We start from the raw sequence: 144,179 nt of genomic DNA, 5'->3' as shown, positions 1-144,179 counted from the left end.
TCCTGTCTGTTCCCAATAAACATTGTGTCTCCTGCCCGGCAAAGATCAGTCAAGCTCAAACTAAAATACCTAAATTAACCGAGTCTTCACTGCTCCCTGAGGATGAGGGCACCACAGACAGCACAACAGTAAAGGGAAAGGGACATCCTTCTTTCATTGTGGGACACAGTTTTTTTAAAAAACCGTGTTAACGTCATATCAAATCATTGCCCCTTTTCGGATAAAGTGGTCCAATAACTAGGAATAGACATTAACCATTCTGCCCTCCAAACTTTTCCCACGTTTTCACTGACTGCTTCCAATCAAATATGTTGCTGCTGCTGTCTCAGGAAGAGAATATCTGAAAGCATAACACCATACGGGCATTAAAAAAAGGAGCAGAATTAGACCATTTGGTTCATCGAGTCTGATATACCATTCAGTCATTTCTAATATGTTCCTCAACATCATTCTCCTACCTTCTCCCTAGAATCCTTGATCTCCTTATAAATCAAAAACTTATTTATTTGAGTCTTAATGACACTCACGTCTGTGTCTTAATGTGTATTTATGTGTGTGTGTGTCCATGTGCTTGCTAATTTTGTATTTGTGTGACTATGTCTGCCTGTCTTTGTATCAGCCTGTGTGTTTCTATCTGTGTTTGTGTCCATTTGTGTGTGACTGTTTATGTCTTTGTGTGCTTCTCCGTGTGTGCATGCTTATCTCCTTGTATGCATTGTGGATGTTAGTATATTGGGGGTATTTACCCAAACATCTGTGTATTTCAATGCCTGCATCTCTGTGCAATGGGGTGTCTGTTCTTCTGCGAGTGAGACAGATGAGGTTGGAAATGGCAGTAGGTTTGAATTGAGAATTGCTCTTTACTGAACACTGCTCCTTATTCGGTTGGTGCGACGTGGATGTTTCAGAATCTCCACACAAGGCCTCCTGGTGCTCTCCGGAGCTCTCCAGGATCCTCTCCACATATCAGGATAGGGGGATGAGGGAACGGATATCCGGCCCTCCACCACCCGGGTTGGCCCTTTCTGTCCTATTTCAGACTGTTTCTCCTGGAATGGGAGAAAGGGAGGGAATGAGTGAGGGTGGGAGTGGATGGCCCTTTTGTTAGTGCTGGACTTGGTGAGGTGTGACATGGTGAGATGGCCGGAGGGAGTCTGTTCATAGTGTTGTATCCATATAGTGCTATTAGAGTACGGGGCTCTTGCATCAGGGACAGAAAATGTGGGGGAGGGAAGGTGCTGAATGCAACAGTGAGAGTGGTCGTGCTTGAGCCTTACCTGGAGATAGAGTGTGAGCCTTGGTCAAGGATAGGTGCTGTAAGAGACAGACAGTGAATGTGAGGGAGCAGTGAGAATATACGGTGACACTTATCCTGACAGAGCAGGGTGGATATTGATGCTTGTCCTGTATTGCCGGACATGTCTTCACATAATCTCAGCATCCCCGGATGTCTTATTCAAGTCTATCACTAATAATGAGACAGGCTCTGTCCCTCAGATTCCACAGAATCAGTTTGGGTGGGTCTTACAAATAGCAAGGAGAAACAAACTTGATGTGTTATATATCTGAACCAAAACTGACGCGCAAATATTTTACATCATATGCTCTGGAATTTAAATATGCAACTATATGCAAAGGGAAGCTATGACATACTGATATTATCGTTGGGCTCTTAACCCAGAGACCCAGGTAATGTTCTGGGGACATGGTCTCAAATCCTGCCATGGCAGATTGTGAAATTTGAGTTCAATAAGTATCTGGAATCAAGGGTTTATGATGATCAGAAATCCATTCCTGATTGTTTGAAAAACTCATCTGGTTCACTAATGTTCTTTCGGGAAGGAAACGGCTGTTCTTATCTGGTCAGGCCGACATGTCACTCCAGATCCAAGGCAATGCTGTTGACTCATAACTGCCGTCTGGTATGGCCAGGAAATGCTAGGTATCCAGCTAAGCCCTCATCCTGTGAATGAGTCACAAATACTCGTGGGTTCTGCAGTAATAATGGATGGTGTCAAGTTGCATCGAAACTGAGTTGACTAAGTGACTGCTCATGTTGTGAAAAATAAATTCCATAAGTGTATATCAGATAGGTTGGAGAGTATGTTGTGAACCAAACTAGAGAGCAGATCATTTCGGATTTGGTGTTGTTTGATACTGATTAAGGATGATCAGCCATGATCATATTGAATGGTGGTGCAAGCTCGAAGGCCAGAATGACGTACTCCTGCACCTATTGTCTATTGTCTCTTGTCTATTGTGTGATCGGACGGACTAATTACTAACCTTGCTCTGAAGCAGCTTTGGAGGAATTGTGACATTAATATGTTATATTTTACACGGCGTCTGCATTCAATGTGGAATGTTTGAACATTCTTGTCAAACATCATGGAAGCCCAGAGGTTAGAGTGTCAAGTTCACTCCAGTGAATTGGGAAAATACAATATAACATTCAGTAGGAGAACAATGGTTGTTAGACCCATATAGTCTTATAGTACGGCGACAGGCCATTCGGCCCAAACTGGTCCATTCCGAACAAAATGTCCATTCACACTAACCTCATTTCCCTGCCATTTCCCTGTATCCTTCTAATCCTTTTCTACCTGTGTATTTGTCCAACTGTATTTTAAATTTTGTGAATGTACCCGTCTCAAACACTTCTGCTGGCAGCTCATCCCATATGCATGCCACCCTGTGTTTAAAAGAAATTGCCCCTCAGGTTCCCTTTTACTCTTTCCCCTCTGACCTTAAATTGATGCCCTCTAGACCGTGATTACCCAATCCTAGGGAAAAAAAGACTGAGTGAATCGATGCCACCCATGATCTTATACACTACTATCAGATCCCCCTCAGCCTCATGCATTCTAAAGTTAAAAAAGTCTAGCTTGTTCAACCTCTCCCTATAACTCAGACCATTGAGTCTTGGCAACATCCTTGTAAATTTCTTCTGCACTCTTTCCAGTTTAATAATATCCTTCCTCGAGCAAAGTGAACAAAACTGAACATGATGCTACAAGTGTGGACTCACCAACATCTTGTATAACTGCAACATTACTCCCTAATTTCGATACTCAGTGCTCTAACTGATGAAGGCCAGTGAGTCAAAAGCCTTTTTCAGTGCCTTGTCTACCCGGGACTCCACTTACAGAGAACTGTGCACCTGAATTCCAACGTCACTCTGTTCCACTGCAATCCTTCAGGCCCTGCCAGTCACCATGAAACTCCTGCCTTGATTTGATTTTCTAAAATGCAAGAACATACACTTATCTGAATTAAATTCCATTTGCCATTTCTCGGCCCAATTCTCCACCTGATCAAGGTACTGCTGTAATTTCTGAAATTTCTGATAACCTTCCTCACTGTCCACGATACCACCTATTTTAGTGTCACCTTGAAACTTACAAATCATGCCTGTACATTCACATCTAAATCATAGATATGTGTAATATATGAATATATGGTCGCAGCACCGACCCCTGAGGCATTCCACTCATCACAGACCTCCAGGCTGACAAGCATCCTTCCATGATTACCCTCTTCCTCCTATCATCAATCCAATTTTCAACCTAATTTGCCAGCTCCCCCTCAATTCCATATGATCTAACCTTCCAGAGCAGCGTACCATGGGGAACCTTATTAAAGGCTTTACTGCAATCCATATAGACTATATATACAACCATGCCCTTACCAAAGTTACTGGTCACTTCATCAAAGCACTCTAGCAAATGTGTGAGCCATAATCCCCCATTCACAAGGCCCTGTCTTTCCAAATGCATGTATATCTTCTCCCTCAGAATCTCCTCAAGTAACTTACCTGCTACAGATTTTAGGTTTACTGGTCGAAAGTTCCCCGGTTTTTTCTTTGTAGCCCTTCTTGAATAAGGGCACAGCATTCACTACCTTCCAGTCCTCCAGGATTTCACCCGTTGGCTACTGATGATGCAAAAGTATCATCCACGGCCCCCGCTATTTTTTTCCTGTCCTCCTGCAGTGTTCCTGAATATATCTGGTCAGTACCAGGATATTTATAGAAATACTACAAAGTCTGAAAAATATCTTTATTTATTTCAGGTAAAACACCCAAGAGTGAGAAAGTGAGTTAACAATGATTAGCATAATAAATTAAGATTATATTAATCACAGGAAGTGACTTCAGAAGAATTCCACACATTGTGGAATCCTGAGAATTCTCAGAAATTTACGATCCAGAAAAGCAGGGCTATGAAACGGGTAAGGAAATCAAAAAGGGCACATGCATGCAAACAAACAGGAACACAAAGACTGCATAAATCTATGGTCTATATTTCAAAGGAAAGAGAGAAGCATAGTCAAATGTGGAAATCTGCAATCTGGAGAGACGAGCTTATTATGGATAACTGGGAAATGGCCAAGCAAATAACCAGTTACCTCGCATCTGTCTTCATGGAGGAAGATCCAGAAAATCACCCAGAATTGCAATGTCATTATTTAGGACTTATGGATCAAAAGACAAAAAGTCAATTTATATCAGTAACAAGGCTCTACTTGAACATGCAGCTGGATTGAGCATTGCTAACCTTGACAAACCAGATGTCGTTCATACCAAAATCTTCAGAAATAAACCACTAATAGAAGTATTAGTTGCACTGTCGATGACTGTGTTCTATTACCCAGTGCATTCTGCATCGTCTGGAAGCCGTTGCAGATAAATGGACATTAGTAAACGTGATCCAAGCACTAGAGATGAACGGTAGTGATTCAAGCATCTACAAAGGAAAGAAGAGATAGTGTGGAGAACTGCAGACCAATTAACTTGACATTTGTGGGGAAACTGTTGGAGTCTATTATATAGGATGTGATATTCGTTATTTAGAAATTAACAGCAACATTGGAGAGAATCAGTCTGTATTTCTGAAAGGGAAATCATACTTGACAAGCTTTGGAATTGTTTGAAGTTGATTCCTACAGCATAGATAATGGGGAACCATTACAATTGGCATATTTTAGATTATCAGAAGGCTTTCTATAAGAACTCACGCAATGAGTTCATAAATGCAATGAATGTGAAGGGTATTTGCAGGAATATATGCAAGTGGTAAGTTAAAGTTTGGATTGCCTTGCTTTAAGGGAGTCAGAATATAGATGTAAAGACATTTTGAAGCAGTTTAACAGCGTGTTGGTGAGTTCTGTACCTGGAATATTGAGTACAGTTTTGGTCACCAAATCTGAGAAAGAATATACCGACCCCAGAGGAAGTTCAATGGACATTCTCCAGATTAATCCCTCAATTGGCGAAATTGCGTGATGAGGAATCTCCGCCTGTGTTCTCTAGAGTTCAAAGAATGAGAGATGGGTCACTGTGAAATGCAAAAAATTCACAAAACATGTGACAAGTTGGAAATTAACAGGATGTTTCTCCGGCTGCCTAATACACAATCAAGGGAAATAATGGCAGGATAAAGGACAGACCATTTAAGACTTCAATAAGGAGTAAATTCTGCACGGGTCGGGGACTAACTAACACGGGGCATGGAAACCTGCTGACAGGGCAAGATTAGGGAGAATTCCCAGATAATATACAAGTGTGTCCAGCGGAACAAAATAACCAGGGAACAGGTAGGTCTCATTAGTGACTTGCCAAATTGCATCCAAATGAAGTTTAGTGGTAGGAGACACAAGGTGGTGGTTGACTGCTTGTGTGACTGGAGGCCAGTGTCCAATGGTAGACCACAGGGATCAGTGCTGTATCTCTTATTGTTTGTGATTCGGAGGTGCTGGTGTTGGACTGGGTGGACAATGCTGTAAATCTCATAACACCAGGTTAAATCCAACAGGTTTATTCAGCGGCACTAGCTTTCGAAGTGCTGCTTCTTCATCAAAGCGCACAATCACCTGATGAAGAAGTAGTGCTTCAAAAGCTAGTGCCTCTGAATAAACCTGTTGGACTGTAACCTGATGTTGTGTGATGTTCAACTTGAATATTTGTGGTAATCATAAATGATGAAGCTGTGAATATGGATGAGAGGTGGGGAGTGTGAGAAGTAAGTTTGTGTTTGATACACAGATTGGCTGTTGGCTGGCATTGAGGAGGACGGCCTTAAGTTACGGAAAGATACAGATGGAATGGTCATCTGGGAAGATCAATGACAGATGGAATGTAACCCTGATAAATAGGAGGGGATACACTTTGGAAGAAGGAACCAGACAGGAGAGGACTCAATGAATGGTAGCACACTAGGAAGGTCAGAGGGTGCTTCTCCACACATCCCTGAATGTGAGTGGACAGGTTCATACACAATTTGGGAAAGTATAAGGGACTGTAAACATTGAGGCACAGATTATAAGAGCTGTGCGGAACTTTGGTGAGGCCAAGATGGAATACTGTGTATAGTTCCGGGGAACATATTACAGGAAGGATGTGACTGCATGGGAGGGTTTGCAGAGGGGATTCACCAGAATGTTCCCTGGGATTGAGCATATCAGCTATGGAGAGAGGCTGGATAAGCTTGAGTTGTTTAGTTTGGAGGAGAGGAGGCTGAGGGGGACGTGATTCTGAAGGATAGGATTACGAGGAGCATGGACAGGGTGGATGGGCAGCAGTTGTTCCTTTTAGTCAAGGGGGCACACTTTTAAAGTGAAGGGTTTATGGTTTAGTGAGGATTTGAGGATTGCTTTTCAGCCAGTGTGTATTGGGGTCTGAAGTACACTTCTTGAGAGGGGAGATATCATGGCAAATTCAAAACTATTAAAAGATACGCGGTTGTGCACTTGAAATGCCTTAAGATTCACAGCTAGGCGTATTGTGTCGGAAAGTGGGCCTTATGTAGACCATGCTGTATTTCTGATAGTACAGAGTCTTTGCTTCTGTGGTTGTATGACTGTAGAAGGTCAATCAGTGAGTACCTTAAAATTGGAATTGATAGGATTCTGAAGAATGTCTTAACAAAGTTTATAAGAGAGAACTTGTGATATTTTCGGAAAATATGTTAATGGCAAAATTAAGAGAAAGAAATGTGCAGCTTTCTTACAGTTTGATGTCAGATAATTGAGGACCGGGTAATGGTAGAACTATGGAACAAAAGTTTCAGTTATGCCTTCACAGAGGAAAACAAAATAAAAAAGAAAACTTCCTAGCAATACTAGGGATCTTTAGTCTGGTGAGAAAAATGGAATAGAATGAAATTAGCAACTAAACAGTTTAGAGAAAGTATCGGAATGAAATTAATGGACATAGACAAAGTCAACAGAGATTTATGAAATGGGAATCATATTTGTTAAAGTCGCTTTTAGCAACATTATGGCGAAGGTAGCAATGTAATACGAGGGGAATCTCAGAAAGATTTTTGATAAAGCCCCAAGCATATTGTGCGAATTCGAATCCTGAGGGACTTGGTCTAACGTATGGTCATGGTTTTAGAATGGGAGAGCTGGCAGGAAACAGAGCGCAGGAATAAAACAACATATTTTTTCAAAATGGAAGTCGAGGAGGATATAGCAAGGATCGTGTCTTGGGCCCCAGCTATTCCCAATACCCATCATATATTTGGTTGACGGGCTCAAATGCAATATTCCCAAGTCTGCTGACAGGACTAAACGATATCAGCATGTGAGTTGTGAGAAAGATGTAAAAAAAGCTTCAAATTGACTGAGACAAGTGAAATTCCTGGGAAAATACGTGGCAGATGAAGAGTAATGGCAGAGATGAGATGTTGTGTACTTTGATAGGAACAATTGATTTGGCAGCCTATAATTTGAAAAGGGAATGTTTGAAACAAGTTGTTCTATAAAAGAACTTAAGCTGCATTTTCGTTTATTTCTGTGCAGCCCTCTGAGTACATGTGACAGTGAATCTGAAGCCAGAAGTCAATGCTGGGAATGGCATTGACACGCTGACCAGTGTATATAGACCCAGCAAGTGGGGAGCTGTAACATTGAAAAGAATCACGATCACCTTGTACACCAGTCACTAAAGCAATATTGTAGGAGCAGAAAGCAGGTAGACAGATAAATGATGTATTCACCTTCATTTCAGGGGAATTGAGTGCAGGAGTAAGAGTATCCTACTGCAGCTGTACAGGGCCTTGGTGAGACCCCATCCCGAACATTGTACAGTATTGTGTGCAGTTTTGGTCTCCTTACCCAGGAAAGGACAAACCTGACATTGAGGGAGAGCAGGGAAGGATGACCAGACTGATCTCTGGGATGACAGGCTTGTTGTGAGAGCAGAGTTTTGGGCGGCTGGACCTGTATTCCATGGGATTTAGGAAAATGAGTGGTGATCAGGGTGAAATATATAAAACTCTGACAGGGCGAGACAGATTGGAAGTTGGCTTGGACGCCTGAAACAAGGGGCCACAGCATTAAGTACAGAGAGGTCACTTTGCATTGAGATGAGAATATATGTCTTCACTCAGAGACTGGCGAACCAGGAGTACTATCTCCCAGCTCGGGCTGTGGAAACCTAGTCACTGAATATAACTAAGGATTTCTGGAAATTAAAAGGATAGGGAGAGCGCGGAGTATCGTGTGAAGATAGAAGATCAGCTATCAATGAGGTTGTTCTCCAATAACTCAGTCGCTGTGTTCCTGTGCAACACCATGTTGTGCAAAATCGTGCAATATTAATAATGGGGTCTATGGAAAAAAGAGGGTAAGGGGCGAACCCCCAAAAATATTAGTAAAGCCAAAAATTTAATTTAGGCTAACACACATACTAGCACAGTCCAAATAAATCTTTAAGTCCCATATTGTAATAAAACAGTGCTGTAAATGTAACACTTTCAAAACTGACTACAGCAGTGTACCTTTCACCACACTCTTCACCAGAAAGTGCGTGGGGCTGACTGACCACGTCATGTCGATGAGGAGATTCCAGTTCTCCTCAAGAATCTCCCCACAGTTTGAAATAAAGTTCTTTCTAAATGGATACTACAATTCCCCGTTTCAGGCTCATTTTCAAGGCTTCCGAGCGGATTACATTCCTGTTTTAGCTGAACACATTGTTGTACATTTTGCAGACAGAGGATCCTGAGGCTGGGTTTCGCTGTTCACTTAGTTCCCGGCAAGGAATTGCGTCACAATGAACGGGAGTTCACTTTATGGAAAAAGGTTCATGAATCACATTGCAACCAAATTGTATTTAATCAACACGCGTTATCTGAGAACTGCCTGTATATTGAATAGAGGAGCAAAATTGATGGGCTGAAGGGACTACAGCAGTTCTCACTTTATATTTCACAATGTTTAAACATATTAAGGGATATGAAAATTGTATGGGTAAAACTGCATTAAGGAGATGTTCGACCATTAACTTGCACAGAGAAAGCTCGATGTGTTGTGTGACGTACTCATTTCCCGAAGTTCCTGTACAGTTTGTGGGAAAGCTCAGTAAGTGTTGTCACAAACCGTCAGACATTAGGAAGGAGGTCTCTGCAGGGTCAACAGGACTATGTTTCCCGTTCCCTTTCCCGACACCAAAGTTGGAGCCAGATGTTCTCTCCGGGTATATTCTTTAAGAGTTCGGAGCAGTTGATACAATTGAGTGTCTTGCTTGGCTGTTTCAGGGACTATTGAAGAGTTTATCACATGGCTGTGTGTCTGGAGTCACTTTTAGGCCAGACCAGGAAAACACGGGAGATTCACTTCCTGAAAGTACATTGGGGAAGGAAATCGATGTTTACAATCAACATTGGACACAAGATCACTATTACTGACACCAGATTTTAGATCTTGATATGTTAATAATTGTTTTTTTCTTCCACCAGCTGCCCAAGCATGAGCCTGGTCTGTATTAGTAATCCAATGACAATTCCAAGACCGCATCATCTCCACATGGAGACCTATCTGAAACCACACTGAGCTGGTTATTTCTGTGCTACTTGACAGCTCTGTCAAATAGAAGTCCCACCAATTTGACTGTCGTGATGGGACTGATGGGGTGGTAATTGGTCAGATTGTATTTATTCCCCTCTTAGGAAACTGGACATAGCTGAGTAATTTTCCACGTTGCCAGGGAGATGTCAGAGTTGGAGCTGGAATGAAACAGCTTCCCCAGTGACACGGCTTATTGTACCGCACAAGTCTTCAGTCCCATTGCAGGAATGGGGTCAGGGCCCATTGCCTTTGTTGTATCTACTGTGTTCAGCGGTTTCTTCATGTCACGTGCAGCGGATCGAATTGGTTGAAGACTGCCATCTGTGATTCTGTGGGCATCATGATAGGGTAAGTTGGATCATCCACTCAACACGTCTGGCTGAGGATAGTGCAGACACCACATACTTGACTTTTACACTGATGTACAGGACTGTTCCATTATTTAGGATGGGGATATTTGTGGAGTCCTCTCCCCCAGTAAGTTGTTTAATGGTCCATCGACATTTATGCTTGGATTTGGCAGGATGACAGTGCTTCGATCTGATTTGTTACTCGTGGTATAATTTCTGCCTCTGTACCAGATGTTAGTTCTGCTGCTTTGAGAGAAACCAGCCAATTGCGGTAGCTTTAATGGGTTTTCATCATATAAAGGTACACATGGTACTGACCCTGGCATGTTCACCCACACTCGTCACTGAACTATAGATCGGCTTGAGGGTAATGGTGGACTGAGACATTATCCTGGGGGAAAGGTTACAGATTGTCATTGAATACAATTCTGCTTCTGCTGTTGCTGCTGTGACCTACAGCATCAGATGATAACCCAGTTTTAGCTGCAATATCTACAATTCAATTCTACTGACTGTCCCCCAGTTCACACCGAGACCCATTCACCCATCAGCCCTGTATTCAGTGACCTACTCTGGTTTCTGATGCGGCAACCCTTCCATTTTCTAATTCTCATTCTGCTGAAATTCTTTCCTTGGTGTCACGCCTCCAATTTGTTACTTTAACTCAATCAATTTTAGGTACTAATCTAAATCTTTTCCTTTCAGAAATGCCATCTTCTGTATTTGAAGTGAATGTGTTTCCTTCTGTTTTTCTCCCTGACCATAATTCAGAACACTGCAGTGTCAGTGATGCCAGCCTTATGCAGTTCCAGAGTTAAGGAACTTGTCACCATGTGTTATCGTTCAGTTCCCAGTGTACGGCGCTCCATGTTGGACAGGATGTTTGAGCATCTTTGACAATATGTCGTTGGAAATTGTTCAAAAACAGAAATTGCTGAAGAAATTGCTGAAGATGTTGCAGCATTTTATGAAGTGAATGCAGATATAAACTTTCAGGTCCAGTGAACCTTCTACAAAGCTGCCGGTTTCTCTAGCAATTTTTGATATTTTTATTTCCAGTATCGATCATTATTTTGTAATTGAAAATATGTTCTGTGCTGCTATTCATTTCTGGAGAAACTCAGCAGGTCTGTCAGCATCTGCAGGGACAGAGAAACAGGATTAGTGTTTCAAGTCTAGTGTGACACTTCTTCAGAACTCAAAATGATTGGAAAATGTGCTTTTAATCCCTAGCCAGAGTTGGGGATTGGGTGACAGGGGAAAGAGGGTGTGGCAAAAGATAAAAGAAGATTCTGTGAAATGAGTTTAAATTAAGATGCGATGGGGAAAGGGGTTATCTCTATTGAGTGCAAGATAAGGAAGACACAAGCACACAAGGTCTTTGGGAGGCCAGGAGGGGGAATGTTGACTATGTTTTATTATATCGATCTGGCCATAGATACGTTTTCATTGTCGAGATCATCACCCCCGTTAGACAAATAAATTCAGGTGCGTGACTTGTTATTGGCACTAAATAAGCGTTTCATGCTGCCTCAGTATTGTAATAAGGAGAAAAACAAATAATAGTATGAAGTTTTGACTGAGTATTATTTTACTGTCATGTTTAATATAGTTTCAAATTTGCAGCGCTTATCTTTAAATGCTTGTTCTTGAAGTTAGTATCAGATGGAGTGTAGAAGGTTGTGGGCTGACATTATAGAAGTTTATGAAATCAAGAGAGGTACGCATCGGGTGAATAGCCAAGGGCTTTTCCACAGGAGGGGAGAGTTCAACCATAGAAGGCATAGGTTTAAGGTGAAAGGGGGAAGATTTAAAAGGGACGCAGAGGCAGTGTTTTTATACAGAGTGGTACGGGTATAGAATGAGCTTTCAGAGGAAGAGTGGTCGATGCCAGTACAGCTATAAGATTTAAAACTCATTTGGACAAACATACAAATGGGAAACATTTAGAGGCCTATGGGCCAAATGAAAGCAGATGGGGCTAGTTTAGATTGGAAAACCTGGCCAGCATGGACATTAAGAAAAGCTTCACGCAGTGTAAATGTGGGTTTGTGAAAAGGAAATTATATTTTGCCCTGTAAGATCATGCAAAGATTTATGGAGATGCCTGAAAATATAACAAGCGGACTTGATAAAGGGGATCTAGTAGAAAGAGGCTTTTCAGAGATTTTCCGCAGGGTATTACAAAATAAAAGATCTTACTCAAGCCAGAAGCTTGTAGGATGACAGATAATGTATTAACATACGATGATGACTGGTTAACACATAGAAATCGGAGAGTCAGGATTAATGGATCTTTATGATAAAGGTGTATCTGCTGGAGCACCACACATATCAGTCCGATGGCATCAGTTATTGCAATCTATACTGACAGCCTGAAGTCGGGAGCTGAGTGCAATATACATCCGAGTTAGCTGCAATATCTAAAGTTCAATTCTACTGACTGTCCCCCAGTTCACACCGAGACCCATTCACCCATCAGCCCTGTATTCAGTGACCTACTCTGGTTTCTGTTGCGGCAACCCTTCCATTCAGCCCATTGACACTACTCCACCAGTAAGACACTGAGAACCAAAAGGCTGGCTGTTATTTAATGGAGAGGACTTCCAGAAAAGGAGGAGTACAAAGTGATTGGAGTCTTCCTGAGTATGAAACATAACGTCAGCATGCTGATGCAGCAAGTAACTAGGTTGGATCATTAACCGGCTTCCAGAGATGAAAGGGTTGAGTAATTCAGAATCTCTATAATGGTGAGTTGATTATTCATTGGGGTTTAAATGAATGAAGAGGGATACTGTTGAAATATACAAGATACAAAGCGGGCTTGAGAAGGTAGATGTTGAGAAGTTGCTCCCATTCCTGGGCAGAATGTCGAACTCGAGGATACAGATACCGAATAAGGAACATCGATTTCAATCTGAGATGCAAAGTGATGCCTTCTCTCAGAAGATAGTGAATATCTGGAATTCCCTAAGCCAGAGAAATGTCGAGAGATACAGGAGTCAGCATGAAAGTGGAGTTGGGCCCTGGAGTAGATCAGCCACGTTATTATTTTATGACAGGGCTAGCTTGAGGGGGCGAATGACCTACTTCTGTTCCTATTTATTAATTTCACATGTTACGCTATTGGAAACTAACAGGTTATTTTCCTGGAAGTCATGTAGCAGGTCCGAAGGGTTGAACGTAACATCAGAACATGGCACTGAGGGACCTGAGTGGTTCATCTCATTGTGTTCCCAGCTGCACTTTGCTCCCGATGCACCACTATCCCTGATGCACCTGTTTGCGGAAAATCATTTTATATTATATCGAAGCCAGCCTCGATATAGTATAAAGATTCAGCCATCCCAAACTTCGGGGAAAGAGAATTTCCACTGGAATAAATTCCCACTTGGTGAATTTCACCGAATTCCTGCTCTGACTGAGGTTGGAGGGTGTCACTGTTTCATTTTTATCCCACTCCTCCACTGCTCCCAACAAATTTAAAATTTAGCTTTAAAATGTGTTGCTGGAAAAGCGCAGCAGGTCAGGCAGCATCAAAGGAGCAGGAGAATGAACATTTCGAGCATATGCCCTGCTTCAGCAATGAGGAGGGTGTGCCAAGCAGGCTACGATAAAAGGTCGGGAGGAGGGACTTGTGGGGAGGGGCGTTGGGAATACGATAGGTGGTAGGAAGTCAAAGTGAAGGTGAGAGGCCGGAGAGGGGTGGGGTGGAGAGGTCGGGAAGATGATTGTAGCTCAAGAAGGCGGTGCTGAGTCTGAGGGACTGGGAAAAGGTGGGGAGAGAGGAAATGAAGAAGCTGGAGAAATCTGCATTCATCCCTTGTGGTTGGAAGGTACCTAGGCGGAAGATGAGGTGCTCTTCCTCCAGGCGTCGTGTTGCCACCGTCTTGTGATGGAGGACGCCAAGGACCTGCATGTCTTTGGCAGAGTGAAAGGGGTATTTAAAGTGTTCAGCCACACTGCGGTTGAGTTGGTTGGTGCAGGTGTCCCAGAAGTTTTCTCTGAAACGTTCTGCAAGTTGGCGGCCTGTCTCCCCAATTTAGAGGAGGCCATATTGGGTGCAGCGGATGCAGTAAATGATGTGTGTGGAGGTGCAGGTGAATTTCTGACGGATATGGAAGGATCCCTTCGGGCCTTGGAGGGAAGTGAGGGGGGAGGTGTGTGCGCATGTTTTGCATTTCTTGCAGTTACACGGGAAGGTGCCGGGAGTGGTGGTTGGGTTGGTGGGGGGTGTGGATCTGACGAGGGAGTCGCGGAGGGAGTGGTCTTTCCAGAACACTGATAGGAGTGGGGAAGGAAATATATCCTTGGTGGTGGGGTTTGTTTGGAGGTGGCGGAAATGACGAAGGATGATACGTTGGACAGGGAGGTTGGTGGGGTGGTAGGTGAGGACCAGTGGGGTTCTGTCCTTTTGGTGATTGGAGGGACGGGGTTCATGGGCGGAGGAGCGGGATGTGGAGGAGATGCGGTGGAGAGCATCGCCAACCACGTCTGAGGAGAAATTGCGGTCTTTGAAGAAGGAGGCCATCTGGGTTATTCAGTATTGGAATTGGTCTCCCTGGGAGCAGATGCAGCGGAGGCAAAGGAATTAGGAACATGCGATGGCATTTTTACAGGGGGCAGGTTGGGAGGAGGTGTAATCTAGGTAGCTGTGGGTGTCATTCGGTTTATAGTAAACATTCATGTTTAGTCGGTCATCTGAGATAGAAATGGAGAGGTCTAGGAAGGGGAGAGAGGTGTCTGAGACTGTCCAGGTAAATTTGAGGTCGGGTGGAAGGTGTTAGCAAAGTTGATGAACTATTCTCCTAGTAAACTTTAAATGTAACCAGGTTGGTGATATGGCCAATCATAAAGTTCTCAGACTGCATCAGGTTCAGTGACAGGAACAAGTCAGGCAGATTTCTTTAGTCAGCCACAAATAACTAATAGAACTGACGGATGTGCATGGTGGATATCTGGTTAGCACTGCTCCCTCCCATCATCAAGGAGCTGCGTTCAATATAACCTCAGGCGACGCTATGTGTGGAGTTTGAGCATTCTCTCTGCAGATTTCTGTGTGGGTTTCCTCCCAATGCTCCAACAGTCCAAAGATCCGCAGCTTAGAGTGGATTGGCCATGCTAAATTGCCCTGCATGCCCAGGGATGTGTAGGTTAGGTAGGTTAGTCATGGGAAATGCAGGATTACTTGGATGGGGTAGGGGGGCAGGTCCGGTGGATGCTGTTTGGAGGGTCAGTGTGGAGTTGATGAATGGGATGCCCTGCTTCCACACTGTAGAGATTCTGTGAAAATGGCAAGAAATTTGGTCTATACCCAGTGGGTATCTATCTGATCCACTTTCATCTAGGTCTTGCACGTTTCAATAAGATCATCTCTCTTTTCAAGTGTGACCTGTTAAATCCTTCATAATATAAGGTACTCATTCCTGGAATGCGTGAAGTGAAACATCGCCGAACTGCTTCTAACGTAATTATATTCTTTCTCAGAGAAGGAGACAAAGAAAAAATAATCTCACACTCAGATCTTGAGTTTTATTTTTTTTCTCTCAGTGCTGTGGTTCTTTGTAACTCTTTTCCCCACAGAGCATTGGAGGCAGAGATATTGAATAATTTTGAGGAACAGACAGAAGGTTCATAAATAACAACGGTGTCGAGGATTATCAGGGATTGGCAGTAATATGCGGTATGGGGGTAAATGTAGACAGTGGTACCAAATGACACTGCTCTAGAACATCCAGGAATATAATTCAAAACCAAATGGTAATATCGATAAAATGTTAAGGGGGAAGCCCAGATGGTGGCGATCTGGAAGGTCTGTTTTAATGGGGTCTGCATCAGAGCACAGGCAAAGTGGTTCTCTAACCCACCCCATACAAGCCAGTTACTTAACATTCAACACTAAAAAGAGCAATAGAATCTTTACTAATCCCGTTTCGTCAAGTGGAAATGACAAAACATGGGAAAGGATCGATCAAGTCACAACATGCAGTGCGCCCGTCAGAAGCATTGAGCAGGCCTGAGGCTGTAGCTGCAACTCACTCTGCTCGTTCCATGGACCCAGTTACTCACCAGGCCTTGGTCACTGAGTTCACCAACTTAAGTGAAATGATTGAAGGCATGACTGAACAGAAGTCCAGCTGTGGCTAGAACCGCTCTCAGACGTGCTCCAAAAACATGAGCAGCAACTCGACAGCCTTGGAAACAGAACATACAATGTCAAGTGCCGAACTGCATTGACAGAGACTGCGATCAATTCCTCTCGGGAGCTGATCCTCCTCCTTGAAATACAGGTCCATTCCTTAACTGAACAAGATGACCACCTCGAGAACAGGGAGAGGACGAAGAATGTTCACATCGTCGATCAGCTGGGCCAGACGGCAGGTGGTCAGCTTTGATCTGGCTGCTGTGATTCCTTCACTTCGAAGCTGAAGTTCATTGGGTTACGGCACGGTGGTTATACTCAGACCAACACCTTTGCCCTGTCCTTGTGCGACTACATAGTTACAGGGATAAACAAAGACTGATGGAAGCTCAGTGTGGTTTCCGATGGCTTTAATCCACGAGAGCTCCAGGATTATGTTCTTTTATGACTTTTCAGCATCGGTGATTCAGGAAAGAAAATCTTTTGATGATATCAAGAGAAGAGTAAGGGAACTCGGGATTCAGTATCCCTTAAGGTTTCCAGCGGTGCTCTGTATTGCTTTGAATGGGTCAATTAACTCGTCTGATTCTCCAGAGAAAGCGAAAACTTTGTGGATAATTTAAAGAAAGCTGGATGTTTAGATAATCATGTTTCTCCCTTAAAGAAATGTTGTTGGATTTTTCTGGTATTAACCAGTGTTAAATTATAGTCAGAGATGGGTAGAGTTCACACTTTTAACTTCTTCATTAGTATTACTACTTGTTTTCTCTTTCTTTGCTTGTGTCGGAGGTGTGGCTCAAGTTGGAGGGAGTTACAAAGGTAGTTGTGATGACAACTGCCGACCTAAGGACAGTTGAAGCCTGGTTTTTGTTATTATTTGCCCTGAATGCCATATTGGTAGCGGGGAGAAGATAAAGTTTTGGGATATGTAAGCACCCCCAATGGGCAGGGTAAATTTCCATATAAAGTATCATTGGCAGTTCGGATTTTGTTTCGTTCATTTTTTTTATGTGATTAGCTTGTTAGTTGTAGTAGTAATAGTTTGTATCGTTTTTAGGGTCGCTGAGTGTTTTATCATTAATGCTCAGCGATGTGTAATTCGATGTGAAACTCTCTCGAATTCAAATGTTGCTGCAATGTGTTATGGATTATTATGTGGTTAAATGGTGTACCTGAAACATTAAGGGCAGTGAATTGCCAGTCAAGAGTAAAAATGTAATTTCTCGTCTTAAAATCAAAGAGGGTGGATGTTGCCTATTGCAGGAGATGCACCGTGATGACAAGGAACATATGATGTTACAGCAGGGCGGCTTTGATCGGGTTTATTTCGCGTCTTTTAATACTGTGAGTAGGGGAAAAGTCAGAATGGATAGTAAGAATCTTCCATTTAAATCACTAGATTGTATTAAACACTCATGGAAGGATCATAATCCTCAAAGCCTTGAACTATGGGAATTAATACAGTGTTTTGAATTGCCACCCAGTGCACCCGCTTAAAATCCTGGTAGATGCATTTCCCAAATTAAGTTATCTTGCATCGTGGCACATTATTGTAGAGGATATTTCAACGGTGGACAGAATGTCCAAAGGTCCCCAATACCCTCGTTATAATGTACGTAATTAGTGGATTTGTGTGCAGAATCAGAGCTGGTGGATGTCTGGAGGCAGTTCTACTTCACAAGTAGAGATTTCATTTTCTTCTTGAACCCGCATATATAGCACAAGAGGGTTGATCTCTTCCCCATCCCTGAACCAATCTTAGGTTCGCTGGCATCCTGCACAATTGGGAATATTACCCCAACATACTTGCCCCAGATTTGGGATAGAAGTCACATAAGATTATGTTGTTTGTAGATGAAGGTCTTACATTTTTGTCAAATCCCGCAATTTCGGCAGCTCACGTGATCCAATGCATTAAATCGCTCCTCGCCTTTTTGGGCTTTAAGATTAATTTTGCAAAGTTGGAGGCCATGCCTATGGGAGTTCTTAGGGAAATACCAGATTTTGAGGGTAATTCCTGTTTTCCTTTTTAAATGGATGGGGGTGGGTGGGGGGAGGGAGGTTTCTCTATTTCAGAATATTCATTACATCCGTTTTTGATCATTAATTTAACATGAACTATGTCCATTTGTTTGAAAAATTAAACAAGACCTTCAAAGAAGGGAGGCACCTCCAATATCCTGGCTAGGTCGGATAGCTATGCTTAAAATGAATGTTCTTCCTCATTTATTGTAACCCGTGTGAAAGCTTCCTTTGATGTTTCCCAGACAGACATTTAGGAAATTTTATGGCTGGTTAACTCTTTCATTTGGCACCATAAGCGACTCTCTATCAAGCTAACCAAATTTTAACTACCCCACATTGTGGGGAGTAGATCTCCCAGATTAAAAGTTATGAATTCAGGTCTTTTTTATCCTATGTTAGTGCCTGGGCCGCTGAGGACTCGGCGTCAATAGAATTAGATATTGAACCCTCTCGGACAAAGTGGACCCTTATTGGTCTGCTGGTCTTAGACAAAATTAGAATATTTATGGAGTATTGTCATAACCCAATAATTATCAATACTGTTAAAGCATGAATGACAATGCGTCACATTGAGGGCAATACAGTCAAAACCATGTTTCTTACCCCTATAATTGGTATACCGGGTTGTCATCCTGGGATAATGGTTTCCAGGTTTAAACTGTGGGCAGCAAAGGGTGTGTCTTACTTGAGTGATTTAGAATTAGTCGAATCCTTACAGTGTGATTAAAAGCCCTTGGGCCCATCAAGGGTAAAAACATTCTCTGCTCGAAATTGTATTTTATAACAAGACGTGTTTAGAAGTTGTTTTTGTTGTAATATCATTATGGTGAGTCAACTGAAATAACCAGAATTACATAGTGTGATTGGATATCTATAACCATAAAATAAGAGTATATTTTTGTTTGGTTTGTGTAAAGCATGCTGACTGTTGCATGAAAGTATACAGTTGATGGAATATACTGTTAGGAGAGTGCGTTTCATCGGAAATGCCCTCAAACAGGCGCTTGAAGAAAATTGGGGTAAAAGTGCCTGAGTGCCGTCTGGACAGTGACAGGAACGCAGAGGGTTGAATGACTGAAAGCTCCTGTATCTGAGAAAAGCATCAGATCAGCTGGGAACTTATTAAATGCTAGAGCACATTTGAAGGGCTTATGGCCTCAACATGGTTTGAAATATATGTGATTTCGAAAACGTGCATCTCTACTCCTTCCTCTTTTGTGGTTAAACACTGGGGCACTGCCATTTTCCTGAAACTGGGCATTATTTGGAACACTATCTGGAACATTCTATATTCGGTGTTCTCCAGAATATTCTCTAACTGTGTTGGGGGGTATTGCAAAGGCGAGAGAGAGAGAGAGCGAAGCTGTTGCATGCGGCAGTGAGAGTGGTGGAGCATGAGCCTTGGTCGTGCTATAACAGATATACAGTGAGTGTGAGGGAGTAGAGAGACCAATTACCCTGACAGACCGGAGAAGGTTATTGATGCTTGTCCTGTTTTGCTGGACATTTCTTCAGGCCGCAGATGCTAAACTGAATTTGGTGGTGAGCACAGACCATGCTCGGTGGGTCTGGTGGTATGGCCCCCTCTGGGAAGGCAATGGCCCTGCTCTGCACTAGCCCATCCACTATGCAGACCATGCACCGTCAACAAACTATCTGCCATGATCGGGGTAAACTGTACACGGCAGCTCCAAACTGAGAAAGCTCAGCCGTGTGCCCCTTGGCCTTTTAAAGATGGCACCAGTGCCAGGGAACACGGAATATCTAGGGAAATCCTGGCGACTGTGAGTACCTCCAATCATGATGGGTGGGAGAATAGGGCTGGCATTCAATGAGAGGTGGGTGGGGTGGGGGTGGTATTTAATGAGGTGAGTTCGATAGGATAGCATCAGGAAACTAGCTCAGCTTCATACAGACAATCTTTCTGTCACACTCAATGAAAATGACACTGAGACAAATTACTGTTTTATACAGTTCAATGAGCCGAAGACTCTGCTGTCCTCACTCCCAGTTACAAAGTTGCAGAACAAATGCTCATTCAATACTTCCCATCGCCTGAACTCACAGCATTATTCCATTCACTCATAATTCTTCATAATACTGACCCGTGTTGCATGATACTATCGAAATGTATTCATATCAGCATTCTAAAACCTGTGAACATATCTTTCCATGACATTTTTTCTCAGTCTGTCCCTCTCTGTCTCTATCCTGAAACACACATGTTTACAGTCATATGATTCTACTGCATGGAAACAGGTCCTTCGGCCCAACTGGTAGATGCCGACCAAAATGTGCATCCACACTCACCCCAATTCCCTGCCCTTGCTCCTTTCCTATCCATGTATTTATCCAAATACCTTTTTAATGTTGTTATTGTACCCACCTCAACCACTTCCACTGGCAGCTCAGTCCAAAGGCAAAACACAGTCTGTGTAAAAACGTTGACCCTCAGGTTCCTTTTTATTTTTGTCCTCTCCAAATATTAACAGATGTCCTCTAGTCCTTGGTTTCCCAACCTTGCAAAAAAATTGAAATATTCACCCTATGCATGGTTCTCATGATTTGATAAGAGGTACACTTCTATATAATCCCCCTCAGTTTTCTACGCTGTGAAGAAATATGTTCTAACCTGTCCAACTTCTCCCTATAATGCAGACCCTTTAGCCCAGGAAACATCTTTGTAAATTTCTTGTACATTCTTTCTCGTTCAATAATATCCTTTCTAGGGCAAGGTGAACAAAACTGAGCACAATACTCCAACTGCAGCCTTACCAACATCCTGTACAACGGCAACAGAACGTCCCAACTTCTATACTCAATGCCCTGATTGAGGCCAGTGTGCCAACAGCCTTCTTCACTGTCCTGTATATCTGCGAATCAAATTCAGACAACCATGCACCTGATTTCCAACATCCTTTTGTTCCACTACACTCCTTAAGGCCCTCTCATTCACCATTAAACTCCAACCTGAATTTGACTTTCCACAATGAAAGATGTTGCATTTATATATATTAAACTCCACTTGCTATTTCTCAGCCCACTTGCCCAGCTGATCAAGGTAGTGCTGCAATTTCTGATAATGTTCCTCACTGTAAACAATACCTCCTATTTTAGTGCCATCTGCAAACTTCCTAACCTGCATTGTGCACTCTCGTCTATATCATTGATCTAGATAACAGACAGCAATGGAGACAGTACAGACCCCTGAGGCACTCCACTAGTCACAGGCCTCCAGTCCGACAAGCATACCTCCACCATAGCCATTTGCTTTATAATGTCAAAGCAATTGCATCGCCAAATTGCCAGCTTACCTTAGAGTCTGTGCGATGTAACCTTCTAAAGCGGCCTTTGATGTGGAATCTTAGTAAAGGCCTTACTGAAATCCATATAGATTATGTTGACCGCCCTGTCCTCGACAACTTTCCTGGTCACTTCCTTAAAAAACCCTAATAAAATTTGTAAGGCATGATCTGCCATGCACAAAGCTATGCTGACTGCTCCAAGTCAAACACTGTCTTTCCAAATGCATGCATATCTTGTATCTCAGAACCTTCTCAAGTAGTTTACCGCAAACAGATGTGAAGCTTACTGGTCTGTATTTCCCAGGCATTTATTTGCAGCCCTTCTTGAAGAAGGGCACGAGATATTTGTTACTGCCCAGTCTTCCAGGACTTTGGCGTCTGTCTTCTCTCACCTCTTGCAGTGCTCTTGGATATATCTGGTCAGGACAAAGAGATTTATCTGACTTTGTGCATTCTAATATGTCCAGCAGCACCTCTACTGTGATTTCGACAGTACCAAGATATGACAATTAACCTCCCAAAGGTCACAAGTCTTCATGTCTTTCTTCATGGTAAACACAGAGGGGAAATTGAGGACCTCAACCATCTCTTGTAGTTTTACACATGCGTGCCTATTTTGGTTTTTAAGGCATCCTATTCTCTCTCTAGTTGTTCTTTTTCTTTACTATAGTGAACTTGGTTTCACCCTAATCTTCTCAGCCAAGGCTATCTCATGCTCCCTTTTTGCCTTCCTGATTTCCGCTTCAGTAAACTCCTGTATCCCCTGTGTACCTCCAGAGATTCCCTTGATCCCAGCTGCCTGTACCTGAACCACGCCTCCTTTTTGTTGGTCAGAGCCTCAATATCTCTTGTCATCCAGGGTTTTCTCTTCCACCCTCACTTTCCCTTCACCCTCACAGGAATATATAAACCTTGAACTCGAGCTATCTCACTTTTACAACCCTCCCTCGTGCCCAATATCCTTTTCCCTGAAAACAAACTACTCCAATTAACCCCTGCAATCCTCTATGGAATTCCAACAAAATACGCCTTGCCCCAATTTAGAACTTGAATCTGTGGATCAATTTTGTCCCTCCCATAACTATTTTAAAATTAATACAACGCCAGTCACTTTTCCCAAAAATCTCCCCCACTTTACCACCGTCACCTATTCATCCCTATTTCCCAACAGTAGGTCGAGTGTGTCCATTCCCGTGTAGGACCCTTTATATACTGCTTGGGGAAACTTTCTTGAACAAACTTAAGAAACTACGTTCCATCGAAGTTCTTAACCATCTGCATGTCCCCGTCTATGTTAGAAAAATTTAAATCACCTATTATAACAATCCTAATGCTCCTGCTACTCTCACCAGCTTCCCTGCATATTTGTTCCTCTAATTCCCATTGATGATTTGGAGGCTTATAGTGCAACCACTAGAACATCACTAACCCCCTCTTCCTTCCTTGTACCATTCACAGAACCTCATCGGATAATATCTCAGTTATTTCATCTTTAAATACTTGTGGGATACTCGCCTTAATCAGAACTATTGGTGTTTCAACTGTTTCCATTTACATCTCTCCCTTGCAATGATTTTCACATCTGCATCAAAACTTGTCAAGGTACAGTGGAGATATGGTGCTGTAACTGGATGGGAGCTGCACATCCTGTCACTTCCAGCAAGTTTCCCCACACTGATCTAACACAGTGTTTCCGAAAACTGGAACAACCTGTGTTTATATATGAATAAACCAGTGAGGTCTGCACATCTCCCCACGCTGGACATTTATCTACCTGTCTACCTGTGATGGCACTTTCAAGGAACAGAGAACCTGCACCACAAGGTGACACAGTAGCTCAGTGACTAGCATTGCTGCTTCAGAGCGCAACGATCTGGGTTTAACTCCATCCTTGAATGACTGCCTGTGTGGAGTTTGCACATTCTCCCCGTGTCTGTATGAGTTTCCTACAGATGTTATGTTTTCCTCCGACAGTATAAAGATATATAGATAAGGGTAGATCGGCCATGCTAAATTGCGTAAAGTACCCAGGGATGTGCAGGCGAGGTGGATTAGCTATGGAAAATGCAGTCTCAGAGGGATAGGGTAGGGGTTTGTCTAGTGGGATACTGTTTAGAGGGTCGGTGTGGCCTCGATGGGCCGAAACGTTTGTTTCCTCACTGTAGGGATTCGATAAGTTCTATGGAATTCTCCTTGATTGGCAGCTTTCCACAGGACCCTACCTACATGTCTTGCCTTGATATGTCTTGCCAAAATGCTACACCTCACATTTAACTAAAATAAACTCTATCTGCCACTCCTCGGTTCACCTAAACAAAGTCCCATTATAGTCTGAGAGATCATTCATCACTGTCGACGACACCACCAAATCTGGTATTATCTACAAACTTACTGACCATACTTCATATACTCGAATGTAAATGATTTGTATCAGTGACAAAAGGCAGTGGACCCACTATTGATCTTTGCGGCACGCCACTGGTCACAGGTCTCCAAGTTTAATGAACAAATGTCACTGTCACGCCCTGTCTCCAATATTCAAGAAAAGTTTGGACCTAAATGGCGAGTTCTCCCTGGATCCCAGGCAGTCTGACCTTGCTAACCAGTCTACCATGTAGAACATTTTGGTTTTCTTACTGAATTCCATAAAGACAACATCCACTCTCCTGCCTTCATCAATCATCTTCATCACTTCTTCAAAAAATTTCACCGAGACAGTGAGACGTAATTTCAATTGTACAAAGCCCTCTTCAGTCCTTGTCTTTCCAAATACATATCGATCTTTTTCCTCGAAATCTCCTCCAACAATTTAGTCACCATTGACGTCATGCTCACCAATCTAGAGTTACCTGTTTTTTCTTTACTTTCTTAAATAATTGCGCTATGTTAGCAGCCCTCCACTCTTTTGACACCTCACCTGTGAAAATCAATGTTACAAATATATCAGCAAAATGCATAAGCAATCTATTTCCTAGCTTCCCGCAAACATCTGGGATACAACTGATCAGGTCCCAGGGATTAGTTCACCTTTATGTGTTTTAAAATGTCCAACACCTCCTTGTAATATAGACACTTTCCAAGGTATCATTGCATATTTCTTCATTCTGTCGTTCTTGTAACCTCCTCCACATTAAATACTGAGGAGAAATACTTGTTTCGTATCCCTCAAATTTGTTGTGTTTCCATAAATAGGTCGCCTTCCTGATCTTTAAGGGGCCCTATTGTCTCCCTAGTTAATCTTTTGCCATTGAAGGATGTGTAGAATTTGTTCAATGCCACATTAACCCAATTTCTAAAGCAATCTCTTGTCCACATTTTTCTGGCCCGATTTCCCGATTGATGATACACTTGCTGCCCTTATGCACCTCTCGGGATTCACTTGATCTCAGCTCTGTTTACCGGACATATGCCTCCTTCCTTACCTTGACCATAACATCAATATATCTAGGCATCCAGCACTCCCTGCACCCACCAGCCTTGCCCCTCTCACTAATAGGAACACATTTGCTCTGGACTCTCTGAAACCAAGTTTTGATGGCCTCGCATTTTCCAACCATCCCTTTACCTGTGAATAGGGTATTCCAATCAGCCTTTCACAGGGCTCGCCTAACACTTTCAAAATTGGCCTTGTTCAAAGTTAGAACTTTAATGTTGACATCAAGTATTTCCGATTCCATAATTAATTTAAAACTAATATTTATGCATAACAAACTTGAAAGTTAAATAAACACTTCCTGTGCCTCTATAACGGTCTCGAGAGACTGAATAGGCTCCTCCTGTCCCTCTATATTACACTGGAAATGGTGACCCTCTGTAATAGACCCAAGAGGTTTAATGGCCTCCTCCAGTTCTTCTAAACACACTCGAGAGGCTGCATGGCCTCCTCCTGTCCCTGTGTAACAGATCCGAGACGCAGCAACCTGCGGATTACGAGCAGCCGGTCAACTGTATCTGATGGAGGTCCAGTCCTTTTCAGTTACAGAAACACAAACAACACAATGTACTCCAGGTGCCCTCTCAGTGACACCTGATACAGCTGCAGTGACAAATCTCTTTGTTTTGAATGGTTCTGTTGGCAAAATGTGCCAATATTCCAACTTTCCACCTTTTCAAGTAGCAACAGGTTAATATGGGCTGAATGGCCTTCTCCTATCCCTCTGTAAGGGGCCCATAGGGACAGAATTGCTTTGGCCTGTTACTGAGCAGCAGTCGCAATGCTCTGTCTCAAGGTTATGAAAGGATTTGAAAACAGGACATTAAAACCAGGAGTAGCCTCACACTGGTCAATGAGTACCGTACTTTGTTTCAGGTATCTAGAAACTTGCCCACCAGACGTTTTTTTTGACGCAGCAGATCTGTCATTTTATAACTGCCTATTTTCATAAACAGAGTGGAATATATATAGACCGCTGCAGTGTTCTGTTAATACTCTCATATACAAGGGAAAAAAGATTAAAAATATTGAAAGATTTATGGTCCATCCCTCAGCAACCTTATCCATTCCGTCCAAAACCAGTTAATGAAAAGTGATGAATTGGTTAACTGGGCCTGTTTGTTCAGTGACTGTGATTAATGCCAATCTCCATGGATTCTAATTATCTCAGTGGAAGCTTTCCATCTTTTAATGATAAATGGGCTCCGTTCAATGTGTCAACCCATAACATGAGCGGGAGCATCACTGACAACACTGATAGGGATTAGCAGATCCAGAGAGAGGGTGAGGAGAGATCAGAATCAGAGAACATGAGACTGAAATATTCCAACAATGGATCAGAATCAGAGAACATTAGACATGAATATTCCAACAATATACAGGAGCTTATCCGATTATGTTTGGTATCTTTCAGAATTTGATTGGATGTCATTATCATTGCGGATTTATTTCGCTCTTCTCATTATTCAATACTTTTATTATCCCTTCCTGGCTATCGTTGGTGTTCCTGGTGAGTGTCACTATCCAGATTTTGTTTTCTATAAACCAGTTATGAGTGTATTATTGTTATTTCATATAGTCTACACTTCCTGCCACTATTATTGTTACAATCCAATCTCTCCATCCAGATATTCACTCTACAGACCACTACTAACTACATTAATGAAGCTGTTCAATTCCTGCCTCCCTCTCTGCTCTGGCAGTGTTACTCACGGGTCTCCATGTTGATCTATTCAGTTTCAGGGGAGAACCACAATGCATTGTCTCATTGCCTTTACTGTTAAGAGCATGGAGGTCACTTTCTACTCTTCTGGTTACAAACTCCACTCCCTTCCACTGTTTCCATCCCATTCCTGGCCAATATCTGCAGCTGAAGCAGTCAGGTCACAACTGTGGGAGATCCCTTTGACTATGAGCTGATTCTTGACACCATACCCTGAACATTTCTAACTTGAAATACTCACCACTCCAGAATATATCTCACTGGTTTATTCCATCTGTTGTTTGAACCTTGAGCTATGAAATACAGTCTTAATGAAGCCAATAATCTGCTGCTGACACTGCGGGCTTCAAACCTGCTGAAGCAAATCTGATTCAACCTCACACCAAACTCCCATCCATCTGTCATTCATGTGCACGCCGATGGATATTGCTGTTGTGTCTGGCAATGCCTTTATTTTAACATTCTCAAACACTTTAGCTCATCTGTCCATGAAACCTCTCTCGTTCTCTCTACTGATTAACAAAAAGCTTGCCTGTTGTTCGTATTTAAAATAATTTCCTCCATGTGCGTTCCTTCTCAAACAATGAGTTTTGCATTCAACCACGCCAATCGCGTGCACACACACACACACACTCTCTCAGTCTCTGATGAACACACACACACGCAGAGAGAGCAAACCTTCCCACTGTAAGCAGTAAATCTGTTGCGAGTATAGTTAGCATATGATAGTAAAGTTTGCAATACTCTCCATGCTGGGCAGATAGTGTAGTTTACTGAGCAACACACTAGCATGCTCTGCACAGCTCTCCATGCTGGGCTGTCATCTTGTCCCAGTTTATGTTGTTTGTGGTGTTCTCTGAAGCAGATTGAGAACTTGATGTAACAAACCATTTCAGCTGATCTGACAATGCCTTTATTCATTGTTCTCATTCTTGTAATTTTACTCTCGAAGATCTCACTCCGCCAGTTAGTCCCACTGCCCTGACGTTTTCCACATATTTCCACAACATCTTTTCAGTTAATTAACTGTCTGTTTCTGTCTTTAATGTGAATCTCTCTGTCCCTCTGTATCTTTCCCTGGCCTTGGTTTTGTCTCCCCAGTGTATCGAGTGCTAGCATTGTGTAGCTCAGAAATACTGAAATGGCGTGTGTCAAGCTGTTGTTGACTTCCTGGTCTGTCCCATGTGATGGTCCATCGACAGGAGTGTTTCAGAAGGTATGAGACAAATCCTTCTAACTTTGTCTGTATCTGTGGTTGCCCCTCTCAGGTGACCTTGCGATAAGTAACACGAGGAAGCCCACTGAGTGGAGGACCAGGCATCTAAATTGCCTGACAATGCTGTCACTTTTTAAATAAAACGTTAGCTTCTCATTTGTTTTTAGTAAGAGGTCTTAAAGGCCAAACTGCCGACTGAAAACAGCTGAAGTAAATAACTTACGGGGTTTTTAGGGTTTTTAATAAATAGTAGTAACAATGGCCAGCTCACACAGACCAGTTTGTTTCTAGTTTGTTTTTTCTTGTAGCTGTAACAATCACCAGGTGCTTGGGGTCCCCGAGGGGTTGGAAGTTTTAGTAAATTATCCCTAGCTGCTACTCTCTCTAAAGCCTCACTTGATGGTGTTTCCCCCTAATTTGGAGAACTGTATGTAAGAATGTATGTCTGAATGTTCCTTTTTGTTATGTGGTGTGTTTCGGTGATGTTAATAGATTGAACAGTTGATTTGTAGAACGTACTGTATCCATTATTCGGTTAAGGTTTCCAATAGTTAAGTTATTCTAAATTCCTCTTCATTTTATATGGATTTCCATTAGAGGATAGTGAGGTTGAGCAACCCTATGGTAGCCAAAGGCCTGATCAGGATCTGTTTAAATACATCCAGGCTTTATCTAAATTTGATGAGAATGATGGGGGAGCCTTTTTAATTTCATTTCAGAAAGTGGCTAAACAAATGCAGTGGCCAGAGAACATGTGGATTTAGTTGATCCAAACAAAGCTGATAGGTATTTGCATCCCTATCGGAAGAGGTGAAAAAAGTCCTAAAGATGTGCAGGCCAGGTGAATTGGCTATGCTAAATTGCCCATAGTGTTAGGTAAGGGGTAGATGTAGATGTAGGGTATGGGTGGGTTACGCTTCGGCGGGGCGGTGTGGACTTGTTGGGCCGAAGGGCCTGTTTCCATGCTGTAAGTAATCTAATCTAATCTAATCTAAAAAAAAAAGTGCATATGAGCTGGGGCCAGAAGCCGACAGTGTTTCAGGAATCTAAAATAGCGCCCGTGGTTAAACACACGTTGTGATTGAAAGAATCAAAAAAAGTAATTTTGAAAGATGGGGAAGGGTATTAAAAACAGAGCAAACCTATGACACTCTGAGAGTCTAATTTTGGAGAAGTTCAACAATTCACTTCCTGCAGTCATGAGAACTCATGTGGAAGAGCAGAGAGTTGCAATGGCAAGATTAGAAATGGCTGACGATGATGATTGGGTTCAGAAATCAAAGTTTGGTTTCTGTGAGAGATTGAGAAGAATGTGTGAGATCTTCTTAAAACATATCCCTGTGAGAGTAAGGTTTACTGGCAAAGGCCAGGAGTAGCAGGTAAAGAGGTTACAGCATTAAGAGGCACAGAAGCATGTAATTCTTTTATGCTGAGACATGAGGAGCTATGTCATTCAGAGGGACTATTGGAGAGATGAGAAGTGCTCCGTTATATAACGTGTGGTCAGAGTGTCCAGTGAAAACATCAACAGATTTATTCCCCAACGGGGAAGGGGGCCTTGAGCTTGGTGTTGGTGTTACAACATTTCAGCATTTACATTGCGCGTAACATACATGAGACAAACCTTTATCACTGATCGTGACCCCTTAAAGTTTGTGGAGAAGTTTAGGGAGAAAGATTTATTGAGTTTATTGTTGCTGCCATTCATTTTGAAATTATAAAGTTAACAGGGCGAGAAAAAGTAAGTTTTGACACGTTGTGGAGACTTGGACGAAGAAAGATAAAAGGCATTCTGTGGCAGGAGTAAAATGACTGAAATCGAAACTAGCTGTGAACATTTGTATGCTCAGAGTCAATGTAATATATATTCATTCCAGTCTACCAATAGTGGAAGATTAGGAGGTCTAAAATGAATCCACCTTTGTATATGGATGGATTATTTTATTAAAGATGGAGTTGTGAGGATACTATCACTGTAAAAAGGTTATTTTCTGTTGTGGTTCTGTTCGCCGAGCTGGGAATTTGTCCTCCAATCGTTTTGTTCACTGTCTAGGTGACATCCTCAGTGCTTGGGAGCCTCCTGTGAAGCGCTTCTGTGCTGTTTCCTCCGGCATTTATAGTGGCCTGTCTCTGCCACTTCCGGTTGTCAGTTCCAGCTGTCCTCTGTAGTGGCCAGTCTATTGGGTCCCGGTCGATGTGTTCGTTGATAGAGTCTGTGGATGAGTGCCATGCCTCTAGGAATTCCCTGACTGTTCTCTGTTTGGCTTGTCCTATAATGGTAGTATTGTCCCAGTCGAATTCATGTTGCTTCTCATCTGTGTGCGTGGCTAGTCAGCATAGCTGGTCATGTCGTTTCAACCCAAAGGACTAGCCACACTACCATACATCAGGAGCATTTCCGAACTGACAACCAGACTACTGCGACCACTAGGACTCATAACAGCACACAAACCAACAGCCACTCTCAGACAATATCTCACCAGAACGAAGGACCCGATACCCAACATGAGCAAAACCAATGTAGTGTACAAAATCCCATGCAAGGACTGCACAAAACACTACATAGGACAAACAGGAAGACAGCTAACGATCTGTATCCATGAACACCAACTAGCCACGAAACGACACAACCAGCTATCCTAGGTAGCCACACACACAGAGGAGAAGCAACATGAATTCCCAGCTCGGTGAACAGAACCACAACAATGAGCACCCGAGATACAAATCTTTTCCCAAACTTTGAGATTACTTTATCTTGTTTTTTTTTGACGAGAGGTTTTAAAGGCAGAGGTGCAGAACTGTGTCTGAAAACAGTTTAAGTAAATAACTGAGAAAGCCTTTATTAAAACGGTGGTAACAATGGAAGGGCAGTGGCCAGCTCTCCCAGACCAGGTTTCCTCGTTTTGTTTTTAGCTGCAGCATTCAGAAGCTGTTGGGGATCCCGGAAAGGGTCGGAAGTTTCAATACATGATCCCCAGCTGCTTTTCTCTCTGAGATCTCTGTCGATGTTGATTTCTCCTGGATCAGAAAACTGCATGTAGGAATCTGTATTTGAATATATCGTTGTGCCAAGCGGTGGATACCAAGAAGGTACGGTATCTATTGTTTGTGTCACTGTTCCAACATATAAGCCATCTGGAAATGTTCTTTTCTTTGATTGTATTTTAACTAAAGCATTTAAATAGATTATACTTTGCTTAATGTCGAGTGGTTTGACCAGTCACAACATATCTGGAAAGCACACTTCACATCAATATTCAAAATAGGGAAAGGTTTGGGTCTATGCGGCCTTCTTATTATATTTTGCGAGAATCTGGTCTGGTCCACAACACTTATAGACGTGGGGTTTCTAACTGACTCCTGTTATTGAAAAGTTAGTGCAGCAGCTGGGGATGGTTTGCTGGAGGTTGTGCTGTGAGCTGCCTCAAACATTCAGGGAGACCTGAGGATTTGGTGACCCAACTTTGAATGGAGCCTGGGGACTGTAATTACAACATCTGGATCTGCAACATGAACAACAAATGGAGCAGAGGCTGCAGAGAGGGGAAGCTCTGAAACCACGCAGTGAGTGTGTGTGGGGAAAGGGATCTGCTGCGTCCACCCCGGATTTTCCAGGAACAGCTTCCCAAGCTCCACTTAATCCAGGAGCAGAGAGTGAGAGGACACTGATTGAACAAGGAGCTGGTCACAGAGCGGTGTCACCTTCTTTAACACGTCCTGCAGCTTAACACCAGTGGGAAGAACGGTGCTGCCAGTGGCTGTTAGGGTCACAGTTTCATTCCGCTTCTATGTTCTGGAACTTTCAAACAGGACTGGGTGACCTATCCATCATCTCCCAGTATGTTGCCATCAAGGTAACCATTCAGTGACGGAGGATATATATGGTGGATGAGGTAAATACATTGTTTCACCCTCAGCAGGGAGCTGCCGGGTGTATCCAGTATAGTGGGATTCCTGATGTTGTACATGGCATCTGCGGAGTAGCCGTGTCAATGGGGAGAGGTAGAGGAACTGAAGGAGCACTCTCTGTATTAATCTTGCAGCGTGCCCATCACAGTACATCATGTTGGTGAATACCCCTGTCCTGACAGCAGCCACAGCCTCCTCATTCACAACCAGGCAGCCATTCCCATCGTCTTCAGATCTCCATGTAGAAAGGAATGAATGTGTCTTGGATAAAGGCCATCCCCTTGATACACGTTTGATAACAGCATCCCCTATTACCAACCAAACACTTCAAAACATTCCATGTATACGGAGAGCAATGGGGTCACTTGGAGCATCAAGGAGCAGACGATCAGGGATGGAGCAAAACCTCCCATGTCTGAACGGGTCTGAGTGAACCCCCCAGTACACAGTATCATTAATCCCTGTAATCCCTCTCCATTTCAGTAACATACTGCCTTCCATTATTCCTGTAAATGAAATGACAGATTATATCATGTTATATTGCAGCTGCCAAATTATTCTCCATTGCCTTTAGCTCTCTGTATCTATCTGTAGACCCTCCACCCTCTCTTGATAATTTAATCTCTTGCTTATCACAGCAACATGACCAAACTCAGTATCTCTATATCTATTCCCTCCTCCTGATCATTGATATAGATTGTAAATAGTTGAGGACCCAGCATTGGTCACTGTGTGACTCCACTGGTGACGTTCTGTCAAACTGATTTAGACTGATTTATCCGGAGTGCCTGCTTCCTGTTTGATACACAATCCTCCCCCATTACTGTGTAACAAAGTCGTAAAGCTGAATATGAACAAGGAGCATCAGTCAGGAATCCAACCCTTCGAACCTGCTCCGCCATGGAATACAATCATGGCTGATGTCATCGCGGCCTCTGTTCCATTTTCCTGCCATCTCTCAATCCTCATTGTAGATTGCTCCACATGAAAAAAAAACCCACTCCACATCTACACTTTAAATTACGTTTAGCATTTTACAGACCTCAATGAGCTCTCCTTTTATTCTTATAAACTCGACAGTATAGGACTAAACGGCTCAATTTGTCTTCATAAGACAAACACTTCAAATATGGAATCAATCTAATGAAGCTTTTCTGAATTGCCTCCAAGAGAAATGCCTCATTCTGCAGGACACCCAAACGGTACTCCAGTTGCAGCCTCACTAATGCCTTGCATAGCTACACCAACACTCCCTACCTTTCTACTCTATCCTTTTACAAATAAACGCTGAAGTTATACTTGCATTTCTCATTACTTCAAGTACCCGCAAGCAGGTTTTCTGTGATATGCAAGCAGGCACCCAGACTCCTCTGCACTTAAGCACTTTGTAGTTTCTCTCCATTTAGATAATAATTTGCCTTTTTATTAGGCTGGCCAACTTGAATATCCCATATTTATCCACTTTAATTTTCATTGCCAAATGTTGGCCCATTCACCCAGCCTATCCATATAATTTTTAAATCTCTTGCATCATCATTCTGACATAATTTCCCACCAATGTTCGTGTCATCTGAAAATGGGGCTATAGTATTTCCTAGAGCTGAAAATGTGTTGCTGGAAAAGCGCAGCAGGTCAGGCAGTATCCAAGGAACAGGAGAATCGACGTTTCGGGCATCAGCCCTCCTTGAGGATGTTAGGAGATTACAGGGTGACCTGGACAAGTTAGGTGAGTGGGCAGATGCATGGCAGATGCAGTTTAATGTGGATAAATGTCTGGTTATCCACTTTGGTGGCAAGAACAGGAAGGCAGATTACTACCTCAATGGTATCAAATTAGGTAAAGGGGCTGTTCAGAGAGATCTGGGTGTTCTTGTCCACCAGTCAATGAAGGCAAGCATGCAGGAACAGCAGGTCGTGAAGAAGTCTAATAGCATGCTGGCCTTCATAACAAGAGGAATTGAGTATAGAAGCAAAGAGGTGCTTCTGCAGCTGTACAGGGCCCTGGTGAGACCACACCTGGAGTACTGTGTACAGTTCTGGTCTCCAAATTTGAGGAAAGACATTCTGGCTATTGAGAGAGTGCAGCGTAGGTTCACGAGGTCAATTCCTGGAATGGCAGGATTGCCTTACACTGAAAGACTGAAGCGACTGGGCTTGTATACCCTTGAGTTTAGAAGACTGAGAGGGGATCTGATTGAAACGTATAGGATTATGAAAGGATTGGACACTCTGGCAGGAGGGAACATATTTCCGCTGATGGGGGAGTGCCGAACCAGAGGACACAACTTAAAAATACGGGGAGGACCATTTAAGACAGAGATGAGGAGAAACTACTTCACCCAGAGAGTGGTGCCTGTGTGGAATGCTCTGCCCCAGAGGGCAGTGGAGGCCCAGTCTCTGGATTCATTGAAGAAAGAATTGGATAGAGCTCTTAAAGATAGTGGAGTCAAGGCTTATGGAGATAAGGTTGGAACAGGATACTGATTGGGAATGATCAGCCATGATCATATTGAATGGCGGTGCAGGCTCGAAGAGCTGAATGGCCTACTCCTGCATCTATTGTCTATTGTCTATTGTCTGTTCCTTGGATGTTGCCTGACCTGCTGCGCTTTTCCAGCAACACGTTTTCAGCTCTGATCTCCAGCATCTGCAGTCCTCACTTTCTCCTCCCTATAGTATTTTCTATCCCGTCAACCGAGTATTAATGTCGATCACAAATGGTTGAAGAATGAGAACTGAAATCTATGGCACCCTACAAATTGCATTTTCCAATATAAAATGATACATTTAATTCATCTGACTGCATTTTGTTAGTTAACCAAGCCTCAATCCAAGCCAATAAATTACTCCTAAACCGATGCTTTCTGATCTTACCACTCACTCTTTGGAGAAGGGACGTATCTGAATCCTTCACGAAGACCAGATATATTCCATTTCCAGGATTCCCACTATCCACCTTGTTTGTTCACATCTTTAAATAACTCAAGAAAATACTTCAATCATGATTTATCTTTTGTAGAACCATGTTGACTCCGATATATGGTGGTTTACGTTTGCAAATGTCCACAACAATGGATTCTAATAATTTGCCTTAAATTACAATACTTTATTGTTACATTTTACTCCCTAATGTATTCAGTTATTATAAGTTCTTCCCTTTCTAAAACCTTTACGTTTTCTTTGAATTCCTATTTGATGGGCAAAAGGGTTTTAAGAGATGTGCTCCAATTGCTGTATAAGCGGTATGTGTGGCTGACTGGACTCATCATCCTGCTGGTGTACAAAATCGATGGGATGAAGTCTTTCTGGTGTTCCCATGTTGTCATCTCCAAGGCCAGAATGACCACCTCCTGTTGATGCATTAGAGGGGTGGGGGATTATGGAATCTTCCCGTTACTGTGTAACATTTTGAGGGTCTGATGGGTCTTCTCACATTCCTCCATAATCGGTGAAGATACTGAACGGTCTCCTCATGTATCCCAGAGATGGGACGAAGGGAGTGATTGGTCTTCTCTTGTTCCCACACAACAGACACGTGTCAGAATTACCTTCTCCTTTCTCATGAAATAAGTCTCAGATAGTTTTTATCCTAACACATTTCCCTTGCAACAGACTCGGTGGGTCTGAATGGCCTCCTGTTATCCCAGTGTAACAATCTCCAGTCACTGTGTGACCACTTTCAGTTCCTATGTTACTGACTTGAGTTGGCTGAATGGACTGATCCTGTTGCTGTGTAATAGGATACTGGTGCCGCATGGATTACTCTGGGGCCAGTGTTATAGATTCAAGGGGCTGATTGGCCTCCTCCTGTAAATATACATTCGGCTCCAGGAGCTGAACAGCCTCGTCCTATTCTGGTGTAACAGTGTCAAAGGCCTGAATGTCCTTCTGTTGTTCGTGTGTAACAGGCTGAAGAATGGAATGGATTCCTCGATTATCTGTGTAATTCGCTTCAGTTGTTGACTCCTTCCTATCATCTATGTTGAAATAAGATCTTCTTTCATTTTTGTAAACTCCAATGGCTATTGGATCAACCTGATCATCGTTTCGTTATAAGCTAGCACCTTCATTGCAGGGATCAGTTGAGGGTACCATCTCTGAACTGCTTCCAATATAACAACATCCTTTCTTCATTGAAGAGACTAAATCTGTACACACTACTCCAGATGTGATCTCACTAAGATCCTGTACAGCAGCAGCAATGCTTTATCAGCCTGCTGCAAGGTTCCCACCCAGGTTAGAGCTGTCTCAGCTCTCTGGGGGAAATACAGAGCATTGTTGAACGATCATTGTCCTTCTCTACTCCACTAGCATAACAGGAGATCTGAAGAAAATGTCACAATGATGCTTAAGAAGATCATAAATGATGCGGCAAGATGATCTCTACCATTAATCTCCCCAAAGTCCACGTCACTCAGATTCTACAGAATCTTGTAATGTGGAGCGTAAAAACAGCAAGGAGAAGGAAACATTGATGGGGGTTATATATCAAAGTGAAAGCTGCAATACAAATGCTGGACATGTTATAAAACAGGAAAATGAGATGTACACATGTGTGGGTACTGCAGTAATAATGTACTGTTTACATTATATCGAAACTGTGTTAACCCAACTGAATGCTCATGCTGGGAAAAATGGATTTCATGAGCATGTGTTAGATAGCTGGTATTAACATTATGTCGAGCACTGAGCTCGAGATCAGGTTATTTAGAAATTGATGTTGGATGATCAGAAAAGCTAATTGGAAACTTTCCTGTAAAGGGCCTTTTGGGAATAGTGACCACAATGCATTGTTTTTCTTTTATGCTGTTTGAGTACACGGTAGTTTTTGTTTTATTTGAAGTAACTGTTATAAATCTGAATCATGCAAGCCCTGAAGGTGTGAGGAGAAAGTGGGCACTGTAGCTGCTGGAGATCAGTGGCGCTGGAAAAGCACAGTCAGGCAGCGTACTAGGAGCAGGAGCATTGACGTTTCGGGCACAACCCTTTATCAGGAATTAGGCTTCTGGGTCAAGGCAGCTGAGGGATAAATGAGAAGGGGGTGTGGCAGGAGGAAGGTAGCTAAAAATGCGATAGGTAGATGAAGGTGGTGTTGAAAGTGATAGGTGATGAAGGGAGACAGAACGCCTCATCTACTGCATCCTTTAAACTCAGTGTGGTCTTCTCTACATTGGCGAGACATATGTGGATCATTTCAGAGAACATCGCTGGAACAGCCACATTGACCAACTCCACCACCTTGTGGTTGAACACTTTAACTCCCCTTTCCACTCTGGCAAGAACATGAGATTCCTGGGCCTCCTCCATCGCCAAACCCTAACCACCCGAAGCATGAATGAAGAAAGGTTCCTTTTCTACCTTGTGACCCTCCAACCACAGGGAATTAATGTAGATTTCACCAGTTTCCCCATTTCCCGTAACTCCACCTTATCTCAGTCCAATATTCCAACTCAGCACACTCCCCCCTTTTGAACGTTTGTATGTGTTCATCTTCCTTCCCATCAATCTGGTCCACCCTCCTCTCCGAACTAACCCTTTCAGCCTCACCTTTAACTACCTATTAGGTCAAAGGAAGCAGCTTAGAGAAATGCCAAGTGTTGTAGTAAGCCAGTGGATTCGGAGAAATGTAGGACCCAGCAACGGATGACCAAGAAACTGAGAAGAAAATCAAAAAGCGAAACAGCATGCAAACAAAAGAAAACCATAAAGACTACTAAGGAAAACCATAAAGACTGCTAAAAAAAACGTGCATCAGTGTATGAAACAAAAGTAAAAACAAGGTCAAATGTGGAACAGTAGGTGTGCAGACAGGATAACTTATTGTAGAGAACACAGAAATCACAAGGGAAAGAAACAGTTCCTTTGGATCTATCTTCAAGGCAGAATATCTAGAAATTCTCCCAGAAATACCAAGTGACCATGGGACTTGTGTAAATAAAGTCGAAGATCATTCTTATCAGTGTTGAGGTCATCTTTGAAAAGAAAGCTGGATTGAGTATTTATAAATCTGACAGATCAGATGTACTTCATACAAGAATTTCAGAGGAAGCAACAATAGATGTATTGATTGCATCGCAGATTTTCATGTTATTTTCCAATAAATTCCGAAAAGATATTTATCCAATCTGGTTATGGCAAAAGTTATAAATATTATCCAACAGTTTAAGAAAGAATGAAGATGGAGAGTGGTGAACTACAGATCAGTTAACTTGTCATCCGCGGTCGGGTGTCTGTTGGGCTCGATTATAAAGAACGTGTTACTGGATATATAGAAGGTAATGGGAAAACTGGGGAGGATGATAATGCATCGATGAAACGAAAACCATACGTGGTAAACATTGTTTGGAATGGTTTGAAGATGATTATTGTGGACATAGGCAATGAGGAGCTAATGGATAACGTATCGTTCGATATTCAGGAGGATTTTTTTTTAAGAACTCTCACACTAATATCATAAGAAAAGTTAAAGTGAAAGGAATTGGGAAGAACACGTGCAAACAGGAAACGAAAAATTAGGTTTACATTCATATGTATGTAATTGCAATATAGAAGATGTCGTGCACCAGCTACATATAGTGTTGCTGAGACTACAGCTAGAGTATTGTGTACCGTTTGGAGTCCCAATATAAGATAGAATATACTGACTACAGAGGAACTTCAAAAGGTATTTTCCAGACTAATCAATAAAATGGCAAGATTGTCTGATGGGGAAACTCAGCCTGTGATCTCGAGTTTCAAAAGATGAGAGGTAATTGTAGTGAAACTTAGAAACTAAGAAACATAGAGGGGACTGAATGACAGAGGGACATGGAGAAGTGCAAGCAGGCGAGATTCGTGAGAATCCCACGGCATTCTACACGGACACGTGGAACAGAATAATCAGCAAACAGTTCGTATCCATTAGAAACCAAAGGGGGACAATCTGTGTTTCAAGCTGGAGAACATTGATAGATTGTTACATGTAAACATCACAGCTGTTTTACTTGGGAGAAGGAGGATGCAGGTACAGAACTCGAGAAGATGGACTGGAAAGCTCTTGAAGAGATTGATGTAAAATACGGGCAGGAGTTTGAGGCTTTGTCTAGTATAAAATTCGACCAATGCGCAGGTCTGGATACTGTTGGAGTCAAGGGAGGAAAGACCCTGACTGGAAATTTTAATTAGAATCTGACCATGAGGAGGTGCTAGAGGACTTGAGAGCAGCTAATATGATTCCAAATTCACAGGAAGGGTGGTAGAGATTTTCCAAGTTAACTATAGATGAGCGAGTACTAGATCACTGTTCAGGAAACTACTGGAGAAAATAGAGAAGGAGAAAATCGAACTCCAATCAGAGTCGCAAGGTTTGATCAGGGAGAATCATCATGACTTTATCAGAGGGAAGTCACATCGAATTAATTTGATTTAATTAGTTTGAGGAGTTCGCTTATTTAGTTTTGCAGCAAGGCCTTTGACAAAGTTCCACATGGGAAATTGAAAAACATAAAGTAAAATCTCACAGTATCGATGGTAACTTGAAAAGTTACAATGAAAATTGTCTTAGTGTCAGGAGTCAGGGGGTGGTGAGAGAAGGCTGTTTGCGTGACTGGAGACCAGCGTCCCCTGGTGTACCACAGAGATCAGTGTTGTGTCCCTTATTGTTTGTAGCATTCATAAATGGTATAGATCTGAATCTGGAGGGCGGTGGGGGTGGGGGGGGTGTGTGGAGGGGTGGGAGTTGTGATAAGTAAGTTTGTGTTTGACACAAAGATTGGCCGGGTGGTTGGCAGTGAGGAGGAAGTTCTGATTTTACACGAAAATACAAGTGGAATGATCAGATGGGCAGATCAATGGCAGATGGAATGTGATCCTGATAAATATGAAGTGATGTACTTTGGAAGGAGGAACCAGTCATGGGGTGTACACAATGATTGGCAGAACACTAGGGAGCTCACAGGGTGTTTCTCCACACATCCCTGAATGTGACTGAACAAGGTAATGGACTAGTTAAGAATTGAACCTTGGGTGGAGCGTTTATTAATCAGGGAGTAGATTATAAGTGCTATACAGGGCTTGGTTTAGTCCATGATGGAGTACTGTATGTCGTTCTGAGAGCCTCATTACAGGAAGGATGTGATTGTACTGGAGTGGTTGCAGAGGAGATTCACCAGGATGTTCCCTGGGGTGGAGCATATCAGCGATGGAGAGAGGCTGGATAAGCTCGGGTTGTTTACTTTGGACAGAGAGGCTGAGGGGCATGGACAGGGTGGACAGACAGCAACTGTTCCTTTTAGACAGAGGGTCAAGAACAAAGGAGCACACTTTTAAAGTGAAGGGTTTGAGGTTCAGCGAGAATTTAAAGATTACATTTTTTTCACCCAGAGCGTGTTGAGGTCTGGAATGTACTTCCTGAGAGGGGAGTTACCACGGCTAACCTCTCAACCGTTAAAAGTACTTGGTCGAGCACTTGGAAGTGTCATAACATTCCAGGCTATGTGCCTGGTGTTGGAAAGTGGGACTAATATAGATCGTGCTGTATTTCTGTTGGTACAGAGACTATGCTCCTGTGCGTGTATGATGTGGAGCTGAGCAGCTTAAGACAGGAATTGATGGGTTTCTGAAGATAATGTTCACAAAGGTTATAAGAGTGAACTGTTATAGCTTGTCAATTATGTCAATGTGAGAAGTATGAAAAAACAGTGCGGGTTCCTTCTAGTTTGAAACCAGAGAATGGAGAATGAGAAACAGGGAAATGGCAAAACTATGAATCCACAACTTCAGTTCTGTCTTCACACAACTTTCTGACAATACCAGGAAAAGCATGTCCGGTATGGAAAATGAAATAGTACATGGAACATCGAACATAGTAAGTAAATGGCTTCGGAGAAATTATTGGGACTGAAAATAATGTTCATAGACAACACTAACATAGATTTATGAAATGGGAATTATGTTTGAGAAACAGACTGGGAGACAAATGAAAGAGAAGCAATGGATGTAGAACACGTGGATTTTTAGAAATGTTTTGGTCAAGCTCCAAGTCCAGTTTACAAAATCAAATCTTAGTGGATTGGGGCTAATGTATGGCCATGTGTCTAGAATGGGACAGCTGGCAGGAAACAGTGAATAAAAATAAACAGACGTGTGAAGCAACAGCCTGACATTGTATTTAAGGTATGAATCTGTGAGTATGACTATGTCCCTGACACCCCATCACCTTCCCTGGATATCTCCTGTCTCACCAGCAGGACAGACACAACAGAAATGGCGGCACAGTGGGATACAGTTGGAAGGGAATTGCTCTGGGAGTCCTCAACAGTGTCTCTGTATCCCATGATGACTCATAGTGTTAGTTTACACATGGGAAGGGCAACCTCCTGCTGATTACCATGTAGCAGCCTCTCCCAACTGATGAGTCAGTACTCCTCCATGCTGACCAACACTTGGAGGAAGCACTGTGGGTGGCAAGGGCACAAAACGTACTCAGGGTGAGGGATTTCAATGTCCACCATCAAGAGTAGCACAGCTGCAGCATTACTGATTGAGCTGGCCGTGTCCTAAAGGATATAACTGATAGACTGGGTGTACGGCAGGTGGTGAAGGAACCCACAAGAGGGAAAAGCCATATTTGACCACAGCCTTACTAATCTGCCAGTTGCACAAGTATCTGTCCATGACAGTATCGGGTAAGAGTGACCACTGCATAGTCATTGTGGAGATAAAGTCACACCTTCACATTGAGAATAACCTCCATAATTCTGGGTGGCACTATCACCGTGCTAAATAGAACAGACTTCAAACAAGTCTAGCAGCTCAAATCTGGGTTTCCATAACGTGTTGCGGGTCATCAATAGCAGCAGAATTGTACTCCAGCACAACCCCATGGCCTGGCATATCCCCCTCACAACAATTACCATCAAGACAGAGGATCAACCTTGATTCAATGGAGTGTGCAGGAGGGCAGGAGCAGCACGGGGCATACCTGAAAATGAGGTGTCTGCCTGATGAAGCCACTAACCAGGACTGCTTGTGCACCAAACAGCACAAGCAGTAAGTGACAGACAGGCTAAGTGATTCCACAAGGAACGGTTCAGGTCTCTGCAGTCCTTCCACTTCTAGTTGAGGATAGTTATGGACAATTAAACAAGTCATGGGAGGAGGAGATTCCACAAGTATCTCCATCCTGAATGACGGAAGAGCCCAGCACTTCAGTGCAAAAGATAACGTTTATGCATTCACAACAATCTTCAATCAGAAGTCCTGAGTGGATAATGCACCTCAGCCTCCTCCAGTCGTCCTCAGCAATTCAGTTACCAGTCATCAGCCAATTTGGTTCAGTCCACGCGATATCCAGATTCAGTTGGAGACACTGGATACTCCAGAAGGTACATACCCTGACAACATTCTGGCAATAGTACTGAAAAGTTGTGCTCCAGGCCTTGTCAATGCCCTAGCTAAGCTGTTCCAATACAGTTACAACAATGACATTTCCCTGTTTACGTCAAAGATTACCCCAAGTATCTCCAATGCTAAAAAGCAGAACAAATCCAATCCGGCCAATTACCACCCCATCAGTCTACTCTCGATCATCAGTAAAGTGGTGGAAGGTCTCAGTGCTTTTAAGCAGCACCTGCTCAGCAATACCCTGGTCAATGTCGCCCAGTTTGAGCTCCACCAGGGCCACTCAGCTCCTGACCTCATTACCTTGATTCAAACATGGACAAAAGAGCTGAATTCCAGAGGTGGGATGATAGCGATAGCCCTTTAAATCAAAGCTGCCTTCGCCCAAGTGTGGTATCAAGGGGCCTTAGCAAAACTGGAATCAATGGGTATCAGGGCAAACTCCCTGCTGGTTAGAATCATACCTGACACGTAGGAAGATGGTCATGGTTGATAAAGGCCAGTCAACTCAGCACCAGGACAAGTCTGTAGGAGTCCCTTGGGCAGTGGCCTAGACCCTAACATCTTCAGGGCTGCTTCATCAATGACCTTGCCTCTATTCTAAGGTCAGAAGTGGGAATGGTCGCCAATGATTGCACCCTGTTCAGCAACATTTGTGGTTCTTCAGATACGGAAGCAGGCCATGTCCAAATGCGACAAGATATCGATAGTATCCAGGCTGACAAATGGCAAGTAATATTCAGGCCACACAAATTCCAGACCGTGACCATCACCACTAAAATACAATCTAACCTACCCCTTGATGGTGTTAACATCACTGAATCCACAGTGGACTGCAGCGGTTCAACAAGGCAGCTCACTGCCACATTCTCAAGGGGCAACGAGGGACAGGCAATAAATGCTAGCCCAGCCAGTCACACCCAGATTCACGAAATAAATATTATTTTTAAAAAATAACAGAGGAAGGTTGCTGGGATATCACAGATCGGTGCTCAGGTCTCAGTTGTTCACACTACCCATTAAACATTTGGTTGCAGGAATCAAATACAATACATCCCAACCTGCTGACAGAACTATAGGATGTTGGATTGTGAGTGGGTAAGGAGGTTGTAAAAAGCTTCAAGGTGACTAAGATAAGTGGAGTGAATGGGCAAATACGTGGCAGATGGAGAGCAAGGTGGGTAGAGGTGACAGTGTGCCCTTTGCTGGGAACAATAGACTGGCAGCCTATCGTTTGAAAAGGGATTGTTTGAAACATGTTGATCTACAAAGGGACGAATGCTCCTGTTTGTTGTTTCCTTCTGCGCAGCCTCCGAGGTCCCTGCAGCGCAGGGAGGTCTGAACCCACAAGGCAATACTGGGAATGGCATTCACACGTGGCCCAGTGTACATAGTCCTACCAAGTGGGGAGCTGTAACATTGCAAAGAATCTAGATCTTCCTGCAGACCAGTCACTGAAAGCAATATTGCAGGAGCAGAAAGCAGTTAGGAAGGTAAATTGGGTGTTGACCTTCATTTCAGGGGGATTTGAATCCAGGAATAAGGGTGTCTTACTGCAGCTGTACAGGGCCTTTTTGAGACCCCATCTCGAACATTGTGCAATATTGTGTGCAGGTTTGGTCACTGTACCTAACAAAGGGCAACCCTGACATTGAGGGAGAGCAGCGAAAGATGAGCAGACCGATTTCTAGGATGACAGGCTTGCTGTGGGAGCAGAGTTTGGGGGCGACTGGGCCTGTATTCCATGGGGTTTAGGTAAATGTGTGAAGATCTCAGTGAGATATATAAAACACTGACAGGGTGAGACAGAATGGAAGCAGGGATGATAATTCCCCAGGCTGTGATGTCTAAAACAAGTGGCCGCAGTATTAGATACAGACAGGCTATTCTGCACTGAGATGACAATAAATGTCTGCCCTCAGAGACTGGAGAACCTGGGGAATGCGCTCGCACATGGACACCAAGACACTGAATATAAATACGGATTTAGAGACCGGAAAGGGATGGTGGGAGAGCAGGAGTACGGTGTGGAAATAAAGGGCGAGGTATCATTATATTGAATTGGGAGCAAACTCGATGGACCAAAGGGACTACTGCACTTCCTATTTTATAGCTTTCCAAGGTTACTCACATTAACGGATATATTAATTGTGTGGGATAAGTGCATTGTGGAGATGTTTGAACATCAATGACAATGAGGTAGGCTCAATGTGTTGTATGGCCTACTCCTTTCCCGATGTTTCTGTGCAGTCTGTGGGAAAGCTCTGTAAATGTTGTCACAAGCTCTCAGATGTTAGGAAGGAGGTCCCTGCAGTGTCAACAGGACTGTGTTTCCCGTTCCCTTTTTCCGATACTGAGGCTGGGGCCGGGTGTTCTGTTCGGGTTTATCCTTTAAGACCTCGGAGCAGTTTGATACAATAGAGTGTCTTGCTTGGCCGATTCAGAGATCATTGAAAAGTTTTATCCCATGTCTATGTGTCTGTAGTCATAGATAATCATAGATAATCATAGATAACAAACAGCAATGGACCCAGCCTCCAGTCTGACAGACATCCTTCCACTAAACACTCTGCTTCCTACCATCAAACCAACTGTGAATCCAATTGGCCTGTTCCCCCAGTATTCCACGCGATGTAACCTTCCTGAGCAGCCTACCATATGGAAGCTTATCAAATGCCTTACTGAAATCCATAGAGACTACGTCTACCACTCTGTCCTTGTCAAACTTCCTGGTCACTTCATCAAAGAACTCTAACAAATTTGGGAAGCATGATCTCCCACCCACAAGTCTATGCTGACTGCTCCGAATCAAACCCTGTGTAAGTAATGGGTGCAGTCAATGGTATGCTGTCCTTCATTGTAAGATGATTCGAGTACATAAGTAAAGGCGTCTTCCTGCTGTTGTCGAGCCTTGCTGAGAGAGCATTAGGAGCACACTACGCAAATTTGATCTCCTTTGTAAGGAGTGATCTGCTTACCACATACATGGGTGATGGTAATATGAGGATAGAGTGAATAAGCTGAGTGTTTAATCTGTCGAGCTGTGAGAGACGAGGAAATGGTGATGCTGAAACACGAGGAGTGGCAGCGATCACTTATTTCCAAAAGACACATTGATAGGTTGAGAAATTCCATACTTTACCCAGGATTGATTGGTTTGATTTATTGTCACGTGTACCTCAGTACAGGGAAACACTTTGCTTATGAGCAGTGGAGGCAGATCATAGTAAGCATGGCCAGACAAATCATAGGGTGGAAATAGACTTCGACAGAGTAAGGCATACAGGTTACACTGAACAGGACATGCACTAGACAAGATCAATATGCGCAAGATCAGCATTATTTGAACTTAGTGAGTCAATTCATCAGTCTAACGTGACTTTCCTAATAGTTTATATGCCTAAATTAACTCTCCCCATGTTATTGTGCAGTCGGCGTGTGAACCCTGTACTGAACATCAGGTTATTCACAATCCCCAACAGCAGCCACAATACCTTCCATCGGAAACAGGTAGCCATTCCCACCAGCTTCCGCCCTACACAGAGAAGGCATCTCAGAGATGAAAGGTGCCTTCATGAGACTTAACACAAGATATATGGCTTTCCTCCTCACCACGTGGAAACCACGTTAAAGTCCCACGTGTGTATCATGAGCAACAGAGCCAGGAGGAACAACGTGGAACAGTCGGTCTGTGCAGCCTCTGCTCCACTTGTTCATCATGTTGGTGCATCATTCTGGAGACAGTGAGGACTGCCGATGCTGGAGATCAGAGTAGAGCGTCGATTGCTGTAAAAGCACAGCAGGTCAGGCAGCCTCTGAGGAGATGGAGAATCGATGTTTCGGCATAAGCCATTCATCAGGAATCAACATCAATTACCTCATCCTGTCCCTGTGTAAGTACGTTGAGGGGGGAATGGCCTCTTCTGTTCCTGTGAAAGTGACTCAAGGAGCTGAATGGCCTCATCCCATTGCTGTGTAAGTGACCCAAGGATCTGAATGGCTTCTTCCTCGTCCGATTGAACATGGTCAAGGGCCGGATTGGGTTACCCCTGGCTCTTTTTGAAAGCTCGATGTACTGACAAGTGTGATTATGCTGCAGCTTTAATAAGTTATTTTGTCCGGGTTTCTTTTAAGAGAGAGATTGAACGATCGTTACCAAGCTGGCTAGTTAAGACCACTTGAGTCAACAACGAGGGAGGCTTTGTGTTTATTTTAATGCAGTCTGAGTGGGTATGGCCAGCTCTCACAAATTAGGATCTCTGTGTTTTGGTTTCTCAGCAACATCAGAAACTATTGGGGTCTCCATAGAGTTGGAAGCTTCAATGAATGCCTCCTGCTACTTCCGCTGAGTTTTCTCTTGGTGCTGTTTTTTATTCCTGGATTAGAGAATTATTTGTGACAAGCTGTGTCTGAATATTCCTTTCTGCGGAGGGCTGTGTTTATGTGATTTTCCTATATTGGAACAGTTCATTAGTAATAGTTCCTAGGTCTATTATTCTGTTAACTTGTCCAGTAGAATTAAGTTATTCTAGATTCCTTTTTCTTTGGTTTCATTTTATCTTTCGTGTTTCAATAAATGGTGTTTTGCTTCACACCAAGTACTTTGACCAGTCACATTGCGTCTAGAACAGACACTTTACATTTCCATTAAAATAAAAAAAAGAGTCTAGGTTACCACCTTCAAATATTTTCGAGGGGCTCTGATGTGGCCCATCACACTAGACTCCTTCTCGTCCTGAGTAATGGGCTGGAGGCACTGAATGGGCTGTCCCTGTTCATCTCCAATAATATCAATGGGCTGAACGACTTCCTCATATTCCTGTGAAACCGGCGTGAGGTGCTGAATGAACTCAATTTTACTGTGGCAATGTGCAGTGTCAGGCAGTGCTGGTAGATGAATGTTACCGACACTTTAACAGCACAAGTCTCAATGGAGTCTGGGTCTTGCTGCACATGGACACAGACCAGGTCAGCAGCTGACGGGGGACAAAATATTCTGAACATTGTGGAATGTTCGGAGACCATCCGCACTTCTGATCTTATGGTGGGGAGACACTGATGAAGCAGCTGAAGCTGTTTGTGAAGAGGAAGCTACTCTGAGGATCTCCCACAGAGCTGACCCAGGACTGAGATGGTGAACATCTTCTTTTGTGCCATGTTTGATCCCAAACACTGGAGAGGTTACTCTGATTCGCATTAAGTTCAGTTTTGTTAAGCTCCTTGATGTCAACAGAAGTCAACCACAGCCTTGATATCAGGGCCAGTCATTTTTACCTGAACCCTTGTCTCAACCTCTTTTGTTCACATCAATAGTCCATGATATAGGAGCAGCAAGTGTTTTCTTCAAACAGGTGGGATTGAATATCAGCATTTCACTTCTCAAGAGTGTTCGGGGAGCAAGATTTTTGAAAGTATTTGAAGAGGAGGTAGATGGATATTGACCTGTCAGAGAGGTGAGGGCTATGAGGAATTGTGTTTGAAAGATGATTTGAGACCAAGAGCAGATCAACGATGATCTTAAAGAAGGGCAAGGCAGGCTTGGGGAGTGAACGTCATGCCCCTGTTTCTGATGTTCTCCCATTCTGTTATTGGAAAGTTAGTGGGTGTTATTTTCATGAATGTTATGTTTTTGAATATTGCAGTCAGGGAGACCAGATGATTTTGTGAGCCATCTCTGGGTGAGGTATATGGGCTGTATTCACAGTGAATCTGAGTCTACAACGTGACCAACAACTGAAGCACAAGTTGCAGAGAGGGGAAGCTCTGTAAAGAGAGATGAGGCGACACTTTCATACCTGTGCCTGGATTTTCCAATTACATTTCCCAAATCATTTCAAAGCGTGTGTGACAGTCTTGAGAGGCTGAATGGTCCCCTCTGTTTCTGTGCACCAGGTCATAGGAATAAGTGGCCTCCAACTGTTCATGTCTAGCAAGTATGAGGGGCTGAATGGAACACAGGAACATGGGACTGAGGAGTCATTAGATATTTTGACCCTTCTCCACCAGGAAGTAAGATTGTGGCTGATCAGGTTGTGGACTCAGCCCCTCTTTCCTGTCTGTATCCCAATATCCGTGACTCACTTCTCTGTCAAATATTTTGTAATGCAGCTTTCAATCAATGTGAAAATAGAGGCACAATAAACTTCCAGTGAAGAGAATTCCCACTTGAAAGGTCCTTTCAGAATTTTTCATCATCCCTCTTATAGAATCAGAGTCATGCAGAATGGGAACAGACCCATTAATCCAATCTGTTCACTCCGATCAGATATCAAATCTGATCCAGTCCCATTTGCCAGTATTTGGTAAATATCCCTCCTCTTTCAGATACTTTTTAAATGTGCAATTGTAACCGTCTTCACCACTTCCTCTGACAGCACTTTCTGTACACACACCACTCACTGTGTGAAACATTTATCTTCAGGTCCCTTCTAAATCAATTCCCCCTCACCTTCAACCTATGCCCTCTTGTTCTGGACCCCCCTATCCTGGAGAGCAGAACGTGGCTGTTCAGAATATCCATGCCGCTGATGGTTTTATAAACCTCCATAATGTCACCCCTCAGCCTCTGGCACTCCAAGGGGAAACGCCTCAACCTAATCAATCTCTTCCTAAAGCTCAAACTTCCAGTCCTGGAATATCTGTGTCTAAATCATTTCTGCAGAAAACCGAGTTGTACGCAGTATTCTTAAAGTGGCCTCACCAACGTCCTGTACAGATACAACATGCCACCACAACTCCTATACTCAATGCTCTGACTGATTAAGGCAAATGTGCCAAATGTGTTCTGCACCACTCTGTCTACCTGCAACTCCACTTTCAAGGAACAATGTACCTGCAGTCCTATGTCCCTTTGTTTCAGAACACTCCCCAGGACCTGACCATGAAGTATATAATATCTGCCCTGATTTGCCTTCCCAAAATGCAAAGCTTCATATTTGTCTAAATTAAAGTTCATCTGTTACTCCTTGTCCCTTTGACCCATCTAATTGCGGTCTTGTTGTACTCTGAGATAATCTACTACACCACCTTTCTGATGTTATCTGTATACTAACTAACTATTGCCCCTCTATTCACATCTAAATCTTTACATAAATGATGAAATTCAGTGAACTCAGTACTGATTCTTACAGCACACTGCTGCTCACAAGCCTCCAGGCTGATAAATATCCCTCTTCCTTCAAGCCAATTGTGACGAGTTTCTTCTGTATCTTATGTGACTGAAACTTACTAATCTGTCTACCAAGTAGAATGAAATACTCGCTATGAAGACAGGCTGAGTATGTTAGGTTTATTTTCACGAGATAAAAGGAGATTGAGGGGGGACCTGATAAAGGTTTGCAAAATCATGAAGAGCATAGACAGGGTGGACAGAAACAAGCTTTTTCCCAGGGTGAAGGATTCAATAACGAGAGGTCGTGCAGGAAGCCACGTTGTCTACCCCGATCAGCCCTTGCCTTCCCAAAGGTATGTAAATCGTGTCCCTCAGAATCCCCTCCAACAACTTACCCACCACTGACATCAGGCTCACCGGTCTACAGTTCCCCGGCTTTTTGGGTCACTGTTTCCTTTTCTAGTCCCACACCTCCACTGCTCACAACACATGTGAAATGTAACCAGGTTGGTGATATGGCCGATCATATCGGTCTCAGACTGGGTCAGGGTCAGTTTTAGGAACAAGCCAGGCTAGTTTCGTTAATCTGCTAAAGCAACACGTTTATGATCCAGAGCAATGTTACTCAAACTATGATGGAAAGATGAATGGCAAACTGTTTGGGTATTGCAATAATATAATCAATATTTCCCTTTCTAAAAACGCTGACACACACGCACGCATGCACGCACGCACACACACACACTGCAAATTTTACTTGAAAGAACTTGGTCCAAATATTATTGGAACTCATGACATAGGATAAATTGTGAGATTGTCCAAAACGTTATTCTGCTTCTGAAGATATTGTACTCACACAGCTGCTAGCAATGGGATTTCATCCTGGGAGAGTTTGGATTTGGCTGAATTCCCTTTACTTAAGGCAGTGAGTAGATTCCAGTGAATTCTGGTTAGGGATCATCCAAAGGGTAGCACGGTGGTTAGCACTGATACCTCACAGCACCAGGGACTTGGGTTCGATTCCAGCCTTGGGTGACTGTCTGTGTGCAGTTTGCACATTCTCCCCTTATCTGTGTGAGCTTCTAATGGGTGATCCAGTTTCCTACCACAAACTGTGTAGGTTCGGTGGATTGGTCATGCTAAATTGTCTGGAGTGTTCAGGGATTTCTAGGTTATGTGCAATAGTCAGGGGTAAATATAGGGAAATGGGTTGGGAAGGTTGGTATGGACTTGTTGGGTCGAAGGGCCTGTTTCCACACTGCAGGGATTCCATAAAAATAAGAACGGCAACGATGACTTGTAGAAGTTTTTTTTAGCTCACATACATTGCTGTGATGAGGAACAATGAAGGAGAGAGAGTGCAATAGGCCATTCCTTCTCAGGCAGATTACATTTTCTCCCTCTCTGAGTTGAATCACACAGTAATGTCATCCTGTGCCAAACTGGACCATGTGAGGTCTCCTTGTACATTGTCCAAACTATGTCTCCATCACATTCCCTGTTCCATGTCGGTGCATCATTACTGCTGTCATACACAGAGTCATAGCCTTCTCAGAAAATGGTCTCGGTCAATTTGAAGATATGTTTATATGTCCCTGCGTCATTAGAAAATAAAAATGTTTAATTTATTCAGAATACCTGTGTTAAACTGAATGCATTTTTAAAAGAAATACAGAAATTGCTGGAAAAGTTCGCCAGATCTCTCAGTTCCCAGATGCTGTAGTTGTACCAGCCTCCACCACTTCGATTGGCAGCTCATTCCAAACGCACACCACCCTCTGTGTGAAATGGTGCCCTTTAGGCCTCCTCAAAACCTTTCCCCTCTCACTTTCCACCAATGCCCTCTGGTTTTGGATGCCCCTAACCTGGCGAAAAACCCCTGACTACTCACCCTATCCGTGACCATTCTGCTTTTAAAAGCCGCTACTGTGGCGAAATGTGACCCCAATCAACACAAATGGCTGTACTTTCAGTCATCCTGGGCCTAAATTCTGAAATGCAATACTGATACCTCTTCCTTCTCCATCAGGTCACTATTGTAAATCCATTATAATCAGTTTGTTCAGATGTATCCTGAGACACTTCTGTGGGCTTTACACCTAGACCTTTGTGCCCAGAGGTAGGGACACTAGCATCACTCAGCAATACCCATAACATTGTAACATTATTCTCCTGTGTGTTTGTTCATCAGACTGTTCTGACATGCTGGGACGTACCTCTGCAACAGGCAGGACTTCAATCCAGGCCTTCTAGCCCAGAGCTAGGAACACTACCACACAAGTTCAGGAATTGGAATCAAATCCTGAGTTCTGGCTCAGAGGCAGGGACACTGCCCACTACACTACCATACCCAGATTTTGGGTCATATTTTAGTGCCCACTTTCAGCTCGGTGTGGATTTATTATAATCAGGTTCCCATTGTTGAATTACAAACACTTTTATTATTAAACAAATGCAAGATATTTGTCTCAGCTGTCGGATATTGAGTGTATGTGCTGTGCTATCCAAATTAACTATGAACATCTTTAATCACTATAATCTGTCGCCTGCAATATTAGAGAAAGAAATCCTGCACTCACACTCTGCCCAAAGAAGGGTCTCAAATGGATATTTATTACTGAACACCAGAGACGAAGGAAGAGCTTAATTTCTGACACCAAAACACTGATCACTCTTACCCAACTCTCACGTGCGGCCGCTGATTACTGTCCAGCCTCTCCTCCCCACTGACTGTGTCAGCAATCAGTCTCTCCTCCCAACTAACCATACAAGGCTACCCAAACTCAGGGTCTTTTTGAAAATCAAGGCCGGAGTGTGCAGGCATCCTGGAGAGGGGGATGGGTATTTTAAAATTGAAGGGGGAGGGTGAGGTGACAGTAATGTCACACACTGGGCTGAGGGGTGGCTGATGGAGTTTAGTTTGGATTAATGCGAGGTATTGGATTTGGTAAATCAAACAACAGCAGGACCTGTACAATTAAAAGCAGGGCCGTTGTCAGTGTTGGAGAACAGAGAACTAGGCCGTCAGGTATAATTCTTTAAAATTTGCATCTCATATAGAAAGTGTGGTTAAGAAAGTGTTTAACACTTTTGTCTTCATTGGTCAGACCTTTGAGTATCGGAATTGGGACGGCATGTTGACGATGTAGAGGACATTGGTGAGACCTCTTCTGGAATACTGTGTCTAGTCTGGTCATCCTGCCCGCTCATTCCATAGGCACACCACCCTCTGGGTGAAAAAGCTGCCCCTTAGGTCACTTTAATATTTCCCCTCTCACCTTAAACCTATACCCTCTAGTTTTTGTCTCCCCTACCCTTAGAAAACACCTTGACTATTCACTTTGATATTATTGACATTGATATTATTAAGCTGGAGAGGGTTGAGAAGAGATGAACCTGGATGTTGTTGGGAAAGGAGGGAGTGAGCTATAAGGAGAGGCTGGGTATGCTGGGACTTTTTTCACTGGAGAGGATGAGATTCAGGGGTAACTTTACAGAGGTTTATAAAATCGTGAGGGGGACAGATAAGCTGAAGGGCTGATATTTTTTCCCTAGAGTTGGGGATTCAAAACTGAGGGATATTTTAAGATGTGAGGAAAAAGATTTAGAAAAGTCATGAGAAGTAATTATTTTAGACAGAAGCTGGCTTGTGTATGGAATGAACTTCCAGAGGAAGTGGTGAATGCAGGGACAGTTACAACGTTTAAAGGACATTTAGATCAGTACATGGATAAGACATCAGTTTGGATGGTGCTGTAAGCAGCTGCCCTCTCCCTCCCCATCACTGAATGAATCCCTGTTGGTTTTCACCCTCTGCCAATGTCTGTGTAGTGGCGTGTGGAGGCCAGCAGAGGGTGGCATTGCATCACTTTAAGCTCCACAGAGACTGGCAGACCTGCCCCACACAGGGACACACAGATACACACACGGGGATGGTTAGGGCACGGCGTGAAGCTCATAGGTAATTTAAATTAAACATAGCAGTATTGGGAATATGGCAGTATTTCACTTGCTCACACTCGTGTATGTGGGGCAGGATTTCAGTTGTTTCATGGGGACTGTGACACTATAACAATCTCAATGTTTGTAGATGGCACCAAACCTGGAAGAACTCTGAAGTCTATGGAGGAGAGTGTGGAACTCCAACAGGACAGTGACACCTTGGTGTAGTGTTCAGGTTTATGGCAGATGGGGATCAGTGCAGAGCAGTTTGAGGTGATACACTTTGGTAGGAAAGACAATGAAAGACAGGTCAAAACAGCCTGTACCGTTATAAAGGGGTTGCAGGAGCAGAGGGTGCTGGGTGTATATGAGCACAGATTGTTGAAGATGTCGGCAGGTGAGGAGAGCAGTAAATCTCACAGATTAGTTTCAGTATCTGAGCTGTTTATAGGGGGAGGTGTAGGAGGGAGCCTCCGTGCTCCCTTCCTGGGAGATGGTGGAGACGATGTGTTGTGAGCTCACCCTCCTGCCCACCGAGACCGTGGGGATTCCATTTGTACCAGCTCAACACAAAAGGGAGATGGCATCAAGGCCACGGCTTCTAAGTTGTGCCGGGGGGAAACGGAGCTGTCAGTGGGTTTAAAGTGAGAATTGTCCTTCACTGAACATTGCTCCTGACTCGGTCGGTGGGACGTGGATGTTTCAGAATCGCCACACGAGGTGTCCCGGTCCTCTCCGGCTCCTACCAGGGTCCTCCCCACATGGCGGGGGGAGGTGGGAGGGAACGTTTATCGGGCACTCCATCACCCGGATAGGCCCTTTCTGTCCTATTCCAGGCTGTTTCTCCTGGAATGGGAGGGAGGGAGGGAGGGAGTGAGTATGGGAGTGGGTGGTCCTGCTGTTAGTGTGAGTGTAGGTGGGGAGGGGGGCATGGTGAGGTGTCTGGAGGGAGTCAGTCCACAGTGTTGTATCCATGCAGTGTTATTAGTGTGGGGGTGAAGTGGAGGGAGGGGGGGAGAGAGAGAGAGATATATATACAGAGAGAGAAGGTGCAGCATGCGACAGTGAGAGTGGTGGACCATGAGCCTTGTTCGGGGTCGGTGCTATAACAGATTTACAGTGAGTGTGAGGGAGCAGAGAGAATACGGTGACTGTTATCCTGACAGAGTGGGGAAGCTTATTGATGCTTGTCCTGTTTTGCTGGGCATTTCTTCAGACCGTAGATACTGCACTGAGCTGGGTGGGGAGCTCAGACCATACTCGGTGGGTCTGATTGTGTCGCCCCCCTCTGGGAAGATAATGGTCCCCCTCCGTACTAGCCCATCCACCAGGACCTCCGTGCCCCTGTTGACAAACCGTGGTGTAATTGTCCCTTATCTGCCATGCTCGGGGTAAACTGGGTGATGGTGTGTACTCCATTTACAAAGCTGTAGAACAAATGCTCATTCAAAACTCTCCATCATCTGACCTCACACCAATATTCCTTTTTCCCATCTTTCCTGGGAAGACTGGCTCATGTTACAGGATGTTATCGAAGTGTCTACATTTCAGCATTCTGCAACCTGTGAACACATCCTTCCATGACACTGTCTCTCAGTCTCCCCCTCTCTGTCTATACTCCAAACCCCTCCCCATGTGGTGATATATAAACTGATTCCCCCGCTATCTCTCCCTGTCAGTGATGTTCACACCCACAGCACCCCCTTGTCAGGGCAACAATGGGGATATGGAGCTGTAAATGGGTGAAGCTGTACATCCAGTCAGTTTCAGAACGGGCTGCAAGTTTCCCCACACTGGGCAGGGATCTAACACAGTGTAACTGAGCATTGCACTGGGGCAGTGTACACAGTCCTACATGCTGGGAGGGTAACTGCTCCTGGGTTACAGATCAATGCACTGGGGTGGTGTACACAGTCCTACATGCTGGGAGGGTAACTGCTCCTGGGTTACATATCAATGCACTGGGGTGGGGTACACAGTCCTACATGCTGGGAGGGTAACTGCTCCTGGTTTACAGATCAATGTACTGGGGTGGTGTACACAGCGGGGAGGGTAACTGTTCCTGGGTTACAGATCAATGCACTGGGGTGGTGTACACAGTCCTACATGCTGGGAGGGTAACTGTTCCTGGGTTACAGATCAATGCACTGGGGTGGTGTACACAGCCCTGCATGCTGGGAGGGTAACTGTTCCTGGGTTACAGATCAATGCACGGGGGTGGGGTACACAGTCCTACATGCTGGGGGAGGGTAACTGCTCCTGGGTTACAGATCAATGCACTGGGGTGGGGTACACAGTCCTACATGCTGGGGGAGGGTAACTGCTCCAGGTCTGCAAATTAATTCACGGGTGATCACTGCACAGGTCGCTGTGCTGGTAAGACTATCTGGTTGAGGTTTATAGATAATACAATGATGTCGTCTGTGCAGCTCCCAGTGCTGGATGGATATTTGTTTCAGGATCACACATTAGTGCCCTGTTGTGGTCTGCACAGCTCCCCGTGCTGGACAGAAAGTAAGTCCGGGGTTATAGATCAATGCACTGCTGTGGTCTACACAGCTCCCGGTGCTGGACAGATATCTAGTCCGGGGTTATAGATTAATGCACTGCTGTGGTCTGCACAGCTCCCGGTGCTGGACAGATATCTAGTCCGGGTTTATAGATCAATGCACTGCTGTGGTCTACACAGCTCCCGGTGCTGGACAGATATCGAGTCCGGGGTTATAGATTAATGCACTGCTGTGGTCTGCACAGCTCTCGGTGCTGGACAGATATCTAGTCCGCGTTTATAGATCAACGCACTGCTGTGGTCTGCACAGCTCCCCGTCCTGGACAGATATCTAGTCCAGGGTTATAGATCAATGCACTGCTGTGGTCTGCACAGCTCCCCGTGCTGGACAGATATCTAGTCCGGGTTTATAGATCAATGCACTGCTGTGGTCTGCACAGCTCTCGGTGCTGGACAGATATCTAGTCCGGGTTTACAGATCAATGCTCTGATGTGTTCTGCACAGCTCACGGTGCTGGACAGATATCTAGTCCGGGTTTATAGATCAATGCACTGCTGTGGTCTGCACAGCTCCCCGTGCTGGACAGATATCTAGTCCGGGTTTATAGATCAATGCACTGCTGTGGTCTGCACAGCTCCCGGTGCTGGACAGATATCTAGTCCGGGTTTATAGATCAATGCTCTGCTGTGTTCTGCACAGCTCCCGGTGCTGGACAGATATCTAGTCCGGGTTTATAGATCAATGCACTGCTGTGGTCTGCACAGCTCCCGGTGCTGGGCAGATATGTATTCCGTGGTTATATATCAATGCCCTGATCTGATTGGTGCAGTGTTCCACTCTGGACAGATTGCTGGATTGTATTGACCAGTGTAATGGATGAATCTGGACAGATTGCTGGGTTGTACTGAGCAGGACACTGGCCTGGTCCACACAGTGTTCCACGGTGAACAGATATCTCCTCTGGGTGTATGGTGTCTGGGCTGGTTCTGTGAGGTGGATTGAGAATGTGGTATATCTAACCATTTCAGCTGATCTGGCAAAGCCTTTAGTTCCCATTCCTGTGATTGGACCCACCATCTCTCACACCATTAGTGTTACAGTGTGTCCAGGAACAGTACATCATGTTGGTGGGGTGGGTAAGGGGGAAAGGTCATGGACAGATCAAGGGGTTCCCCGGAACCTTCTGTCCCCGACATTCTATAACTGCCATTCCCAGGAACGTTCTGTCCCCGACATTCTATAACTGCCATTCCCCGGAACGTTCTGTCCCTGACATTCTATAACTGACATTTCCCGGAACGTTCTGTCCCTGACATTCTATAACTGACATTCCCCGGAACGTTCTGTCCCTGACATTGTTTGTAAACGGCCGGACGTCAGTGAATTGAACAAACGATAAGATCCCGAGGGAAGAGATCCCGTTCCAGGGAGAAGGAGACACTGTTCCGAAGGATCCTCAGGCAGTTAAAGGGGTGAATACGTTTTCCCTGCGTTTACGTTTCTTCCCGACACAGGATCGACCACAATTTAGACCAAAATACAGGAATTCCCAAACTCCGTTTGTCTTCAGGAAACTGGGAGAGAATCCTTCAGGACAGCAACGTTCACACCCTCCGTATTAGGAACTGGGAAGGAGTGACCTGTGTCTGCTCTCGAGTGATCGAGTGTGTGGGAATGTTCTAGAAACCATCTGTCCTTATGGATGTGTCTCTGTGTGTTTGGGGAGGGAGGGTTTCTTGTGGTTAATGTCACATTTTTGTCAGTAATTCCGACCTTCCCATTTGTTATTCCAGCTCCAAATATTTTAATAAATCCCTGAATACAGGGACACATTTGAAAATCTCACTGGGTCCCCGATCAAACGGGTCCCTTTGCCTCCAGGCTGATGGATAATGGGTTTGTTTTCCTTCCTCACAGTTAACGTAGTGACCATCTACGTCCTGCTTTATAAAGATTGTGGATTGTCTCCATGTGTCAGACGTTACCTGGGGGCCATGGCAGCGGCGGATCTCCTGGTCATTATCCTCGACCTGATCCTGAGACACATTCCCATTGTTTATCGGGAACAGTTTTATTTCCTGAGGGACTCCGTACCCGTGTGCAATATCCACGGGGTCCTGCTTTATGCAGCCACTGACTGCTCTGTCTGGTTCACCGTCACTTTCACCTTTGATCGGTTTGTGGCCATTTGTTGCCAGAAGCTGAAAAGTAAATATTGCAGTGAGAAAACGGCGGCTGTGGTTCTGGGAGCAGTGACTGTGCTGAGCTGTTTAAAGAACATTTTCTGGTATTTTAATCTCACAGCTCGATATTCGCTGATAAACGACCTCTGGTTTTGTCATGTAACAGGCGCTGTTCGAAGTTCCAGTGTCTGGGTCACAATCGAGTTCCTCCACCACATTCTAACCCCGTGTGTCCCATTTCTCCTGATTCTGCTGCTCAATGTTCTCACCGTCAGACACATTTTAGTGACCAGCAGAGCCCGCAGGAGACTCCGCGCTCACACCGATGGGGACGCTCAGTCTGACACTGAAATGAGAAACCGAAAAAAATCCGTAATTTTACTGTTTGTGATCTCGGCCAATTTCATCCTGTTATGGTCACCGTTCATGCTGTTTTCTATATGGTACCGGATGTGGATGATTGGGTATCGGTCTGTGTATCTCCATCTCTTTGTGCAGGAATTGGGCTTCATGCTGCAGCTCCTCAGTTGCTGCACAAACACCGCGATTTATGCCGTGACCCAGACTAAGTTCAGGCAGCAGCTGAAGAATGTGCTGAAATATCCCTTCACCCAAATCCATCCATCCATCAAATTCCCTCATTAATCAATCCATCCGGGATTTTCTCATTTCAGTTCAGTCTTTCAGCGATGGAGCAGCCTGTCGCTGTGGTAACAGACTGAGGGTAGCGCTGGTTTGTCTATCCTTATCCCACAGGGGGGTTACACGGAAACATTTCAATGTTTCTCACAACTCAGGGGCCAGTGAGAAAAGGCACCATCCCACTGACTGTATCCATCACTTCCATTTGTAACCAATAAAAATGTTGATTAAAGTGACCGATGTTGTTGTGTGTCTTTGTGTTGGAGAAGCTGAGCTGGAGAGAGACAGACTCAGCCCCAAGTCCTGGTCCTCAGGGAAGGGGAGGGTACCGCGCCCTGAGCCCAGGAGCTGGGTTTAACTCCCTGTGTCTGACCACTGCAGCCTGGCCTCCCCATTTCCTCTCTCCCACTCTCTCCACCTGCCTCCACTCTTTCCTCTGCGCCCTCCCCTACACCCACTCTCTCTCCTGCCATCTGTCTCCCTTCCCCAATTCCGTCTCTACTCCATTTTCCCCCTCATCCCACTTCCCACATCTCTCTATCATCTTACAACCACCCCTCCAACCACATGCAGCCACAGCACCAACCACTACCCCCTCCCCAGTCTCTGGATCAGAGGGAGATGGACGCGTCAGGGAGACAGACTGCGTCACAGAGGGAGGGAGGGGCAGGAGGGAGAGAGATTTAGTCAGAGAGAAACAGGGAGGTGGGGAGAAAGAGAGACCGAGGTAGGGGGATCGAGAGTGAGAGAGGTGGACAGAGAGAGAAGGAGCAGGGAGAGACAGAGAGAGAGAGGCAAGGGAGAGATAAGGTGAGGGAGAGAGAGAAATAGGGGAGGACATAATGACAGAGGGGTCAGAGAGTGTGGGACAGAGAAGGGGGACAGAGAGTGGGGGGTGGAGAGAGTGGTGGACGGGGGGACAGAGAGGGAGGTGACAGAGAGAGGAGGGAGTGAGAGTGGGGCACAGAGAGACGGGGGCAGAGAGAGCGTGGGGACGGAGAGGGGGACAGAGAGAGGGGGACAGCGAGAGAGGGATACAGAGAAATGGGGGACAGAGAGAGGGGGACAGAGAGATGAGGACAAAGAGAGGGGGACAGAAAGGGTGGGACAGAAAGTGGGGGACAGAGAGAGGGGGACAGAGAGAGGGGGGCCAAAGAGAACGGGAGAGAGAGGGGGACAGAGAGAGGGCAACAGAGAGAGGGAGACAGAGAGGGGGACAGAGAGCAGGGGGATAGAGAGAGGGAGACAGGGAGTGGGGAACAGAGAGAGGGGACAGAGAGTGGGTTATGGAGAGAGTGGGGACAGAGAGGGGGATAGAGAGTGGGGGATGGAAAGAGTGGGTGACAGAGGAGGGGACGGGGGACAATGACGGAGGTGACAGAGAGAGGACGGAGTGAGGGGGACACAGAGGGGGACAGATCGAGCGTGGGAACAGAGAGAGGGGGGACAGAGAGAGGGGGGACAGAGAGAGAGAGGGGCGACAGAGAGAGTGAGGGGACAGAGAGGGGGGGTACACAGAGAGGGCTTGGACCGAGAAGGCGGGACGGGGGTGGTGCAGAGAGGGGTGTCAGAGAGTGGGGGGACGCAGAGGGGGACAGAGAGGGGAGGGACGGAGATGGGGGACAGAGATGGGGGCAGAGAGAGGGGGGAACAGAGAGAGTGGGGACAGGGAGAAGGGGGACAGAGAGTGAAGGGGAGAGAGAGACAAGGGGACAGAGAGAGGGGTAAAGACAGACGGGGACAGAGGGGGCAGACTGAGAGCGGGGGGACAGAGAGAAGGGAGACAGAGAGCGGGAGAGAAAGAGAGTCGGCTGGGACCGAGAATGGGGGAACAGAGGGGGGGGGACAGAGAGAGGGCTGGGACCGAGAATGGGGGAACAGAGGGGGGGGACAGAGAGAGGGGACAGTTAGAGGGGGAGACAGAGAAAGTAGGACAGAGGAAGAAGGGGGACACAGAGAGAGGAGGACAGAGAGAGAAGGGGGACAGAGAGGGGGTGCCAGAGAGAGGGGAGAAAGAGAGAGGGGGGGACGGAGACAGAGAGGGAGACTGAGAGAGGGGGAACAGAGAGGGGGTGGGGGACAGAGAGAGGGGGACAGAGAGAGGGGGACCAGAGGGGGGTACAGGGAGAATGGGACAGAGAGAGAGGGGGCAGAGAGAGTGGGGACAGTAAGAGACGGGGCCGCAGTAGAGGGGGGAGAGGGGTACGGAGAGAGGGGGGACAGAGAGAGGGGGAAATAAACAATGGGAGAGAGGGGGCGGACTGAGAGCAGGGGGAACAGAGAGAAGTAGGGGCAGAGAGAGAGGGGACCGAGACAGGGGGACAGAGAGCGGGAGAGACAGAGACAGGTGGGGGGACACAGAGAGTGGGGGTCACGGAGTAAGGGCAGCAGAGGTGGCAGAGAGAGGTATACAGAGAGAGGGGAACAGAGGGGGTACAGACCGGGGTGGGGACCGAGAGAGAGGGGGGACAGAGAGAGAGGGGGGACAGAGAGAGAGAGTGGGGACAGAGAGAGATAAAAAGAGAGGGGGGGCAGAGAGAGCGGGACAGAGAGCGGGGGAGAGGGGGTCAGAGAAAAGGAGACAGAGAGAGGAGGGAACATGGGGAGAGGGGGTCAGAGAGAGGTGGGCAGAGGGGGAAGAGAGAGGGGTGAGAGAGAGAGAGTGGGGACAGAGTGAGGAGGACAGAGAGAGAAGGGGGACAGAGAGAGGGGATGCCAGAGAGAGGGGAGAAAGAGAGAGAGGGGGGATGGAGAGATAGAGGGGGACAGGGAGAGGGAAGGGCAGAGAAAGAGGGGAGGGAGAGAGGGGGACAGAGAGAAGGGGGACAGAGGGGGATGGTCAGAGAGAGCGGGGGGGTCAGAGAGAGAGGGGGACAGAGAGAGAGGGGGAACAAGAGAGTGGAGGACAAGAGAGTGGGGAGAGAGAGGGTGGAGTGATAGGGGAGAGAGAGGGGGTAGAGAGAGGGGGTAGAGAGAGGGGGGACAGAGGGAGAGGGAGGGATAGAGTCAGAGGGTGACAGAGAGAGTGGGGACAGAGAGAAGGGTGACAGAGCGGGGATTACAGAGGGGGGGACAGAGAGAGGGGGACAGAGAGAGAGGGGGGACAGAGAGAGGTGGGACATTGTGAGAGAGGGGTACAGAGAGAGAGGGGTGGACAGAGAGATGGGGACAGAGGGGGAGGGAGGAACAGAGTGTGAGGGTGACAGAGAGAGTGGGGACAGAGAGAAGGGTGACAGAGCGGGGGGTATAGAGAGGGGGAACAGAGAGAGGGGGACAGAGAGAGAGGGGGGCGAAGAGAGGGGGCCAGAAAGAGGGGGGCAGAGAGCGCGGGGGAAAGAAAGAGGAGGAAAGAGAGAGGCGGACAGAGGGGACGGACAGAGAGAGTGGGGACAGAGAGAGGGTGGGACAGAGAGAGGGGGGACAGACAGGGAGGGGACAGAGAGATATGGGGACCAGAGAGTGGGGGGGACGAGGTAGGGGAGAGATGGGGAGAGAGAGGGGGGTATAGAGAGGCGGAAGAGAGAGAGGGTGAAAAGAGAGAGGGAGACAGAGAGAGAGGGGGACAGAGAGAAGGGGACAAAGAGAGGGGGAACAGAGAGAGAGGGGGACAGAGAGTGGAGGACAGAGAGAGGGGGGCAGAGAGTGCGGGATGGAGAGAGTGGGGGACGGGAGGGGACAGGGGGACAGAGAGGGAGAAGATAGAGAGAAGAAGGGAGTCATAGGGGGACACAGAGGGGGGCAGAGAGAGTGTGGGGACAGAGAGGGAGACAGAGAGAGGGGGACAAAGAGAGGGGAACAGAGAGAGGGGGACAAAGAGAGGAGGGACAGAGAGAGGGGGACAAAGAGAGGAGGGACAGAGAGAGGGACAGAGAGAGGGGGACAAAGAGAGGAAGAGAGAGAAAGGGGGACAGAGAGAGGGGGCAGAGAGATGAGGACAGAGAGAATGGGAGAGAGAAGGGGACAGAGAGAGGGGGACAGAGAGAGGGGGGTACTGAGAGAGGGGGACAGAGAGAGGGGGACAGAGAATGGGGGACAAAGAGAGGGGGACAGAGAGAGGGCAGACAGAGAGAAAGGGGCACAGATAGAGGGGGACAGAGAATGGGAGAGAGAGGGGGACAGAGATGGGGGACAGAGAGATGGGGACAGAGAGCAGGGGGATAGAGAGAGGGAGACAGAGAGTGGGGGCTGGAGAGAGTGGGCGACAGAGAGGGGGGACAAAGAGTGGGGATGGAGAGAGTGGGGAACAGACGGGGGACAGGGGGACAGGGGGGAGGTGACAGAGAGAGGAGTGAGTGAGAGGGGGACAAAGAGAGAGGGGGGACAGCCAGAGCCTGGGGACAGAGAGGGGGACAGAGAGAGAGAGGGACAAAGAGAGAGGGATAGAGAGAAAGAGAGGCAGAGAGAGTGGGAGAGAGAGATGAGAACAGAGAGAACGACAGAGAGAGGGGGGACAGAGAAAGGGGGGACAGAGAGAGTGGGAAAAAGAGGGGGACAGATAGAGGGGAACAGAGAGAAAGGGGGCACGGAGAGAGGGGGACAGAGAGAATGGGAGAGAGAGGGGGACAGAGAGAGTGGGACAGAGAGAGGGCAACAGAGAGAGGGGGACAGAGAGAGAGCAACAGAGAGAGGGCAACAGAGAGAGGGGGGCAGAGAGCAGGGGGATAGAGAGAGGGAGACAGAGAGTGGGGGATGGAGAGAGTGGGTGCAGAGGGGGGAGGACGGGAGGACAGAGAGGGAGGTGACAGAGAGAGGACGGAGTGAGGGGGGACACAGAGAGAGGGGGGACAGAGAGAGCGTTGGGACAGAGAGGGGGACAGAGAGAGAGGGGGGACAGAGAGAGTGAGGGGACAGAAAGAGGGGGTACATAGAGAGGGCTGGGACCGAGAAGGCGGGACGGAGGGAACAGAGGGGGGGTTCAGAGAGAGGTCAGACAGAGAGAGGGGGAAAGAGAGGGGAGGGACGGAGATGGGGGACGGAGATGGGGCAGAGAGAGAGGGGGGAACAGAGAGAGTGGGGACAGAGAGTGAAGGGGACAGAGAGACGGGGCGACAGATAGAGGGGTGGCAGAGAGTGGGGTAAAGAGAGCCGTTTACTGAGGGGGTAGACTGAGAGCGGGGGGAGGGAGAGAAGGGGGACAGAGAGAAGGGGGACAAAGAGAGAGTGGGACTGTGAGAGGGGGACAGAGAATGGGAGGGACAGAGAGAGGGCTGGGACCGAGAAGGGGGTGACAGGGAGGGGGGAATAGAGAGAGGGGAGAGAGAGATGGGTACAGAGACGGTGGACAGAGGGGGGGGGCAGAGAGGGGGCACAGAGAGAGAGAGGGGGTCAGAGAGGGGGGGGTGGAGAGAGGGGGGTCAGAAAGAGGGGGGCAGAGAGAGAGGGGGACAGAGAGAGAGGGGGTCAGAGAGAGGGGGGGTGGAGAGAAGGGGGTCAGAGAGAGGGGGACAGACAGAGGGGGGACTGAGAAAGAGTGAGACAGAGGAAGGGGGGAAGAGAGAGGGGAGGACAGAGAGAGGGGGACAGAGAGAGGGGGGACTGAGAGAGAGTGGGACTGAGAGAGAGGGGTACTGAGAAAGGGGGATCAGAGAGAGGGGGTGTCAGAGAGAGGGGGACAGAGAGGGGGACAGAGAGACGGGAGGACAGAGGGGGGGCAGTGAGATGGGACACACAGAGAGAGGGGGACAGAGAGAGGGGAGACAGTGTGAGGGGGGACAGAGAGGGAGGGGGACTGAGAGAGAAGGGGACCGAGAGAAAGACAGAGAGGGGGGAACATAGAGAGGGCTGGGACCGAGAAGGTGGGGGACAGAGACGGGGACTGAGCAAGGGGGACAGAGAGGGAGGGAGGACAGAGAGAGGTGGTACAGAAAGAGAGTAGGGCAGAGGGAGGGGACAGAGAGAGGTGACAGAGAGAGAGGGAGGACAGAGAGAGGTGGTACAGACAGAGGGTGGGGCAGAGAGAGGGGACAGAGAGAGGGGCAGAGAGAGGGGGCAGAGAGAGTGGGTGGACAGGGAGAGGTGGTACAGAAAGAGAGTGGGTCAGAGAGAGGGGACAGAGGGGGGGGCAGAGAGAGTGGGGACAGTACGAGAGGGGAGACCGAGAGACGGGGGCACAGTAGAGGTGGTGGCAGGGGGATGGAGAAAGGGGGGACAGAGAGAGAGGGGGAAAGAGAGAAGGGGACAGAGGGGGCGGACTGAGAGCAGGGGGAACAGAGAGAAGTTGGGACAGAGAGAGAGGGGACCGAGAGATGGGGACAGAAAGCGGGAGAGACAGAGAGAGGTGGGGGGATAGAGAGAGTGGGGGTCACAGAGTAAGGGCAGCAGAGGTGGCAGAGAGAGGTATACAGAGAGAGGGGAACAGAGGGGGGACAGACGGGGTGGGGGGGACAGAGAGAGGGGGGACAGAGAAAGGGGGGACAGAGAGAGGGGGGACAGAGAAAGGGGGGACAGAGAGAGAGGGGGGGATAGAGAGAGTGGGCAGAGAGAGGGGGACAGAGAGCGAGGGTACGGTGGGGTCAGAGAAAAGGGGACAGAGAGAGGAGGAAAAAGAGGGAGAGGGGGTCAGAGAGAGGTGGGCAGAGGGGAAGAGAGAGGGGTGACAGAGAGAGAGTGGGGACAGAGAAAGGAGGACAGAGAGAGAAGGGGGACAGAGAGAGGAGGACAGAGAGAGAAGGGGGACAGAGAGGGGGCGGTCAGAGAGAGAGGGGGTCAGAGAGAGAGGGGGACAAGAGAGTGGGGGACAAGAGAGTAGGGGAGAGAGAGGTTGGAGTGATAGGGGAGAGAGGGGGGTAGAGAGAGGGGGAAGAGAGAGAGGGGTACAGAGGGAGAGGGAGGGACAGAGTTAGAGGGTGACAGAGAGAGTGGGGACAGAGAGAAGGGTGACAGAGCGGGGGTTACAGAGCGGGAGACAGAGAGAGGGGGACATTGTGAGAGAGGGCTACAGAGAGAGAGGGGTGAACAGATAGATGGGGACCGAGGGGGAGGGAGGAACAGAGTGTGAGGGTGACAGAGAGAGTGGGGACAGAAAGAAGTGTGACAGAGCGGGGGGTACAGAGAGTTGGGACAGAGAGAGTGGGGACAGAGAGAGGGTGGGACAGAGAGAGGGGGGACAGACAGGGAGGGGACAGAGAGAGAGGGACAGAGAGAGGGGGAACAGAGGGGGGTACAGGGACAAGGGGGACAGAGAGAGGGGGCAGAGAGAGTGGGGACAGTAAGAGAGGGGAGACAGCGAGAGGGGGGCGCAGTAGAGGGGGGACAGGGGGACGGAGAGAGGGGGGACAGAGAGAGGGGGAAAGAGAGAAGGGGACAGAGTTGGCGGACTGAGAGCGGGGGGACAGAGAGAAGGAGGGGCAGAGATAGTGGGAACCGAGAGAGCAGGACAGAGAGCGGGAGAAACAGAGAGAGGTGGGGGGACACAGAGAGTGGGGGGGTCACAGAGTGAAGGCAGCAGAGGTGGCAGATAGAGTTGTACAGAGAGAGGAGTACAGAGAGGGGGACAGACAGGGGGGGGGCAGAGAGAGAGGGGGGACAGAGAAAGTGGGGGACAGAGAGAGTGGAGACAGAGAGAGGGGAACAGAGAGAGGGGGACAGAGAGAGTGGAGACAGAGAGAGGGGAACAGAGAGAGGGGTGACAGAGAGAGTGGGGACAGAGAGAGGGGGTCAGTGAGAGAGTGGGGACAGAGAGTGGGGGTGCCAGAGAGAGGGGAGAAAGAGAGAGGGGGGGATGGAGAGAGAAAGAGGGGTACCGAGAGAGGGAAGGGCAAAGAAAGAGGGGACAGAGAGAGGGGGTCAGAGAGAAGGGGGACAGAGGAGGGTGGTCAGAGAGAGAGAGAGGGGGTCAAAGAGAAAGGGGGACAGAGAGAGAGGGGACAAAAGAGTGGGGGGATTGAGAGGGTGGAGTGATGGGGAGAGAGGGAGGTGGAGAGTGGGGGAAGAGAGAGAGGGGGACAAAGAGAGGGGTGCAGAGAGAGGGGGAAAAAAGAGGGGGACAGAGAGAGGGCAACAGAGAGAGGGGTACAGAGAGATTTGGGTGAACAGAGAGATGGGGACAGAGGGAGTGGGAGGGACAGAGTGAGATGGTGACAGAGAGACTGGGGACAGAGAGAAGGGTGACAGAGCGGGGGGTACAGAGAGAGAGAGGGGAAGAGAGAGGAGGACATTGAGAGAGGGGGACAGAGAGACGGGGGCAAAGAGAAAGGGGGGACAGAAAGTGTGGGAAGAGAGAGCAGAGGAAAGAAAGAAGAGGAAAGAGAGGGGAACAGAGGGGTCGGACAGAGAGAGTGGGGACAGAGAGAGGGTGGGACAGAGAGAGGGGGGGGGGCAGAGAGAGGGTGGGACAGAGAGAGGGGGGACAGAGAGATAGGGCGAAAGGAGAGAGGGGGGGGACAGAGAGAGGGTGGGACAGAGAGAGGGGGGGACAGAGAGAGGGTGGGACAGAGAGAGGGGGGGACAGAGAGAGGGGAGGCACAGAGAGAGGGCGAACAGAGAGAGAGAGGGGGACAGAGAGAGGGAGCAGGGGGGATTGAGAGAGGGGAGACAGAGAGAGAGAGGTGACAGAGGGGGGAAGAGAGAGACGGGGACACAGAGGGGGGACAGAGAGAGAGAGGGGATAGAGAGAGGGGGAAAGAGAGAGGGGGATAGAGGGGGCAGAGAGAGAGAGAGGGGTGGACAGAGAAATAGGGACAGAGGGAGAGGGAGGCACAGAGTCAGAGGGTGAAGGAGAGAGAGTGGGGAAAGAGAGGAGGGTGACAGAGCAGGGGGTACAGAGAGGGGGGACAGAGAGAGGGGGAACCTAGAGAGAGTGGGGACAGAGGGAGGGGTGACATTGAGAGAGGGGGGACAGAGAGATGGGGGCGCAGAGAGTGGGGGGACAGAAAGAGGGGTGCTAAGAGACCAGGGGAAAGAAAGAGGAGAAAAGAGAGAGGGGAACAGAGGGGACAGACAGACAGAGTGGGGACAGAGAGAGGGTGGGACAGAGAGAGGGTGAGCAGAGAGTGAGGGGACAGAGAGAGAGGGGGACAAGAGAGTGGGGGGGGGAGGGAGGTAGGGGAGAGATGGGGAGAGAGAGGGGGTAAAGAGAGGGGGAAGAGAGAGAGTGTGGACAGAGAGAGGGGGACAGTGAGTGGGAGGACAGAGAGAGGGGGGAGACAGAGAGAGGGGTGGACAGAGAGAATGGGGACAGAGAGAGGGGGACAGAGATGGGAGGGACGGAGAAAGGGGAGTCTGGGGGGGGGGACAGAGAGAAATGGGGACAGAGGAAGAAGGGGAAACAGAGAGAGGGGGGACAGAGAGAGTGGAACGGAGAGAGAGGGGGGACAGAGAGGGAGAGAGAGAGGGGAGAGTGTTCGGTGACAGAATTGGGTGAGAGCGTTAATGAAGAGAGAGTTTAGGGGAGAGAGAGTGAGGGGTAGAGAGAGAGGGAGTGAGGGGGAAAGGGAGGGGGAGGAGGAGAGATGGATAGAGAGAGAGGTGTGGAGAGAGAGGGCGGAGAGAGAAGGGGAAGGGAGAAAGGGGGTAGAGAGCAAGTGGGAGAGCGGGGGAGAAGGAGGGGCGAGGGAGAGAGAGGGGGGAGGGGGGGAGTGAGAGGGAGAGAGAGAGAGCTGGACAGAGTGAGGGGGGAGATAGAGCGGCAGAGAGAGGGGGCAGGGAGAGGGGAGTAGAGAGGGGGCAGAGGGAGGGGGCAGAGGGATGGGATCGAGGGAGGCGGGCGAGAGAGGGGGGCAGGGGAGGGGTCGAGAGAGTAGAGGGGGTGAGGGGAGAGAGAGGGGGAGAAGGGGTAGAGAGGGGTGAGCATGGGGAGAGAGAGAGAGTGGGGAGAAAGTGGGGGAGAGGGGGGTGACAGAGGAGGGGGAGAAGGGAAGAGAGGGGAGATTGGGAGAGGGGAGATGGAAAGGGGAGTTGGAGAGGGGAGAGGGATCGCAAGAGAGGGTAGAGAGAGAGGGGAGAGAGACAGAGGGAGGGAAAGACAGGGGGAAGAGAGAGGAGAGTAGAGAGACGGGGGAGAGAAATGTGGAGAGACGGGGGACAGAAGGGGAGAGAGTGGGGGAGAGAGAGAGGGGGATAGAGAGGGGTAGAGAGTAGGGGAGAGAGAGAGACGGGAGAGAGAAGGGGTGAGAGAGAGGGAGAGAGAGAGTGGGAGAGAGAGGGGGAGAGAGTGTGGGTCAGAGAGAGTGGGAGAGAGAGTGGAGGAGAGAGAGGGGGTGAGAGAGACAGGAGAGAGAGGGGGCAAGAGAGGTGGGGAGAGAGATGGGTTAGAGAGAGGGGAGAGAGTGGGAGGAGAGAGAAAGGGTGATAGAGAGAGGTGAGAAGGAGAGGCGAGGGGGGGGAAGAGAGGGGGGAGAGAGTGAGGGGGAGAGAGTGAGGGAGAGTGTGGGGAGAGAGAGTGGGGAGAAACAGTGTGGAGAGAGAGTGGGGAGGGAGAGAGGAGGAGAGGGAGGGTGGAGAGAAGGGGATGGGAGAGAGGAGTTAGCGGGGGGAGAGTGGGGGAGAGAGAGGGGAGAGAGAGGGGAGAGAGACGGGGAGATCGACAGGGAGAGCGGGAGAGACGGGGAGAGAGAGGGGTAGGGAGAGGAAGTTGTGAGGGAGGGTGAGAGTGGGGGGACAGAAAGAGGGTGAGAGCGGGGGAGAGAGAGGGGAGAGAGATGGCGAGAGAGTGGGGGAGAGAGAGAAGAGAGTGAGAGGGGGAGAGTGATGAGGCGAGAGAGGGGGAGGGAGAGGAAGGTGCGTGGGTGTGTGAGAGAGGGGGGACAGAAAGAGGGTGAGAGCGGGTGACAGAGAGGGGAGAAAGAGGGGAGAGAGTGGGGGAAGAGAGAGTGGGAAGAGAGAGGCGAGGGTGGGAGATGGATGGAGAGAGAGGGGGAGTGACAGGGAGACGGATGGGGAGAGAGTGGGCAAGATGGGGCGAGAGAGTGGGGAGAGAGATGGGGGGAGTGTGGGAGAAGAGTGGGGGAAAGGGAGGGGGGAGAGAGAGGGGGAGACAGAGGGGGAGAGAGAGGAAGGGGGAGACGGGGAGAGAGAGGGGGAGGGAGAGGAAGGGGCGATGGAGGTGGAGAGAGGGGGACAGAGAGGGGGAGAGAGCGCGGGGAGAGAGAGGGGAGAGGGAGAGGGTGAGAGAGCGAGGGAGTGTGAGAGGGAGAGAGAGGGGAGAGATTTAGGCGACAGAGATAGTGAAGAGCGAGAGGGGGAGAGAGAGTTTGAGGGGTAGAGAGAGACGGGATAGAGAGAGGAGGTGAGAGAGTGGGGTAGAGAGAGGGGAGAGGGCGGGGGAGAGGGAGAGTGGGGGAGAGAGGGAGGGGAGAGAGAGTGCTGGGAGAGAGTGGGGTGAGAGTGAGGGAGGGAGAGAGGAGAAGAGGGAGGGTGAACAGAAGGGGAGGGGAGAGAGGAGTAGAGGGGGAGAGTGGGGGAGAGAGAGGGGAGAGTCGGGGGAGAGAGAAGGAGAGAGTGGGGGACAGAGGGAGATGGCCAGACAGAGGGGGACAGAGGGACGGGGACAGAGAATGGTGGGAGAGAGAGGGGGAGAGAGATAGGGGAGAGAGAGAGGGGGGGAGTGGGGGAGAGAGAGGGGAGAGTCGGGGTGGAGAGACACAGGATAGAGTGAGGGACAGAGGGAGAGGGCCACAGGGAGGGGGACACAGGGAGGGGAGAGAAAATCGAGAGAGAGAGAGAGAGGGAGATAGAGGGGAGAGAGAGAGGGGTTGGAGAGAGGGGGGAGAGAGAGAGGGGAGAGAGAGTGGAGGAGGGAGCGGGTTAGGGAGGGAGGGAGTGAGAGAGGGGAGAGGGAGTGAGGAAGAGTGAGTGGGACAGGGAGTGGAGGGAGAGAGAGAGGGGAAGAGAGAGAGGGGGAGAGAAGGAGGGGAGAGAGAGTGGGTGACAGAGTAGGGGAGAGAGTTAGTGAAGAGACAGGGGAGACAGAGAGAGAGTCAGAGGTAGCGAGATGGGGTGCGAGAGAGAGGTGCCGAGAGAGGGGCTAAGAGAGACGGTAGACATAAGGGGAGGGGGGGCAAGAGGGGGAAGAGAGAGAGGCGGTAGAGAGAGACAGACAGGGGGAAGAGAGACAGAGAGGGAGAAGAGAGACAGGGAGGGGAAGAGAAGGGGAGAAGGAGGAAGTGAGTGAGGGAGGGAGAGTGAGGTGACAGAGAGAGGGTCAGAGAGATAGGGGCGAGAGACGGAGGGCGAAAGTGGGAAGGAGAGGAGGCAAGGGAGAAGGGGCAAGGGAGAGGGGGAGTGAGAAGGAGAGAGACGGTGAGAGGGAGAGGCGAGAGAGAAGGGGAGAGAGAGGGAGGGAGAGAGGGGGTAGAGAGCGAGGGGAGAAAGTGCGGGAAGAGAGATGGGGAGAGTGTTGGGGTGAGTGAGGGGGGTGAAAGAGAGAGGGAGAGAGAGAGGGGAGGGAATGGGTGGGAGAGAGAGAGAGGGAGAGAGAGAAGGGGAGAGAGAGGGGGAGACGGGGAGACGGGGAGAGTGACGGGAAAGAGGGGGGAGACGGGGAGAGAGAGGGGGATGGGGAGGAAGGGGCGAGGGAGTTGAAGAGAGGGGGACAGAAAGGGGGTGAGAGTGGGGAGACAGAGCGCGGGGAGAACGAGGGGAGAGGGATGGGGAGAGAGATGGGGATAGAGATGGGGAGAGAGATTGGGAGAGTGAGAGGGAGAGAGAGGGGAGAGAGGCCGCACCAGTGAGTGTGTGAGAAGCGGGCAAGGGGGCGCGATGGGGTGAGAGAGAGGGGAGAAAGAGCGGGAGATAGAGAGGGAGAGAGTGAGAGTGCAAGAGAGGGGTAGAGTGAGGGGGAGAGGGAAGGGATAGAGAGAGGGTGGAGAGACGGGGAGAGCGAGAGGCGTCGAGAGAAGGGACAAGAGAGAGGGCGAGAGTGGGTGGCGAGAGAGTGGAGCGAGACAGGTGGGTGAGAGAGAGGGAGCGAGACAGGGGAGTGAGAGAGGGGGGTGAGAGAGGGGGAGAAGGGGCAGAGAGAGGTGGAGAGAGAGGGGGTAGAGAGAGACAGTGTGGAGAGAAAAGAGGAAGAGTGAGCGGGAGAGAGAGGGGGAGAGATAGAGGGGGAGAGAGAGGGGGAGAGGGGGAGAGGGGAGAGAGGGGGCGAGAGAGCGGGGGTGGGTGAGCGAATGGGGGCGAAAGAGCGGGGAATGAGAGGGGGGAGAGAGAGGGGGGAGAGGGGGGAACGAGAGGGGAGAGAGAGGGGGAGAGAGGGGGGAGAGAGAGGGGGAGAGAGACGGGGAGAGCGACAGGGAGAGGGGGAGAGACACGACGAGAGAGACAGGAGGAGGGAGATGAAGGGGGCGAGGGAGGTGGAGAGGGGGGACAGAAAGGGGGTGAGAGAGTGGCAAAAGAGAGAGGGGAGAGAGATGGGGAGAGTGATGTGGAAAGAGATGGCGAGAGTGAGAGGGAGAGAAAGGGGAGAGAGGGGCACGAGAGGGGGTGAGAGATGCGGGCGAGGGGGGACGAGAGGGGGTGAGAGAAAGGAGAGAGGCGGGAGTTAGAGGATGCGAGAGAGAGAGGCTAGAGAGAGGGAGAGAGAGGGGGACGAGAGAGGGGGCAAGAGAGGGGGCGAGAGAGGGTGGCTAGAGAGGGGGCAAGACAGGGGGTGAGGAGGGGAGAGAGAGCGGGCAGTGAGAGAGAGTGGGGAGAAATAGGAAGAGGAGAGAGACAGGGGAGATAGGGGGAAGAGAGAGTGTGGAGAGAAAGGCGGAAGAGAGCGCGGGAGAGTGAGAGGGAGAGAGAGAGAGGGAGCGATAGAGGGGGAGAGAAAGGACGAGAGAGAAAAAGAGAGGGGGAGAGAGGGAGGTGAGAGAGAGGGGGTGAGAGGGCGGTACTAAGACAGCGGGGTGTTAGAGAGAGGGGGGAGAGAGTGGTGGGCGAGAGAGGGGGAGAGAGGGGGAAAGAGGGGGGAGAGGGGAGAGAAATGGGTAGAGCGATGGGGAGAGGGGGGAGAGACAGGGGGTGAGAGGGGGAGAGAGAAAGGGGGCGAGAGAGGGGGCGAGAGAGGGGGGTGAGGGAGGGGGGCGAGAGAGGGGAGAGAGGGGGAAGAGAGAGGGAGTAGGGAGAAAAAGGGGAGAAGAGAGAGCGGGAGAGTGAGAGGGAGAGAGAGAGGGGGAGAGAGGGAGGGGGAGAGAGAGAGGGAGAGAGGGGGAGTGAGGGTGGTGAGAGAGCAGGGGTGAAAGAGCTGGGGGTGAGAGAGAGGGGGAAAGAGGGGGGAGAGGGGTGAGAAATGGGTAGAGCGACGGGGAGAGGGGGGAGAGACAGGGGGTGAGAGGGGGAGAGAGAAAGGGGGCGAGAGGGGGGGCGAGAGTGGGGGGTGAGAGAGGGGGGCGAGAGAGGGGAGAGAGGGGGAAGAGAGAGGGAGTGGGGAGAAAAAGGGGAGAAGAGAGAGCGGGAGAGTGAGAGGGAGAGAGAGGGGGAGAGAGGGAGGGGGAGAGAGAGAGGGAGAGAGGGGGAGTGAGGGTGGTGAGAGAGCAGGGGTGAAAGAGCTGGGGGTGAGAGAGAGGGGGAAAGAGGGGGGAGAGGGGTGAGAAATGGGTATAGCGACGGGGAGAGGGGGGAGAGACAGGGGGTGAGAGGGGGAGAGAGAAAGGCGGTGAGAGAGGGGGCGAGAGTGGGGGGTGAGAGTGGGGGTAGAGAGATGGGGAGAGAGAGGGGAAAGAGAGAGAGGAGAGGGAGGGGGAAAGACAGGGCGAGAGGGGGAGAAGGGAGAGAAACGTGCACGGGAGAGATGGAGGGGGAGGGAGAGAGGGAGAGAGAGGGGTGGGAGGGTGGTGAGAGAGCGGGGTGAGAGAGCCGGGGGTGAGAGAGAGGGGGCAGACATGGGGGGAGAGAGGGGGGACAGAAAGGGGGTGAGAGTGGGGTGAGAGAGAGGGGAGAGAGATGGGGAGAGAGTAGGGGAGAGAGAGAGGAGAGTGAGAGGGGGAGAGTGACGGGGCAAGAGAGGGGGAGGGACAGGAAGGTGCGAGGGAGGGGGAGAGAGGCCGACAGAGAGGGGGTGAGAGCGGGGGAAGACAGTGGGGGAGTGAGAGGCGGAGAGAGAGGGGGAGATGGAGGGGGAGAGAGAAGGGGAGAGAGACGATGAGAGCGGTGGGGAGAGCGGGAGAGACAGGGAGAGAGTAGTAAGGAGAGAATGGGGGCGAGGGAGGTGGAGAGAGGGGGACAGAAAGAGGGTGAGAGTGGGGGGAGAGACAGAGAAGAGTGAGAGGGTGAGAGAGGTAGGGAGTGAGAGACGGAGAGAGAGAGAGAGAGAGGCGAGAGATTTAGGCGACAGAGTTAGTGAAGAGCGAGAGGGGAGAGAGAGATTTTGAGGGGCAGAGAGAGAGGGTGAGCAGGGTAAAGACAGATGGGGGTAGAGAGAGGGGATGAGAGAGTAGTCAGAGAGAGAGGGGAGAGGGAGGGGGAGAGAAGAGGAGAGGAGAGAGGGGTTACAGGCGGGAGAGTAGGGGACAGAGAGGGGAGAGTCGGGGGGGAGAGAGTGAGGCGGACAGAGGGAGGGAGACAGAGAGAGAGGGACAGAGAGAGGGGAGAGAGAGAGGGAGAGAGAGTGGGGGAGAGAGAGTGGGGGGGAGAGTGGAGGAGTGAGAGTTGGAGAGAGAGGGGGAGAAGGAGGGGGAGAGAGAACGGGAGAGAGACGATGAGAGCGACGGGGAAAGGGGGAGAGACAGGGAGAGAGAGTGGTAAGGAGAGAAAGGGGGCGAGGGAGGTGGAGAGAGGGGGACAGAAAGAGGGTGAGAGTGGGGGGAGAGAGAGAGGAGAGTGAGAGGGTGAGAGAGGTAGGGAGTGAGAGACAGAGAGAGAGAGACAGAGAGAGGCGAGAGATTTCGGCGACAGAGTTAGTGAAGAGCGAGGGGGGAGAGAGAGTTTGAGGGGTAGAGAGAGAGGGTGAGCAGGGTAAAGAGAGATGGGGTAGAGAGAGTGGTTAGAGAGAGATGGGAGAGGGAGGGGGAGAGAAGGGGAGAGGAGAGAGGGGTTACAGGCGGGAGAGTAGGAGACAGAGAGGGGAGATTCGGGGGGAGAGAGAGAAGAGAGCGAGGGGGAGAGAGTGAGGTGGACATGGGAGGGAGACAGAGAGAGGGGACAGAGAATGGAGAGAGAGTGTGGGGAGAGAGAGAGGAGAGAGAGTGTGGGGAGAGAGAGTGGGGGAGAGACAGTGGGGGGAGACAGTGGAGGGAGAGAGAGTGGGGGAGTGAGTGGGAAGAGGAAGTGGGGAGAGAGTGGGGGAGAGAGAGTGGGGTGGAGGGAGAGGGTTAGGGAGGGAGGGAGTGAGAGAGAGTGGGAGAGTTAGGTGACAGAGTGCTGGAGAGATTTAGTGAAGAGAGAGAGGGGAGATAGAGAGAGAGGGATAGAGAAAGGGGGTGCGAGAGAGAGGTGCTGAGAGAGGCGCTGAGAGTGACGTTACAGAGAAGGGGAGAGAGAAGGAGAGAGAGGAGATGGAGAGTGGGCAGAGAGAGGGAAGAGAGACAGGCGGTAGAGAGAGATAGAGAGGGGGAAGAGAGACAGGGAGGAGAGAGAGAGAGTGGGAGAGAGAAGGGGGAGAGAGGGGGTGAGAGAGGGAGGGAGTGAGAGAGGGGGGGAGAGTGATGTGACAGAGTGAGGGGAGAGAGAGGAGCAGAGAGAGGGGCAGAGAGATAGGGGCGAGAGAAGGAGGGCGAAAGGGGGAAGGAGAGGAGGCAAGGGAGAAGGGGCAAGGCAGTGGGGGAGAGAGAAGGAGAGGGAAGGAGAGAGACGGGGGAGAGAGGGAGGGAGAGGGAGATGGGAGAGAGGGGAGAGAGGGTGGAAGAGAGGGAGCAGAGAGCGGGGGGAAATAGTGGAGGAAGAGAGATGGGGAGAGCGTGGGGGTGTGTGAGGGGCGTGAGCGAGAGACGGAGAAAGAGGGAAGGGAGTGGATGGGAGCGACAGAGGGAGAGAGAGGGAGGGGTGGCGAGGGGAAAAAGAGTGGAGAGAGGTCAGGAGAGAGGGGGCAGAGAGCGGGGGGAGAAAGTGGGGAAGCGAGATGGGGAGATTGTGGAGGTGAGTGAGGAGGGTGAGAGAGGGGAGGGAGTGGTGGGGAGAGCGAGGAGGAGAGAGGGGGCAGAGCGCTGGGGGAGAAAGTGGGGAAAGAGAGATGGGGAGAGTGTGGAGGTGATTGAGGGTGGTGAGAGAGAGGGGGATAGAGTGGGGCGAGAGATTGGGGCTAGAGAGGGGGAAAGTGAGAGGGGGAGAGGGAGGGGAGAGAGAGAGGGGGAGAGAGAGTGGGTGGGGAGAGAGGGGGAGGGGGAGAGAGAGGGGCGAGGGGGGAGAGGGGGGAAGAGGTGGCGAGAGAGGGGTGTGAGAGAGGTTGGAGAGAGGGGAAAGTCAGAGAGCGGGGAGAGAGTGGGCAGCGAGAGGGGGAGATGGAGAGAGGGGAGATGGAGAGAGGGGAGTCGAAGCGAGGGGAGAGAGAAGATGGAGAGGGGAGAGATAGAGGGGAGAGAGATGAGAGAGAGAGAGAAAGGGTAGAGAGACAGGGGTAGATAAGTGCAGTAATGAAAAGGATAAAAAGATAGGGGGGATAAATGGGGTGCGAGAGACGGCGAGAGAGGGGGACAGAGGGACTGGGAGAGAGAGAAGGGGAGAGAGGGAGGGGGAGAGAAGGAGGGCGGAGAGAGTGGGGGAGAGTGAGTAAGGGAGAGTGAGTGGGTAGAGAGAGAGAGACAGAGGGGGAGAGAGAGAGGGGGAGAGAGAGGGGGAGAAAGAGAGAGTATGGTGCGGGGAGAGAGGGGAGAGGTGGAGAGAGAGGGGGGAGAATGAGAGCGGACGAGAGAGTGGTGGCGAGAGCGGGGGGGCTAGATTGGTGGGTGAGTGGGGGGCGCGACAGTGGGGGACAGAGAAGGGGCGAGAGAGAGAGGGGAGAGAGGGGGGAGAGATGGGGGAGAGTGGGGGAGAGACTGGAGGAGAGAATGGGGGAGTGAATGGTGGGAGAGAGTCGGGAAGAGGGGGCAGAGAGAGAAGGAGGAGGGGGAGAGAGAGGGGGTGGCGATTGGGGGGAGTGAGTGGGGGAAGTGAGTGTGGGGAGAGAGTGTGGGAGAGGGGGTAGAGAGTGAGTGAGAGATTGGGGTATAGAGTGGGGGAGAGTGAGAGGGTGAGAGTCGGAGGGAGTGAGAGAGGGAGAGAGAGGGGAGAAGGTTCGGTGACAGAGTGCGGAGAGAGTTAGTGAAGAGAGAGGGGGAGAGAGAGTGAGGGGTAGAGAGAGGGGGTAGAGAGAGAGGGTGAGAGCGCATGGAGAGCGAGGGAGTGAGAGGGAATGAGAGGTGGAAGGAGAGTGAGGTGACAGACTGAGGGGAGAGAGGGAAGGGCAGAGAGAGAGAGGGGGTCGAGAGAGGAGTGCGAGAGAGGGAGAGAGGGAGGGGAGAGAAGGGAGTGGAGAGAACGAGGGGAAGTGAGGGAAGGCAGAGAGAGTGGGTTGAGAGGGGGAGAGAGGGGGAGAGAGACAGAGGAGAAAGAGAGGGAGAGAGAGGAAGTGGGGAGGGAGAGTGGGTGAGAGAGAGGGGAAGAGAGAGGGGGAGAGAGGGGGGAGTGAGAGGTGAGAGAGAGATGAGAGAGAGGGGACAGAGAGAGGGAGAGAGAGGGGGATAGAGAGGGTACGAGGGAAGGGAGTGAAAGCGGGGAGAGAGAGAGATGGGAGAGAGAGAAGCAGAGGAGAGACAATGGTGGTGGAGCGAGAGATGAAGGCGAGAGAGAGAGGTAGTGGAGAGAGAGGTGAGTGAGAGAGAGGTGGGGGTGAGAGAGATGGGGAAAGAGAGAGAGAGAAGAGAGAGAGGGGAAGAGAGAAAAGGGCAGAGAGAGGGAGGGCGAAAGAGGGGAGGGGGACAAGGGAAAGGGTCAAGGCAGAGGGTGGAGAGAGGAGGGGGAAAGAGGGGGAGGGGGGTGAGAGAGCGGGGAGAGAGAGGGGGAGAGAGAGTGGGGAGAGAGATGGGGAGAGAGACGGGGAGAGTGACGTGGATGGGGAGAGACGGGGAGAGAGAGGGCGCGGGAGACGAAGTGGGTGATGGAGGTGGTTCGAGAGGGGAACAGAATTGGGGTGAGAACGGGGGGAGAGAACGCGGGAAGAGAAAGGGGAGAGAGGTGGGGAAAGTGAGATTGAGGGGGAGAGAGGGAGAGGAGAGTGAGGGGAGAGTGGGGGCGCAAGAGGGGGCAAGAGAGGCGGGTGAGAGGGGGGCATGAGGGGGTGAGAGAGAGGGAGAGAGAGAGAAGGTGCGAGAGAGAGTGGGAGAGAGAGAGTGGGAGAGACAGGGGGGAGAGACAGGGGGGAGAGAGGGTGAGAGAGAGGGGGAGTGAGAGGGGAGAGAAGGGAGAGAGATGGGACGGGGAGAGAGCAGGGAGAGAGAGAGGTGGGAGAGAGAGAGAAGCGGGGGAGAGACAATTCTGGAGGAGAGATGTAGGCGAGAGAGAGGTGGGGGAGAGAGAGGTGGGGAAAGAGAGAGAGGGGAAGAGAGAGGTGGGGAAAGACAGAGGGGGAAGAGAGAGGAGGAAAGAGATAGAGGGGAAGAGAGAGAAGGGCAGAGAGAAGGAGGTCAAAAGAGGGGAGTAGGACCAACGGAGAGCGGTCAAGGGCGAGGGCGGAGAGAGGAGGGGGAGGGAGGGGGAGAGGGGGGAGAGAGGGGGGGAGACAGCGGGGATAGAGAGAGGGGAGAGAGGGGGAGGGGGAGAGAGAGATGGGGAGAGAGAGGGGGCAAGGTAGGGGGAGAGAGAGAGGTGAGTGAAACGGGCAGAGAGAGGGGAGAAAGAGAGGGGAAGGGAGAGGGGGAGAGCAAGTGGGAAAGCGAGGTGTGAGAGAGGGGGATGAGTGAAAGAGGGAAACAGAGAGGGTGTGAGAGAGAGGGGAGGAGATAGAGTGGGGGAGTGAGTGGGGGATTGAATGCGGGGAGAGAGTGATGTAGAGAATGTGGGGAGAGGTGGGAGAGAGGGGGTAAAGAATGGGGGAGAGAGAGAGGGAGGGAGGGAGTGAGGGGTGAGGGAGAGTGAGGTGACAGAGTGAGGGGGTCGAAAGAGGGGGCGCGAAAGGGGGAGAGAGGAAGGGGAGAGAGGGAGGGGGAGAGAGGGAGGGGGAGAGAAAGGGGAAGAGAGAGGGGGAGAAAGAGAAAGGTGAGAGAGTGAGGCAAGAGAGGCGGCAAGAGATGGGGAAAGAGAGAGAGGGAGAAAGAGAGGGACCGAGCGAGGGGGGAGCGAGAGAGGGTGGGGAGACAGGGGTGGGAGAAAGGGGGAGGCGGAAGACAGAGGGGAAGACAGAAAGCGGGGGAGAGAGCAGGGAAGAGAGGGGGAGATGGAGATAGAAGAGACGGAGAGAGGTAAGAGGGAAGATGGAGAGGGGAGAGAGAGTGGAGAGAGAGAGAGGAGAGAGAGAAGAGAGAGAGAGAGACGGGAGTAGAGAGACGGGGTAGAGAGACGGGAGTATTGAGAAGGATAAAGAGAGAGGGTGTAGAGAGAAGGGGGCGAGGGGGGCGAGAGAGGTGGACAGAGGGAGTGGGAGAGAGTGAGGGGAGAGAGAGTGGGAGAGAGAGGAGAGAGAGGTGGTGAGAGAGAGAAGTGGGGGAGATAGAGAGGTAAGTGAGAGAGGTGGGGGACAGAGAGGTGGGGGAAAGAGAGAGAGGGGGAAGAAAGAGCAAGGGAAGAGAGAGGGGAAGAGAGAGGGGGGAAAGATAAGGGGAGAGATAAGGGGGAGAGATAAGGGGAGAGATTGGGGGCGAGATTGGGAGAGATTGGGGAGATGTACCAGGAGAGATAGGGAAGAGAGAAGGGGAAAGAGAAGGAGAAAGAGAAGGGTAAAGAGAAGGGGAAAAATAGGGGAGAGAGAGGGGTTAGAGAGAGATGGATTAGAGAGAGCGAACGGGAGAGAAAGGGGTGGAGTGCAGGGGTCGAGAGAGGGGGTCGAGAGGGGGTCGAGAGAAGAGGGCTGAGAGAGGGGGGTCGCGAGAGTGGGTCGAGAGGGGGAGAGTGAGGGGAGGGGGAGAGAGGAGTGAGAGCGCGGGGGAGAGAGAGTGGGGAGAGAGAGAGTGGGGAGAGAGAGAGTGGGGGAGAGAGGGGGCAGAGAGGGGGCAGAGATGGGGGAGAAAATGAGAGAGTGTAGAGAGAGATTAAAGGGTGAGAGATGGGGAGAGCAATGTGTGAGCAAGAGAGACAGGCGAGAGGATGGCGAACGAGAGACAGAGAGAGGTGCAAGTGTGAGTGAGTGAGTGAGGGGACGGAAATGAGACAGAGTCTGAGAGATCGAGAGAGAGAGTGCGATAAGGGGACAAGAGGGAGAAAGAGAGAGAGAAAGATAGAAAGGGGGGAGAGCGAGATAGGGAGAGATACAAGGTGAGCTAGAGAGAGAGGGACGTGAATGAGAGGCACGCGAGGGGGGAGAGAGAGAGTCAGGTGAGAGAGAGGGATGAGGTGGAGAGTGAGTGAGTGGGTGAGAGAGAGAGTGAGTGAGGGGAAGAGAGATAAAAAAGAAGTTGAGAGAGGGGCTGAGAGAGAGAATGAGAGTGAGAGGGTGAGAGATAGAGAGTGAGGGAGTGAGAGAGGGGATCGAGAAAAAGCAACAGAGAGTCTGAGAGAGAGTCAGAGAGAGATGTCTCAGTGAGGACCAGTCCAGCAGAGGTGAAAGTAGGACCCTCACAAGATGGTGAGAACGAAGCCTAGAATGTAGCTGTTCCTTACCCAGCTCTGTGTCCATGTCCTGTCTTCCGGGTCTGAATACAGAAGGTCACAAACCCCTCCCTGAGCTGCTTACTGTGAGTGATCTTACCAGCTGCAGGATTTACTGAAGGCTCCAGACCTCCCTCTCCATCTCTGTCTGGCTGACCAAGCGTCTTTGATGTGGTTATGGACGAGACAGGAGTTAGGAATTTGGCTGAGACAGGAACAGCCTGATGACCTACAGGAGACAGGGAAACAGACAGAATGGGAAGTTAGACTGATGCAGTGAGGGATCTGGAAAATCCCTGTCTCCATCCCTGGCCTGTTCTGCTGTGTCTCTCTGGAATGGGGAATTCCATTGGCTCAGGATCTGGAGTAGCTGCAAGAGTGAGAGACACTGACAGAGGCAGCAATTCGACCCACACAGTGAGGGATACCACATGGAGAGAGACTGAGTGATATCACCAGAGTGCAGGAAGGTATCAGGATCACACAATGGTCATGATGAAAGGGTTGGGATTCATGGTGCACGGGGATCAGTACTCAGTGACGGGTGAGCTACGAGTGGGACAGGTGATGGCCTCGTGCTATTCTCACCCGACTGTTCATCCAAACCTTAATGCCGGTGTCCAGTATAACCCATCTAACTGCTTAATATCCTTTTAGGAAGGAAATCTATTATAGACAGTGGGTCTGGCCTACACATGATCCAGACCCAGAGCGATGGGGTTGACTCTAAACTGCTCTCTGTAATCATCCCACAAGGCACTCAGCTCAAGGGCAGCTCAGGGTGGGTATGCGATGCTGGCCAGCCAGAGACAGCAACATCCCATGAGTGAATTAAACACAACACTGCTGGGAGCAGTGTCCTGGACAACCATGTCGGTCGGCTTATGGACAGGACTTTAAACTGACAGAGAGGATGCAGGGCCAGGGTTCAGGTGAAAGGAACTTTCCAAATCCAAAGAGAAATGGCAATGTAGCTGAAGACAAGCAGAAAGGAACAGGAAGAGATAGAGTTTAACTGAAACTGTACATCAGTGAATTGGACTGTGACAAGAAATTGTGGAAAGAGTCAATTGTAATGTTCTTTTTTGGAATGGACAAAGTCTCTGCAATAAGGTGGATTGACTGTGGCACAGAGATAAATGAGATTTAGTGGTGACAGGGTGAACAAAAGGTGGAACATAAATATTTTATTGGACACCACCTTGAGGGGTGTCAGGGAGTGCAGGATGGGTAACCCTGACAGTAATGGGTAACAAAGTCATTACAGAGAAAGCATTTGGCCTCAGATGATGAAGCTGAATCAGCCTGAATACAGATTCTGGGTAACACGTGTCAAAAACACAAGCAGGAGAACAGTTTAGAGGCTGCCTAACAGCATTTCATTGCTCAACCCTGTTACACATTCCAATGTATTCCTGTGTCATACAAAGGCACTGTGATAATTCTGGGAGACTTCAATCTTTGTATAATCTGGGACAGTCACATCGGCAAAAGTGATGTTCTCCGAACTCCTCTTTGGATGTTTCTGTCAGTGTTTCTTTGAATAACACGTTGTGCAAACGGCCAGGGAGGTGACTATCTCAGATCGACCGTTGGGTGATGACGCTGAGGGAAGGAGTAATGTCCCACTGAGATATCCTCTGGGAAATTGTAGTGTAGTGGAATTCAGCAAGATGATGGATTTTTAAAGTGACCATAAAGCACACACTACAATCACAACCAAAGCCATTGACATGTTTTTGAGAGGAGAACTGACCAAGGTAAACAGGGGAAACAGTGAAGTGTATGGCTGGTAATGGACAGTGCAAAACATTTACAGTCATAGAGATGGACAGCACAGAAACAGGGCCTTCGGTCCAACTCATCCACGCCACCCACATATCCTAAAATAATCTCATCACATTTGCCAGCACTTGGCCCAAATCCCTCTCAACCCTTCCTGTTCGTACACCCATCCAGATGCCTTTTAAATGCAGTAATTGTACCAGCCTCCACCACTTCATCTGGCAGGTCATTCCATACACGCAACACCCTCCACATCAAAACGTTGTCCTTTACGCTCCTTTTATATCTTTCCCCTCTCATCCTGAACCTAGGCCCTCCAGTTCTGGACTACCCCACCCCAGGGAAAAGACCTTGTCTGTTAAACCTAACTATGCCTCTCATGGTTTTATAAACCTCCATATGGGTTACCCCTCGGCCTCAGACATTCTCGGGAAAACATCCCCAGCCCATTTCACCTCTCCCTTTAGCTCAAATCCTCCAATCCTGTCAGCGTTTGTGCAAATCTTTTCTGAACCCTTTCAATTTACACAACATCATTCCGATAGGGAGGAGACTAGAATTGCACGCAATATGCCAAAACTGGCTTATCCAATGTCCTGTACAGCCACAACATGTCCTCCCAACTCCTCTACCCAATGCACTGATTATTAAACACAAGCATACCAAACTCCTTATTCACTATCCTATCAACCTACAATTCTCCTTTCAAGGAACAATGAACCTGCAATCCAAGGTCTCTTTGTTCAGAAACACTCCCTGGGACATTAACATTAAGTGGATCAGTCCTGCGAAAAGTTGCTTTCCCAAAATGTAGCACCTCCCATTTATCTAAATGAAGCTCCATCTCCCACCCCTCAGCCCATTGACCCATCAGTTCACCATCCCATTGTAATATGAAGTAACATTCTTCACTGTCCACTACCCCTCCAATTTTGGTGTCATCTCCAAACTTACTACCTACACCTGCTGTGTTCACATCCAAATCATTTATATAATTAATGGAAAGTAGTGGACGCAGCACCGATCCTTGTGGCACTCCACTGGTCACAGGTCTCCAGGCTGAAAAAAACACCCCCCACAACCACCCTCTGTCTTCTACCTTCGTGCCAGTTCTGTATCCAAATGGCTGGTTTTCCCTGTATTCCATGAGATCTATTCTTGCTCTCCAATCTCCCATGTTGAAACATTTCGAACACCTTACTGAAGTCCATGTCTCTCACATCCAACGCGCTGCCCTCATCAATCCTTTTGTTACTTCTTCAATAACTCAATAACTTGAGCCATGATTTCCCACGCACAAAGCAATGCTGACTATCCCCAATTAGACATTGCCTTTCTGAACACATGTAATTCCTGTCCCTCATGTATCCGTCTTTCCACGTGCCCACGACTGACGACAGGTGAACCAGTCTGAAGTTCCCTGGCTTGTCCATACCAGCCTTCCTAAACAGTGGCACCATGTTAGCCCAACCTCCAGTCTTCTGGCACCTCACCTGTGAATATCGATGATACAAATATCTCAGTAAGACGCCCAGCAATCACTTCTCGAGCTTCCCACAGAGATCGAGATTACACCTGATCAGTTCCTGGGGATTTATCCACCTTTAACCATTTCAAGACATCCAGCTCCTCCTCCTCTGTAATGTGGACATTTTGCAAGATGACATCATCTATTTCCCAATGCTATTTCCCAAACCATCATTCTATTCGATATCTTCCATGTCCTTCTCGACAGGAAATACTTGTTCAGTATCTCCCCCATCTCCTGCAACTCCACGTGCAGGCTGTCTTGATCATTGAGGGGACCTATTCTCTCCCTAGTAACCCTTTTGTCCTTTATGGATTTATAAAAACATTTTGGATTCTCCTTAAATCTATTTGCCAAAGCAATCTCATGTCACCTTTTTGCCCTCCTGATTTCCCTCTATCCCTACACAACACTGCACTCACCCCCTCCCTGACTGATCCCTACCCAACACTGCAATCTCATCCTCCTTGACTGATCCCTACCCAACACTGTAATCTCCCTTCCCTGACTGATCCCGACCCAACACTGCAATCTCCCCCTCCCTGACTGATCCCTACACAACACTGCAATCTCCCCCTCCCTGACTGATCCCTACCCAACACTGCAATCTCCCCCTCCCTGACTGATCCCTACCCAACACTGCAATCTCCCCCTCCCTGACTGATCCCTACCCAACACTGTAATCTCACCCTCCCTGACTGATCCCTACCCAACACTGTAATCTCCCTTCCCTGACTGACCCCTACCCAACACTGCACTGACCCCTTCCCTGACTGATCCCTACCCAACACTGCAATCTCCCCCTCCCTGACTGATCCCTAACCAACACTGCAATCTCCCCCACGACTGATCCCAACCCAACCCTGCAATCTCCCCCTCCCTGATTGATCCCTACCCAACACTGCACTCACCCCCTCCCTGACTGATCCCTACCCAACACTGCAATCTCCCCCTCCATGACTGATCCCTTACCAACACTGCAATCTCCCCCACGACTGATCCCTATCAACACTGCAATCTCCCCTTCCCTGATTGATCCCTACCCAACACTGCACTCACCCCCTCCCTGACTGATCCCTACCCAACACTGCAATCTCCCCCTCCCTAACTGATCCCTACCCAAAACTGCAATCTCCCCCTCCCTGACTGATCCCTACCCAACACTGCAATCACCCCCTCCCAAGGAAAAAAAAATAACTAGAGAGAAAATAGGACTCTTCAAGTACCAAAGTGGACATGTGTGTGCAGAATCACAGGAGTTATTTCTCCTCTGTGTTGAACTTGGAGAAGGACATGAAGGCTTGGGAACTTGGGAAAGTTAGTGATGATCTCTTGGGGACAGTCCCTATCACAGGAGAGGATGTGTTGAATGCATTAGAATATATGAAGGTGGATAAATCTCCTGGACCTGACCAAACATATCCAAGAGGGGATGAAAGTTCTTGTGGAGTCCCTGCTGATCTTTTTGCCTCACCGTTAGCCACGAGTGAGGTCCCGGAATACTGGAGGACAGCATATGCTGTACCCTTATTCAAGAATGGCTGCAAAGATAAACCTGGGAACTATAGATCAGTAAACCTAACATCCATGGTAAGTAAGTTAGTTGAGAAGATGCTGAGAGATTAGATAGACATGCATTTGGAAATACAACATTTGATTGGGAGTAGTCAGCAAAGCCTTGTGCATGGGAGGCCATGCCTCACAAATTAGTCAGCGTTCTTTATTGAAGTGATCAGGAAGTTTGACGAGGGCAGGCCAGTACATCTAGACTCTACAGCTTTCAGGAAGGCCTTTGATAATGTTCCACATGGTACCTTGCTCTGGAAGATTAGATCGCATGGAATCCAGGAGGCGTTGGCAAGCTGGGTACACAATTGGCTTGATGGTAGGAAGCAGAGGGTAACAGTCAGACTGGAGGCCTGTGACTCGTGGTGTGCCTCAGCGATCATAGAATCATAGAATCCCTCCTCTGTGGAAACAGGCCCTTCGGCCCAACAAGTCCACTGGCCCTCTGAAGATTATTTCACTCAAACCCATTCCCCTACTTTATTACTCTACATTTACCCCTGAGTAACGCAACTTACACATCCATGAACATTCTCGGCAATTGAGCATTGCCAATTTACTTGACCTGCAGATCTTTGGATTGTGGGAGGAAACTGGTGCACCCAGAGGAAACCCACGCAGAAATGGGGAGAACGTACAAACTCAGTTGGTGTGGCATGGTGGCTCAGTGGTTGGCACTGCTGCCTCACAGCGCCAGGGACCCAGGTTCGACCCCAGCCTCGGGTGACTGTGTGGAGTTTGCACATTCTCCCTGTGTCTGTGTGAGTTTCCTTTGGGTGCTCCGGTTTTCTCCCCATTCCAAAGATGCGCAGGTCTGATGAATTGGCCAGGCGAAATTGCCCATATTGCTTGGTGCATTTGTTAAGGGTAAATATTGGGCAGGGAGAATGGCTCTGGGTGGGTTACTCTTCAGCAGGTCGGTGTGGTTTGTTGGGCCAAATGGCCTGTTTGCATACTGTAGGAAATCTAACCCTAACAGAATCTAACCCACACAGACCATCCTGTGAGTTTGGATTTGAACCCAGATCCGCGGTGCTGTGAGGCAGCAGTGCTAACCACTGAGCCATTGTGCCGCGCAGCTGGTCAGTGCTAGGCCCATTGCTGTTTGTTATCGAGATCAATGATTTGGATGCGGATGTTTAAGGCATGATTAGAAAGTTTTCAGATTGCACTAAAATAAGTGAGGAAGGTTCTCAGCAATTGCAACATGGCCTTGATCAGCTGGGGAATTGGGCTGAGAAATGGCAAATGGAGTTTAATAGAGACAAGGGCGAGATCTTACATTTTGGAAAGTCACATCAAGACTCGGGTTTCATGGTGAATGGTAGGGCCTGATGGAGTGTCGTGGAACAGAGAGACCTTGGATTCCAGGAGCACGGCTCTCTGAACTCAGGGAGACAGGGCAGTGAAGAAGGCTTTTGGCACACTGGGCCCTTAACCAGTCAGGGCATGGAATATCGAAGTTGGGAGGTCTGTTGTAGTTGTGCAGGATGTTGGTGAGGCCGCACTCGGAGTATTGTGTTCAGTTTTACCCACCTTGCTATCGGAAGGATGTTATTAAACTGGAAAGAGTGCAGAAGAAACTTACAAGGATATTGACAGAACTCAACTAGACGGTTATAGAGAGAGATTGGACAAGCAAGGACATTTTCTTTCATGTGTAGGAGACTGAAGGGGTGTCCTTATAGAGGTGTATAAGTTCATGGGAGGCATGGATAGGATGAATACACTCAGTCTTTATCCAAGCCTTGGGGAATCAAGGATGAAAGGGCATCAGTTTAAGGTGAAAGGGGAAGATTAAAAGCGAATCTGAGGGACAATGCTTTTACCCAGAGGTTGGTACAAATACGGAATGAACTACCAGTGCAAGTGGTCGAGGAGGATACATTTAATCACATTTAAAATGCACTTGGACAAATACATGGAGAGGAAAGTATTGCAAGGATACGGGCCAAGTGCAGGGAAACGGGGTTAGTGTGGATGGACCAGTTTGGGCCAAAGAGCCTGTCTCCATGCTGTAGAACTCTATGACTCTATGAACATACCCAGGTGTCCCATAATACAGAAGCGGCCAAAGCAACACGAACACGAGCCGGTACAAATGTGAAACAGTCCTGCAGAATTTCACAGGAAGCCAGCCTGGCCTTGCAGTGAAGGATTCCTGGTACAGGAGCTGTGGTGAGATGCCCATAGAGAACTGGGGAAGAAAGCTGGAAAGCTCACTCCACTGACGATAGCCTAGAGGTCCCCCGGCTGGGATAAGGAAGCTGGGATCCGGTCACCCCAGGGAAACCTACAGGCTGTGATAGAGCTAGGTCTCTGACACAATGAGCAGGACAGAAGGTTGCAGGAACATGGGACTACTCCAGTTCCAATTGGGAAGAGCCCAATCCAGTGAAAGGAGGGTCTCTGGGGATGGGGAGGCAGCCTCAGGTTACATTGACAATCTGGAAGGACAGTGTATGAGCTCCAAGCAGCTGCATGGGTCCTGTACACCTGCAACACGGAGCAACACACATCAGGCCCCAGTAGGGGGTGTCAGGAGCAAATACAATCCCTAGGGAACTAGGACTCCTCCCAGAATGGGATAATGTGTGCCTTTGGGGTTCTACCTCCCCAGGGAGATAACGACAGGCCCCACACTGACACATCCACACCAGCTCACAGATGGGGACTCCCACTGCCTGTCTCCCAGGTAACTGTACCTTTTGCCCCCATCCCTGAGCCACAGCCGAACTCAGATTCCATGAATCATGTGGTTACCCAGTGTAAAGCAGCTTATGGTCTCACTCCGTACACAACAGCCATTCCAGGCCCCCAGCAAATGGGCAGCACCAAAAAGATCCCGTCTCTGGCACAGATACTGACTGACAGTCTGTCATACACAGAGTGGACGCTGAGGAGCAAACCAAATGAATCGCCATGTGCCTTAGTCCAGCAGGCCATTCAGCCCTCCCTGAGGGACAACAGCTAGGGAGGGTCATCCATGATGAGATGAAGACAGCAATCCTCACTGCTCGAGGGGAGGATAAGGCATATCCTGCAGAGGCGCTACATAACTGCAGAACAACAACCAGGGGAATGCCCCTCCCCTCCCCCTGTCAACTTCACCCGGAGACTCTGGGTCCAATTTGTCTGGATTTTTGGGGATATGACCTGCACCTCTCTTAGCGATGAGAAACTGGGCCCGACCCTTTGTCTCCCATGTCTCAGAAAGGAGGAGGGACACCTGGGATTCGACCCAATATCGAGCCCGTCATGAGGCTTGGGCTCTCTGCTAATTAATTGCTGAATACGAAATAGACTTTAGGGAATTTCACATTGTGTTACAGGAGCTCAGGGATCAGAAGCGATTGGTAGGGTTTCCCCGAGAATGGGTGCATGGTAGTAGGATACCAAGCACCCTGCCTGGACTAGGGGTCATTTTCGGACAGTGATATCCCAGGAAGCCCACCAGGGAGAATTCCTCAGAAACAAAATTAAAAACGGGCTGTGACCAGGAGGGAAGGCTCCTCCCCCAGCTTGTCCCACACATACCAGGCTCTCACAATGGACTAGTCATTAAACTCACAGGGAATTCCTTGTTCATGAACATTTATCACAAACTGATACTAATCATAATGAATGTATCAGGGATACACTAATCATAGAACATAGAACATAGAACAATACAGCACAGAACAGGCCCTTCGGCCCACGATGTTGTGTCGAACTTCTATCCTAGATTAAGCACCCATCCATGTACCCATCCAAATGCCGCTTAAAGGTCGCCAATGATTCTGACTCTACCACTCCCACGGGCAGCGCATTCCATGCCCCCACCACTCTCTGGGTAAAGAACCCACCCCTGACATCTCCCCTATACCTTCCACCCTTCACCTTAAATTTATGCCACCTTGTAACACTCTGTTGTACCCGGAGAAAAAAGTTTCTGACTGTCTACTTTATCTATTCCTCTGATCATCTTATAAACCTATATCAAGTCACCCCTCATCCTTCGCCGTTCCAACGAGAAAAGGCCGAGAACTCTCAACCTATTCTCATACGACCTATTCTCCATTCCAGGCAACATCCTGGTAAATTTCCTCTGCACCCTCTCCAAAGCTTCCACATCTTTCCTAAAGTGAAGCGACCAGAACTGCACACAGTACTCCAACTGTGGCCTAACCAAAGTCCTGTACAGCTGCAACATCAACCAAAGTCCTGTACCGCTGCAACATCAACCAATCGGAGTGGTGTCCTTCCCCATTCAAATAATCATGTTCCCAACTGACCCACAGGATAATGGGACAAAGGACAGGGAAATTTGAGGGAAAACACAGAACCCAGGACAGCAATTAGCAGATGAAAGAGAAGGGAACTCCTTAATGATTTAGCCACAGTATACGAGTCCACTCCCAGGGCAGGAGTGTTACAGGTCAGTACGCTGACTTGGCTAATTTGGAGAATAAACTCAGGATCCTGACCCAACAACTCTCTAATGAGCCTGAGAAAGACTGAACACAGAAAACCCAGAGGAGACCATGGGACAACTCGTGGAGAATCAGGCTAACCATCACTTCGTGACCAAACTGGAGGGTCACACCAACACGATTAACCAGATCATTCACGTCCCAATCAGAGATTATGGTGAGCAGTAAAACCACACCCTGTGCAGTAACGGGATGGTGGAACAGCTGAGGGAGGAGCTCAGGCAGGCCAGCCAAGAGAAAGTCCCATCCCGGGTTAGTGACAAACAGCATTAATATTTGTTCCAGGAGAACACCCACACCAACGTCTCTCACTGTCAGTGACAGCAGCTCACCAAGGACTGGGTTAAGGACACTCTCGGTGGGACACCTGGGCTTGGTTTGAGGGATTCCACTTAACCCAAGTGACCAAAGGTAGGATGAAGTCCAAATTATCGGAGTTGTATAAAAAAATGCATTTGGATGGGCTGCCATGATTACCTCCCACTTCCTGTGGATATAGAGGGAACATTGCCAGGGACCATACTTACCTAAATGGGAAGGACCAGGTCATACCATGGCATTCCCATAGCCTGTTATCCAAGAATTCGGCTCCTCTCACATCGGCTGTGGTCCTAACCGCACTCACCTTGATATATCTCGAGATACCGGTGGTTAGGATTGCAGGCTGTAACAGATGGTTACGATCATGGTGAATAATGCCTGGACACACCCCCAAGGGCTGGAAGGTAGATGGAACTCCCCGGGTGATCACCTTAGTTTCATTCATTTGCAGTGTTTGAGTGTTCCTGGCTGGGCCAGTATTGATTTCCTGCCCATAGTTGCCATTACGACAGATTGCCCATATTAAATTGCCCATTGTGTCAAGGGATATTCGGGCTAGCTGGAATAGCCTTAGGAAATGCAGGGTTTCCGGGATATCATCGGGGGAGTGGGACTGAGTTGGATCTTCAGAGGGTCATTGTGGACTCAATGGGCCGAACGGTCTGATTCTGTTCTGTCATGACTTTATGATATCACTTATCAGCTTTAAGACTTAGGATGTAGGTTTGCTCGGTGATAGGTTTGATATCTAGACGTTTCGTTACCTGGCTGGGTAGCATCATCAGTGGGGACCTCCAAGTGAAGCGATAAAACCATCGGTTTGGAAAACGTACACAATGGCTTTTGCACAGACAGCTGGCTATTCTGACAACAAGCATAACCAGCTTTTAAAATTAGGTTTGTAATTTATTGCATAGGCTTCTTTTCTTTCCATTCAAGTGGATGATTTGGGGGGAGATGTCACAAACTCCTGGCTAAAACACAGATAGACACCCAAGGTTTATTGGCCAAGGAAATCTCTCAAATCACAAAACCCGCACACCAGACACAGCACAAACGCAGCATCATGTAAAAGGCAACAGTTATTCTGGACAGACGTATCTACCAAACAAATGAGAGCCCAGACAGGAAGGCACCGGCTCCTGCTACACAAACAAACTAACAGCAACAAGCCATCCAAATGGTTGGCAATGCTTCAAACTATTAACGGATTCTCCTAATTGGCCAGAACGATAGAAAGTTCCTGAAAACCATCCAGAAATGAACAAAAACAGGGTTTATCTGCAGACTGATTGCCTGAATCTCTGGAGGCCTTCTGAGGAGACCAGCATGGCAAGAGACAGAGACCATTTGACCATCCAGAGACAGAGAGAGGAAGAGAGAAAAGAGTTTGGCAGATCCAGAAGCAGAACCAGAGAGAGAGAGAGAGAGAGAGACAGGCTGAAGCAAAACCCAGGAGCATGGGAGAGAGGGAATGTGAAAAACCATCGAGAGAGAGTGGAAACCAACTGGAATAACGAGTGTCACCCCTTCAGTCTGTTGATGTTTTAACTCCTGTTTGTCTGAGTCTGACTTTCCCTTCTCTCCCTCTCTCTGTCCTCTTTCCCTCTGCCCTTCTGTCTCTCTCTCTGTCTGTCTTTCTCTCACTCTCTCCCTTTCCCTGTCTCTCTCTGCCCATCTTTCTCCCATCCCCCTTCTCCATCCCCACTCTCTCGATCTGTCTCTCTCTTTTTCTCACCCTCCCTTTCTGTTATTCACTATTTCAGACCTGAAAGATCTCACGCAATTTTGAACCTCCTCAAAAATACAATGCCCCTATTTTCACTCTCCTCCCAAATATCCGCTTCCCCAAATATCTTCCCTCCCAAATAAATGCCGCACCAAATATTTTGCTGCCCCCAACATTGCTGTGAGCCTCACTCCCTGGGGCAGCGGGAGTTGAGTGGAAAAGTGTGGAGCTGGAAAAGCCCAGCAGGTCAGGCCTGAACCATCGACTCTCCTGGCTGACCCGCTGGGCTTACCCAGCTCCACACTTTGTAACTCTGACTCTCCAGCATCTGCAGTCCTCACTTTCTCACACAGGTAAATGAGTCTGGGTTGACTGACTGTTTTCATGCACAGCAATTTCCCAGTGCCAGAATTACAGGTTTGCATCACATGTGGAGTCTTTTCTGCCCATTCTTCCCCCCTCCCCCATTAAATGATCCTGGTCCTGTTCAGGATCCTCAGGATTGGCCCCTGAATGGCCTCACTGGCTATCCTTTCTGTGGAGACCTCTTCTCTGTCCTGTCTCAGACTTTGCATCTCATGCTATCCCTCCCTCAATTTCTCTCTCTCTCTCTCTGACAACAGACCCTCCTTTCTCCACCAACCCCAAAATTCCATCAAACACTCCTCCTGTCTCTGGCTGTCGCACTCCCTCCTTGTCTCCCACTCTCCCCCTTCCCATGTAGACCCACAGCTCCTGGGCTGGAGGACATGGTGCAGAGACAAACACAGTAAGATCCCACTCTGCAACCATTCTCTAGCCACACACACTGTCCTTCTCCTTCCATATGTGTCCTTCTTCTTCTCCCTGTCTCTCTCACTTTGTCCTTCTCTCACTCTCTCCGTCTCCCTATCTCTCATTGCCCTTCCCTCTCTCTCCTCACTTTCTCCATCCCCACTGTCTTCATGTCTCTTTCTCTCTTTTTATCACTCTCCCCTTCTCTTTTGCTTGATTTCAGACTCAATGAGGAAAGTAATTTATGTCCCTTACACTCACCCCCTCCCCACAGTCGGGGTAAAACCCGGAAGAGACCAGGAAAAGGTTGATCCCCTGCATTAACTGTACTGCATCCAGCGACAAAGAGACAAACTCTTCCCAATGTCCCTTCCCCAGTCACTGGGACAGAGCAGAGAGGTCCAGGGAGAAAGAGGAAGAGAAACTACAAGGTAAAGAGAGATGAACAGACAGACAGTGAAAGGGAGGGAGAGAACAAGAGAAAGACAAGCAGACAGAGGGAGGGAGAGAAAGTGAGAAGAACTGAAAGAGAGCAGGAGAGAGGCAGAGAGAGAAAGGGGGGAGAGAGAGAGAGAGAGAGAGAGAGAGAGAGAGAGAGAGAGAGAGAGAGAGAGTAAAACCCCAGGAATAGAAATACAATGTCAGACAGATACAAGGTGAAAAAGGGAGGCAAAGACAGGGAGTGAAGATCAAATAGACATCAAGAGAGAAAACCCAGGGAGAGATATAGGACAGAGAGAGAGAGAGGAGTTGCAGCAGCAGAGTGATAGAGCTGAGAGAGTTTGGTGGTGGTGGGGGGTCTGCTGCGATGCAGCGAGAATGATGTACAGACAAGAATAGCAAGATCCCACAGAGCTGAGAGAAAGTTGCAGAGAGAGATGAGCAAGATGTTGGTTTTGTAAAAGATTGAATGATTAAACATTCCTGAAAAATATGGTGCGGTGACAAAGTGGCAGAGTGTTGGAGGAAGGGAATCTACAGGGAAATGTCAACAGGGCAGAGATGTGAAGAATGTTGAGAGATAGGAATTGAAGGAAAGATGTGGGAGAGAGAACTGAGAACACAGAAATAGACATGAGAGGTCTCATGGGAGTGGGAAGCAGTGAGATCGGTGGGATCAGACTGTGCAGCTGCCCCCTCTCTAGCATTTTGCGCCTTTGTCTCTCCTTAGTATAGAGCTCGCCCCTTGTGGTAAAATTCCCAGAAACAGCCTGAATTCGTGTGTGTGTGTGTGTGTGTGTGCATTTGCGTGTATGTGTCTGTGTGTGCGTGTGCGCCTGTGTGCGTGTGTGTGTGTGTGTGTTCACTCTCTCTGGTTCCAGCTCCTGCCTGTTGATTCCTTATAGCAGAATAATTTGATTCTCTCTGTCTTTGCACTGTCCTGGTTTCAGCTCCCAAATCAAATGCTAAATCATCCACGATCCTATTGAATAGTAGAGCAGGCTCGATGGGCTGAATGGTCTCCTCCTGTTCCTATTTCGGATGGTCTTATGTTCTTAACACTAAATCCCAGCTCTTGGCCCACACACTGGAGGTTATGACTCCACAAGGCCCTGATCTGGAGAGTGCTGCACTCTTCCGTGAGTCTCGGAGGGAACCAGCCTGATTTGGATTGGAGTTGCAGCCTCTCAGTGAGAAGTGAAATCTCCTTGAGATTCCCCTCAGTCTCTGACTGTAAGGTGGAGCAGGCCAGTCTCGGGGAAGCAAACAGCAGGCCAGATGTGCTCTGTCCTCCAGCTCCATTTCAGAAGGCCACATGGGAGGGGCTTGTTTCCTTCATCAGCTTCCCGTGCTCTCCATTCTGGGTTAGGGTGGGGGGCCGAATGGCCTTGCTCGTGGCTCCTATTGAGGTGCAGGCTGGCAATGATTGGGTTATACAGGGCATGCCCCTGAGTGAGGTCGGTTAGCTCAGTTGGCTTACCACACTAGCTGAAGTTACTCTGAAGGACTCTCCTTCCCAACCTCTCCCCTCAGCTGGGCCATAGTGACCCTCTGATTAAATCCCCACCAGACCCCACTCTGTAATGAGGAGCTGTCCCATGCTCTGGTAAGACTACGGTGACATTACATTGGTTTGTACCTGGAGCACTGTGTGCAGGACTAGTTACTGCATTGTCAGAGGGATGTTAGTGTGTGGGGAGGGTTTACTGGATGAGGGAGTGCTGTTTGTCTGAAAGAGAGAGTGTGTCTGTATGTGAGAGAGTGTGTCTGTGTGTGAATGAACAGAATGAACAGCACTCTCTTTCCCCCAGTTAAGCAGCTTTTGTGTCATTGGAGACACAAGGACCAATTCACCTGAAACAGCAGCTGGATTTTATATTCATGGGCACCTGATAAGATTGGCTCGTTTACACACGCTCTCTCTCACACACACATATGCACACAGACACACACTCCCTCAAACACACACAGACACACTCTCAGACACACATACAAATAGGCACAACTCTCTCACACACACACAGGCACACTCACACACAGACACACGCTCCCTCAAACACACACAGACACACTCTGAGACACACATACACATAGGCACAACTCTCTCACACACACACAGGCACTCTCTCACACAGACACACGCTCCCTCAAACACACACAGACACACTCTCAGACACACATACACATCGGCACAACTCTCTCACACACACATACACACATAGGCACACTCTCTCTAACACACACATACACAGATGCACTCTCTCGCACACACACAGACACACTCACACACACAGACACAATCTCTCTCTCACACATACACACAGACACACTCTCTCTTTCAGACACACACAGGCACACTATCTCTCTCTCACAAACACACATCGACACACACTCACACACACAGACACACTCTCTCACACACAGACACACTCTCTCTTTCAGACAAACAGGCACACTATCTCTCTCTCACAAACACACATAGACACACACTCACACCCTCACACACACAGACACACTCTCTCACACACACACTCTCACATGCACACACTCTCACTCTCTCACATACACAGACACTCTCTCTCTCACACATGCACACACACTTTCTCTCACTCACATACACACAGACACTCTATCTCACACACATGCACACACAGGCACACGCTCCCTCAAACACACACAGACACACTCTCACACACTCTCTCACACACACATACACACACTCTCTCACACACGCACGTGGACACACACTCTCTCTTACACACACTCACACACACACAGACACACTCTCTCTCACACACACTCTCACTCACACACTCTCACACACCGTCTCTTACACACTCAGACATGCACACTCTCTCTCTTACGCATTCTCTCACACACACACTCTTTCACACTCTCTCACACACAGACACACCCATTCTCCCATACACATGCACATAGACACACTCTCTCACACACACATACACACACTCTCTCTCACGCACATACACAGTCCTTCTCACACGCAAACACATTGTCACACACACAGACACACAGACACAATTTCTCAAACTGACCTCTCTCACACACAGACAAACACACTCTCTCACACACACACAGACATACACTCCCACATAAACACACGCTTTCTCTCTGACTCTCTCACATACAGACACACAGAGATACACATGCATCCACTCTGTCACACACACACAAACACGGGCAGTATCTCTCTCTCTCTCTCTCTCTCTCTCTCTCTCACACACACACACACACACACACACACACACACACACACACACACACACACACACACACACACACACACACAGCTGTAAAGGCATGGTTGAGGTATTGCTGGAGAAATGATTTCTCTGAGGACTGAACCCTGATCTCACATGATGACTGCTCCAGAAGGACAAACAGCAGCGACGGATGGACTTGTTGGATCTTCCTGTGCCCCACCTCTTGCATCGACAGTGTTAGTCTGTTTGGGTGCCTGCTTTTCTAAAACGTCTTTAAGCAACAAGTGACAATAGATTGAGGAAAGATTTCCCCCAAACCATGTTTCAGACACATCCTGATGTTATTTTTCAGTGATTGTTTAAAATGATCTGAATCTTCTGAAATGGGGAGTGGCTTCCATTTCAAATTACAACACCAGAGTGCCTCGGGGAATTGCATCTGTCTACCCTCTGCACTCTGCACCGCCAGATAGTTCTCCCTCAGTACCTCAAAGTGTTCTCTCAATACCTCAGAAAGTTTTCCCTCAACACCTAAGAAAGCGTCACTTTGTTGTGTTTAACACCCAAAGCCCCTTAGACAGTAGCTCCACAAAACATTCACATCCTCAACATTTCAGGATGTAGCCCAGCTCCCCCCTCAGATTGTGTTCAAACCCCTTCAGACTGTAAGGACCCACATCCACCCCTGTCCAAGATTGGAGCCCAGGTCCCCAGAACATTACTTGTCTCTCTGGATTAATTTTAGAATTCCTACAGTGTCAAAGCTAGCCATTCCGTTCATTGGCTCCACACTGACTGTCTGAACAGCATCCCACCAAGACTCACATCCTCTACTCTATCCCTGTAATGCTGCATTTCCCATGGCATCTTTGGGCGGTGGGAGGAAACTGGATCACCTGGGGGGAACCCGCACAGATACAGAGAGAATGTGTAAACTCCACACAGACAGTCACCAGGAGTTAGAATCAAACCACTGAGACACCGTGCTGTCCTCTCTCCTTGGATGCCATCTCATCTAACCTTTTACTAAGCAACCTCCCATGTGAAACCTTCTCATCTGTCTCCTTGGTCATCCCTTCAAAAGCTTTATCAAGTTGGACACATCGTTTCCACAAAAAAGCCATGCTGACCATCCCTAATCATTCGTGCTTTTCCAAATGCATGTAAATTGTCTCTCAGAATGCCCTCCAACATCTTACCCACCACTGCCATCAGGCTCACAGCTCCATAGTTCAATGGCTGTTCCTTGCAGCCTTACTTCAATAATGGCACATCATTAATCACCCTCCAGTCTTCAGGCACCTCACCCGTTGCCACTGATCGGTCCATCTGACAAGGCCATCTCCATCCTTCTGTAATCTAAGGCTATCCTCCTCAGTATTTATCACCCAACCAACCTTCATATCATTCATGAACCCAATGATTAACCATCCACCGTTCAAATCTAAATCTTTTCTATCAACCACATCAGCAAGACCCCGATAGTGAGACATGAACAGACAGAGATTTCTAACTGGGCCATCACTGTCTGCTTCCTGCCACTCAGCATTCTGCGCCAAATTCCTTGGATCTTGAGTTTTTATGTTCACTATCAGTTTCCAATATGGGTCCTGATAAAAGCCTTACTGACCTCCAAGCAGGCGACAGGAAAGTATTGTCCTTATTTACACACGGGTTCACCTCCTTAAAAAGTGCAATCCCATTGGTCAGACCTGACCCCTCCTTAACACAACCATTCTGACTGTTCTTCATGAACTCCAGTCTCTTTAAATGCTGATTAATTCTATCTCCCAAAATTGGTTCCAACAGACGTCCCACCCACGATATTAGCCTGACTGGCCTGTAGCTGCCTGATATATCTCATGCTCCTTCTTGAATAACAGTACCACATGGTCAGTCCGACGACACCTCTCCTGTGGCCAGAGGGGATTTGAAAATGTTTGCAAGTGTACCTGCTCCTTCCTCCATAACCTCATTCGGTAAACTGAGATACATTTCCACCGTCTTTGGAGATTTTTTGGGTTGTAAGAAGGCCAGACCACTCAGAACCATCTCTCTCTATATATATGCTCATTCATTTAATTGTATCACAGAGCATCTTCACAATTTCATATCAACCCTGTCCCAATGAGCATTGACAAAATGAATCCATTCACTGTAGCCTCTGGGTCCATGCATAAATTCTCACTGTGTTTCACAAACTACTCTTTCTGTCATTATCAATTCACCCTTAATGTCACTGTAAGGTACTTTCAGATTTTTATTTCCTTTCTTAGCACTCCTCTCTCCCAGGCAATTAGCCTGCGATACAATTTGGAGGAGTGTGGTATGTCATTCCGGATGTGGATTAGCATTGGGAAGCTCAGAAATATGGAACACACCCTTGCTGGGTGCTGAATGTGGGGCAGTGGGATTCATTTGGGATGAGCACATGGAAGCTGAGGAATGAAACAAAAACTCGATCCCTGGGAAAAGAGTGTGGAAACTCTTCAGGTTCAATATCCAATTAAAGATGGTCTGTTTGTACACAGTCTCTGGAACCTGCATGTGGGAATCATTGCTGAGCAGGGTATGTAGGATGCAGAGGCAGAAATATACTGAACAATTTCAGATATTCCGCTTAGACCACAAGACATGGGAGCAGAAACTAGGTCTTTCAGCCCATCTGATAGTGTGGCACTCACTCAGTACTGACTCTCTTACAATGCAGGTATCCCCCAGACTGATGCGCTGACAGTGCAGCACTCCCTCAGTAATGACCCTCTGACAATGCAACGCTGCACCCATATGGACCTTCTGACATTGCATGAATCCTTCATTACTGACCCCCTGACAGTGCAGCACTTCCTCAGACTGACCCCCTGACAGTGCAGCACTCCCTCAGTAATGACACTCTGGCAGTGCAGCACTCCCTCAGTACTGACCCCTCTGACAGTGTGCCACTCCCTCAGTACTGACCCCTCTGACAGTGTGGCACTCCCTCAGTACTGACTCTCTGACATTACAACACTCCCTCAGTACTGACCATCTGACATTGCAGTGCTTCCTCCGTCCTGACCCCCAGACAATGCTGTACTCCTTCCATACTGATCCACTGACAGTGCAGCACACCCTCAGTACTGACCCTCTGACATTGCGGAGCACAATCAGTACTGACCCTCTGATTGTGGAACGCTCCCTCAGTACTGACCCTCTGACAGCGCAGCACTCCCTCAGTACTGACCTTCTGACAGTGCAGCACTCCCTCAGTACTGACCCTCTGATTGTGGAACGCTCCCTCAGTACTGACCCTCTGACCGCGCAGCACTCCCTCAGTACTGACCTTCTGACAGTGCAGCACTCCCTCAGTACTGACCCTCTGATTGTGGAACGCTCCCTCAGTACTGACCCTCTGACAGCGCAGCACTCCCTCAGTACTGACCTTCTGACAGTGCAGCACTCCCTCAGTACTGACCCTCTGACAGCGCAGCACTCCCTCAGTACTGACCTTCTGACAGTGCAGCACTCCCTCAGTACTGACCCTCTGACAGTGCGGCACCCCCTCAGTACTGACCCTCTGAAAGTGTCGCACTCCCTCTGTATTGACCCTTTGGTGGTGTAGCACTCCCTCAGCACTGACCCGCTGACAGCGTGACACTCCCTCAGTGCTGACCCTCTGACAGTGCAGCACTCCCCCAATGTGACCCTCCGACAGTGCAGCACTCCCTCAGTACTGACCCTCTCACATTGCAGCACTCCCTCAGCACTGACACCTCTGACAGTGTGGCACTCCCTCAAGACTGATGCTCTGACAGTGTGGCACTCGCTCAGTAATGACCCCTCTGACAGAACAACACTATCTCAATACTGACCCTCTGACAGTGTGGCACTCCCACAGTGCTGACCCTGTGACATTGCAGCACTACCTCAGTCCAGACCGTTTAGCAGTGCAGCATTCCTTCAGTACTTACCCTTTTATATTGCAGCACTCTCTCAGTACTGACCCTCTGACAGTGCCACACTCCCTCAGTACTGACCCTCTGACAGTGTGACAATCCCTCAGTACTGATGGTCTGACAGTGCAGCAGTCCCTCAGTACTGACCCTCTGGCAGTGTAGCACTCTCTCAGTACTGACTCTCTGACATTGCAGCACTCCCTCAGTGTTGACCCTCTGACATTGCAGAACTCCCTCAGTACTGACCCTCTGACAGTGCAGCACTCCCTCAGTACTGACCGTCTGGCAGTGCAGCACAACCTCAGTACTGACCCTCTGACAGTGCAGCACAACCTCAGTACTGACCCTCTGACATTGCAGCACTCCCTCAGTGCTAACCCTCTGACAGTGCAGCACTCCCTCAGTATTGACCCTCTGGCAGTGTGACAATCCCGCAGCACTGACCCTCTGACAGTGCAGCACTCCCTCAGCACTGTCACTCTGACAGTGCAGAACTCCCTCAGTACTGACTCCCTCACAGTGTGGCACTCCCTCAATACTGTCACTCTGACAGTGCAGCACTCCCTCAATACTGTCACTCTGACAGTGCAGCACTCCCTCAATACTGACCCTCTGACAGTGCAGCACTCCCTCAATACTGTCACTCTGACAGTGCAGCACTCCCTCAATACTGTCACTCTGACACTGAGTCACTCCCACAGTGCTGACCCTCTGACAGTGCAGCACTCCCTCAGCACTGACCCTCTGACAGTGTTGCACTCCCTCTGTACTGACCCTTTGGCAGTGTAGCACTCCCTCAGCACTGACCCGCTGACAGTGTGACACTCCCTCAGTGCTGACCCTATGATAGTGTGACACTCCCTAAGTATTGACCCTCTGACATTGCAGCACTCCGTCTGTACTGACCATCTGACAGTGCAGCACTCCCTCAGTGCTGACCCTCTGACAGTGTGACACTCCCTCAGTACTGACCCTCTGACAGTGCAGCACTCCCTCAGTGCTGACCCTCTGACAGTGTGACACTCCCTCAGTACTGACCCGCTGACAGTGCAACACTCTCTCTGTACTGACCCTTTTGCACTGTAGCACTCACCCAGCACTGACTGTTTGGAAGTGTAGCGCTCCCTCAGTACTGAGCCTCTGACAGTGTGACAATCCCTCAGTACTGATGCTCTGACAGTGTGGCACTCGCTCAGTAATGACCCCTCTGACAGAGCAACACCATCTCAGTACTGACCCTCTGACAGTGTGGCACTCCCTCAGTGCTGACCCTGTGACATTGCAGCACTCCTCAGTACAGACCGTTTAGCAGTGCAGCGTTCCTTCAGTACTTACCCTTTTATATTGCAGCACTCTCTCAGTACTGACCCTCTGACAGGGCTGCACTCCCTCAGTACTGACCCTCTGACAGTACAGCACTCTCTAAGTACTGACCATCTGACAGTGCAGCACCCCCTCATTACTGACCCTCTGACATTGCAGCAATTCCTCAGTGCTGACCCTCTGACATTGCAGCACTCCCTCAGTACTGACCCTCTGACAGTGCAGCACTCCCTCAGTATTGACTCTCTGCCAGTGTGACAATCCCGTAGCACTGACCCTCTGACAGTGTGGCACTCCATCAGTACTGACACTCTCACAGTGCAGCACTCCCTCAGCACTGTCACTCTGAGAGTGTGGCACTCCTCAGTACTGACCCTCTGATACTGCAGGACTCCCTCAGTACAGACACTCTGATAGTGCAGAACTCCCTCAGTACAGACTGTCTCACAGTATAGCACTCCCACAATCCTGTCACTCTGACAGTGTGGCACTCCATCAATATTGACCCGCTGACAATGTGGCACTCCCTCAGAACTGACACTTTGACAGTGCAGCACTCCCTCAGAACAGAACCGCTGACAGTGCAGCACTCCCTCAAAACTGACCCTCTGACAGTGCAGCACTCCCTCAGTACTGACCCTCTGACATTGCAGCACTTCCTCAGTGCTGACCCTCTGTCATTGCAGCACTCCCTCAGTGCTGACCCTCTGACAGTGCAGCACTCCCTCAGTGCTGACCCTCTGACATTGCAGCACTCCCTAATTACTGACTCTCTGACAGTGCAGCACTCCCTCAATACTGACCCCTCTGAAGGTGCAGCACTCCCTCAGTACTGACAGTGCAGCACTCCCTCAATATTGTCACTCTGACAGTGTGGCACCCCCTCAGTATTGACCCTCTGACAGTTCAGCATTCCCTCAATACTGATCCTCAGCCAGTGCAGCACTTCCTCAGTACTGACCCTCTGACAGTGCACACTCTCAGTACTGACCCTCTCACAGTTCAGCTCTCTCTCACTAATTACCCTCTGAATTTCAGCGCTTCCTACGTCCCGACCCTCTGACAATGCTGCACTCCCTCTATAATGACTCTCTGGCAATGCAGGAATCCCTCAGTAATGACCCTCTGACAGTGCAGCACTCCCTCCGTACTGACCCTCTGGCAGTGCAACACAGCCTCAGTACTGACACTCTGACAGTGCAGCACTCCATCAGGACTGATCCTTTGGCAGTGTATCACTCCCTCAGTAGTGACCCTGTGACAGTGCAGTGCTCCCTCAGTACTGACCCTCTGACAGTGCAGCACTCCCTCAGTACTGACACTCTGCCAGTGCAGCACTCCATCAGTACTGACCTTCCGACAGTGCAGCACTCCCTCAGTACTGACCCACTGACATTGCAGCACTCTCTCAGTACAGACCCTCTGACACTGCAGCGCTCCCTCATTCCTGACCCTCTGACATTTCAGCGCTTCCTCCGTCCCTACCCTCTGACAATGCTGCACTCCGTCAGTACTGACTGTCCGACAGTGCGGTGATCCCTCAGGGCTGACCCTGTAACATTTCAGCGCTCCCTCCATCCCGATCCTCTGACAATGCTGCACTCCCTCAATACTGACTCTCTGGCAATGCAGCAGGCCCTCAGTACTGACTGTCCAACAGTGCGGTGATCTCTCATGACCGATTCATGACAGTGTGAACCTGACTCCGTACTGACCCTCTGATAGTGCAGCATTCCCTCAGTCTAGCATTCCTGACAGTGCAGCATCCACTCAGTACTGACCCTCTGACAGTGTGACACTCCCGCAGCACTGACCCTCTGACAGTGTGAGACTTGGATGAGGGAGTCGAAGGGTGGGTCAGTAAATTTGTAGATGATACGAAGATAGGTGGAGTTGTGGACAGTGGGGAGGGCATTTGTCGTTTGCAAAGGGACTTAGATATGTTGCAGAGCTGGGCTGAGGAGTGGCAGATGGAGTTCAACCCTGCCAAGTGTGAGGTTGACCATTTTGGAAGAACAAATAAGCATGCGGAATACAGGGTTAATGGTAGGGTTCTTAGTCAGGTGGAGGAACAGAGGGATCTTAGGGTCTATGTACATAGATCTTTGAAAGTTGCCACTCAGGTGGATAGAGTTTGTAAGAAGGCCTATGGAGTATTATCGTTCATTAGCAGAGGGATTGAATTCAAGAGTCGTGAAGTGATGTTGCAGCTGTACAGGACTTTGGTTAGGCCACAGTTGGAGTACTGTGTGCAGTTCTGGTCGCCTCACTTTAGGAAAGATGTGGAAGCTTTGGAGAGGGTGCAGAGGAGATTTACCAGGATGTTGCCTGGAATGGAGAATAGGTCGTATGAGAATAGGTTGAGAGTTCTCGGCCTTTTCTCGTTGGAACGGCGAAGGATGAGGGGTGATTGATAGAGGTTTATAAGATGATGAGAGGAATAGATAGAGTAGACAGTCAGAAACTTTTTCCCCGGGTACAACAGAGTGTTACAAGGGGACATAAATTTAAGGTGAAGGGTGGAAGGTATAGGGGAGATGTCAGGGGTGGGTTCTTTACCCAGACAATGGTGGGGGCATGGAATGCGCTGCCCGTGGGAGTTGTAGAGTCAGAATCATTGGCGACCTTTAAGTGGCATTTGGATGGGTACATGGATGGGTGCTTAATCTAGGTTAGACGTTCGGCACAACATTGTGGGCCGAAGGGCCTGTTCTGTGCTGTATTGTTCTATGTTCTATGTTCACTGATAGTGTGACACTCCCTCAGTGCTGACCCTCTGACAGTGTGACACTCCCTCAGTGCTGACCCTCTGACAGTGTGACACTCCCTCAGTGCTGACCCTCTGAGAGTGCAGCACTCCCTCAGTGCTGATCCTCTGACAGTGTGACACTCCCTCATTGCTGACCCTCTGACAGTGTGACACTCGCTCAGTGCTGACCCTCTGACAGTGCAGCACTCCCTCTGTACTGACCCTCTGCCAGTGCAGCACTCCCTCAGTACTGACCCTCTGATAGTGTGACACTCCCTCAGTGCTGACAATCTGACAGTGTGACACTCCCTCAGTGCTGACAATTTGACAGTGTGACACTCCGTCAGTGCTGACCCTCTGACAGTTCAGCACTCCCTCAGTGCTCATCCTCTGACAGTGTGAGACTCCCTCAGTGCTGACCCTCTGACAGTGTGACACTCCCTCAGTGCTGATCCTCTGACAGTGCAGCACTCCCTCAGTATTGACCCTCTGACAGTGTGACACTCCTGCAGTACTGAACATCTGACAGTGCATTACTCCCTCAGTACTGACCCTCTGACAGTGCAGCACTCCCTCAGTACTGACCCTTTGGCAGTGCAGCACTCACTCAGTGCTGACCCTCTGGTAGTGTGACACTCCCTCAATAATGACACTACGACAGTGCAGCACTCCCTCAGTACTGACCCTCTGACAGTGCAGCACTCCCTCGGTACTGACCCATCTGACAGTGGCACTCCCTCAGTACTGACACTGAGAGTGCAGCACTCCCTCAGTACTGACCCTCGAACAATGCAGCACTCCCTCAGTACTGATTCTCTGACATTGCAGCACTCACTCAAAACTGAACCCTCTGACAGTGTGGCACTCCCTCAGTACTGACCCTCTGACGTTGCAGCAATCCCTCATTATGAACCGGTGACAGTGCAGTACTCCCTCTGCACTGACCCTTTGGCAGTGTAGCACTCCCTCAGCACGGACCCACTGCCAGTGTGACACTCCCTCAGTGCTGACCCTCTGACATTGCAGCACTCACTCACCACTGACTCCTCTGACAGTGTGGCACTCCCTCAGTACTGACCCGCTGGCAGTGCAGCACTCTCACTGTACTGACCCTTTTGCAGTGTAGCACTCACTCAGCACTGACTGTTTGGAAGTATAGCGCTCCCTCAGTACTGACCCTCTGACAGCGTGACACTCCCTCAGTACTGACCCTCTGACAGTGTGACACTCCCTCAGTACTGACGCTCTGGCAGAGCAACAATATCTCAGTACTGACCCTCTGACAGTGCAGCACTCCCTCAGTACTGACCCTCTCACAGTTCAACTCTCTGTCAGCAATAATCCTCTGACATTTCAGTGTTTCCTGCGTCTCGACCCTCTGACAATGCTGCATTCCCTCTATACTGACTCTCTGTCTATGCAGGATCCCTCAGTACTGACCCTCTGACAGTGCAGCACTCCCTCAGTACAGACCCTCTGACAGTGCAGCACTCCCTCAGTACGGACCCTCTGACAGCGCAGAACTCCCTCAGTGCTGACTCTCTGATAGTGCACGACTCCCTCAGTACTGACCCTCTCACAGTTCAGCTCTCTCTCACTAATTACCCTCTGAATTTCAGCGCTTCCTACGTCCCGACCCTCTGACAATGCTGCACTCCCTCTATACTGACGCTCTGGCTATGCAGGAATCCCTCAGTACTGATCCTCTGACAGTGCTGCACATCCTCAGTACTGACCCTCTGACAGTGCTGCGCTCACTCAGTAAGGGCACTGTGACATTGCAGCACTCCCTCAGTACTGACCCTCGAACAATGCAGCACTCCCTCAGTACTGACCCACTGACAGTGTGGCACTCCCTCAGTACTGACCCTGTGACATTGCAGCACTCCATCAGTATTTTCACTCTGACAGTGCAACACTCCCTCAGTACTGACCATCTGACAGTTTCACACTCCCTCAGTACTGACCCTGTGACAGTGCAGCACTCCCTCAGTACTGACCCTCTGACAGTCTGGCACTCCATCAGTACTAATCCCTCTGACAGTGCAGCACTCCCTCAGTACTGACCCTCTGACAGTGCAGCACTCCCTCAGTACTGACCCTCTGACAGCCTGGCACTCCATCAGTACTAATCCCTCTGACAGTGCAGCACTCCCTCAGTACTGACCCTCTGACTGTGTGGCACTCCATCAGTACTTTCACTCCGATAGTGCAGCACTCCCTCAGTACTGACCATCTGATAGTGTGACACTCCGTCAGTACTGACACTCTGACAATGTGACACTCCCTCCGTACTGACACCTCTAACACTGCAGCACTCCCTCAGTACAGACCGTCTGACAGTGTGGCACTCTCTCAATATGATCCTCTGACAGTGCAGCACTCCATCAGTACTGACCATCTGACAGTGTGGCACTCCCTCAGTACTGACCCACTGACAGTGTGGTAATCCCTCAGTACTGACCCTCTGACAGTGTGACATTCCCTCAGTACTGACCCTGTGACATTGCAGTACTCCCTCTGAACTGACCCTCTGAGAGTGCAGCACTCCCTCTGTACTGACCATCTGACAGTGCAGCACTCCCTCTGTACTGACCCTCTGACATTGCAGCACTCGCTCAGTACTGACCCTGTGACATTGCAGCACTCCCTCAGTACTGCCACTCTGACAGTCTGGCACTCCATCAGTACTAATCCCTCTGACAGTGCAGCACTCCCTCAGTACTGATCCTGTGACATTGCAACACTCCCTCAGTACTGAAACTCTGACAGCGAATCACTCCCTCAGTACTGACCCTCCGACAGTGTGACACTCCCTCAGTACTGAAACTCTGACAATGCAGCACTCCCTCAGTACTGACCCTCTGACATTGCAGCACTCCCTCAGTACTGACCCAGTGACATTGCAGCACTCCCTCAGTACTGCCACTCTGACAGTGCAGCGCTCCCTCAATAATGACCCTCTGACAGTGCAGCACTCCCTCAGTACTGACACTATGACAGTGCAGCACTCCCTCAGTACTGACCCTCTGACAGCGAATCACTCCCTCAGTACTGACCTTCCGACAGTGTGACACTCCCTCAGTACTGACCCTCTGACAGTGCAGCAATGTCTCAGCACAGACCCTTGTGGCAGTGTAGAGCTCCCTCAGCTTTGACCCTCTGGCAGTGTGTCAATCCCTCAGTACAGATCCTCTGACAGTGTGGCACTACCTCAATACTGACCCCTCTGACAGTGTCGCAATCCCTCAGTACTGACCGACAGACAGTGTGGCACTCCGTCAGTACTGGCACTCTGACAATGCAGCACTCCCTCAGTACTGACCCTCTGACAGTGCGGGACTCCCTCAGTAAGGCCGCTCTGACAGTGTGGCACTCCCTCAGTACTGACATTCTGACAGTGCAGCACTCCCTCAGTACTGACCCTCTGACAGTGCGGCACTCCCTCAGTAAGGCCCCTCTGACAGTGTGGCACTCCCTCAGTACTGACTCCTCTGACAGTGCAGCACTCCCTCAGTACTAACCTTCTGACAGTGCAGCACTCCCTCAGTACTGACATTCTGACAGTGCAGCACTCCCTCAGTACTGACCCTCTGACAGTGCAGCACTCCCTCAGTACTGACCCTCTGACAGTGAAGCACTCCCTCAGTCCTGACACTCTGACAGTTTGGCACTCCCTCAGTACTGACCCTCTGTCAGTGCAGCACTCCCTCAGTACTGACAATCTGACAGTGTGGAACTCCCTCTGTACTGAAACTCTGACAGTGTGGCACACCCTCAGTACTGACCCTCTGACAGTGTGGCACTCCTTCAGTACTGACCATCTGACAGTGTGGCACTCCCTCAGGACTGACACTATGACAGTGCAGCACTCCCTCAGTAGTGACCCTCGGACAGTGCAGCACTCCCTGTGTAATGACCCTCTGACAGTGTGGCACTCCCTCAGTACTGATCCTCTGACAGTGCAGCACTCCCTTAGTAATGACCCTCTGACAGTGCAGCACTCCCTCAGTACTGACCCTCTAACAGTGCAGCAATCCCTCAGTAATGACCCTCGGACAGTGCAGCGCTCCCTCAGTAGTGACCCTCGGACAGTGCAGCACTCCCTCTGTAATGACCCTCTGAGAGTGTGACACTTCCTCAGTACTGACCATCTGACAGTGCAGCACTCCCTCAGTGCTGACCCACTGACAGTGCAGCACTCCCTCAGTGCTGACCCACTGACAGTGCGGCACTCCCTCAGTCCTGACCCTCTGACTGTGCAGCATTCCCTCGGTACTGACCCTCTTTATTTCTTGGGAAATTTGGAGACATAGGGTTTGCAGATTCTGAGGAAGCATGAGAGCGACACACGAACCAAGGCCTATCTGAAACTCTCTGCAATAGATTATTCAGAGGCACAGAGTCACAGAGATGCAGAGCATGGAACCAGTCCCTCCTGTCCAACTTGTCCATACCAACCAGATATTCTCATTCCATTTCATTCCATTTGCTAGCACTTGGCTGATATCCCTCTAAACCCTTCCTATTCACATACTCATCCTGATACCTTTTAAATGTCGCAATTATACCAGCCCCCATCACTTCCTCTGGCAGCTACCTGCATGCCCTTGAATAAGTGCTCAAACATTCATACTGTCGATACAAACTCTAATAAACACCAACCTACAAAAGGCTACCATTGTCATTTTCAACTGACCCCTAGCTTCTTCATTACGCTGATTTCAACAGAGGTAAAGAAACAGAGTTAATGACCATCCACCGTCACCCTGTTATAAAACTTATTTCCAAATGTGGCTTGTATGTGATTCCCACCCCCTCTAATCGTTGCCTGGAAGGTGGGGGTGGGGTGTACTCTCTTGCTGCAGTCCTTGGGTGTCCCACAGTGATGTTAGGGAGGGAGCTCCAGGAGTTTGACCTGAACCATGTAAAGAGCTCTCTTACTGGAGTGCCCTTTTAAAGTTGGGAAGTTAATATAGACCAGGAGGACCCGAGAGCTGCTGTCTTGTCAGAGAGAGAGGCCTGGTGGGTCACACACCTCAGAGGGGCAAGGTTGAGAAGCTGGGGACTTCATGGTCATTTCAGACATGATAGAGATTGAACCAACAATGTTGGCATCACGAACCTGTTAGCTATGGTAACTGACCACCCTTTGTAGCAGAGGGATTCAATCCCTTTAATAGAGTAAGCTTGAGAATTCAACACTAAAATCAATCTGTACGGACGCACTAGAGACCTGAAACATCAATACAGAAATTGCTGAAGAAGCTAAACATGTCCGGCAGCATCTCTGAAGGGAGAGGGAGAAAGAGACAGAGAGTTCACCTTTCAATCCAGTGATTTCTGCGGGAAAGTTCCTTCAGAACAGACCGTTTTGAGGAAGGGTCACTTGACAAAGGCACTTCACAAAGATCCTGATCAATGTAACTTTGTGATGTTAGTTCAGATGGAACAGCTCAGACCTAACATTTCGGTGTGCCTGTGTTCTGTATCTGTTCTCCCATGTAGCCCGCCCTCCGAATACAATACCTTACACAGCCTTAATCCTCTTTGTCAACTTTCAACAGAAGCAGCCTCAGGGCATTGAACACAGACTGAATTACTCAGTGACACTTGGATCAGGTCAAGTTCTCAAGTAAACAGATGGTGGGGAAATTTAGCACAATTCAGCAGGTCGCAACGTTGAAGAGAGAGGAACAATTCGCATTCCAAGTGACTGTTCCTCAAAACGGTCTGTTCTGAAGGAACTTTCCCGCAGAAATGACTGGATTGAAAGGTGAACTCTCTCTGTCTCTTTCTCCCTCTCCCTTCAGAGATGCTGCCGGACATGCTGAGCTTCTTCAGCAATCTCTGTATTGATGTTTCAGGTCTCCAGCGCGTCCGTACAGGTTGGTTTTCGTGTTGAATTCTCAAGCTTACTCTATTAAAGGGATTGAATCCCTCTGCTACAAAGGGGGGTCAGTTACCACAGCTAACAGGTTCGTGATGCCAACATTGTTGGTTCAATCTCTATCATGTCTGAAATGACCATGAAGTCCCCAGCTTCTCAACCTCACCCCTTACCTGAGGGGTGTGACGCACTAGTCCTCTCTCTCTGACAAGACAGCAGCTCTCGGGTCCTCCTGGTCTCTAATAACTTCCCAACTTTAAAACGGCACACCAGTAAGAGAGCTCTTGACATGGTTCAGGTCAAACTCCTGGAGCTCCGTCCCTAACATCACTGTGGGACACCCAAGGACTGCAGCAAGAGAGTACACCCCACCCCCACCTTCCAGGCAACGATTAGAGGGGGTGGGAATCACATACAAGCCACATTTGGAAATAAGTGTTATAACAGGGTGACGGTGGATGGTCACTAACTCTGTTTCTTTACCTCTGTTAAAATCAGCGTAATGAAGAAGCAAAGGATGGGTTGAAGATGACAGAGGGTCAGTACTGAGGGAGCACCATACTGTCAGAGGGTCAGAACAGAGGGAGTGCCACACTGTCAGAGGGTCAGTACAGAGAGAGTGCTACACTGTCAGATGGTCAGTACAGAGAGAGTGCTACACTGTCAGCTGGTCAGTATTAAGGCACTGCTGGACTGTCAGAGGTGCAGGACCGAGCCAGAGGGTCAGTCCTGAGGGAGTGCTACACTGTCAATGGATCAGTGCTGAGGGAGTGCTACACTGTCAATGGGTCAGTACTGAGGGAGTGCTACACTGTCAATGGGTCAGTACTGAGGGAGTGCTGTACTGTCAGAGGGTCAGTACTGAGGGAGTGCTACACTGTCAATGGGTCAGTACTGAGGGAGTGTCGCACTGTCAATGGGTCAGTGCTGAGGGAGTGCTAAACTGTCAATGGGTCAGTGCTGAGGGAGTGTTACATTGTCAATGAGTCAGTACTGAGGGAGTGCTGTACTGTCAGAGGTTTTGTCCTGAGATTGGGCCACACTGTCAGAGGGTCAGTAGAGGGCCACTTCCACACTGTCAGAGAGTCAGTACTGATGGAGTACATCACTATTCAGAGGATCAGTGTGGAGGGAGTGCAGCATTGTCAGAGGGACAGTATGGAGGGAGTGCAGCATTGTCAGAGAGTCAGTGTGGAGGGAGTGCAGCAGTGTCAGAGGGTCAGTGTGGAGGGAGTGCAGCATTGTCAGAGAGTCAGGACAGAGGGATTGCTGTGCAGTGAGAGGGTCAGTAATGATGAAGTGCGCACTCTCTGAGAGTCAGTACTAATGGATGGCCATGCTGTTAGAGTGTCGCAGTGTGAGAGGGTTACTACTGAGGGAGCGCTGCACTGTGAAAGGGTTAGAACGGAGGAAGCACCGCACTCTGAGGGGATTAGTACTGAGAGACCAGCGCAATGTGAGGGGGTCAGTACTGAGGGAGCACCACAGTCTGAGGGGATTAGTACTGAGGGACCACCGCAATGTGAGGGGGTCAGTACTGAGGGATCACCGTGCTGTGAGGGGGTCAGTACTGAGGGATTATCGCGCTGTGAGGGGGTCAGTACTGAGGGACCACCACACTATGTGTCAGACAGTCAGTACGAAGTGATTCCTGCATTGCCAGAGGGTCAGTACTGAGAGAGTGATGCACACTCAAAGGGTCATTACTGAGGGAGCGCTACACGGTCAGTGTGTCAGTTCTGAGGGAGTGTTGTTACAGAGGGTCCGTACTGAGGGAGAGCTGCTCTGCCAAAGGGTCAGTACTGAGGGAGTGCTGGATTATCAGAAGTGCAGGAATGAGGCAGTGCTGCACTATCAGAATGTCAGTACTGAGGGAGTTCTGCTCTGTCGGAGGGTCAGTACTGAGGGAATGCCGTGTTATCGGAGGGTCAGTACCGAAGGAATGCCACACTGTAGAAATGTCAGTGCTGAGGGAATGCTATTGTGTCAGAATGTCATTTCTGAGGGTGTGCTGCAGTGTCAAAGGACCAGTGCTGAGGGATTGCAGCACTGTCAGAGGGTCAGTACTGAGGGATTGCAGCACCGTCAGGGGCCAAGGGGCTGTTGCAGTGTCAGAGGGTCAGTTCTGAGGGAGTATTGAATGATCAGAGGATGCGCCACACTGTCTTAAAGTCAGTATGAAGGTGCGCCACACTGTGGGAGGGTCAGTATACGTACAATGCCTCACTGTCAGAGGGTCAGTACTGAGGGAGTGCTGCAGTGTCATAGGAACGGTACTGAGGGGAGTCTCACTGTCAGAGGGCCAATACCAAGGGAGTACTGCACTGTCAGAGGGTCAGTACTGAGGGACAGCTGCACCGTCAGAGGGTCAGTACTGAGGGAGTGCTGCACTGTCAGACGATACTACTGAGGGAGTGCTGCACTATCAGGCGGTCAGTAATGGGGAATTGCTGCAATGTCAGAGGGTCAATCTGGGGGCAGTGCTGCACTGTGAGAAGGTCAGTACTGAGGGAGTGCTGCACTGACAGAGGATCATGACTGAGGGAGTGCTGCACTGTCAGAGGGTCAGTACTGAGGGGGTGCTGCACTGTCAGAGGATACTACTGAGGGAGTGCTACGCTATCAGGGGGGTCAGTAATGGGGAATTGCTGCAATGTCAGAGGGTCAATCTGGGGGCAGTGCTGCACTGTGAGAAGGTCAGTACTGTGGGAGTGCTGCACTGACAGAGGATCATGACTGAGGGTGTGATGCACTGTCAGAGGATACTACTGAAGGAGTGCTGCACTGTCAGCGCATCAGTCTGGGGGATACCTGCATTGTAAGAGAGTCAGTACTGATTAAGTGCCATACTATCAGATGTGCAGAATGGCCTAATTTCTGCTCCCATGTTTTGTAGCCTAAGGGGAATATCTGAAATTGTTCAGTATATTTCTGCCTCTGCATCCTACATACCCTGCTCAGCAATGATTCCCACGTCCAGGTTCCAGAGACTGTGTTCAAACAGACCATCTTTAATTGGATATTGAACCTGAAGAGGTTCCACCCGCTTTTCCCAGTGTTGGAGCTTTCGTTTGGTGTGACTGACCTGCAAGCTCAAAGGGTTATTTTCATGCTGCAGGACTGAGGTTTATTCCTCAGCTTCCGTCTGCTCATCCCAAATGAATCCCACTGTCCCACACTCAGCACTCAGCAAGGGTGTGTTCCTTATTTCCGAGCTTCCCAATGCTAATCCACATCCAGACTGACATCCCACACTCCTCCAAATCGTATCGCAGGCTAATTGCCTGGGAGAGAGGAAGGCTAAGAGGGGAAATAGTATTCTGAATGTACCTTACAGTGACATTAAGGGTGAATTGATAATGAGCGAAAGAGTAGGTTGTGGAACACAGTGAGAATTTGTGCATGGACCCAGAGGCTACAGTGAATGGATTCATTTTGTCAATGCTCATTGGGACAGGGTTGATATGAAATTGTGAAGATGCTCTTTGATACAATTAAATGAATGAGCATATATATAGAGAGAGATGGTTCTGAGTGGTCTGGCCTTCCTACAACCCAATAAATCTCCAAAGACGGTGGAAATGTATCTCAGTTTACCGAATGAGGTTATGGAGGAAGGAGCAGGTACACTTGCAAACATTTTCAAATCCCCTCTGGCCACAGGAGAGGTGTCGTCGGACTGACCATGTGGTACTGTTATTCAAGAAGGAGCATTAGATATATCAGGCAGCTGCAGGCCAGTCAGGCTAATATCGTGGGTGGGACGTCTGTTGGAAGCAATTTTGTGAGATAGAATTAATCAGCATTTAAAGAGACTGGAGTTCATGAATCCCAGTCAGAATGGATGTGTTAAGAAGGGGTCGGGTCTGACCAATGGGATTGCACTTTTTAAGGAGGTGAACCCGTGTGTAAATAAGGACAATACTTTCCTGTCGCCTGCTTGGAGGTCAGTAAGGCTTTTATCAGGACCCATATTGGAAACTGATAGTGAACATAAAAACTCAAGATCCAAGGAATTTGGCGCAGAATGCTGAGTGGCAGGAAGCAGACAGTAATGGCCCAGTTGGAAATCTTTGTCTGTTCATGTCTCACTATTGGGGTCTTGCTGATGTGGTTGATAGAAAAGATTTAGATTTGAATGGTGGAGGGTTAATCATTGGATTCATGAATGATATGAAGATTGGTTGGGTGATAAATACTGAGGATGATAGCCTTAGATTACAGAAGGATGGAGATGGCCTTGTCAGATGGACCGATCAGTGGCAACGGGTTAGGTGCCTGAAGACTGGAGAGTGATTAATGATGTGCCATTATTGAAGTAAGGCTGCAAGGAACAGCCATTGAACTATGGAGCTGTGAGCCTGATGGCAGTGGTGGGTAAGATGTTGGAGGGCATTCTGAGAGACAATTTACATGCATTTGGAAAAGCAAGAATTGATTAGGGATGGTCAGCATGGCTTGTGGAAATGGTTTATCCAATTTGATAGAGGTTTTGAAGGGTCACTGAGAAGATAGATGAGAAGGTTTCACATGGGAGACTGGTTAGTAAAAGGTTAGATGACATGACATCCAGGGAGAGAGGACAGCAGGGTGCCTCAGTGGTTAGCACTGCTTCCTCACAGCACCAAGGATGCAACTTTGATTCTAGCTCCCAGCCACTGTCTGTGTGGAGTTTACACATTCTCCCTGTATCTGTGGGTTTCCTCTGGGTGTTCCGGTTTCTACCCACAATCCAAAGATGTGCTGGTTAGGTGGGGTGGCCATGGGAAATGCAACATTACAGGGATAGAATCGAGAGTGTGAGTGTAGATCGGATGCTTTTCAGACCGCCGATGTGGACCTGATGGGCCGAATGGCCTGATTTTACACAGTAGGAATTCAATGATTAATCAAGAGACCCAATAATGTTCTGAGGACCAGGGCTCCAATCTTGGACTGCGGTGGATGTGGGTCCTTACAATCTGAAGGGGTTTGTGGATGAATGCAGACTGAGAGTTGGGCTGGGCTGTGTTCTGAGGTGTTAAGGGTGTGAATATTTTGTGGAGGTACTGTCTGAGGGGCATTGTGCGTAAACACAATGGAGTGGTGCTTTCTGAGGTATGAGGGAGCACTATCTGGTGGTAAAAGGTGCAGAATGTAGGAAGGTACAGATACACTTCCCTGATCATTCCCTCAGGGTCCGCAAGGCACACTGGTGTCGCAATTTGGGATGGAGGGCACGTCCATTTTAGAAGATTCAGATCTTTTTGAACAAACATTGAAAAATAACATCACCATGTGTCTTAAACATGGATTGGAGGAAAACTGTCGTCAATGTATGGTCACTTGTAGCTTGGAGACTCTCTGGAAAAGCAGGCTCCCAAACAGACCAACGCTGTCGATGCAAGACGTGGTGCACAGGAAGATCCAACACGTCATTTGCAGTTGCTGTCTGTCTCCCTACAGCAGTCATCATGCGAGATCAGGGTTCAGTCCGAGGAGAAGTAATCTCTCCATCGAACCTTTCTCCATGATTGTACAGTAATCGTGGTTGTGTGTGTGTATCTCTGTGTGTGAGAGAGAGACAGAGAGCGAGTGTCTGTCTGTGTGTGTGAGAGAGAGTGCATGTGTGTGTATCTCTGTGTGTCTGTGTGTGAGAGAGGGATTATGTGTTTATATATTTGTCTGTCTAAGTGTGTGTTTGTGTGCGTGTGTGTGAGAGGAGAGGAATGCGTGTGTGTTTGAGGGAGTGAGAGTGTGTGTTTGTGTGCGTGTGTGAGAGAGAGAGGAATGTGTGTGTTTGAGGGAGTGAGAGTGTGTGTTTGAAAGAGAGTGTATGTTTGTGTGTATGTGTGTGAGAGGAATGTGTGTCTGTGAGAGAGAGGAATGTGTGTGTATATGTTTGAGAGTGTGTGTTTGGGAGAGTGAGTGTCTGTGAGAGTGTGTGTGTGTGTGTGTCTGTGTGTGTGTGTTTGTGTGTGTATGTGTCTGTGTGTGTGTGTGTAAGTGTGTGTGTAAGCTAGCCAGTCTTATGGTGTGCCCAGCTGCTGTTTCAGGTGAAATAGTCCTCGTGTCTCCAAAGACACAAAGGCTGTAAGAGTGACTTAACTGGGGGAAAGAGAGTGCTGTTCATTCCAGTGGGGATTCATCCAGTAAACCTCCCCACACACTAACATCCCTCTGACAATGCAGTGACTAGTCCTGCACACAGTGCTCCAGGTACAAACCAATGTAATGTAACCGTAGTCTTACCAGAGCATGGGACAGCTCCTCATTACAGAGCGGGGTCTGGTGGGGATTTAATCAGAGGGTCAGCATGGCCCAGCTGAGGGGAGAGGTTGGGAAGGAGAGTCCTTCAGGGTAACTCTAGCTAGTGTGGTAAGCTAACTGCCCAGCCAACTGAGCTAACCAACCTCACTCCAGGGGCATGTCCTGTATAACCCAATTTTATCCAGCCTGCACCTCAATAAGAGCCAGGAGCAAGGCCATTCGGCCCCCACCCTAACCCAGAAGGGAGAGCACGGGAAGCTGATGAAGGAACCAAGCCCCTCCCATGTGGCCTTCTGAAATGGAGCTGGAGGACATGGCAGACCTGGCCTGCTGTTTGCTTCCCCGAGTTTGGCCTGCTCCACCTTACAGTCAGAGACTGAGGGGAATCTCGAGGAGATTTCACTTCTCACTGAGAGGCTGCAACTCCAATCCAAATCAGGCTGGTTCCCTCCGAGACTCACGGAAGAGTGCAGCACTCTACAGATCAGGGCCTTGTGGACTCATAACCTCCAGTGTGGGGGCCAAGAGCTGTGTGAGAAATAAAGCCCACTCACTTCAATAATTTCAGTCCGAGACAAGATCTGAATCAGTAGTGCCATTTATTTTACACTTGCAAGTGGGTGTGATGTCCAGTGCCTATAAGGCAGAGGACATACACACACCAAATTCAATTCATACACAAGATTTATATGATTTGATGTCTATTGTTTTACACTGCTCCCTCCCCTGTTTACATCGTCCACTTCCCTTAGACCGGCCCCCATTACCCCTGTTTATCTCTTGCCTTATCCGGCCTTGTCTCTGACAAAATGCTTATTCCTGGCCTCACAAGGCTGTTTGACCTCATCCCGCTGCAGGTCATTGTTAGGCATATTCTTTCTTCATCATTATCTACCCCCTTCATCTGTGCCTTTCCCGAGGCCGTTCTGATCCCGATGACCCTTTTAATTGGGGTTTGTTCCTCTGTCTCTGTAAAAGTGGGAAGCAGATGTTTATACCTACTGTTTGTACAGGCGTATCTAGCTTAACTTCATCCCCTCACAACATCTTATCTATTTGCCCGTAATGTCTACCTTCTGACATACAGTTTTAGCTAATACAAAAACAATTATATATTTCCTCCACATCGTTTCCATTCTTGTTGACTCAGCTCGTGGCTAAAACAATTACACACTAGTGTGAGTTCATTTTACTTTGTAAGATGGAATTGCAGAATTGCAGAAGTAACATTAATTTACCTATATCTCACATTTTCCCCCTTTTCTTTAATTACTATTTGTTATCTTCTGCATTTTTCTTTTAGGGGCACTTGTTTCATCAAGGCTGTTTCAATCAGTCTTTGGGTGAGCCCTCATATACAGGGTATGATCATTTTTATTAATTGTTACCCACCAAAAGAGAGCTGACACAAAGCCTGCTGCAATCTGGTTACAAGCCTTGAATTCATCAGGTACCCCCCTAGGGACTCTGACCGAATCGAGATAAATCCTGTCATCGAAAGAAGTGTCTAACAGTAATCTCTTACCCCTTCCCTTTTTCCCCACTATCTTTTCCTTCTCAAATGCCAGGGTAAATGGAATTGCCAATTGTACAATTGCACATATCCCTCTCCAATCTGGAGGTAGCGTGGGTCTCAATATTTTGCCTCCACAGTCCCACCACAGATCCGTTTGGGGAACCTTCAGTGCTGAGTAGTTCCCTCCCTTCTCCATTTCGGTTACATTCTTAATTTCTGTACATAATTTCAGCTCCCCCAAATCTTTCGACCGACTTGTACCTCGTCTACACACACGATGTGTGATTTCCAACTGCGGCAGAAAATATGGGGGGGATCTTTTGTATCTTTCTTCTTCAAGGGAGGGAACATCAGAGATAGGGAGGTACAATTCCTATCATTCCATGCAGTCTCATCCTGGTACAGGGCTATCATACATTTCATGCCCTTCCTGTCTCGCTTCCACCCGAGCGGAAAGGGAACCACCTGGGCCACTGGCCGACCGGAGGCACATACATAACAATTGCTTTTGTTCAGACTTTTCACAGTATACTTTACCCATTCAACCCAGGCATTTGCATCCCCGTACCCAGTTTCTATTTCAATGGTCTGTTTCAAGTCCTTTACCTGTATAAATTTTACTACTTTAGGATCAGCGGGAGGGGTGAAATATTGTATCTTATTACCCAGTAGTTCTACCCGTTTTCCCTGTCCTACGCTAATTCAAAAACAATAGCGCAAGAAATCCTTCCCATTTGCTTTCATTTCTATCCCAAACATTTCATTTCATTCTATCTCATAGGTCCCCCCCCCCCACCCCACCAGGATTGTTTCGTGCCAGGTGATTTTCCTTATCGTTAGGTATATTGGGTTACACTTTTTATCAGGACAATCGCAGGCTGGTCGGAAGGGGCCTGGTGTACTGTGACGAAACCATTATACATAGTTCCATCCCCAAGGCCATTTCCATAGGACTTAAGATGTATCTCAGAGCTGCGGTACTGTCTCTGATTATCTACATCCCCACAATTTACTAAGCTGCATACATCAGCGTCTATTACTTGTGGATTATCAGATTCAGGAACCGTTAATAATACATATGAAAATGATATTTGACAAAATCCCAATACTAAAAGAGTTAGCATCATAATTCTAGCAGCATTCCCTGTATTCTAAACATCATGCTGAAGCACAAAAAGACTTAATATACAATCTTACAGAAATAATCCCGCGCTCACGTCGCCACTGTATAATTCGTTACTCAATGTCTCTTTAGTCTGAGTTTCAGCGAATCTTGCGTTGATTCGGCTGTCCAGACTTCTTCCTCAACTGGAGATTCCACTGGCCCTTTGATCCGAGTGTAGTGAGTCCAGCCTTTCTCTGCTGTCCTTATTGCCGTTTCGGTCGTCAAAAGAGCCTGGTACGGCCCTTCCCAGTCCGGTTACAATTTAGTCTCTGTCCATGATTTTACTGAGATCCAATCGCCCGGCCGGATGGGATGAACGGTGAATTCAAGGGGTGGAGTCTGTGCCAATAATCCCTGTTTCCTGAGGAAAAACAAAGAGGAGGACAAGCCCAGTATATACTTCTTTAAAAACAAATCTTTAGTTTCGGGAATTGGCAATTCTCCATTCGTTCCCAAGTAAGGTAATCCAAATAAGATTTCATAGGGGGATAGTCCCAAATCTTTCCTTGGGGCTGTTCGTACTCGCAAGAGAGCTATAGGTAAACATTTGGTCCAAGGGAGTCCGGTTCCTATTATCAGTTTAGAGAGCTGTCGTTTGAGTGTTTGGTTCATTCTCGCAAACCTTCCTGATGATGGCGGGTGCCATTGAGTATGGAACTCCCAGGAAATTCCCAACCCTTTCGTTACCCCCCGTAACACTTTAGAGGTAAAGTGAGTTCCTTGGTCGGAATCAATATGGTTCACGAGCCCATATCGGGGAAGTATGTGCTCCAATATTGTTTTAGACACTCCACTCGCAGTGGCAGTAGCTAGGGGGTATGTTTTAACCCAACCGGATAGATGATCTACAATGAACAACATATATTTTAGTCTCCCTACCCTGGGGAGTTCAGTATAATCAACTTGTATACTCTGGAAAGGTCTCAATTCTGGGTCTCTTCCTCCCGGGTTCTGTTTTCTCAAGTCTTTCTTATTTACCTTTCTGCATATGATACATCCCTCACATATTTGTTTAGCAATTGTATATATTCCTTTACATCCATATTCCCTAAGAACCAAATCACACATTGCTTGTACTCCCCAATGGCTGCCTTGGTGTAGGACAGCCATAATCTCTCGCATCATCATTTTGTTCAAATTCTCCTTCCATCAGGTAACATCCAATGCCCGTCTGCTGTTTTTACAGCCCCTAAATCTCTCAATTCATTTTCTTCGCTTTCAGTAAATATAGGAGCTTCCCTCGGACGTGGGACAGTAGGTATTAGGGAATGAATCACCACTTCTTGTGGGTTCAGGGCTGCTTCCCTCGCCACTTCATCGCCAAACTATTTCCCCTAACCTCTGGTTCATTTCCTTTCTGATAACCATTTACATGCACTACTGCTATTTCTCGGGGAAGTAATAGGGACTCCAAGACTCGTTTAATCAATTCTTCATGTACTAATTCTTTCCCTCGGGTATTGATCAGCTGTCGTTCCTGCCATATCTTACTGAATGTGTGCACAACACGAAATGCATATTTAGAGTCAGTGTATACTGTTCCCTCTTTATTCTCTAATGCCCTAAGGGCTCTTTCCAATGCATAGAGTTCACAAGTCTGAGCTGACCACCCATTTGGCCTATATCAGGGATATACAGCAGTTCCCCTGTGACCCTATCCTTCGGACCTTCTATCATCATAGGTTCAAATACTGGAACAGTAAATCCGTCCCCTTTTACCCCCGAAACAGTAATTGACCGTGTTGACATTCCTACTTTCTTTGGTTTAAAATTCAGCGATGACCGTGCTGCCCCCGTATCGACGAGGAAGACTACCTCTTCCCTACAGGGTCCCACCTTCAGGTTTATCAAGGGTTCCTGGTGGGTCCCCAGGGGCAGGAACCCCTGACATTCCTATTCTTCATCAAAATTCATAAGCGGAATTGCCCTCTCTTCCCTTTTCAGAGCAGGACACTCCCGCTTAAAGTGCCCTATCTTTCCACAATAATAGTATCCTGCCTGTGGAGACCTCCAGCTCTGCCCCTGTCACTCGAATCCTCTATCAAATGTTCCCCCTTGTCCTCTCCCTCTCCCTCTCTGTCCTACCTGCTGCCACCCACCGCTCCGGTTGCTCACTATTGGTTCCATTCTTTTCTTAACTACCTCATCAACCGTAGCTACCATCATTTTCACCTTCTGTTTTTGTCTCTTATCCTCTCTCTTTACAAACACTTTCTGTGCCTCTCTTAACAATTCATCTAATGGTTTTTCACTCCACCCTTCTATCTTCTGTATCTTTCTCTGTATGTCTGGCCATGCCTTTGTCACAAAATGGACTTTCAAAAGACCCTGTGCCACTAGGTCCTCAGGGTTCATTCCAGAATATTTCCACATTGAGTCTCTTAATCTCTGCAAAAAAAAAGCTGAAGGAGTCTCATCTTTCTCCTGTCTAACTTCAAAGACTTTAGTCAAATTCTGTAACTTCGGAACTGCCTCTCTTATACCTTTTAGAATCAGGTCTTTCAATTCCCTCATTCCTTCTTCTCTATGCTCCGGATTTTGATTTTCCCACTGGGGGTCTCTGAGTGGAAACTTCACCTCTCCCTGTCCAGCATTCCCATCTCCAATCGGGTGTTCCCTGTCCCATATTTTAATGGCTGCTCCCCATATAAGTCCCCTTTCTTCCCCAGTAAATAGTATATTCAAAATAGGCATTAACTCAGCCCAGGTATACAGACTGGGCCCCAAAAATTGATCAATTTGTTCAGACAACCCTACCGGATCCTCAACCAGGACCTTCATTTCTTTTTTTTTAAATGTTCTGACCTCCCCACTGCTGAGGGGGACACTTACAAACCCAATCTCTTTGTCCCCTATTGGTACCTCCCGAAGGGGATAAGTCATTACGTTCTTCCCCTTTTTCTTTTTTTAAAGAAATATTGCAATATTTCTAGCTCCCCATAACTTCAAACACAAATTCATCAATTCATGCTTGACTAACTTTAAAGCCTGTTCCAAACTTGTAAATATATTTATATATTTACATTCATTTATTCAGTATTTAATATTCAAAATGTAAAATGCATGCAGTTCTCAATGTTGAAATCCACTGTAATCACCCAGTTTTAGTCCTTTAATTTAAATCCAAAATTAGTTTTCTTAAGTACTCCTGACCAATCATTGCTCAATTACAATACTATAGGTCGTGAAATAATCAGAGCTGCCTTAAAAGAATTTGTCTACTCTAGTTAAAAAAAACCTTCTAATGCATGAACAATGGCCGAATCCAAGGTCACAGATATTAACCATAGAATTTTGTTTTTACTACAATCTAATGTTGAACTGAAACTTCAACTGTCCTCCATAAATCGCTTTTATGTAAAGGTAAAAGAGATTAGTTAGAAACTGATAGTAAGGCAGTCATGACCTGTAAGAAGAACAGGAGGTATCATTCTTTTTTTTTCATAATCTCTATAGAATCCTTAACCTTAAAAGAAATCATGTTAAATTTCCATAATAAAAATCAGATTCAAAACAGTCCCGGAACTCAAGCTCCAGGGAATAAAACGCAAACATTCAATCACCAACAAACAAATGTGCATTCAAACCAAATCACAAAGGGTTAAACTTTCTACCAGCTGTACAGCTCTTTTCATTCTCTCTCTCTCTCTCTCTCTCTCTCTCTCTCTCTCTCTCTCTCTCTCTCACTCATTGACAAATAAATTCAGATATTTACAAACCCAGTCTTTGTCCGACCTGAATTTTGGCCAAAAGAGGCGGGACGAAGAATGGATTCCTTAGTCCATATGAAGCAACAATATTTAATCATCTTTTTCCCCTGTACAAGTATTATTTTGCCAATTCCACAACATCCTCCCCAAAGGACTTTCTGGAGGTATATTGTAAGGGACCCCGCCTCCAATTCCATTGCTTTTTCCTTCTTTTGTTCTCCCGGAGGCTTTTTCCTTACCCACGGCACAACCCATATTGAGTTCCTTCGTTAGTCCCTTATTAACTACTAAAACTCAATCCCGGCCACCAAGGCAATACTTAAAAGTCAGGTTTCTTACCTTGGTCTGTGCACAGAGTTGCCTGGCCCCTTTGTGCCGTATTGTCTATCGAGCTCCTATCACTGTCTGATTCAGATGTCTCTCTTGTGGGATTCGTACCAGTCGCCCAAGGGAGCAGACCAAACCAGGACACGAGACCGCTCCTCAATGGGGAACGGGATGCGTCTTCCCAGTGTCCAAGGCCAGCAACTCCCCCCGGTGATGGAAGAAAATCCCGGGCGAGCCCCCAATTGTGAGAAACAAAGCCCACTCACTTCAATAATTTCAGTCCGAGACAAGATCTGAATCAGTAGTGTCATTTATTTTACACTTGCAAGTGGGTGTGATGTCCAGTGCCTATAAGGCAGAGGACATACACACACCAAATTCAATTCATATATAACATTTATATGATTTGATGTCTATTGTTTTACACTGCTCCCTCCCCTGTTTACGTCCTCTACTTCCCTAAGACCGGCCCCCATTACCCCTGTTTATCTCTTGCCTTATCCGGCCTTGTCTGTGACAAAATGCTTATTCCTGGCCTCACAAGGCTGTTTGACCTCATCCTGCTGTAGGTCATTGTTAGGCATATTCTTTCTTCATCATTATCTACCCCCTTCATCTGTGCCTTTCCCGAGGCCGTTCTGATCCCGATGACCCTTTTAATTGGGGTTTGTTCCTGTGTTTTTGTAAAAGTGGGAAGCAGATGTTTATACCTACTGTTTGTACAGGCGTATCTAGCTTAACTTCATCCCCTCACAACATCTTATCTACTTGCCCATAATGTCTACCTTCTGACATACAGTTTTAGCTAATACAAAAACAGTTATATATTTCCTCCACATCGTTTCCATTCTTGTTGACTCAGCTCGTGGCTAAAACAATTACACACTAGTGTGAGTTCATTTTACTTTGTAAGATGGAATTGCAGAATTGCAGAAGTAACATTAATTTCCCTATATCCCACAGCTGGGAGGTAGTGTTAAGAACATAAGACCATCCAAAATAGGAACAGGAGATTCAGGCAGTCTGTGGGAACGGGGAGAGACAAAGGAGCAAAATGCTAGAGAGGGATCTGATCCCACAGATTTCACTCCTTCCCTCTCTCTCTGCAGCTCTCATGTCTATTTTTGTGTTCCCAGTTCTCTCTCCCACATCTTTCCTTCAATCCCTATCTTTCAACATCCTTCACATCTCTGTCCTGTTTACATTTCCCAGTAGATTCCCTTCCTCCTTTGTCACCTCACCAGGTTTTTCAGGAATGCTTAATCATTCAGTCTTTCACAAAACTAACACCTTGCTCATCTCTCTCTGCATCTGTCTCTCAGCTCTGTGGGATCTTGCTATTCCTGTCAGTACATCACTCTAGCAACATCACAGCCCCCACCACCACCCCACTCTCTCAGCTCTATTGCTCTGCTGTTGCAACTCCTCTCTCTCTCTGTCCTATATCTCTCCCTGGGATTTCTGTCTTGCTGTCTGCCTGAATTTCTCTCCCTGTCTTTCTTTCCACATTTTCACCTTGTATCTGTCTGACATTGTATTTCTCTTCCTGGAGTTTCATTCTCTCTCTCTGTCTGTCTCTGTCCTGCTCTCTCTCAGTTCTTCTCACTTCCTCTACCCCCCTCTGCCTGCCTGTCTTTCTCTTGTTCTCTCCCTCCCTCTCACTGTCTGTCCGTCCATCTCTCTTTCTCTCCTGTAGTTTCTCTCCCTCTTTCTCCCTGGACCCCTCTGCTCTGTCCCAGTGACTGGGGAAGGGGCAATGGGAAGAGTTTGCCTCAGTGCCTGGTCTCTCCCAGGTTTTATCCCCACTGTGGGGAGGAGGTGAATGGAAGGAACATGATGTACTTTTCTGAGTGAGTCTGAAATAAAGAAAAAGAGAAAGAGAAAGGGAGAGTGAAAAAAAAAAGTGACAGAGACATGGAGAGAGTGGAGATGGAGAAAGTGGAGAGAGAGAGATGGGCAGTAAGAGTCAAGGAGGTGGAGTGAGAAAAGGACAGAGTGAGAGAGAAAGGGAGAGAGAGAGAGAGAGTGAGAAGGGCATATATTGAGGGAGAAGGACAGTGTGTGTACTTGGCGATAGTTTCAGAGTGGGATCTTGCTGTGCATTACTGCAGTCAGTCAAAAGGTGAGTTAGACTCTGCACTATGTCCTCCAGCCCAGGGGCTGTGAGTCTGCATTGGAAGGGGGAGAGTGGGAGACAAGGAGAGAGTAGGACAGCCAGAGACAGGGGGAGGGTTTGATGGAGTTTTGGGGTTGGTGGAGAAAGGAGGGGCTGTTGTCAGAGAGAGATGGAGGGAGGGATAGCATGTGATGCAAAATCTGAGACAGGGTTGTGAAGAGGTTTCCACAGGAAGGATAGTCAATGAGGCCATTCAGGGGCCAATCCTGAGAATCCTGAACCGGACTAGGATCATTTAATGGGAGAGAGGGGATGATGGGCAGAAAGGACTCCATCTGTGATGCAGACCTTCAGTTTTTTTCGGACTGGGATCTTGCTGTACATTAAAATAGTCCCAGGCGAGTCAGTCAACCAAGATTCGTTTACCAGTGTGAGAAAGTGAGGACTGCAGATGCTGGAGAGTCAGAGTTACAAAGTGTGGAGCTGGGGAAGCACAGCAGGTCAGCCAGGAGAGTCGATGGTTCAGGCCTGACCTGCTGGGCTTTTCCAGCTCCACACTTTTCCACTCAAATCCCTCTGCCTCAGGGAGTGGGGCTCACAGCAATGTTGGGGGGGGGCAGCAAAATATTTGAGGGGGGGTGGGGCACAATTGGTAAGGTAGGTATTTGGGAGGGAAGGTATCTGGGGAAGAGAATAAATTTGAGAGGAGAGTTAAAATAAGGGGCAAATGTTTTTAGGGGGGTCAAAATTGGGTGAGCACTTTCAGGTCTGAAATAAAGAAAAAGAGAAAGGTAGGGTGAGAAAAAGAGAGAGGTAGAGCGAGTGGGGATGGAGAAGGGGGATGAGAGAAAGATGGGGCAGAGACAGACAGTGAGAGGGAGGGTGTGAGAGAAAGGCAGATTGAGAGAAAGAGACAGACAGGGAGAGAGAAGGACAAAGAGCGAAGGGGAAGTCAGACTGAGACAAACAGGCGTTAAAGCATGGACAGACTGAAGGGGTGACACTCAGTATTCCAGTTGGTTCCAGCTCTCTCTCTCTCAATGGTTTTTCACACTCCCTCTCTCCCATGCTCCTGGGGTTTCCTTCAGCTTGTCTCTCTCTCCCTCTCTCTCTCCCTCTCTCTCGATGGTGAGCTGGTCTCTGTCCCTTGCCATGTTGGTCACCTCAGAAAGCCTCCAGAAAATTCAAGAGATCAGTCTGCAGGTGATCCCTGGTTTTGTTCAATTCTGGATGGTTTCCCAGAACTTTCTATACTTCTGGCCAATTCAGAGAATCAGTTAATAGTTTGAAGCATTGCTAATCATTTGGATGGCTTGTTCCTGTTAGTTTCTTTGTGTAGCAGGACCAGGTGCCTTCCTGTTTGGGCCCTCCTTTGTTTAGTGGAGACGTTATTAGGGACGTGTCTGCCCAGGGGAACTGTTGCCTTTGACATTATGCTGATGGGATAACCATCTGGCTGCTGTCTGGCTTTTGTGATTTGGGAGTATAACTTGTCAAATATACCCAGCATCTCTTGGCTGTCTATCTGTGTTTTAACAAGAAGACCGCAACATTTCACCCATTCCCCCTCCCCCACCCAGTGTTTTGAATAGAAAGAAGCTTATACAATGAATTACAAACCTCATTTTAAAAGCTGGTTATGTTTGTTGTCAGAGTAGCCTGCTGTTTGAGCGAAAGCCATTTTGTACATTGGTCAAACTGATTGTCATATGGCTGATAAGTGATATCATAGAATCCCTACAGAGCAGAAACAGGCCCTTCAGCCCATCGAGTCCACAATGACCCTCTGAAGAGAATCCAACTCAGATCTATCCCCTGATGATATCTCTGAAACCCTGCATTTCCCATGGCTATTCCAGCTAACCGGAATATCTCTCGACACTATGGGCAATCTATCAAAAATGCCCACCATTGAACAGTGGGAGAAAACCCATACAGATGTAGGGAGAATGTACAAACTCCACACAGACAGTGGCTCAGGAGTGGAATCAAACCCAGGTCTCTGGCGCTGTGAGGTGACAGTGCTCACCACTGAGTGACTGTGGCTCTCCAAACTGTTTCGACAAAACATATTCTGTTCTGAGAATCCATACAGAATAGTGATGCATAGCCAACATCCAGTGAGCAGAATAAATGCGAGTGAATGAGACCTGCTGGCTCAAACTCCAGGAATTCCCTTCCCGAAGGACATTGTGAGTCCACCACCTGCAACAGTTCAAGGAGGCAGCTCACAACCAAAACCAGCTCCCGAGCAGCTACGGACAGGCAATCAATACTGGGCCCAGCCAGGAACACTCAAACACTGCAAATGAATGAAACTAAGATGATCACCCGGGGAGTTCCATCTACCTTCCAGTCCCTGGGGGTGTGTCCAGGCATTATTCACCATGATCGTACCCATCTGTTACAGCCTGCAATCCTAACCACCGGGATCCCGACATATATCAAGGTGAGTGTGGTTAGGACCACAGCTTGATGTGAGAGGAGCCGAATTCTTTAATGACAGGCGATGGGAATGCCATAGTCTGGCCTGTTCCTCCACACAAGAGGTTAGTGAGTAAAATTAGGGCGCACGGTATTGGGGCAAAGTACTAGATTGGATAGAGAATTGGTTGGATAATAGGGTAGTGATTAACGGCTCCATTTCGGAATGGCAGGCAGTGACCAGTGGGGTACCGCAGGGATCCGTGCTGGGACCGCAGCTTTTTACAATATATGTAAATGATATAGAAGATGGTATCAGCAATAACATTAGCAAATTTGCTGATGATACAAAGCTGGGTGGTAGGGTGAAATGTGATGAGGATGTTAGGAGATTACAGGGTGACCTGGACAAGTTAGGTGAGTGGGCAGATGCATGGCAGATGCAGTTTAATGTGGATAAATGTCTGGTTATCCACTTTGGTGGCAAGAACAGGAAGGCAGATTACTACCTCAATGGAATCAAATTAGGTAAAGGGGCTGTTCAGAGAGATCTGGGTGTTCTTGTCCACCAGTCAATGAAGGCAAGCATGCAGGTACAGCAGGTCGTGAAGAAGGCGAATAGCATGCTGACCTTCATGACAAGAGGGATTGAGTATAGAAGCAAAGAGGTGCTTCTGCAGCTGTACAGGGCCCTGGTGAGACCACACCTGGAGTACTGTGTACAGTTCTCGTCTCCAAATTTGAGGAAAGACATTCTGGGTATTGAGGGAGTGCAGCGTGGGTTCACGAGGTCAATTCCTGGAATGGCAGGATTGCCTTACACGGAAAGACTGAAGCGACTGGGCTTGTATACCCTTGAGTTTAGAAGACTGAGAGGGGATCTGATTGAAACGTATAGGATTATGAAAGGATTGGACACTCTGGCAGGAGGAAACATATTTCCGCTGATAGGGGAGTGCCGAACCAGAGGACACAACTTAAAAATACGGGGTAGACCATTTAGGACAGAGATGAGGAGAAACTACTTCACCCAGAGAGTGCTGGCTGTGTGGAATGCTCTGCCTCAGAGGGCAGGTGAGGCCCAGTCTCTGGATTCATTTAAGAAAGAATTGGATAGAGCTCTTAAAGATAGTGGAGTCAAGGGTTATGGAGATAAGGCTGGAACAGGATACTGATTAGGAATGATCAGCCATGATCATATTGAATGGCGGTGCAGGCTCGAAGGGCTGAATGGCCTACTCCTGCATCTATTGTCTATTGTCTATTGTCTATTCTCTATTTACGTAAGTGTGGTCCCTGTTAATGTCCCCTCTATCTCCACAGCATGTGGGAGGGAATCATGATAACCCATCCAAGTACCTTTTTAAATGTAATTCCAATACTTTCGACTTCAAAGATCCCCATCCTAACATTGTCACTTGGGATAATTGGAATCCCTCATACCAGGCCCAGTGCCCCACCGAAAGTGTCCTTACAGCTGTCATTAACCCAGCCCTTGGTGAGCTGCTGTAACTGACAGTGAGACATGTTCGTGTGGGTGTTCTCCTGGAACAAATATTTACGCTGTTTGTCACTAACCAGGGATGGGACTTTTCTCGAGCATTAAGGACCGCTGCCTTCATTTCATCATGGATGTCCCTCCCTCACTGTTGTCCCTCAGCGAGGGCTGAATGGCCTGGTGGACAAAGTCACATGGTGATTAATTTAGTTTGTTTGTCAGCATCCAGTCCGTGTATGACAGACTGTCTGTCTGTCTCAACCAAAAATGTATCTGGGTTTGAGACAGGATCAAACAGAGTGGCCTTTTTAGTGCTGCCCACCAGCTGGGTGCCTGGAATGGCTGTTGTGTACGGAGTGAGACCATAATCTGCTTTACACTGGGGAACCACATGATTCATGGAATCTGAGTTCGGCTGTGAGTCCGCGCGGGGGGCAAAAGGTGCAGTTACCTGGGAGACAGGCAGTGGGAGTCCCCATCTGTGAGCGGGTGTGGATGTGTCAGTGTGGGGCCTGTCAGTATCTCCCTGGGGAGGTAGAACCACAAAGGCACACATTATCCCATTCTGGGAGAGTTCCTAGTTCCCTAGGGATTGTATTTGCTCCTGACACCTCCTACTAGGGCCTGATGTGTGTTGCTCCGTGTTGCAGGTGTACAGGACCCATGCAGCTGCTTGGAGCTCATACACTGTCCTTCCAGATTGTCAATGTAACCTGAGGCTGCCTCCCCATCCCCAGAGACCCTCCTTTCACTGGATTGGGCTCTTCCCAATTGGAACTGGAGTAGTCCCATGTGGGTGTGATTTTCCTGCCCTGTTCTGTCCTGCTCATTGTGTCGGGGACATAGCTCTGTCACAGCCTGTAGGTTTCCCTGGGGTGACTGGATCCCAGCTGCCTTATCCTAGCTGGGGGTCCTCCAGGCTATCGGCAGTGGAGTGAGCTTTCCAGCTTCCTTCCCCGGTTCTCTATGGGCATCTCACCACAGCTCCTGTACCAGGAATCCTTCACTGCACGGCCAGGCTGGCTTCCTGTGAAATTCTGCAGGACTGTTACACATTTGTACCGGCTTGTGTTCCTATTGCTTTGGTCGCTTCTGTATTATGGGACACTTAGGTATGTTCATAGAGTTCTACAGCACGGAGACAGGCTCTTTGGCCCAAACTGGTCCATCCACACTAACCCCGTTTCCCTGCACTTGAACCATATCCTTCCAAAACGTTCCTCTCCATGTATTTGTCCAAGTGCATTTTAAATGTTCTTAAATGTATCCTCCTCGACCACTTGCACTGGTAGTTCATTCCGTATGTGTACCACCCTCTGGGTAAAAGCATTGTCCCTCAGGTTCCCTTTTAATCTTCCCCTTTCAACTTAAACTGATGCCCTTTCATCCTTGATTCCCCAAGACTTGGATAAAGACTGAGTGCATTCATCCTATCCATGCCTCCCATGATCTTATACACCTCTATAAGGACACCCACCTCAGTGTCCTACACATGAAAGAAAATGTCCTTGCTTGTCCAACCTCTCTCTTTATCTGTCCAGTTGAGTTCTGGCAACATCTTTCAAAAAATTTCTTCTGTCCTCTTTCTAGTACAATAACATCCTTCAGATAGCAAGGTGGGTAAAACTGAACACAATATTCCAAGTGCGGCCTCACCAACATCCTGCACAACTACAACAGAACTTCCCAACTTCGATATTCCATGCCCTGACTGGTGAAGGGCCCAGTGTGCCAAAAGCCTTCTTCACTGCCCTGTCTCCCTGAGTTCAGAGAGCCGTGCTCCTGGAATCCAAGGTCCCTCTGTTCCACGACACTCCTTCAGGCCCTACCATTCCCCATGAAACCCCAGTCTTGATGTGACTTTCCAAAATGTAAGATCTCGCCCTTGTCTCTATTAAACTCCATTTGCCATTTCTCAGCCCAATTCCCCAGCTGATCAAGGCCCTGTTGCAATTGCTGAGAACCTTCCTCACTTACTTTAGTGTAATCTGAAAACTTTCTAATCATGCCTTAAACATCCTCATCCAAATCATTGATATAGATAACAAACAGCAATGGGCCTAGCACTGACCAGCTGCGTGGCACAATGGCTCAGTGGTTAGCACTGCTGCCTCACAGCACCGCGGATCTGGGTTCAAATCCAACCTCACAGGATGCTCTGTGGGTTTAGATCCTGTTAGGGTTAGATTTCCTACAGTATGGAAACAGGCCATTTGGCCTAACAAACCACACCGACCTGCTGAAGAGTAACCCACCCAGAGCCATTCTCCCTGCCCAATATTTACCCTTAACAAATGCACCTAGCAATATGGGCAATTTAGCCTGGCCAATTCATCTGACCTGCGCATCTTTGGAATGGGGAGAAAACCGGAGCACCCAAAGGAAACCCACACAGACACAGGGAGAATGTGCAAACTCCACACAGTCACCCGAGGCTGGGGTCGAACCTGGGTACCTGGCGCTGTGAGGCAGCAGTGCCAACCGCTGAGCCACCATGCCACACCAACTGAGTTTGTACATTCTCCCCATGTCTGCGTGGATTTCCTCTGGGTGCACCGGTTTCCTCCCACAATCCAAAGATCTGCAGGTCAAGTAAATTGGCAATGCTCAATTGCCGAGAATGTTCATGGATGTGTAAGTTGCGTTACTCAGGGTTAAATGTAGAGTAATAAAGTAGGGGAATGGGCTTGGGTGGAATAATCTTCAGAGGGCCAGTGGACTTGTTGGGCCGAAGGGCCTGTTTCCACAGAGGAGGGATTCTATGATTCTATGACCGCTGAGGCACACCATGAGTCACAGGCCTCCAGTCTGACTGTTACCCTCTGCTTCCTACCATCAAGCCAATTGTGTACCCAGCTTGCCAACGCCCCCTGGATTCCATGTGATCTAACCTTCCAGAGCTAGGTACCATGTGGAACCTTATCAAAGGCCTTCCTGAAATCTGTAGAGTCTAGATGTACTGGCCTGCCCTCGTCAAACTTCCTGATCACTTCAATAAAGAACGCTGACTAATTTGTGAGGCATGGTCTCCCATGCACAATGCTTTGCTGACTACTCCCAATCAAATGTTGTATTTCCAAATGCATGTCTATCTAATCTCTCAGCATCTTCTCAAGTAACTTACTTACCACGGATGTTAGGTTTACTGATCTATAGTTCCCAGGTTTATCTTTGCAACCATTCTTGAATAAGGGTGCAGCATATGCTGTCCTCCAGTCTTCCAGGACCTCACCCGTGGCTAAAGGTGAGGCAAAAAGATCAGCAGGGACTCCACAAGAACTTCCCTCACCTCTTGAGGTGCTGTTGGATATGTTTGGTCAGGTCCAGGAGATTTATACACCTTCATACATTCTAATGCATTCAACACATCCTCTCCTGTGATATGGACTGACACCAAGAGATCATCACTAACTTTCCCAAGTTCCCAGGCCTTCATGTCCTTCTCCAAGGTCAACACAGAGGGGAAATAACTCCTGCATTTCTGCACACACGTCCACTTTCGTCCTTGAAGGGTCCTATTTTCTCTCGAGTTATTTTTTTTTTCCTTGGGAGGGGGAGATTGTAGTGTTGGGTAGGGATCAGTCAGGGAGGGGGAGATTGTAGTGTTGGGTAGGGATCAGTCAGGGAGGGGGAGATTGTAGTGTTGGGTAGGGATCAGTCAGGGAGGGGGAGATTGCAGTGTTGGGTAGGGATCAGTCAGGGAGGGGGTGATTACAGTGTTGGGTAGGGATCAGTCAGGGAGGGGGAGATTACAGTGTTGGGTAGGGATCAATCAGGGAGGGGGAGATTACAGTGTTGGGTAGGGATCAGTCAGGGAGGGGGTGATTACAGTGTTGGGTAGGGATCAGTCAGGGAGGGGGTGATTACAGTGTTTGGTAGGGATCAGTCAGGGAGGGGGAGATTACAGTGTTGGGTAGGGATCAGTCAGGGAGGGGGTGAGTGCAGTGTTGGGTAGGGATCAGTCAGGGAGGGGGTGAGTGCAGTGTTGGGTAGGGATCAGTCAGGGAGGGGGAGATTACAGTGTTGGGTAGGGATCAGTCAGGGAGGGGGAGATTACAGTGTTGGGTAGGGATCAATCAGGGAGGGGGAGATTGCAGTGTTGGGTTGGGATCAGTCGTGGGGGAGATTGCAGTGTTGGTTAGGGATCAGTCAGGGAGGGGGAGATTGCAGTGTTGGGTAGGGATCAGTCAGGGAGGGGGTGATTGCAGTGTTGGGTAGGGATCGGTCAGGGACGGGGAGATTGCAGTGTTGGGTAGGGATCAGTCAGGGAGGGGGTGAGTGCAGTGTTGGGTAGGGATCAGTCAGGGAGGGGGTGAGTGCAGTGTTCTGTAGGGATAGAGGGAAATCAGGAGGGCAAAAAGGGGACATGAGATTGCTTTGGCAAATAGATTTAAGGAGAATCCAAAATGTTTTTATAAATCCATAAAGGACAAAAGGGTCCCTGGGGAGAGAATAGGGCCCCTCAATGATCAAGACAGCCTGCACGTGGAGCTGCAGGAGATGGGGGAGAAACTGAACAAGTATTTCCTGTCGAGAAGGACATGGAAGATATCGAATAGAATGATGGTTTGAGAAGTAGCATTGGGAAATAGATGATGTCATCTTGCAAAATGTCCACATTATAGAGGAGGAGGTGCTGGATGTCTTGAAATGGTTAAAGGTGGATAAATCCCCATGACCTTATCAGGTGTCATCTCGATCTCTGTGGGAAGCTAGAGAAGTGATTGCTGGGCCTCTTACTGAGATATTTGTATCATCGATATTCACAGGTGAGATGCCAGAAGACTGGAGGTTGGGCTCACATGGTGCCACTGTTTAGGAAGGCTGGTATGGACAAGCCAGGGAACTACAGACTGGTTCGCCTGTCATCAGTCGTGGGCACGTTGAGCGACGGATACATGAGGGACAGGAATTACATGTGTTTACAGAGGCAATGTCTAATTGGGGATAGTCAGCATTGCTTTGTACGTGGGAAATCATGGCTCAAGATATTGAGTTTTTTGAAGAAGTAACAAAAGGATTGATGAGGGCAGTGCGGTGGATGTGAGTGATATAGACTTCAGTAAGGTGTTCGAAATGTTTCCACATGGGAGATTGGAGAGCAAGGATAGATCTCACCGAATACAGGGAAAACCAGTTAATTGGATATAGAACTGGCACGAAGGTAGAAGACAGAGGGTGGTTGTGGAGGGTGTTTTTTTCAGCCTGGAGACCTGTGACCAGTGGAGTGCCACAAGGATCGGTGCTGCGTCCACTACTTTCCGTTAATTATATAAATGATTTGGATGTGAACACAGCAGGTATAGTTAGTAAGTTTGGAGATGACACCAAAATTGTAGTTGTAGTGGACAGTGAAGAATGTTACTTCACATTACAACGGGATGGTGAACTGATGGGCCAATGGGCTGAGGGGTGGGAGATGGAGCTTCATTTAGATAAATGGGAGGTGCTACATTTTGGGAAAGCAACTCTTCGCAGGACTGATCCACTTAATGTTAATATCCCAGGGAGTGTTTCTGAACAAAGAGATCTTGGAGTGCAGGTTCATTGTTCCTTGAAAGGAGAATTGTAGGTTGATAGGATAGTGAATAAGGAGTTTGGTATGCTTGTGTTTAATAATCAGTGCATTGAGTAGAGGAGTTGGGAGGTCATGTTGTGGCTGTACAGGACATTGGATAAGCCAGTTTTGGCATATTGCGTGCAATTCTAGTCTCCTCCCTATTGGAATGATGTTGTGTAAAGTGAAAGGGTTCAGAAAAGATTTGCACAAACGCTGACAGGATTGGAGGATTTGAGCTAAAGGGAGAGGTGAAATGGGCTGGGAATGTTTTCCCTGGAATGTCTGAGGCCGAGGGGTAACCCATATGGAGGTTTATAAAACCATGAGAGGCATGGTTAGGTTTAACAGACAAGGTCTTTTCCCTGGGGTGGGGTAGTCCAGACCTGGAGGGCCTAGGTTCAGGATGAGTGGGGAAAGATATAAAAGGAACCTAAGGGACAACGTTTTGATGTGGAGGGTGTTGCGTGTGTGGAATGACCTGCCAGATGAAGTGGTGGAGACTGGTACAATTACTGTATTTAAAAGGCATCTGGATGGGTATACGAACAGGAAGGGTTGAGAGGGATTTGGGCCAACTGCTGGCAAATGTGATGAGATTATGTTCGGATAGGTGGGTGGAGTGAATGAGTTGGACCAAAGGCCCTGTTTCTGTGCTGTCCATCTCTCTGACTGTAAATGTTTTGCACTGTCCATTTCCAGCCATACACTTCACTGTTTCCCCTGTTTACCTTGGTCAGTTCTCCTCTCAAACACATGTCAATGGCTTTGGTTGTGATTGTAGGGTGTGCTTTATGGTCACTTTAAAAATCCATCATCTCGCTGAATTCCACGACACTACAATTTCCCAGAGGATATCTCAGTGGGACATTACTCCTTCACTCAGCGTCATCACCCAACGGTCGATCTGAGATAGTCACCTCCCTGGCCATTTGCACAACGTGTTATTCAAAGAAACACTGACAGAAACATCCAAAGAGGAGTTCGGAGAACATCACTTTTGCCGATGTGACTGTCCCAGATTATACAAAGACTGAAGTCTCCCAAAATGATCACAGTGCCTTTGCATTACACAGGAATACATTGGAATGTGTAACAGGGCTGAGCAATGAAATGCTGTTAGGCAGCCTCTAAACTGTTCTCCTGCTTGTGTTGTTGACACACGTTACCCAGAATCTGCATTCACGCTGATTCAGCTTCATCATCTGAGGCCAAATGCCAAAAGATGATGGTATTCCCACTCTGTCAGTTTACTCTCGATCATCAGTAAAGTGGTGGAAAGTCTCAGTGCTTTTAAGCAGCACGTGCTCAGCAATACCCTGGTCAATGACGCCTAGTTAGGGCTCCACAAGGGCCACTCAGCTTCTGACCTCATTACTGTGGTTCAAACATGTACAAAAGAGCTGAATTCCAGAGGTGAGGTGAGAGCGACAGCCCTTTAAAACGAGGCTGCCTTCGACCAAGTGTGGCATTAAGGGGCATTAGCAAAACTACAATCAATGGGTATTAGAGGCAAACTCCCCGATGGTTAGAATCATACCTCACACGTAGGAAGATGGTCATGATTGATGAAGGTCAGTCAACTCAGCTCCAAGTCTGTAGGAGTCCCTCGAGAATTGGCTGAAAAAGTCTTCAGGGCTGCTTCATCAATGACCTTCCCTCCATTTCAAGGTCAGCAATGGGGATGTTCACCAATGATTGTACAATGTTCTACAACATTTGTGGCGCCTCAGATACTGAAACAGTCTATGTTCAAATGCGACAAGTTCTGGACAGTATCCAGGCTAACAAGTGGCAAGTAATATTCAGGCCACAAATGCCAGACCGTGACCATCACCAATAAAATACAATCTAACCTGCCCTTGTCATTCAATGGTGTTACTATCCCTGGATCTCCCACTATCAAAGTCCTGGTGGGTAATCATTTCTCAGAAACTCACTGGTCTCGCCACATAAACACAGTAACTATAAGAGCAGGTCCGAAGCTAGGAATACTGCGGCGAGTAACTCACACCCTGACTTCCAAATGTCTGTCCATCATCTACTATGCATAAGTCAGAAGTGTGGTCGAAGACTCCCAATTTGCCTGGATGAGTGCAGCCGCAACAACACACAAGAAGCTTGATACCATTCAGGACAAAGCAGCCAGTTTGACTGTCCCTTCATCCACAATGCTCCATCATCAAGGCTCAGCAGCAGCAGCAGCAGTGTTTTCCTATCTACATGCTGCAATGAAATGATTCACCAAAGATCCTCAGAGACCATCTTCCCAACTCACTACCACGTCTATCTCGAAGGACAAGGGCTGCAGATATATGGGAATACCATCATCTTCAGGTTCCCTCTAAGCCATTCACCATCCTGACTTGGAAATATATCACTGCTCCTTCACAGTCACTGCGTCAGAATCCTGGGATTCCCTCCCTAATGGCACTGGAGGTCAACCACTGCAGGTGGACTGCAGCAGTTCAACAAGGCAGCTCATCACCACCTTCTCAAGGGCAACTAGGGACAGGAAATAAATGCTGGCCCAGCCAGTGACACCCAGATTCACGAAATAAATAAATAGAAATTAACAGAGGAGGGTTGCTGACGTGTCGCAGGGATCGGTGCTTGGGGCCCAGCTGTTCACAATGCCCTTTAAACATTTGGTCGCTGGAATCAGATACACTATATCCCAGCCTGCTGACAACACTAACGGATGTGGGATTGTGTGTGGGTGAGGAAGATGTAAAAAAAACACCAATATTGCAGGACAAAAAGCAGTTAAGAAAATAAATGGTGTGCTGACCTTCATTTCAGGAGGATTTGAGTCCAGGAGAAAGGGTGTCTTACTGCAGCTGAGTATGGCCTTGGTGAGACATCATCTCAAATATTGTGCAGCATTATGTGCAGTTTTGATCTCCGTACCTAATAATGGACAACCCTGACATTGATGGAGAGCAGTGAAGGATGACCAGACTGATCTCTGGGATGACAGGCTTGTTGTGGGAGCAGAGATTGGGGAGACTGGGCCTGTATTCCAAGGGGTTTAGGAAAATGAATGGGGATGTCAATGAAATAAACAAAAATCTGACAGGGTGAGACAGATTGGAAACAGGGATGATAATTTCCCTGGTTGGGACGTCTAAAACCAGGGGCCACAGTATTAGGTACAGGCAGGTAACTCTGCATTGAGATGAGAATAAATGTCTGCACTCACAGACCAGTGAACCTGGGAATTCGCTCGCACCTGGAAACCGAGACACTGATTATAAATAAGGATTTCGAGACAGTAAAGGGATGGTGGGAGAGCGGGAGTACGGTGTGGAAATGAAGGGCCAAGTATTATTACGTTGAATTGGTTAGCAAACTCGATGGACCAAACGTACTACTGCACCACCTATTTTATAGCTTCCCAAGGTTACTCACATTAACGGACATGTATATCGTGTGGGGTAAGTGCATTGAGGAGAGTTTTTCCATGAACTAGAATGGGAAGGCTCACTGTGTTGTATGACCTACTCCTTTCCCACTGTTTCTGTGCAGTCTGTGGGAAAGCTCTGTCAATGTTGTCAAAAGCTCTCAGATGTTAGGAAGGAGGTTTCTGCAGGGTCGAGAGGATTGTGTTCCCATTCCCTTTTCCGACACTGATGCTGAGGCCAGGTGTTCTGTCCGGTTTCATCCTTTCAGACCTCGGAGTAGTTTGATACAAATGAGTGTCTTGATTGGCCATTTCAGAGACCATTGAAATGTTTATCACATGTCAGGGTCTTTGGAGTCACTTTTAGGCCAGCCCAGGAAATCATGGGAGATTCACTTCCTAAAAGTACATTGGAGAAAGAAATTCTGTTTATAATCGATATTGGCTTCAAGGTCACTGTTACTGATCCCAGATTTTAGATCTCGATATTTTAATAATTGTCTTTAACTTCCACCCGCTGCCAGATCATTAGCCTGGTCTGGATTAGTATTCCAGTGACATTACCACAACAGCATCATCTCTACATGGGGACCTATCGGAAACCACACTGAGCAGGTTATTTCTGTGCTGCTTGACAGCTCTGTCAAAAAGAACTCACACCAATTTGACTGTCGTGTGGGACTGAGGGGGTGGTAATTGGTCAGATTGTAATTATTCCCGTCTTTGGGGACGTAACTTACCTTAGTAATTTTCGGCATTGCCAGGGAGATATCAGAGTTGGAGCTGAAATGAAACAGGGACACGGTTTGTTGTGCAGCACAAGTCTTCAGTCCTATTGCAGGAATGGGGTCAGGGTCCATTGCCTTTGTCGTATCTACTGTGTTCAGCTGTTCTCCATGGCACATGCAGAGAATCAAATTGGTTGGAGACTGGCATCTGTGATTTTGTGCGCATTATGATATGGGTGAGGTGCATCATCGACTCAACATTTCTGGCACAAGATGGTGCCAGATAAAAGATAAAACATCCTTCTCTTTTACACTGATGTACAGGTCTGTTCCATTATTTAGTATGGCGATGTGTGTGGAGCCCACTCCTCCAGTCATTTGTTTAATCGTCCATCATCATTTATAACTAACTGTGGCAGAACTGCAGGGCTTCGTTCAGATCTGTTGGCCAGGTCTGGTAGCTTTAATGAGTTAGCATCAGGTTAAAGTTCATGTGATTCTGACTCTGACATGTTCACCCACACTCGTCACTGAGCCTTATTTTCCATTACCATGGTGTTGATGGTAATGAAAGACTGAGGTATTAACCTGGCAAAAAGTTACAGGTTGTGGTTGAATGCAGGTCTGCTTCTCCTGCTGCTGTGGTCTACAGCACTACATGAATACGCAGTTTCGAGCTGCAATACCTGCAATGCAATTCTGCTGTCTGTTCCCCAATTCTCACTGAGACCCATTCACCCATCAGCCCTGCACTCAGTGGCCTAACCTGGTTTCTGATGTGGAAATACTTCCATTTTCATACTCTCATTCTGCTGAGGATCTGTCTCCCCGGGTCTTGTTTCCAATCTGACCCATTCTGCAAAAGAATTTAACTGATCTTAATTCACCTGAATCTTTTTCCTTAAGAAATACCATCTTCTGTGTTTAAAGTGAATGTGTTTCCTCTGTTCCTTTCCCTGACTATGATTAAGAGCTCTGTAGTGTCAGTAATGCCAGCCTTATGTAGTTTCAGAGCCAATGAATTCTCTGGATTCCCAATCATCTTCACCACATTGCATGGTTTCTCTTTTGGTTTGATGCCTTATCATTCATGGCTGCCTTGTTCTCCCATGAGAATGTTTCATCTTCTTGGGGTTGCATTTCTGGTATTATCTTCCGAATTATCCCCAGAACCTCATCCCATTGCTGCTCCATGGTCTTTCCTGCTCAGTTCCCCTTCCAATTAACTCTGGCCAGCTCCTCCCGCATGTCTTGGTAGTTACATTGCTTAATTATAACCACATTACATCTTGAAGAGAGTATTAGATATAAACTGAAAGAAGGAGTTTTGAGAGATAGGACACGAAGAATAATTGGTGGATTTCTTAACTTAATACAAAGGGAGAACGAGAGAGAGGATATAGATATGGAGATGTGGAAAATGAGAAAACTACATTATCGAAAGAAGTAGATGAATATTCCCCAATGTTTTGGCAATGCCTGTGTGCTGTGGTCCTTTGTACAGTGCGCGTGCAACAAAGTAATACGTTCAAATGCTGAGCCTGATGCCAGAATATTTATCTCCAATAATATGACAGACACTAACTTTGGAAAGAACCCAACAGGCCAATATATTGAAGTCCCGGTAAAAAGGGGATTAATTTAAATAAATTGGGACACTAGAATCAAGAATGTGGAGCACACATCCTGGTAAGAATGAGAGATTAGAGTTAGGAATGCCTGAAAAGGAGGGAACGTTGAGAGGATCAAATCATGTTTAATGTTTTATCAATTTTATACATCATATGTTTATTTTTACGTTAACTGTGTCTCTGTTGTTCATTTACAATGTGTTGTGCACATATGAAAAATGCTACTTATCTGCACGCGTACATTAATTAAACAGTGTATATAAAATCAATTTTCCACCATTGAAACTGTCCTGTTGTTGTGTTACGTGGATACATGAACACCAACTGGCCACCAAAAGACATGACGCACTATCACTATGTTCCATACATACTGACAAAGAAAGGCACTACATTGACTGGGACAAAGCACACACACATACTAAGACACGCAAGTACCTTCTTGGAGGAATGGCGTTCTAACCAGAAGTCCATCAATAAAAGCATCAATTTAGATCCTATCTACATTGTATTGTTAAAATCACCGGAAATGACATCACCCATCTTAAGAAACCAAGACCTATAAATATCGAGGCAGGACATACCACCAGAGCTTCAGCAGAGTCTCTCACTGATGATGTCACCTAGTCATGGTGACGAAACTTCTGAAAACAAACCTTCAATCTCAGTGAGCTAACTTGCACACATATAAATTGTTATTTTTTGTTTATTAGTGGAATTTAGGAGTTCTCTGTCGCTCGCGTTTTAACAGACTATGATGTGAGGTGAGTTCTTCTGGGTGTGTGATTTTAATTAACAGAGGGGTTCGACATTGATGTCATAACAGTTTGGGGCCTTGCCGTTTGGGATTTGGACAAACTTGAACAGATTTAGGGTACAAAAGGTCCCAGCAAATTCCAACTCATTGCAATTAGTGATTTTGATCTTCAAATAAAACCAGTGGGAAAATTCGTTTAATTTTGTTACTTGTGGTTGGTTAAATGAAAAGTGAGGGAAATGGCTGTTCACATTACTAAAGAGGTTCCCAAATTTTCAAAGGAAGTTAGAAGGACAGAAGGTGGACATTTTTTAGAATTAGCAAATAGGTTGGAATTGGGTTTAACCAGGGAGAAAAGGGAAGCTGAAATTTTAATGGAGTTGGTCAAGCACTTTGATGTATCTGCAGTAGAGTTAGTAAAACCTTAAATTGCAAATGTGGCAACTGGAGATAGAAGATAAATAAAGGAAAGGAAACAGAGAGAAAAGAAAGAGAAAGAGAGAAAAAAGAAAGAACGAGAGGATTTGAAATTCAGAAGTTCGGAATTAGACAAGGAAGTTAAATTAACAGGATGGAGATAAAGGGAGAACATAGGGATGTATAAAACTATGCTAATAACTTGCCATATTTCGGTGAGAAAAATGTCAAAACTTTTTTAATTTCATTTGAAAACATGGCAAGGCAGATGACGTGTCCAATGAACTTGTGGGTAATGCTAGTTCAGACTAAGCTGGTGGGCACAGCTGGTAAGATATGTGCAGCGCTGTCAGATGTGGTGTCAAGAGATTATCAAGATGTCAAATTGGCTATTTTGATTGGTTATGAATTGGTACTAGAAACATAAAGAGAGAAGTTCAGAAAAATAGAGACGGAACCAGGTCAGACATATATTGAGTTTGAAAGAATTAACCACAGTCATTTTGACAGTTGGATGCTGGCCTTAAAAATGGATAAGACCTGTGAGGCTTGAGGGAGATAAATTTGCTGGAGAAGTTAAAAGACTCAATTCCAGAGATAGTAAGAATTCATGTGAATGTACCGAAAGTTCAAGAAGTGAGAAGTGCAGCAGAAATGGCAGGTAAATATGCACTGATGCATGAGTTGATATTTAGCTTCTGGCAGGATTTTCACGTTGTGAGGGATAGAAATTGGGAGAAGGGAAGATCACACATTACAAAGCAAACAGTAGCGCACAATACTTTCCCACAGGTGAAGAAAGAAGCCCAAGGGGGTTGAAAGGTGGTGAAAGGCCTCAGGTGTTCTCAGTATAAGGGAGTGGAACACATAAAATGACAGTGCCGATGGTTTAAGAAGGGCACTGGGAAAAGGTGGTTTCCCTGTAGTAAGCTGGGACACACTGTGATGGGCGTTGAATGTAGGCACTTTGGGGAAAGATGTGGTAGAAGAGGCTAAACCCAGTGGCATTAGTGAAACTGGTAAAGGAGACTCCAAGTAGAGCCGAGGAGCTGCAGGAGAGTGCACAGCCTCGGCAAGGGCTGGGTATGGCGTCGGTACCTGATCTCTGAAAGAATTCGCCTCTGTGGATAAAGTTTACTCAGAAAGAACAGGGGGAGAAGGACAAGAAGTTGTAATTTTGTGAGATATGGGATCTGCTCAGTCTCTAATAGATGAGAAGTGAGGCTCCGGAAAAGCAAAACAGATCAGGCAGCATCCAGACAGCAGGACAATCGAATATCAGGCAGAAACCCATCGTCAGGAATGTGGTGGGGGGACAAGGGGGCTGAAAGATAAATACGAGGGTAGTAGTTGGGCTGGTGGAAGGGTCACTGGGAAGGCAATAAGAAGATATAGGTGGGAGTGATAGTGATATGTTGGAAAGGAGCATGGAGTCAATTAGGTGGGAAGGAAGATGGCCAGTTAGGGCCGTTCAAGAGGGCAGTGCTAGGTTGAACGGTTGAATCTGGGAGAGGTTGGTGGAGGGGAGATTTGGAATTTGGTGAAGTCAACGTTGATGCTGTACAGTTTGAGGCATCCAGCTGTCCTACCACCAATAGGTGTTCTATCACCCTCCTCTCTGACCTATCACCATTACAGCTCACCTGCATCGACCTATCGCCTTCCAAGCTCCCTTCCACCCAGCTCCATCCCCACCCTCCCATTTATTTCTCAACCTCCTTACCCCTCCCTTGCCCCCCACTTTCCTAATGAAGGATTTATGCCTGAAAAGTCAATGCCCCTGCCCCTCGGATGCTGCCTGGTTGGCTATGCTTTCCTCGCCCCACACTTTTCACCTCTCATCTCCAGCATCTGCAGCCCTCACTTTCTCTCACCCTCTAATAGTAAGAGATGAAAGTATTTTCACTCTTTCTGGCATGTTAATCAAGAGCGTGTTAATTTGTAGAATGTTGACAGAAATTAAGCATTCCCTTGTGTAACATCAGGATGCAGTGCCAAATCAAGGTTGGGTAAGTAACAGTGACAGTGAATAACAGAGTGTCATTTCCAGGAATACAGTTTGGTCTTGGGAACGATTTCGCAGGAGGCGAGGTGGGATAGGCACCCCTTGTGGTGGAGAAGTCAACAGAAGACTAGTGAATTGAGATGTTAAAAGAAAAATACCGAGGAATTTTTCCAGAGTGATGAGTAACAAGATCCCACTATCATTAGATTAGATTACTTACAGTAATCTTCGGCCCTTCGGCCCAACAAGTCCACACCGCCCCGCCGAAGCGCAACCCACCCATACTCCTACATTTACCCCTTGCCTAACAGTACGGGCAATTTATCGTGGACAACTTACCTGACCTGCACATCTTTGGACTGTGGGAGGAAACTGGAGCACTCGGAGGAAACCCACGCAGACACGGGGAGAACGTGCAAATTCCACACAGTCAGTCAGTCAGTCAGTCAGTCGCCTGAGGCAGGAACTGAACCTGGGTCTCTGGCGCTGTGAAGCAGCAGTGCTAGCCACTGTGCCACTGTGCCACCGTGATGCCCCAAGTTTCACCGTCATAAGTTACAGCAGGAAGGAAAAACGAAAGAAAAAGACC

This window comes from Chiloscyllium punctatum, chromosome 6, assembly GCF_047496795.1.
Source record: "Chiloscyllium punctatum isolate Juve2018m chromosome 6, sChiPun1.3, whole genome shotgun sequence".
NCBI classification, from domain to species: domain Eukaryota; kingdom Metazoa; phylum Chordata; class Chondrichthyes; order Orectolobiformes; family Hemiscylliidae; genus Chiloscyllium; species Chiloscyllium punctatum.
The sequence above is the reverse complement of the archived record's forward strand: the minus strand, read 5'-3'. Positions refer to the sequence as shown.